Below are 144,179 nucleotides of genomic sequence, written 5' to 3' on the forward strand. Positions count from 1 at the left end.
GTTTTTGAAATAGAAGGGGATTTGTTGAGTAGAGAAAATGATTCCCAATAGAAAAATGGCAGTATATGCCGAGCTACGATGTGTGAAGATGCATGATTTGCTTGGAGGACATGGTCAATAGTGGCGGGATATAGGGGCTGATAATGTCAAGTTAGCCCATTTGAGGAGTTTCGGTGATGTCTTCTAGAATATGAGGAAATACTGTTTTACCCTCTCTAGGATACTTATGTTCTCATAGGTACAACAAAAAGTTGGTTAGGCTCAGTGATTCTTGAAATATTTTCTTAAAAAGCAATGAAATTCTTTCTTTCTTCTGCCCCATGCATGCTTGCACACTTATTTTTAAGCAGAACTCCAGTTTTATTCACGTTAAAAGTAGAGTTGTGCTACTTATAACTAGACTGAGGAATCTGGAACCCCAGGCTACTTATGCTGTACCTCTTTTTCTCTTTCTGCAATGTGGTCAAAGAACTCATAGGTTGAGCAGAAAATGAGCAGAAAAATTATAAGACAAGTGGTTTCCAGCTAGAGGGTATCTGAGGAAGCACCACGGAAATTGTGCATTCAACAAAATGGTGAATAGTTTTTCATTTTTTTTAATGTAGCATCAATTCAGATATTGGCCATGATTAACCATGGCCAATATCCTATAATTTCCGTAACACCAATTGACTATAATAAGTATGTGGGGGCTGAGGGTGAGAATGGAGAGAACTGATGCAAAGGATCTTTTGGGCCAAAACACTAGACTAGATGGTCTCCGCAATTTCCTCCCAACACTTACACTAAAATGTAGAATTGGCCTGGGCTTCATAATTTGTCATGTCATTAAACTGTCTTCATAAGATTTTACTGGTGTTGATGGATATTTTGAATAGATTTGAACGGAAGAATAAGATTCCACAACTATGCCAATAACTTAATAGTTTATTAGTCAGTCAACAATATTACAAATATTTAAAAATTACTTAATATAAATAGTTGGCAGCAAACTATTCCATTACAGAGTTAAATTACCAGTACAACAGACAGACTGGAGATTTAGACACCTGGAAGATAACAATAAAATAAACTAAAATATTTTAACCAAAAAATTTAAGCTGAAGGAGTTTACCTAGTGTCCATAAAAGCATGGGTTCTTTTTTTATTTAGAAAAAAAATAAAAAACGGCTTTAACACCCCATTAGGAATATAAAATAAAATCAACTGAAAATATTAATTTGCATATCAAAGAACCATTTATAATTACAATCCAAACACTCCATAAACCACTTGTGCGATTCTATACAGAAACTGGGAATTAGAAACTAGTTGCTTTAATATTACAAAGATTTCAGCTCCAAAAATAATTCAACATAAAATAAACTTTAGCAATTAGTGTCATAAAATTATATATTTCCACATAAAAATACAAAATAATATTAATGACAAGAATATGAAAAATTATTCCAAGTATTTTACTACTATTAAAATAAAATAAAACCCAAAAAAACAAAATAGAAATATGCATGAAAAAAGTCTCTCCTTTTGTTAGCAAAACACTATCCAAAATAACTACAATCATTTACATCAGTACAAAGATTTCTGGATTTAAAAAATAGTTGCAATGACAAAAGGGGTATCTTTTCTGACAGTAAAAAATGACACTGTGGATAAAATCTGCAAAATATGCAATGAAAAAAATAAATTTGCATTAAAAAGGTTTACACTGTTATTTTTTTATACAAACATTAGAAACAGTATTGCACATCACAACACAGAATCGAGGTTAGTCAGCCTTCCAAAATGTGTTATATTCAAGTTTTGTAGCATCTTTGAGGAGAGGCTCTGTGCAGCCAGATGCAACAGGGATAAAATATCAAGTGTCTTCCATACACAAATATATAAATGCTAAATGTTTCCTTCTTAACAAAAAGTGTGGATTTTTAAAGTATTTTTTTTTCCTCCACAGTCATACTTTTGGGCAGCAATAAGAACATTTAGAGAACACAAGTGAAGAAGCTTTGAAAATACAAAAATACAATCAAAATTAATAATTTTCTACAAAAATAGTAAAATAAATATGATCTGTAAATTAAAAAAAAATTCCAATACAGTGTTCAACAGTTAGAAAATAAGAATGTAGTACATAAAAGGCAAAAAAAAAAAAAAGGTAGGGGTGAGGTGGGGAAAGAACAAAATATTAGACTAATAAGCTTTAATTGTAACAGAAATGAAGGTAAAACAAACCATACATTTCTGTCATTTTTACCCATGGCGAAAAGGGTATTCTTTTACATTTCCCTTAATTCCCAATACTTATTTTTAAGAAGGGAAAGTGATTTTCAACATCTCCAATTATTTTCATCATATAATTTATTTTAGTGTTCATTATTTAATACATGAAAAGGTTCTTCAATTTTAAACATTAAGCAGAAATTATGAAAATAAAGTTTAAAAATCTGCGAAATTAAATATCTAAATAATTAACATTGCAAAACTACTGATTTCTTTTCTAAATTCCAAAAATTGAGGTATAGCAAAGGAGATGTCATCAGTCAAAAAAAGTGTGCCATAAAATAGCTGACTGTTGGAAAAATCTCTCACAGAGATATAAAAATAGTGCATAACAAATGTCAAATGGATCAAGGTTGGCAGGGTTAAGGTTAGAAAAGAATACTCCAAAAATCTGGAGGATCATGGTTAAGTAACAAATAGGGAACATTGACAAATAAATTAGTAAAAAGCTCTTCTGAAAACAGCATCAACTTTAAACATTAAAAACTTGAACCACAACCACAATAAAACAGCAGAGTTAGACATGAACCACATATTTTTACAGTACAAAAAGCACACCATAGACAACCAAGGTTACGATCAACACTTTGCTCACGTGAAGGATTGTCCCAAGGGGTTGCTCTAAAACAACACCCTTGTAATTTTCTCTCTTTAGAGTCAAGAATTTTAGTTCTGCATTTTAAAAAACATTTACCATTGTTGGGTGCTTTGCTTAGATTGCAGAGTAACTCTTACATTAAAATATAGGGACTAGTTGCATTAAAAATGCTCTAAAGAGAAAAAAATATCAGTAATGATATTGTAACAGTGTTCAGTACCAAGAGAAACTCATTAACTATTGCATGTTTCCATGCCACTTTCCCCAAAACTGCAAGCAAAGTCATTACCAAAATTCCTTCATCAAAATTAAAAAAAAAAAAAGCAATGCTTAACCATTAAGAACAACAATGTTCCATGCAACAGTGACCCCAGTTTAGACAGAAGACCCCAATATACATAGGTCAAACGTGTAAGCAAGTTCAAGCCAGATTTCACCATTGTCTGTAAGGTAAAATTGAATTTTATGCAACTAGCCATCTGTATATTTCCCCATCTCCATTTTGACTTTACTTAGGTTTACTACAGTTTTGCATTCTTCTTTAAAGTTCATTTGTTTAAATATGGGCATCTTGTGGGTCTTCCATTTGGTGACTGGTTAGCAGTGTGCTGGCCATCTTTGGTTTCTTAAAGGATGTCTTAACCATGAACTATCAAAGGGGCTAAAATCAACTTCCTTTAAAATTCTAATATTTTTCTTGTATTCAATCTTTTATCTATACTATATCACCGCACATGAATTAGAACCGCACATCACAAAATTGCACAGGGATTACAAATATTACATCCAGTCTGCATAAAATCGAATTCCACTACTGACCAGATCACAAAATGGCTGCACTCTCTAATCTAAAACTAATTTGCATATTGTACACATGTAAGACAATTTTTTTAACTTGAAGTCACAATAATGCATGCAAGTTTGCTTTTTTAAACAAATTTTATAATTTGTTCATGCTACCTAGATTCAAGAGAGCTTTTTTTGAACATTTGCAATACCTCACCTCATTAGTTAATAATTCTAGTGCATGCATATGGTGTATACAGGTAAGTAAACATGCATTTTTTTCACATTCTAAAACTATGGCAGTTTAGGCCATATTGTGCTGCCTGCATTTTATCTGCAATGCAGTGTGTCTCTAACGTTTTCAATCCCGTATTAATAGGTGGCATTTACACATAACACCTATATAGCAGCAAAGCTAATACAGCTTGTGATTAAAAATGTTTAAAAATAGCTAATAAATCAGATTATCTTGAGGTATTATTTCTTGCAAGTCAAAATGGAGAGCAAAAAAATCAACCCTAATTTTAGTTTATGTATACACTGAAAATAGCAACAATAAAAATAAGCATTTGTAGCAGACATCTTCCATCTTCACTATTAAGTATTTTGCTACCTTTGGTAATTCCCGGGGCAGATCTTGAAGTGAAAAACCCACGTTTAGAAATAAGTGCACGCTTCACCCACGACATAGCAGCAGACTGTTCGCCCCTATGCAACACATTCTTGTATCTAATTTTAACTTTACATATAAAAATAACTTGGAGAAAATACAAAAAAACATTTTATTTTAACATGAAAATATCACAAAAATCAGTAAGCCTGAGATGTAGGGTTTTGGTGAAAAACAAGAGGCTTGTAGTGTTTTGGCTGCTGATAAAGATGCATGTATTGATAGCTGGGGTGAAAGCAGAAGAATGCACTTATCTCTTCTGCGTGTGTCTCCAGACACAGTAAGCCACATGCACCCTTTCTTTCCTTGTTCCAGAGGCCGGGGCGCTTTTCTTAGTTCCAGCGAAAGTGGATCTGACGTGGGCGATCGGCACCTTCCTTTACCAATGGCTTATGGAACTCACGTCCCGCACGAGAGTGGATATTTGCCCAACAAAACTCACAGTAATACTGCAGGCAAGTGACATTGGCACAAAAAAAGGGAGCAAATTTTCCACCACAGCGTGCGCCCTGACACTCATCACACATCTGGTCATCGAGCACATATGGCTTTACCTCCACCTAGAAAAAGAGGAAAAATGTCTCAATAAGTCTGCTTCAGAAATCATTTTAGTAGTAGTTTAAAATGTTCCTAGTGTTCTAGCGAAAAGGACCAGCATTAACATTGAGAAAGTAGGCAGCTTGCCAGGGAAATAGCTTTACCATATAGTTGGTTAAAAAAATAAAATCATTTTGTTCTTGCACTAATCATCTTTTTATATGGTGTTTCATGTTCATAATTGACCATATGATTAAATGTATGCTTAGCTTTGTAATTTTATTATATTTTTGGTATTGTAATCTTCAGAAGGCTATAAACTGAATGGTATTTACTATATTTTCCAAAGACAAAAAAATAGTTTTGAAAACCATAAAAATCTAATTGATTAGCAAAACATTCCACCCTCGCTTTTCTTGAAGTAACATCTTGAAAACACCTGTGTGCTAATATTTTCAGAGGTAGGGATGACCATGAGCAAAAAAGTAAAGGGCTATCAAGTAGTCATGGAAGACAAAAGGTTTTTACATCTTTTCTTCCTCTTTCCAATACCATCTGTGAGATGGCATGGCCCTAATAGCCACTAATTATGATAGCTTTTCTCTTCTGCAGAGACAGCTGTACCCTGCTTGTAAATAACTGGTACAGAACCAGAATTGAAGATGATGCTATTGAGGGCAAGTCTATACTGTGAATTTGAAAAATATTAAGTCGAAGTTCTGTGAAGGCCTGACGTAGTAGATTTCAGACTCAAGTAAGGTCTGAACACTAAACCTCTTAACCTCAGTTTCCACATCTGTTAAATGAGGAGAAAAGAACCTGCCTTACAGAGGGAAGGTTGAATTATGCAAGTAAAAGCATTTAAGATAATGCTTGGCACATGGTAAATAAATACTCTGTAAATTAGCATTAGCTACCACCGTGTTTCCCCGAAAATAAGACCAGGTTATAATTTTTGCTCCAAAAGACACATTTTGTTCAGGGGATGTCATCCTGAAAAATCATGCTAGGGCTCATTTTCCGGTTAGGTCTTATTTTACAGGAAACACGGTATTAACTGAGATAGCCTTGCTTTCTTGCTTGTAGTAACTTTATGAACAAAGGTTTACTACCTTTGTCTGACTGAATGGTGTTGGGCAGCCTAATATTTCAGCCTTCCCTGAGGAGAGCAGAGAAAATTGAGTGTTTAAAGAGCTTGATTTGAGATAAGGTAGTGTGTGTTGGCAGTAAAAAAATGACTCAACAATTTGTATTCTGAATGTATTCTACTAAAATACTTGCATGTGTGCAGAAACTGAATACATAGGGTGTTTTCTACAGCATTATTTGTAACAGCAACAACAACAAACTGGAAACAACCTAAAAGTTGATGAAAAGGACTGTAAAACAAACCTTTCATAAGAAGGTAATGGAATTACATTGTTGTCTATATGTATTTATATTTCATTAATTAGGGTTAGGATAAACATATTATGTATATTGGACATTTTGCTTTTCTGAATTGTCTGTATCTCATGCATATTTTCTTGCTGGAGTTTTTTTTATGTTTTTCTTAATTGATTTATAAGTTCCCTTTGCCAGTTAAAGATTTTTAACCTTTTTTCCACTGGCATTTTATTTTTAAAACAATCTTTGATACAGATTCTAAAATTTTTATGCTCAAACTTTATCTTTCATCTTTTTCCCTTATGGATTCTATCTTGAGTGCTAGACTACTATTTTTGATTCATTATCTTCATTATAATTATAACTAAGGAAGAACTTTAGTATGATCACGGAATATATTAAGGTAGCATGAGAAGTACTGGATTGCATTTCATTAGATGATAAATTCCATGAGCACAGGAAAGTATCCATTTGTTCGATAATCAGTACTTAGTATCTAGCGGAATATCTAACACAAAGTTAAAACTCTATAAAAATAGTTGAATAAATGTGGGACATTTACAAATGTTTTCTGTTTCTTCTTTCTCATGGTTATTTCTTGCCATGGTTTTTAAGCAAACTGGACAGTTTCTGTGTTGTTTACATAATACCTCATAAAATGCTAGGTGTAGGCACTCAGGAGTTAATGGAAAACTATTGAATAACACTTTATAAATGCAATGATTTCAATTATTTCATTTTAAAATTCTAGATATTATTTTATAAAGCTAATCTAACTGAAAGTCATAGACTTCAAAGATGAAAACTGGATTTCAAACTGACTTATGATTTTAGAGTATAATTAAAATCTATTTCTGATTAATAATAATCTCTAAAACTCTTGTATGTGTGAAACAGTTTCATCAGTTCTTCACCTATTCTTATTTTCCATAATACCTTAGTAGCAGATAATCTTAAAAAATATTCTCACAGGTATGCCACTGCCTGTTTTTTTTTAAATGATGCATACATTTAATTCTTTTTTTTTTTTATTGTGGTGACAATTGTTAGCAAAATTACATAGATTTCAGGTGTACAACTAAGAAGGCATGTGTTTCTCAATTCGCTTGCTCTGCACCCGGGTTTCTCTTTGAGATTAGCCTGGTTGTAAATAACTGGTCCTTCACCATTATTTCAGAAACAAAGAGATCTGAGGTTTCACACTGCAACAACCTTTCCCCCTGCTTCTGCACATTAAACAACTACAATTATACTCAGTGTAACTAATTTCCTCGAGACTGTATCACCTGTCTGCAAAAGTAGGGGTCAGATCAGTGGTCGGTTCCAAGTGATGGCACATCAGACCCATCATCAGAGCCCTGGCTGCATCCCAGACCCATTACAGCAGAATCTCTGGGTGAGGCCCAGCTGTCAAGGTTTTTCTAAAGTTCCCAGGTGACTTTCATGTGCAGCCAAGGTTGAAAACCACTGAATTAGAGAAACTCTAAGGTTCAAATCAGTTAAAAAAATTTTCATATGCATGTCTGAATAAAAGCAGAGCCTTCTCTCTGTTTTCTTTTTTCTTTCTTTTTTTTTGCAACATTTTCAGTAGCAATGCAAAAAAAAAAAAAAAAAAAAAAAAAAAAACCACTCTGCTGTATAAACCGAACCTATGCTGTACTTCTTTTCTAAATGGGATGGTTTAGTAGTGAAACTGATGGCACTTCTAGCATTCATGGCCAATTAGCATCAGTTAACCAGCTCCCTTGGCCCAAAAATAGTCTTTTAGTGTGCAAACGGCCTCAGAAAAGAAGGTTCAAGACACTGTTACGCTGGGAAAATAACCCACTCAAGTTATATCTACCAATTTAGATACAAAAAAGTTAATTTACCTTATATTGTTAATATATCTCATCTGCACTATAAATGTAAACATGATTATTTTAGAACATTGCTTAGGTTTACATAGGAACGATTCACAGATTTCAATATGAAATAGATTTGTAAATGAACAACTGAGTTTTGTTCACTCCTTTCCCCTCGTTTAGATCATACTCAGTACTCAGAATTATTCAATGTGATGGCTTTCAGTTAGCATTCATAGGACTTCCTGAAAGTTCTCACTGTGATGACCTAAGCAATGCCACTAAAGAGTGTTTTAAAGTTTAGGACAATTATTTTGTATATTTAGTTTGTACATTTATTATTGTATTTTTATTTTGGATTTTATAACAAATGAAAAATAAGTAACATTTAAATAGCATTTAGTACCAAACTCTTAAGTGCTTCATACGTGAATACATTTAAACCACAAAATAAATGTGAGGGAGATACTATTATTGTTTTCCATTTTATAAGTGAAGAAAAAGAGGCATAAAGAAGGTTAATTTGCCCAGGAACACAAAACAAATGGTGGAAATGGGACCCAGGCACTCTGACTCCAGAGTACAAACTCTTAAAACAAGCTCTGCTTCCATGATTGGAAGAATTTTAAGACCTTATTGGCTGATAAAAAATTTTGACATGCCTTAAAATGACACTTATATTTTCTGTATTATACCTCAAGTTTAAAGTATGATCAAGAATTTTACATTTCAGAGGTACATTGATATAATATATATCTTTAGGAGTTAAGGGAATATGAAAAGCATTCAGTATAGTAAGCTTTGTATCAGCACCTCAGTCTAGGACATGAGTGATTGCCCAATATGCAACTTACGCGTTTATCAATATCACCATGCTGAAGCTGAACAAACCGAGCACTAATGGCAGCAATATAGCTCTGTTGATTGGAGAAAGCAACTCGACCAGCACCTTTTGGGTATTTTAGCTCAGGATCTGTATCAATTCCTGCGTAACAAACTCCACCATATAGCCGGTCCATGATCATGGCAAGTTCCACTTCAAAAGGAAAACAAGTTCACATTAAAGGTGAGAACACAGTAAATCAACAACTTTTAAATAGTTTTTTAAAAAGTAAAAGTCAATAGATGAAATAGTTTCATGCTCTTTTTTAAATCCAGTCCTTTCACTTGTATGCTACATCCTACTTTCTCTCACTACAGAATTACTTTGGTAATTCTCTCAGGTTTCTTGCTATGAGTTTTTCTCTCTATCCTGGATCCTTCCCAAGAATGCTGTAATTTGTCCCATCTTAACAACAACAAAAAATCTCTTAATCCTGTTTCTCCCTTTCAGTGACTACTTCATTTCTCTGTTCCCCTTTATAGACAGACTTCTAAACATTTTCTATACTCAATCCTTCTCTTCCCTTTCTTTGTTCAACCTTCACAACCAGACTTTCACCCCATAACTCCACTTCAATTGCTCATGTCAAGGTCACCTTCCCCACTGACAAGTACAATGGTGAGTCAACCTGTAAGAAGCACTGAACACACTTAATCTCTTTCTTCTCCTTGAAACATTTTCTCCCTCTGGCTTCCAGGATACATTGTTCTAATTCTCCTCCTAACTCACTGTAATTCCTTCCTACTCTTCCTTGCTAGTCCTCCTCAACTCCTTGACTTTTCACTCTCAAAGTACCCTAGGTTCCAGTCCTTGGACATCTCCCTACATTCGTGGCTTGGGTGACATCATCCTGTGTCATGGCTTTACATACCATCTACCTGTTTTCAGCTCCTACATTCCTCCAGTTGGACGTCTTTCCTGGACTCCAGACTCATCTATGCAACTGTCCACTGGGCAGCTCACGCTGACACTTCACAGACACTGTGACACTCCTGTGCACGCCTGACCATCCACCTGACATTAAACCTGTCCCAGTGAGTTTTTGCTGATTCAGTTAGCAAGCACCAGAAAAGAGGAAGTTGCCAAGTCAGGACCTTGGGCTTCATCCTTTCTGTTTTCTTTTTCCCTACTGCACAGGCAGTTCTGTGTGCCTGATTTTCAGGACATATCTAGTACAATCACCTCACTAACATCCTCTTCCAAACTACTATTATTTTCTATCTGGATCATGGCAATAGCCTTATGTATTTGCTTCTCATTTTCCCCTACCCCCAAGTTTATTTGCAAAAGATCAAGTGATTCTCTTAAAATAAATAAATAAATACAGGCTTTTCCCCCACTATCCAAAAGTAGAGGGTTCTTTTGAAAACTTTTGTAAAGGTTAGCAAAATTTAAAGGCAATAATCCTCTTAGAATTCTTTTAGTTAGCTAAAACAAGTCTAATGTATGTGTTTTGTAAAAGTGTAGTAGTGTAAAGTAAGGCAAACTTTTGAAAGGTGGAGATACCTGTTATCAGATACCAAGGGCTTAACTGAAATTTCTACTTGGGAGCTCTGAACAGTGTCACAGACTTGCTTTCAAAACCAAGACCCAAATCTTCCCTCCAATCTGCTCGTTCTCCAGTGTCCCTTATTTCAGTAAAAGGTACCACTATCTACCTAGTGGCTTGAAAGTGAAAGCTGAGATTCAACCTTTGCATTTACCTGGTGACATCTGTTCACTTGGCTCTTTCTCCAATCCCACCACTAATCTAAGCCGTCACTGTCTGTCTCCTGGACTGCAGTCATGGGCAACTAAATTGGTCTACCAATATCTACTCTCAATCTGGCTCTCCCCTTCATGAGTCAATAGCTAAAATGATCTTTCAAAAATGCAAATGTGATCATGTCTCTTTGATTAAAAACTCTTCACTGGTTTTCCCTTACTCTGATGATAAATACCAAATTAGCCTATTAGACCTGTATGACCTGACTCCGGTTTTATTTTTCAGTGTCTTCCTGCACCTCTCCCCTCACTCCTTACAACCCTCATCAGCCGCTCTGGGCTTCTTTCAGTTCCTCCAATGCATTCTGCTTCCGACCACTGAAGACCTTTGAATATGCTGTTCCCTTTACCTGAAAACTCCACAGAACCCTCCCTACTACCCAAACCTATTCCTTCTGTTCAATCTTTATATGTCAGCTCAACTACAAGTATCTTTAAAATATCAGACTGCATCACATTCCCTTGCCACATGCTCTTCTATTCCCTACAGTCTTTCTTTGCAGCAGTTATGTTCTGTAAGTATTTACATGTGTGAATAGTTTTTTAACCTGCATTTCCCATCTAGAAGAGGATATTCTCAGTGATGGCAGGCACTAATACACTTCACAGGATACAATGCTTGTATAGTGGGCATTTTCATCTATAATCATGTTCCTCTATGACATCTTCTGGTAAATCTCTGGTTCCTGGTTACTGATGAACAGGAGTTACCATTCACTTATCTAAAGTGCTATTTAAGAAAAAAAACATCCCTTATTTCTCCTTCAAATATCAGAATCAACCCACATTAAAAAACAAAACAAAATAAAAAAACAAAAACAACAAGAAAACCAGACCAAAAAATTTCATATCTTAGAGAGTTACACTTAAGAAGTCAGAAATATTTGAGTGGATTCTTCTTATAGTCTGTTTGAAGTTAGCTCTTAATATGGATAGATGACTGTCCAATTCTCCAGTTACTTGGTGGTTTCAAGAACGGTTCTCCCAATCTGTCTCCAAATTATGTAGTTAGCAACTACTGGGGCATGAGGAGTCTGCCCCGGCCTACCCGATAGTGCCATGTACACAATAGCTACCAAATGTTTACTGAATTATTTAATTCATATTTAAATGATTTAACACACACATAATTCGTTAACAGTCCACTTACCAGCCCTTAGTGGCCTAGGAACACCTCCAACAAAAATTGTTTTTCGAGGATCCAGAGGCTGAGAACCGTCCATCACAAAATCACTATCACTTAAATTCCAAGGACGGATCTGAACCTATAAAAAAAAGGACATTCCTTTATTGGGTCTTATTCCCTATGTAGCTTATGCTGTTTTGTGCTAGTTAATAGTGGTCCTTTCATTGTTTAAAATTTTAGATAGTTGGATTTGGAAACAAATTACTTTTTTTAATATCTAGAAACGATAAATTATCCAAAATTTAAACAACTGAGCTCTTAAATGGTGGTTTAATCTTTTTCCACTAACAATCATTTCAAAACAGTTTTTGGAAAACTTGCACTTGTAGCTTACAGTTCATGTAATATTTACTTACTGGTTTATCTTTGATGGTAGGGCTGGAAACACATAGATAGAGTTTTCCATCTTCTTCAATACAAGCATCAATTAGTGCCTGAACTGAGCTCTCTTCTTGAAAGAGAAGGAATGCATAGCCTGTAATAACCATGAAAAATTAGGTAATACATCAAGGTAAGTGATTTCACCCCAAATTTCATTACTGTTTATAAAATATAAGTTTTTGAGAAAGAGAAAAAAGCCTACCAATAGGATTAGAATCATTATACAATATCCTGTGGAACACACACAAAAATATATACTCAGTAAATTAATTAACTGCTTTATATACAGTACTTACTATTCAGTACTGTGCTAAAAGCTTTACGTTAACTCTTTTAATTGATTCTCACAACAAGTCTATGAAACATTATTCCCATTTTATAGAGAAAACTGAGTTATCAAGTGGTTAATTACTAGCTCAAAGCCAGTCACATAAACAAGTAATTGGCTGAGTAATTTTAAACTCAGGTCAGCCCCAAAGTCTCCCATGCTCTTTCTAGCAGTGATAGTACCTTCTTAAAGAATATTTTTTTTTTTTTTGAAGGATTAATCAGTTGAGCATCTTCGGAGCTGAAGTTTCCTATAAATGCCCTTGGGGGTAAGAACATCTGCAGCATACTTTCAGACTAGAGCACACTTGGAAAGGCCCAGGAATTTCCATAAGTAGAGGGAAAATTCCACAGTCAACCTGACAACTTCCAAATGATACTAAGAAAACTACCCTATGGAGGCTGGAACGAAACCTTCAGGATAGGTCAGAACTTTTAAATCAAGTCTCAACTTGGATGAACAATTTTTTTCAGTCTGGAGACCATTTAGACTCCAAGCTCTTGCTTATATTGCTTATATTCCTGTACCATTGGGAAACATGCCCTTCCTCCTTTCCTTATTGAAAACCAATTATCAATCTTTAATCAATCATGCATTCAACAGGCAGGACAGACTTCATTATAAAAAGAAGGCATCAAAATTTACATTCCAAGTTTACTACTACATGATTATTCCCAGCAGCTGATAACTATACATGATCTAAAAACATTTCTTGACAAGATTTCTGTGCAAATAAGCACAGAGCCCTGCAATCTAGTCCTAATATGAAGAAACCATCAAGCAGTCCAAGCACATCTGTTCCATTAAACAATGGGAGGTATGAGGCTATGTTTCATATAGAATTCAAAAAACACAACTTATTGCTAACACTGGCTTTTTATTGCCACAAAGTTCTAATGTGACACAAAAGTACTTCATTTTAATAAAATTGCATTACTTTATTGCATAGATAAGACACCAAACCAACCTACACAAATAGAAACTTCCAAAGGTAAAATTATGAAAGATTAGGAAACACGTCTTAGAACCTTTTCAATTACTAGAAACAATTTAAATATGCTTGAAAAAAAATGAATACTGGTTTTCTTTAAGTGAAAGCTTTAATTTTGACACAAGCCAAGCATTTGAGAGTTATAATTGTTTTGTAGTAAGTGAGAGGATATAAGACTAATTTACTAAAACAATATTTTAAATTCAATATTTTAAATGTTGCTTAAGTTTTGTGATATTATTTTTGTTATAATTATTTTAATATTACCTAATTTTAAAATAATACTTTAAATTCAGTATTTTTAATATTGCTTTATTATTTTTGTGATTGTTAGGAAATAAATGTTTATACCACAAAAATTAATTAAGGAACATGGCAGGTGAATTATGATCTAGCTAAGGCGAGCCATTAAATATTAAAATACTCTTACCAAAACAAACCACCTAATAGTTCTTAGACTATAGTAGAGCAAGCTAATATTCACGTAGGGTGAACTTCATTCACTGCAAATCCAACATGCATAAACGTGTGGCTCAGTACAGCGGCTCCAGTCACTGCCTAAATTACAAGGCACTTTCACCAACTGCACGGTTCTATACCAGTGGTTTCCAAACCATGAAAAATGATGAATTACAATGATGACAAAAATACTCAAAAGAACAAGGTTTGGGAACACTGGTTTTTGGCAATGGCCACAATTAACTGTAATTGCACCAAAAAAAAACTTTGATTTGACATGCTAATATTTTTGTTTGTTTTTTATGCTTTCTGTTTGAGAAGATAAACTAGCAACCACCACAAAACCCACAGTGACAACGACAATGGCAATAGTAGTCACAAAGACACAAGTATTCTGTTGCATCCAATTTATGCCACCCGTCTTCCCAGGCTTATGGTCCACCATCCCCTTAAATGATCAAGAGGCTCATGGCAAAATTGTCTCTGTCTCCACACAAACCAATTCTAATTCCTTTTAAAAATTGTATTTCAATTCCTGCCTGAAACTCTGTTCAACAATTTTTTTATCTATCTAAATTGCACAGTTTCTTTTAGATTCACTTCAAAACTTCTCAGTGAAGCCTTCCCCCACATCTACTTGAGGTCAAAGTAATTTCTCCATCCTACAGTCTTTACAGTTGTGTGTCTCATGTGTTAGACAATTATTAATCCATGATTACTGGGAATACAAAGAGGAGTAAAGACAGTCTTATACACTATTGGAAGAACCCCACATTAACAAAACAGTCACGCATTTGTAAAGTTGTGAAAACATAATACTGCAACTGTTATGAGTGCTATGAAAGAGAACAGTGCTAGGATAGCCTGCATTTGAATTTGACCTCATTGGATATGTCCTGAAAGTTTCCTGTGAGCAACTGATATTGAAGCTGAGATAAGTAAGGGGTGTACAGATGCAGACACATGGGAAGAGCCTTCAGGCCAAGAGAACACCATACATAGAAGCCCTGAAGCAGAAGAAAGCAAGGTTGGTTTGTGGAACCAGAAGGGACAAAGAAGCAATAACGGGAGAAGAAACTAGAGAGATGAGGAAGCCAGAAGGGCAAATGCATTTTTGCCCGTATTTTAACAGTAAAAGAAACCACTGAAGGGTTTTAAGCAGGAGAACAAGGAGTAGCACCATCACAGAAGTTACAGACATTACTCTGGCTGTACTATGGGAGAGAAAATGGAGAGAGCCACAGACGTGGACAGGACAGTCACATGCTTAAAGCAGTCCAGGCAAGGAATGACAGTAACTTATGTAGGAACATTAGAAACTGACAGCCTTTTTTATTGAACACTCAATAAAATAAACTGTATAAAAGGACAAGATAGTAAAACTGTGGACAACAGGTTAAAATTAAACTAACAAATAAATATCTGTATCTATATGGAGCTAATTTTCTAACACAAGGATTTGGGACCTCCAAGTCTGGGAAACTCCAAAATCATGTGAGAATTTAGTGTATATGAAGAGAGACCCATAGCTTTTATCAGATTCTCATAGAGGCCTGGGATCCAAAATCCATGCTCAAAAGATAGTCGCAATTCTATTAGCATAAGATCTAAAGTTAAGACAAATCACTGCATTATTAATGAACTAAGTGGGGGTGATTTAATTTTCAATGACAAAAAGTGGAGCTGGCTAGCATAATTCATCACCAGAATCCTTAGCTAGTTTTTGTATGCCAATAACTCTAACATGTTTCCTATCCCAGAGCCAAAATCAAACCATTTAATAGGTCTACTGGAGTTTTTTCTAGACTTAAAAATTCACTTAGCCATGAGAATATTACTGTGTTTTTCCTTTCTAAAATTATTTCCATCATACTCAAAGAAAAATCTTTGTCTTTGAACTTTCCCCTTTATTTACTTCGAGAATCTGCCATTAGGAATTTGACTAGAATAATGTTCAACTCTTTCCCCTTGTCTCAGCTGCTCACTGGGGCCCCGGGGAAAACCTTCCTCTCCCCACCGAGGGTGGCCTTGCTTTGCGCAAATCAACATCAGCATGACTTGCGATTCTTGTACTCTGGTGACCAGCCACAGCAGTATCCTAGCAATAAGTGACTAGCACAACTACGTATCGTCTTCACATCTTGTCTCTATATACTTGGGGGTTTGCTGACCAGTCATTTTCTCCTCTATCAAAACACCCCAACAGAGTATATACTGCTGTTGTGATCTGCTATTATTTGGAACACCTAAGTAAATCTTGCAATATTTAAACTATTCATTGGTTTATATTTTAGTTTCCATACGGATCATAATTTCACTTGAAATTATGAAGAAAGTTTTTTATATGTCTATACGCAAATTACTTAGAACGATGCTTTAGACAGAAAAAAAATGAACATCTGAGTCTTTGAAATCATCATCAAATCATAGAAAAAACACAGGAAGTCTCTTATAATTCCTGAATGGCTTAAAGTGAAACTGGAATAGTTCTCAGGACCATTTTGCCTCACTCAATACATGTTACCAGCCTCTACAACTTCTTAGTTTTTATACAAAGATGTGGTCATATTCAATTTTAAAAGAAAACACTAAGTAATTGATATTGTCTCTTTTGCTCTCATATAACTGATTCCCCAGCAAATATTAACAATAAAAACCCTTACCTTTTGGTGGAAAATAGGACTTGCTTTCTGCTTTATGAGGCCAATCTACTACCAAAGGCCCAAATCTTCTGAAGCTAGCAGTTATTTCATCTTAAGAAAGTACAATAATATGGATTAGGAATTAGCTTTAATGATTCATTCTAAAAAATCCCATGTAAGTTAGAGATTTAATATTTAAAAGTACCAAACAACCTAAAACAGATTAGAATATAAAGTTAAAATATTTAATATCCTTATTAAAATAATACATAAAACTTAATAGCTATTTTAGTAAAAATAAATTTGTTTTTAATCAATTGGCCAGAGTAATCAATTCAGAATAATAAAGTGTGACCTTTGAAATTTTATATAATACTGCATGGATACTAATGGATTTATAGTACACAAAACCATAAATATCACTGGCTTGAAAAACATGCCAGCATTATGTTAAATTAAATAAATAGATCCATTAGTGCTTAATAATTAAAATCAAAGGAAAAAAAAGGTCTGATAAAACAAAATGTGAAAATCTGTATATACTAGAGTCTGACACATGCCAGACCTGAAACACACACAGGTCAAACCACATGATATGTCTCCATTTCACCAAATGGGAACCTTATTATACTGATTAATATATAGAATTAGTTTGTGAACATTTAGTAACTTAAAAAGCTCCTAAAATGTAGCAATATCTCCATTAGTTGAAAAAGTAGCAGATTTCCCACAACCTCACAAACATTAGATAGTTTTCGTATTTTTAATCTTTATCTTGAATTATTCTTTTGTTTTTATTACACATGATCATCTTTACATACATTTATTAGCCTTGGTATAACCTGAATTTCCTGTTTATGTTTTCTTGTCATCACTCTTTTGGGTTTTATAGCCTCTTTCTTACCTGTCTGTAAGAGCACAAACAGGTAAAGAAAGAAATTGAACTTTTGACTGTCATGCATTGCAGGTAGAGTTTCATGGTTGGTTGCCTTTATTTCATTGTGTGTGACAAAATATTTAAACAGAGATGGACATCTATTATAACCCGAAATCTCAAGAGGTGAAAAATCCTATACCCCCATTCACATTATATATATATACACACACACACACACACACACACACACACACACACATATATTATATACACACACATATATACATATATATACACATATACATATATATGCACATATATACCTATATATGTGTGTATATATATATTTTTTAAGCCCAACTTATTACCTTACCTTCATCAATATCTGGAGGAAGACCACCAACAAAAACTTTTCGAGAGAAGCGTTCAATTCGCTCTCCATTTTGATGAGCTGAGTAACATGTGGGTGAATTTAAAACACCAACTTGATCATTATGACCATCATCCAGCAAGCCATCATCTAGTGGAAAGAGGGAAGAACGACCTAAAATACAAGAACAAATATTAACTTGAATCTCAGGTCTTAGAAAATGATAAATTGAAGTCAAGCATAAAAACAGCAATGACAAATTCAAAGGCTTAAAAAATGAAGGGGACATAGGCATAAAAAATTCAGAGAAATTCAGATAGTTCAAGATTTTAATTACTTGGATTCAAGAGAAAAGAAGTCTGAGGAATGTCATATGACAACAAGTATACCACAAACAAACACTAGATCACTTCAATTTTTTATGGATAGTAGCAAGAATCTGATATGTGGGATGGTTAGACTGGATGTGTAACAGGAGAAACCTCTTAGAAATTGGTGACAAATTGGAAATGGCACAGACTAAATAGATAAGAAGTCATAATAAAAAAAAACAAACGAAAAAAAAAAACACTTGCAGACTAAGGTAAGGACAAAGGCAACGAGCAATACTTACATATAAGGTCTTGAATTAATTTATTATACATGTAATAAATTATATGAAAGGGTACGCAGGGCTTCTGCACATGTGCAAAACATAAAAAGCCATTTCCTCTAAGACTTCAGTCCCCATCTGTGCTCACCCTTCAGGAGAGTAATCCTGCATAGGGCACATACTGTATAATCCTCTGCAGCAATCCTGATGCTAGACTATATGGGGATCAAAAAACAAAATGACCTAATATAGTCCCCTGCCCTCAAGAAATGTACATTATCTATACATATAATTATGGCACATATCCATAAGAAAGCTTCAAAGTGCTTCAGAAGAGGTATGTTGGAGGAAGGAAGTAGTCTGGCTAATAAAAGGATAATTTCTTAAAACCCCAAGTGACACTGAATAATATTTGTGGTAAAATAGGAACTGCATGCATTAGGAAGGGTAGGATATTTATAAGTAGAGATATTTTTAAGGACATGGTTTTGAGTAAATTTTTCAAGTGGAAGAAAGAGAACATAAGAGAAAGTAGGTAAAATAAATTTAAGAAATATAGTCAAGGTTGGCTGAGACATGTTGAAAAAGGAGAATAAAAGCTAGAAAAGCTCTTTGAGGCTAGTCAGAGTACTCAGCATTGAATGCCAAACTAAAAGACATTTTATTTAGTAGGTGATGAAAATAAACAACTAGATACAAGGGTTCAAGCAATACAATAACTTTTCTTGTGCTTTAGGAAGACTCATCTTCGCAAATATGGTCTAAAGATAGAAATGAGATCAGAAGTTCTTCAAAAAATCCAGGAAGGATGGATGGTAGAGGTAAAAGTAGATGAGAAACAATACAAAGAAAAAGAACGGAAAGAAGGAACCAAAAGAAGGTTTTCTAACATGAATGGTAAGAATCATTAAATATAAGGACAGTAGAGATCAGAACTTGGTACAAGAGAGGGAAATACATTTTAGTTAGATATGTAAAGTTTCATATATTGACAGGATGTTCAAAAGTAAATGTATGGAGGTTGCAAATGGAGTGGAGAAAGCAAGTAAATCATGTTTCCGAGGAAATAAAGGAAATCAGCTCCAGAGAGGTGATAGTTTAAGTTTCTTTGTAACATCACTGATAAAAAATTCAGAGAAAAATGATAAGAATAATTCCTTGGGAAACTTATAAAGAAGAAATAGAACATTCAAGATGATAGAGAAAGGAGTGGTAAGAAAAATGAGGAAAACCAAAATATTGAGACAGAGTTCCAATGAAAAATAATACTAGCAATGAAGTAACAATGAGAGATGTTAAGATAATGATTTAAAAAAAATGACAATTATGTTTGAGGACATGAATGATCTTTGAAGGTAGCAATTTTAATAAACTTGGGTGGGAGTCACACTGCATGTAGAGCTTTGTAAAGTACAGACATCAGAAGAAGATGATTCTTTAGAAGTTTATTAGAGAAGGAAAAAGAGAAAACAAGAATGTAGACAGGTTGTTTTTCCTTCGAGATAGAATGAAGGATTTTTTCTTTTTGGATATGAAGAGAAGACAATTATACAGTCTATAGCATATGCCTTAATATATACAAGTAATACATATTCAACATACAATATCATTAATATGTTATCATATTAAAATACAACATAGCAAATGGACGTGATATAAACAAAGACAATCTGAAATGTTACAGCCTGCATATAACTGGGGTTGGGGTGAGAAGGAGAGGAGTGCATGTCTGAATTATAGCTAGTTAGATGTTGGAAATAAGAATTTGAAGTTTACAAGACACAAAAACAAGGAGCAAGATCACACTGAGTATATAAACAATAGGAATTATTCTAGATTTAAATTCAGTTTCCATAAATTGTTCTGAAAGATACCCGTGCTTATTGAGTAACTTTGTAAATGTTAATTTAACTTCCCCAATACCTTTGCTATCAGAAATAGGGACTAATGAAAAACAAGTGTCAGTATTCCTCGTGATCAATGGTAAGAAAGTACTTCAATATGAAACTATTTTGTGTAACAAAATGAACCTCATCAAGATCCATTAAAAACAATATTGTGAATAACTGGTTCAACTTTCTAAGGTTAGATTAAGTAAATAATTCTATCTTTAAAAAGGAATGAGATGAGGCAGAGAAAACACATGCATACTAACTAATTTTTAATATAAAATGAGAGATACAAATTTTATACTTATTTCAGACATGCCAATACTCTGGAAATTATTTCACTTTAAAGTGCCCTAACATACATACACAATTAGCAATTCCATAAATACAATATACAAAGTCTTTCTAATAGGTGTTTTTCATGAGAAAAAGAACAGACCATAAATATTTAGGGTTTGTGAATGCAATGAGCAAGGAAATCACTATATAAGTAATGCCAGATAGAGAGGTGACTCAAAAATGACAAACTTTTATATTAATTACATTATTCTAAGAATATTTATATTATAACTACGTTTACAATTATTCTATATTACTAATGTTCTAACTATAATAAACATTACAGTTAGTAAAATACCTAGCAAAAATCTATAATCTCTCTCTCTATATATAATCTACTAACCAAAGTTCAGCTGAACAAAGGATGTAATGAAAAGATTAAGAACATATCACACACTAACCATACTAACAAGAATCTTCAGTGCTGGAAAATAATGACCACTTTCTTTCTAGAAACCATAAAAGCTATAGAGTTAAATTAAAAGAGAAGCTAACAACAAATACCACCAACAAAAATATTACTTTGTACCTTGCCAATTATCCTTTTCTATAACCCAAACCAACATTATAAAAGGAGATCCACTAAATAATTGTTTTCCAAGTACAGTATACTTTATACATACTTTTTAAGAATTACACACACATATATTTAGTGCATGAAAATGACTGGCAATAAAGGTAAAATTACATGTGCTGAGAGAAGTTTATTTGATTATAAACTGATTTGGATTAAAATATTTACAATAATTTTCATTCAAATTTAAATTACCTTTATCCTTTTTTGCTCTGAAACTAGGACATATTTTTGGGTTCTTACACTCCAAAAGAATGAAATTGAACAATAATGAAAACACAATATAAAATTTGTGGGATGTAGCAAAAGCTACATACTTAAGAGGAAAATTTCCATATTTAGATGAAAATTTATAGTTTTAAATGTATGTTAGAAAGCAAGAAATTCTTAAAATAATCCTAGTTTCTGCAATAAAAAGACAGAGAAAGAATAGCAAATTAAATACAAAGAGAGTAGGATAAAGGAAATAAAAAATGAAAATCAATGACATATAAAACAGAGACTAACATGAAAGAAAATCAATAAAGCCAAAAGTTAGCTATTTGAAATCTTATAAAATTGACATATCTAAGAGAAGTTCATCAAGAAAGAAAAAACAACAACCTTAAATTACCAATACTAGGTATATACACAAAATTGTTTTTTTCAACAATTATATATATGTATATATATAATTTTATAGATAGATAGATAGATAGATAGATAGATAGATAGATAGTTACAAGAAGTGGAGCTCAGCATTAGAAATAGAGACAGTGGTAGTATAATAGCTGTATTCGATGTCGGAGTGGTAGCCGATAGGGGTGTGAGAGATATAAATGATAAATGTCTATTACATTGTTTTGTACACCTGAAACTAATTAAAAAAATATATAAAAGGCTAAAGATGGGAATATTATAAACAACTTTATGATAAATTCAAAACGAGGAAATAAATTCCTTGAAAACAATAACCTTTGAAATTAGCATAGAAGAAATATATATAATATTCAGAACTAAATAGGTACAGAACTGAATAAATAAATATAGAACTGAACAGTTCTACAAAATTGCTGTTCTTTGTTCTTTAAATTCTGGTTCATTCGTCAGTAAAGCATCTAGGCCTGGAGTTTTCTTTGTGGAAAGTTTTGTTTTTAAGTTATAGATTTTATTTCTTTAACAAACCTAGAGCTATCCACACACATTCATGTGTATAAACATAATTACAAACACACAAATGATAGGCAAACCAAAATTTTGTAATAGGAAAAGGTACAAATAGAAAAGGTAAGAATTAATATAATGTAATATGAGATTAGTTATAACCAAGATTTCAGTAAGATTCTAGCTCTGACTGTAGTGGTTATGCTAACATGTCTAAACTTTAGTAATTATACTTGACTTTTCAGATTTTAGCCTAATTCTGGAAGCTCAGAATGAAGACATATCCTAACATATCAATGGGGGCAGACAGGAGAGAAAAAGAAAATGTTACATTAAATTAGTCATTTTATAGCTTGAAGCTAAGCATGGTTCTTTAACCTGACATGGTTCTTTGATCTCACTGTATAATTCTGTATTTTTATTTACTGAATATTATTCTAAAAACAAAAACACAAACTATATTAATTAAGCATGAATATAAATAGTCTTCCCATCTTCTAAAATAGAGCACCCACTCTATTAGGGTAGATAGCCTACCAGTGTGATGGCATGATTTTTATTTAATATGCAAGGATAAAAAGGTACCATCGAAACAAAAGAAGTCCAGGACTCAACTCTCTTGAACATCTCTATTAATCAGAATCACTGACTGATCAGGCATATTTCTCCAAAGAACTTAGAATGGAGCTATGAGTACACTTATTACTTGAAAATATTCTGCCTCAATTAACAAGTTTGTCCTTTTCTCATACAGGATGAATAAATAAACGTAAAAAATCAATTATAACCTAGTACCCTACATGTCTCTGTAAATTAAAGTTCACTAAATTTTGTTTCTTTTAAAAATTGGTATGGCTGGGTATAGGTGTAGAGCAAAATTTTTCTGTAAAGGATCAGACAGTAAATATATCAGACTTTGCAGGCCATACATTCTGTGTTGCAACGACTCAACTCTGCCATCCTTGTAGTTTCAAGGCCACTAGGCAAAAAGTAAATGAATGTGTTCCAATAAAACTTTGTTTACAAAAATAGAAGGTTTGGCCTGTGGGTCATAGTTTGCTGAATATTTTTGTTTTGTTTTGTTTTTTATGCTTTGGAGATTTTGCCCATTCTCCGAAAGTTATCAAAAGTATTTATCAAAGATGAAGGATTTTAGCCTTGATTTCATCATAAAAGTGTTTGTTAGTGGTGACACTATGGGGTATACTCTTATGCTGGCTACTTCACAAGATTGTTTAGAAGTCAAATGATTCAATTTAATTTAATCAAATCAGAAAATCCTGGGTCAACTTTAAATTAATACATAGTATACTCTATTAATAGCTCCTCATTTATTATAGTACATAAATATGAGTGGTTATACAGTCTGAATAAGTCCAAACTCTCTAGTTGAACTTCCATAATTTCACTCCCTTTATTTCTCCTATCTTACTCCATTTGTAATCTATTAACTCAAATTTTGGGTTTACCCACTAGAAAAGATTGCTTTGCAGTTCATACCATTAACTAAAAAAGGTTCTTTATTTCTATTATTTAAAGTATTGTATATATTTTTATTCCTTCTGGAGCACAAACAAAATAAAAATATATTTTTATTCCCTCTGGATAGCCCTTTAGTCCTTTATTAAAGAGACAGATTGCAATACAGAAACATTTTAAGTTGAGAGACAGAGCTTAAGTTATACTTCACATCTCCCTTTACTACCCCCATCCTGCTCCAAGCCCAGACCAATATGTTCACTCTCAGAATGAGATGTTAGACAGACAATAAATACAAAAAATAGTTTTCAATCTATTAAAGTTAGCTCCCCTTGTGGAGTCTTCTGTCTTCCTAACCCTGGCCCCTAGGCTGCTCTCAGGTAGACAAAGTATGTATGGCTAGAAAAATATGTAGGAGTAGGAGCAGGTTCTGACTGAAAAGCAGGAAAAGAAATCTTTGCTCTTTTCCAGTATAATTCAGTGATTCTGTGCCTGGATTTAAAGGTGAGTTAGGAAGAATCAAAAATAGTTCTTCCTAAACTGGACTAGAAACTCAAAAAAATAACACTGTTTGTCCTTGTGAAAATAACACTGTCCACCAGTGCTGGTAAAGAGCCACGTCTTATTTTTGGCAAAAATTATATCAACTCAATGTGACACATCCCACATGAACAATAGATTTGATATGTATGAGATTTTTTTTTCTTTTAGAAAAGAAAAAAATGAATAAATAAATGAATAAACGCAGTTCCTTTGAAAGACCAAATCTAAAGCATGAAGCCTGAACAAAGGGGTCCCCTTGGTGGTTAAAAGGTTATCAGTCTGATACTCTTTTCTCAGTTGCTAGTAACAATCTTTAGAATGTTATTTAGCTTCAGTTTTCTAAGTCTTGAGTTTCTATGTCTCTAATTTTTTTAGTTAGAAAATGAAACAATCATATTCAGTCAATCATATTTGAAGAAACCCGATTCCAAAAATGAAGTTAAATTCAGACAATGTAAAATACAAACTACTTAAGAATATGAAATACTAGTTTCTGTCATCAGTGGTGGTAAACGCTTTTGCTTGTTTGTTGTCTAAGTACATGCACTCATTATTTGATAAAAAGAAACTGAAGCACTTGTACACATATATAAAATTTATCGAAAGACACCATTATTATTGTCTGTACTCCATGGCTCAAGGGAGGTTTTAGGGGTCAAGGAAAATCCTTTCTATTTAGTTGGCCACTTATAACAACTATATAAATATCATGATTATTGCTCACTTAGAGAATAAAGTTACGTTTGCTTTTCATCTCATCTACTTTCCTCCCTCTCAAATTCTGCACATAAAAAGGAAGGCAAAGTTTAAGCCACAGAAAATGTCAGCTGCTTTCCTAGGAAGTTTAATAGTCCAGCATCACACAGTCCTAGCTTTTTCCTTAAGATAATAAGAACTCTAAGAGGAAAACTGTCATGGGGCAGAGAGAGAAAGTGTGTGTGTGTGTGTGTGTGTGTGTGTGTGTGTGAGAGAGAGAGAGAGAGAGAGAGAGAGAGAGAGAGAGAGAGAGAGAGAGAGAGAGAGAGAAAGAGAGAGAGGAGGGAGTAAGGAAAAAGGATTATATCCTTACAAGACAGATATTAGCAACATAATTTCTACATATCAGTGTTAATTAACAGTAATCTATTTGGTATTTGTTATTTTCAACCGGGTCAAACATAAAACGAATAAAATAGTTGTAAATTATATACCACAGATAAGACAGTTATAGATTGAGAGAGCTGAAAATCATATCGCATGTCACCTTCACTAATATTTATTAAACATAATTCTTAAGCAAACTATAAATGACAGCTTTATTTTTATTTTTTTTATATTTTAGAAGATATAAAAATAACAAAGTATAGTTAAAAACTGCACAGTTTAAAAGGGGTTTTTATTAAATGTCCATATTAGTATGAAAATGTGCTTTAAAAGTTAAGAGATTTAGGATTAAAAACTGACAAGTGCTCAAATCAAAATAGTTCTTCTGTGAGTTTTCACACATTGCATAAGAAATCTGCGATAATTGAACACGGACCAGTAAAACTCAATTAGAAACAGTTATACCATAGCAAACAAAAATGAATTACCTCGTCTTCGCCCATAACTCCTTGCTGCATGTAAACAAAGGACAAATTGTAAAATGTCAGAACTAAAAATAAGCCCACATATACAAATATTTGTGATATGAAAAGCTATGTGGGCATCTGAAAATTAGTGCTACTTTGTTTTCAGAGCTATGACAATGTCACCATATAACATCTGCATGATATTTTATCATTTACAAAGCACTTTCATTATAGATATCATCTGAACTACATAAAAACAAATTAACTGGAAAATATATAATTCTCATTCATGTTAAAATTCATGAATAAATATTTCTTTCATCAGATCAGGATAGGAACGTAACACGATAGTTAAATAACATCACAAATAATTTTTCCAATAAATGGGAACAACTTGAATTAAATCCTTATTTTTCTACTTATGATAAAGAGTGATGCAGCATATATAGTCCAACAAATAGCTATTCAGATCCAGTTCACATTATACCAAGCCCTGCATGAAAAACGTACCGGAAGACAAAGTAAAGAAATTAATCCATATTCAAACTTGCTTAGTTGAAGAAATGATTAATGATATATATTAGCTAATAATGCTTTCTATTCTTTTAGTGCATTTCTAACAGCTATCTAAGGGTTTATGTCTCTACCTCTGGGGTTAGAGGGGTTCAGATACAAATCATTATTAGCATCATCATAGAATAGTACATGTTAAATACTGTAGAAGTAGAAAAGCATTTCAATCTATGTTACTAGCAGTTTACATAACTCCTTATGAAGAAAAAAATACTGAAATTTATTTTTCATAAGAAACTACCAGCTGAATAAAATTCAAACTTGTTTTTAAATAACTCCTCCCCCCAAATATGAGTACACAGTGATTACTTTTACCCTGCAATTAATATGTAAAACCAAGGCAGTAAACCAAAATATGACTGTTAAAATTCAGATCCTATTTCATGTTTGTAGGTTTTTAGAGCTGGGAAAATTTTAATATTGAATAAATCTCAAATCAAAATAGGTATTAAAAGTCAGAAATGTCTCCCTGAAAGTATAAAACTTAAAGATCAAAATGAAACATTTCACATCATTAAATACATTCTATTACTGAAGTTTTACAAAATATATTTTAAATTTTATGCTAAGGCTTTAATATAAATACGTGTGTCTACAAGGTGAGAATATAGTATTAATTCCCCTGTAATAAAATAAAAAGGATAAATGAACGGGTCAATTTTTAGTCATTAACACTTCAAGAAATAAGTCAATAACTAGAATGCTTACATCAGTCTTTTATACAAAATAACTTCATTTGCAACTCTGTCATTCTACTGTTTATATTTAGCTATAAAATCTACAGCAGACTTAACCTGTCCACAAACGCCAATTACCTCAAGGCTCTACAGAGTTATGTGACTTGCATAGCATATATATATATATATATATATATATATATATATATATATATATATATATATATATATATATATATATATATATGTATACACACACACACATATATATATAGTGTGTGTGTGTGTGTGTGTATGTGTATAATTTACATAGAGCTTACCTGACCTGTATATTAGTTTAGGGTGAGGGCAGGGGTGGAATTGTCATTAAGAATTTTGTTGTCTAGGTCTTTTAAGACTTATAAAGGCCTTTAAAAAACAAACAAACCAAAACAGGGTCTTAAAGAGATGGGACATCAAATGTGGAGAATCAGACCAATAAAATAGGAATTTTAATATAGCTATCAAGTACAGCCTATAGAAGAGTGAATTCCCTGAATTCTTTAATGTTGTATTAAGCCTGGAAATGGTCAATAGGCCCCCAAACACTTCACAGTACAAGTCTCTGGAGTTGGGCTTCCTGCTTATGTCTAGGCATGGTCTAATAATATTAATTCAGTACAAATTTGCTTTGGGACATCTCATTCACGGCTGTAGAGGTTCAAACATTTATAAGGCAAATGAAACTATTTTCATTAAGTTTAAAGACAAATTATGAATTATGATAATTATAATATGGTACATAATTCTTGACCTACCGAGAAAAATTAATAACATTATACCAGTTTATGTTCTTAGCTGTTAGGTTCTTAGCTGAGGCTGCTGCTTAATACTAAAATCATGAAAATAAATATGAATGTTCACAGCATCATAGATTTCATTTCATTCCTAGCCTTGAACACAATTATTTGGAAAATTTCTCCAACTGTCTCATACCTGAGGGATTTTAGAATCCTGTAAAGAGATATTCCACTTATTTTTTTGGACAACTCACAGGTTCCAAGTCTCTCCATCACTAAAAGTAGAACTGACTGCAAATGAAGCTAAACCACGTGAAACACTTCCTCTTCCCTGTCGTGGAAATAACCAATCTGCTTCCATCATGCTAACCAATGGTGTGTGAACTCACTTCCCTACCAATATTTTTATGTGAATTTCTGGGGTATGCTTCTACAACTTTTATCAGAAAACCCTAGTAAGAAAAAAAATCATTAAATGACTATTACTTTTGTTTTTTCAAAGTGTTCTTTAAACAATATGTCCTTCCAAACTCATTTAGAATATGATTTAGAAAAAAGTGAACAATTTTTAAATAAAGTCTGTATTTAGAACATAAAATTTCAGGTGTATTTCATAAGGTATTCCAAAAAATACCTCACACAAAAGTGAGGAATTGGCTATTTAACATACTCATGCAATTATATATATATATTGTGTGTGTGTGTGTATGTATGCATGTTAAAATATATATATCATATATTTATATACATATCTTTTCTTTTTTTTAATGAAGCTAATAAGAAGGCTGTGAGACATAGCTACAAGTGGCTTTACAATTTGGTCCTGGGTTACTAATAATATTATTAGGTTCTAGCCCATAGCCACAAAAAAGAAATAGAATAATTCTAATATTCTCCTTAGGGTCTTTGTACTGGCTCTTCGCTCAGCTGTGGTGCCAGAATTACTGCAGATGGAGGAAGGGACAGATAAACATCAAGTCAGCCGGAAATACTTACAGGTTAAAGTTCTCTTGGTGTGAAACCAAAGAAATTCTTATTTCTTATTCTAAAAACTTGAGCCAAAAGCCAGGAGAGAAATATACCCATTCCCCTACACCATTACAATCCTTTTCAAGATCCCAAATATATCAGTTATACACTCCCTTCGTTTCCATCAGCATAAAAAAAGAACTGAAAGTATACTCAAGTTTCCTATTTTCATGACTTAATATAGCATATTAAGAAAATCTGCCTTCAGAAATACCATTTCACTTCTGAGTAAATATTCTCAATTAAAAGACACACATAACTTCTCTCTTCTCAAAAGTATACCGAGATCTTGATTACAAACATGGCTGTATGTGGTTAATAACTGCAAATTTAAAATTCAAACTAGCTTGCTAATATCCCCCCATACTTCTGCTCTGTCTGTTCTCCTTTTGAAAAACCACATGTATTGATAAAAATGTAAGCTATATTCCTTGGGAGAAGGGAAAGGGGAGTACAACATAAATCCAAATAGAAAGAAATACTTGAAACGAAACATCATTTTGTATTGCTCCTCACTACTATGAAAAACAGAGGGTCTTTTTGTTTTGTTTTGTATTGTTTTCAACTCCTGATAATAAAAAGTGTAAGACTTATACACTTAGAAATACAAACATTCAAGCTGTCATTCTAACTTCAGATAGTACCTTTCATTTTCAGACAATTTGCCCATTCCTACATAATGTGACTTTCCTAAAGTGCTTCTTCTGAATGTTAAATTTGGACTCTTCCACAATATCTGAATTATAATTGGAAACAGTGGCAGTCTCCACCAGTCAATTCAACTTGATTTCCATGTGATTTGAGGAATGTTGTTTGTTCAGAAGTAGGAGCTGCTTACAGTTATATTTCTATGACATTTTTTGTTGTTTAAATTTTTCTAATCTATACAACTTCATGCGACGACACGGGTGTGGGATTATACCTCTTTTCCTATATCTGACTTAACAGAGGCTCCAAGTTAAAGATTTGCCAGAGGTACTTCATAGTTTTACCTAGTTTGACCAACTTCCTGACCTTTATCCCATTCTCTGTTTATCCTTTACTTAAAAGAATATTTAAAAGTTTAACCATAACGCTAATTAACTAGGAAGATAGGATCATAAAACCTTTACAATGTTTGTCCTATCTGTATAACAACTATACTAATATTTATACATTACTTTTCATTAAATGGACTGTAACATCACAGATTTCTGCCAGTTCTGTATTTTCTAAGGAATGACGTTAAATAGTAATAGTCATACATTTAATTTAATGTGTATTTGTGCACCATCAAAAGTCATCCTGGATAACACAAGGGGCAAGCACTCCACTTTAAGAAACTGCTTTTATTGATCCCAAATTTGTCCTTATATAGCTTCTTCCAAAAAGTTCTGGTTTGGCTCTTTCTGCAGTAACAGAAAACAAGCTTTCTTTGTTCACTATGTATCAATTCTGTCTTCTCTAATTTTATATTATACAAAGTAAATAGATCAAATTCCTTCATGTATTCACAGGACATGATTTTTACTTTCAAAGACATTTTTGTCACTGCTAATCATCACCCACTGCCACAGATAACTTTTACTTTCAGAAACTGTTCTAAACACTTATTTTACATGAATGAATCATTCACTTCTCACAACAAACCCCCTGAGGCAGACAGCATGCTCTCTCTTTTAAAGAATCTGAGTCAAAGTGAAGTTAGGTAAGCTGCCCAAGGTCACACAGCTAGAAATAGCAGACCTGAGTTTAAACTCAGATAACAATGTTATATATAGATGATGTACTATAGAATTGTTCACCTGAAATCCATGTAACTTTACTAACAATTGTCACCCCAATAAACTTTAATTAAAAAAAACAAAAAAACAAACTCAGATAATCTGGCTTCAGAGTCTGCAGTACCAACAACTATGAACTACTGCTAAGCTGCCACAAAAAATACTAATGTATGTGTGTGATGTGATGGCTGGGTGTGAGGTCGGAGGGATGGTGGGTGGGGGGAGGGGGTTCACAGTGTGAGGGGATGTAGATGGTAGGCGTCTAAGTATTACCTTGTCTTGTACACCTGAAACTGATAAAAAAAATAAAAAAAAATACTAATGTATATTTTTTTACTAAATATTGATTTTCAAAGTCAATAATACTAGCTATACTTATTGGCTAAGTAACACAATTTATTTAATCAACTGCCTAAGAGTAAGTTAAGTCTGTGACATACTAAAAATGTAATGATTTAAAAGCAGGTCTATGTATGGAGATGCTACAACTGCTTTAATCAGTCAAAATATTTAATAATAATTTAGGACAGGCAGAGGCTTGGTATTAACATCACTTAATTTCCGTGTTTCTCAGGGAGACAATATACTAAGAATACAGTTGAAGAACAGCAGTTAAAAAGTAGCTCAAAAAAATTTCCCCTTACTTTTTAGTGCCCTTTGTCTACGTCTCTGTTCAATAAGCCTTGATGTCTACAAAAATTGTTTAAATCTTTCATATTCAAATACTTTGTCCTATAAATATAACCAATTTTCTGATTCTTGCTTGCCTTCTTAACCAATGATCTCAAATGAGCAAAAGATTTTTTTTCTCTTTGGATCAAATTGTCTCTATTGACTTAAACACATTTGAATGTCCTAGTTTCATTATCTTTTATCTCCCCAGTCCCTTACCAGAGAAAGTTCAGAAATTTCCAGGACAGATTACTATACTGAATATGCATCATGGCTCTAAGGGGCAGACTGTGAAGAGGGCTCACATAATAAAAAACCAGATTTGTCCACAAGATGCAACTCTTTCCTGAAATAAAATAGGCTTGTGTCTACTATGTGATGAAACAATTTCAATCAAATATCTAGATTATTTATAAGGGATTTAAGGAACTGATGAAATCAATTAGTTTAGTAATATTTAGTTGTAGAAGTTGGAAAAAACAGTGCAGCCACTAAGCTCTGTGCTCACACATAACTGACATCCTATTGTGATTGCAATATACTTCTGAATTATCCTACGTTATTATGCATTTAGCAATCTAAGAATATCTGTGAATGATCTAACAGATTATCTCAGAGTACTTTCCTTCAGATGGATTTTAACTGAATATGAGAAACACTGGTAAATTCAAAATTTTCAACTGGATTGCTTTTTATAGAATTTAAAATAGAAATGTGAATGATCCTTATTTACCACAGAGGATGTTTCAAAAGATAAGTATTTAAGGAAGAATCAATACATTAATAATTTAATGTTACCCAAACCTATTATTATTTTATAATTCAAGCCACAAGAATAAAAATTATGATCTATTTCCAGTTTTGCAAACTTAATTTTAACAATATAATTTTTAGTCATAGATTTAGTTTAGAGACCACTTACTCAAATAATATGGTTTTTAAATTTTGTGATAGAAAAAATGTTGAATGAAGTCCTGGAACCTAATTTCTAGTAACTTTTTGGTCAAAGTCTATATAAATATCGTGATTCACTGAATTCATAAACTTGGCCTATTGGACTGCTGGGAAGTCTAGCGTGGACAAGGCTTCTGCCTAGAATGCACGGTCTGGCCCCAGTGTTAGTACCTTGACAATTCTACTTCTAACCATCCTTAAGGATCTTCACTAATAGATAACCCAGTGCTTAGACTAGGCTGCTATGAGGTGGGCAACTCAATGCATAACAGTCAAATACTGAATGAACCAATCTGCATGAACTTCTACTGAATGAACTTCATCTGCAAGGTTATACTTTGCTTTTCCAGTTTTCTCTTATTCCAAAATCCTATCCAAGTGACAATCTCCCAGATAGCCCGGACTTATTACCATCTTTTTGTTACTACAGTGTTCACTTAATATTAGTTCACAGGGTGTAGTTTTACATTGGCCGTTTTCAGCCTTTGTTCCCCAACTTCATTGTCATCTTTTTTCAATAAAGCTTTTGTTGAAATAGAAGAGTCAAGTTATTCTAATGATATAATTATGTATTTTAAAGTACCTACTATCTCTATTATTATTTTTTCCTACTTTCTGCCCGTCACCCACCCTCTGATTTAAAAATACCTTTGTGAAGGATATTTTAATCCTCCACATCTACTCCCACAGTCACGGATGTAAGTACTGTAACTCTGATTACAATGTTTATCCAACAGAGAGAATGTTGTAATGAACTTCACCATCGTAAACTTTCTAGTTACAATTAGTTACTGTGACCAACGTTTGCAGAATCACCATTTCTTCAGAATCAGTATTACTTAGTTGAACATAAATAAGCACAAGTGCTAAACTAAATTAACATGTGTTATACACTTTGCAAACATTACCTCACTTAATTCTCACAATAAACCTTGAGATTTTATTCCCATTTCACAGATGGGAAACTAAAGCTCACAGACGTTACTTGACCAAGGTCATACCATAAACTGGAAAGCCAATATTCAAACTCAGGATTGTCTCCAAAGTCTCATTGAATTAAATCATACTATCACAAAAACACTTCAACTGCTTTGCCAACCAGAAAACACTCAAACTTCCAATTTTGCTTTCTTTACAGCAAGAGCTGTAGCTTTATTTTCATACTTATAAAATGACTACCAGGTATATGGGGAAGGTTTATAGTCAATCATCTTTATTTATGTAAATCAATTGTAAAAATAAAATGTTTTATGCAACTTACCATTTAACATCAACAGATTGTCAGTTCCTGGATGTGGATAGCTCAATCGACCTTTAAAAAGACAAGAAAGTAAAGTTTGAAGATTATTGTGCTATTCAAAACTTGAAAAAAGGGAAGGGGAATAAGGAGGAAATTATTGAGCATAGCATATTTCTTAAGAACTAAACAGGTAATGTTTAACTCAAAGTGTATTAACTAAAATTATCTTTGAAAATTGAAAACAAAAACAGTTAAACTTAGTTCCTAGATCATAACAGCACAATGTGATTTGGGAGCTACAGGTACAGAACAAAGCCTACTTGCCTGAAATGTAGAAACAACTTAGGTATTCTAGTCTTTCAAACTTAATATAGGATGTTCAAATTAATATTTTCAAAGTTGTTGATAATTTTTTCTACAGATCTCTTTCCAAAATTAAATTTAAAGGAATTTCTAGTCCGAAATAAAAAAGCAACCAAAATATTTTTAAAAAGCAGCAAAAACTCATACGACTTGCCATTTTAATTCGATGTCATTTTATACAGTTGTATTTAAATAAAGAAGTTTAATGAAAACACCTTAGAAGTATTATTACAAATGTTATTGGAAATGTAACTTGTTCAAACTTTATAAATAATATAAAATAAAAATATAAAAAATGAAAATGTTAAAGCTTAAGAGCATAGTAGCATAAGTATTTCCTTTGAGTCATTCTTCATTTAAGTATTTTGCATGTATTAATTGCAGAAAGGACAACAGTACAACATACTGCTGTGGAAAAGGGAAAAAAAGGTATGCATGGACATATGGTTTATCCAGCATTTTTATACTGTAACACTTCTTTGACTAAATGCCAACAGCAAGGATAATCATTGTTTTTAGTCTATTAAAATACAAGATTTTTCTCTGTGATAGACTATTTGAAAGGTACATTAAAATCCATTTAGAAATCTAAAAATTAAATGTCTGTGAGATTGCATTTTGGCAACATCCAGCACAGTCCCTTTAAAAAGACAATGATAGAATGTAATGTGTTGCCACCAGAGATATCTGAATGACTATGACATGATTAGTAAGGAGAACAGACTAACTGTATCTACCTTTACTACCTCCGCAAGTACTCTATACTTTTATTATATCCAAATGTACCATACAAGACAGAGATTGTTTGTTAGGTTTCGATTTAATTATTAAGTTAAAGAATTTGATCATCTACCAATGTAAGAGCAAGTGGCAAAGATAATCCAATTTTGACATTAAAATAAGTACACATATATTAGATAGATATAAACTATACCTATACATACACACACTTCATTGGAGATCTAATTTTATTATAGCACATTTTCTTTTTAGACTCCAGAGTTAAAATAAATGTTACTGTCCTTCAAAGGACAATTTACCACTTCTTATTTACTCCTGAGTTTCATGCAGTATGATATTAACTAAATGATCTCTTACAATAAAGTTGTCATACTATAAAAACCTAGAAATACGTTTATTGTGGTGTCTTAGTATGGAGTGAGAAATAGGGTAGCATGCGTACCAGATACATTAAGTTAGGAAGCAGAGCTTTCCTAAACTGTATTTCAATAGCATGGTGCATTACTTTGTCTGAAGTTATCATAGCTTATTTTTGAAATACGTCTATTTTTAAACATCTTGTTACAGATGACCAAATTTAGAGAACAATATAAGGTCAATAAAAAAATTACTGTTATTTCTAACTTGAGATTGAAAATAAAAACTCCTGTAAAAGTGGCAACCTGTGCTGCTGTTCAGGATAGCAAGCTCACAAATTTCTGCATACTGACAGTGCGTGGGAGACTGAGATATGAGTGAGATACAATCTCTGCTTATGACGCTGTAGTGAAGACAGACACAAACATACAATTTCAATATAACCTGCCAAGTATGAAAAGAGCTATGTACATTCTGCTATATAAAAAACACAAAGGAGTAGCTAACCAAGTCCAGGGGTTCAGGCAAGACTTCCTAGTAAAGTAAACTGAGCAAAAGACTTAAGCCTTGCTGTACTTTAAGAAACACTCAATTTTCAATTGCCATGTAATTATTCTCTAACAGATTCATTGTTCGCTTTATTTATCCCCCAAAACAGGTAACAAGATCATTTCATTGTTAATAGTCTTTTGGCTTTCTGTCTCTGAAGGGACACCATATGTGGAAAGTTCAAAAGACAGATACCTATTTGCTAAAGGATATATATTTGCACATAAGTTCTAAAATATAGATCTCCAAACTGGAAAATATCTCAATATAACTAATAAAATACTCCAAAATGAAATAAACAAATTTAGACTATTTTAAAATTATCCAGCTACTTTTCCTCTACTACAGTGAAACTATCAATACATCTTTACAAGTTAACTTTTACTTAGGATAGTACTAAGACTACTCTCACTAAGGACCTGCCAGTTGATAATAACTAATATTTGAGGGCTTACTATGTGCCAGGAACTTTTCTAAGTTCTTTACAACCAATTATTTAACCCTCACAACAATCCAATGAGTTAGTTACTATCATATCATCTTCCCACTTGAAAATGAAGACACTGTGCCACAAAAAGTGAAACAACTTGCCCACAAATAGTTATGGCAGGACTCAGACCCAGGCAGTTTGGCTCCACACTCTTAATCACTATCATACAATGACTTCCTAGTTGATAACATAATACAGAGAAAGGTGTGTAAGTCTAGTTAGAGGGCAAATTCAGCCATTAAAAAAAGTCACAGAATTATTCTATAGTATATTAGATAACTTATGCTTTGATACAGAAAAAAATACATTGCTGTGAAATCAACTTCTCCCCATTGTCCAAAAGGCCTGTGATGCAGAGACTCACGGTTGTATAATAACACCTGTTGCTGTTAACAATAGAACTCCCAAATGCTAGACAGGCACAGGGCTGTACAGAGTAAAAAAAAACTAAATTTCTTAGCCGTCCTTGTGGTTACATGTACCCATGTGTGTAAGATCTGGCCAATGAGATGTAAAGCAAAATTGCTATGCACAGTTTCTGGAATATACCCTTTAAAAGGAAAGATCTTCTTTTTCTTTACCTTTTTCTTGCTTGCTGGAATTCAGATGAGATGCCTAAACTGAAGCAGCCATTTTATGATCATGAAGCAGAAGTTAGGTGTTAAGGATAGCAGCACAAGACAGAAGGAGCCGAGATCCATGAAAATCACCATGACACTTCTAGGAGTGCTATGTTTGTATAAGAGAAGTAAACTTCTATTTTGTTTAAGACACTTAGGAGTTTTTTGTTGCCCCAGAAGAACCTAATCTTACAAATAGTCCTTTAGTAATAAATTTTGGCAAATTGTTTATGTATCATTGTGAAAACATGATAAAGTACAATAATTTTATAACAGTTTTAATATGTCTATAAGGAATGGGTATATGTTACCTCTTGGCACTTCTTTTACATTAAGATATTATAAAATTTAAAATAATTTTGAAAAAATATATTTATTCTTAGGTGTCAGTAAATAACTAGAGAACCTACGGTATCTTAAAATTATCTTATTAGTCATTGCAATGTTAATAGTAATTTGTACAATACATACATAGTCAATTCATTTTAGATGTATATTTGAGCAACAAAAAACACTAAGAAATATCACAACTATATACAACGTATCACTTAAACAGACAAATTATCAGTTACTAAAATTTTAACAAAGCAGTATTTAAAGACATGTAATAAATTAAGCCAACTTTAAAGACTATTCACACACATATACATAAATTAGTTCTTTCTCCAAAATAATTACTTACTACCAATAAAAAGAATTTATAAAATAGTGATGATAAAAAAATAACACTTATGTCACTGTTCCTTGAATTTAAACCTACTTTTAAAATTGTGCAAATGTGAAATTAGAAAGAATAAAATGAAGCAATCACTTCCCCAGCATCTCTTCATAGTAACAGGAAGATATCCATTTGATGAAGCATCACCTATTTCTTTCTGGATATCATACTCTCTTGGTTCTCCTTATCACCAGCCATTCCTTAAGTCTCCTTTGCTGTATCCTCCTCCTCTTCTGAACCTTTAAATATTTAAGCACCAATATTCAATACTTGGATTTGACTCCTCTTTCTCTGTGGCCCCCTAAGTGATATTATCTACCACCAGAACTGCATACATCATCTCTAAGCAGATGAGTCCCCCATTAATATCTCTAACTGCAACCTCTCTACCTCAAACCCACACTTCCCCAGATCAGTACATAGCACTGTCTTCCATTTGGATGCTCATCCCCAAAGCTGGGTTAACTTTACCCCTCGCTTTGTCTAATCTGTACCCCAATCTATCGTCAAATCCTGCCTACTCTATTATCAGCACAGAACCAAATTTGATTGCTCTTCACCAGCTCCTTTGCTCTTTCCCTAGGCCAAGCCATCCCCATTTCTTCACAGTCTGTGAGAATTACCTAACAGTCCAGTGTCCATTCAGCAGCCTGTGAGATCCTTTTAAAACCTAGGTCAGCTCACATTGCTCTATTGCTCAGAACCCTCCTATACTCAATAAATATCTGGCCCTTCATCCTCCACCATTCAACCCCACTGGACTCTCTGCTATTCCTCAAAAATGCCAGTCATGTTCCCATTTCAGGATCTGTTCACTTCTTCTTCTTTCTGCATAAAATGCATTTGCCCAACTATGACCAAAACTTGCACCTTTCACTTCATTCGGGTCATTAAGAGATGCGTCACTGACCATCCTGTCTAAAACAGCAACTTCTTTTCTTTCTCTCTCCCCTTGACACTGTTTTTTTCTTCACAGCACTGATTCTTTTTGTGTTTATCCTTCATTAAAACAGAAGATCCACAAGGGCAGGTCTTTGTCTTTTTTGTTCTCAACTGTATCTCTAGCAGCCAAAACAGAGCTTAGTGCACAATAGGCTCTAACATATTTGTTAATGAATGCAATATCTCATTCCACTAGGTCAAATCAAAAGCACAGTAACTAAATACATTTTTTATGTGGGACATAGGAAAGATATTCTCTAAGTAAGTGGAAAAATTACAGAACAAGTTTTTATCAGTTCATTCTAAAGACCTTATGTATGGGGAAAGGAGGAAGGCAAGTCCTGCTTTTTGCTCTTTACCAAGATAGATTTTCCCCTTCACCATAACTATTTTCTTTTCTTTAGTGAATATATCCAAAAATGGTCCCCAAAGCCCTAATATTCACAATTAATGATACCAACCCATTCCTCATTAGTGATGAGAAAATGCTAGAGAACAATACTGCACATTCTGCCAACTCTTTTTAATAGGAAAAAAATCACCACTTTTAAATCACATATTAGAATAATAAAGAACCTGGGTTAGAATTAACTTCAGACCGATTAATAAGAAAGATAGTATGGTGCGCAGTGGTTAACAGCTCAAACTCAAGAGCTACTAAGTTTCACCACTGACCAGCACTGAAATTTGGGCAATTATTGTTAATAAGCCACCACAATCACCCAACTGTGAAATAAAAATAAATATCTACATCTTAGCTGGGAGAATTTAAGTTAACATATACATGTAGAGTTCTCAGAACAGTGCTTGTATATAATACACATATCTACTCACCCTTAAAGGAAAAGATCCTATATTTCCTTCTTGTGTGTTTTAAATAAAGCATTGCTCCCACTGGGTTGGCAGACTTCCTAATAATTTTTCAAAGTCTACATTTCACTTTTATTTCCAAATCCAATTAGAAAACAAAATGGTTCATAGGAAGTCTGGTAAAATCCACTTAGAATGTGGTCATTACCAACCTTGAAACACTCCAATCTCTGTTCAGATCCAAGGGGCAGGACAGTCATTCCTGACCTCACTCCCAAATCTCAATGCATGCCTCATAAAAGCCTAAGAATAAGATCATACAAATGTAGAAAAGACCCTTAGATCCAAAGTACCAGATCTCAAGAGAGCAACAGAATCATTCCTTACCTATCTATGTCTAATAAAAGCCATCAATCTACTGTTTCCAGGAAAATGAATCTAGTTATCTCATTCTTAAACCAGGATTCCATCATAAAATTTCTACCTAATAATTATTTACAACTTTAAAAATTTTTATCCAATGTATAATAGGAAATATACTAAGAAACATCAAGGAGCACAGAATATCAAAAAGGTTGATTCAAGTAAAGCAATTGCAAAACAAAGGCAATAACAACAAAAGACTAAAAGTAAGTCATTAATTATTCAGTAAGATAATATAATATTACAATAAAACTGGTACTTGTGAAGATATATTCAATTAGTCAAGTTGAAATAATGGTTGCAAAACTTTAAATTGTAAGAGTTTTAAATGAAATAATATTAGGAATAACAAATGGGCAAACATTGCCAGTGGCAGTGTAAACTGGCATAAAACTTAAAAATAAGTTGACAATATGTGCCTAGAGCCTCAAAAATAATTGTATTAAGTCTACTTTATATAAATAAACACAAAAAGCTCACTAAATTTTATTTAAAAATTTGAAATACCTAAATGTCCAACTATAGGGGAATGATTACATAAACTATTTTACATGCATGTAAATAATTTTTAAAAGTTATAAATGAATAAATTTGAAAAATATGAATACTTTTGGAAAAATGTTGACTCATTTAACCAATAATTTATTGAACATCTCTCATTTGCTTGACACTTTGACAGATGTTGATCAAAATAAAGCAAAAACAAGTGGTCACAATATCCTGTGAAAAACATACACATTGGGAAAAAAAACCAAAATCTAAACTAAATGAGAATGGTGCTCTGATTATAAAGGACTTTGATTCTTTAACAATCTTTAACAAAGTAATCTACTATTGACTAGAAATCTTAGGGAGGCTTCACTAAGGAGATAAGCAGACTAGGGATTATAGAAACTTCCAATTGAAAGTGGAGGATTGAATACATGTGTTCATCACTGTTGCTTTTTGAAACTCCTAAAATGACAGTGCAAAAGTTTTAAGCAGGCATAACCTCATTAGGACAAAGAGATTCGGATAGGCTTGCAGAAGAAACATGTTAATCCATCTCTGGAAGCTGTGGACATGAATGGTTCAGTGGTAACTGACTTTGTAGACCAGAAATCACCGAAAACACCAAAACCTAAACTGGTGTGTGCATGTGGAAGACTATCAAGAAAGAAGCCACTGACTGGAGCCGATGCCTAGAGAGGTTCAGAAATAAGAGGCTCTGAATATCACTGAGAGTAGATTGGGGTGGAACTGAAATCAGGAAGCCTGATGATTGCTTGTTAGTTTTTACATGAATCAGGGAGACACACAGCCTCTTCCGTGGTTCTTCTAAGTAGGTTAGCAGCCAGGCCTATAGCTCTCCGGCAAAAGAATGGAAAATGTACATCCAGGCCCATTTCCCACTCCAAAAGAAAAGACCCAGACACAGAAATTGCGCGAGTTCCACCTGACAGGATTACAGCAATGCTCACTAGTTTATAAGCCCCAACTACATGCATATGGCTTCCAATCACTTTTTTGTCATTTCTTTAAAAAATGGACAGCAAACGGATTGTAAGATACTTGATGAAGGCTTCCAGCGAGAGGAAAAAACACACCAAAAAACACAAAACAAAAACAAACAGAAAAAAGGAACTTAGAAGACGCATAGACAATACAAGGAATTGGAAAAATAATCTTCAAACAATATCATATAGTGTTTAAAGAAAGATACTCCAGTGAAATAAGATCGAAGAAGAATGGAAAACTTCTGAGAAATTTTTTTCCAGAGGTTCTTAAAAGTTTTTCAGAGAAAATTTTTTAACTAAGAAAAAAACTGATAGGTTGAACAACAGAGATGAGAAAATTTCTTCAAAAGCAAAACAACAAAAGATAAAGCAACAGAAAACAGAAAAGTTAATGATGAGAATAGGTTTAATATTTAAAGAAAACAAATTCCAGAAAAAGGTAATATAAAAAAATAGAAGGGAAAAATTATCTAAGAAATACCCAAATTTCCAAGAACCGAAGGAAATTAATGTCTGAATTAAAAGGTCTCAATGAATGTGCAGCAGAGGGAATAAAGAAATGGAAGGAAGACAGGCCAGAAGAGCCCCTCCCCCCCACATACACCAAAAGACCCATATTTCATTTATCTAAAATTTCAGAACCACAGTGAAAATAAACTAAAAGCTTTCCGAAAGAAAAGCAAAAAATTCAAAAACACTAAACAAAGCAATCAATTATACAAATGAACAGGTTTCAGAATTGTACTGTAGTAAATTTGGATGTAATGAAGCAATGCTTTCGACATTCTAAATTACTAATACATAATTCTACACTAAGTCTATCATCTTATAAGGTAAAATAAACATTTTTCCATGCATACAGGGTCTCAAAATTTATGTTCCTTCTGAAGGAAGATCCTGTAGGATAGGCCCAATAAAACAAAGGCCTAAACCACTAAGAAAGGGTGTGGAGATCAGGGCATGGGTTCTATAGGAAAAAGGAATGCGCAGGATTAGGGAAGTCCAAAACTGAGTTATGGAGGGCTACTAAAAGGATGCCTCCAATGGCAGGAAAAACATCTATCTAGATGATTATTTGATGGTTTTACATATATTGAGAAGCTAACAGAAGAGTTAATAGAAGAGTTCTATTAATAAATTTTGGGATGAATTAGTGACAAGTACTTGAAATAAAACTAAGCAAACAAACCCAAAAGACAAGGATTAATTCCAGGAAACACAGTTAAATGAAAAAGAAAACATTATAGTATAAAATGTAAGTAGCTCATCTATGAATATCATTTGCATTATCATAGTAATATATCCCTTAATTTAAACAAAAGTGCTCTTATAATTAATTTCAGAGGACAATGGGTAAGTCAAAGTAGACAGTCAACAGATAATACTTAAAAAGTAGGAACTTTAAGCGAAAGCATATTACTTACAATGACATGAAAAATCAGTAAAAAAAAAAAAAAATGTTGCAAGTGGCTACCGCTTAAGAACAGGAGCCAGAATTAGACAAAAATGAGGGAAAGAACATCTATTTTTTGTTACATAAGCCATATAGCACTACCTGAATTTTTAACCTATGTACATATATATTTTAACTCATTTTATTAATCAGGTTGGGGGATGCTAAAGTTTTGAATATTGCAAATCTGTTACTATATATCACATATATGTATAAAAGATTAGAAAAATTATACATAAAAAATATCAAACATGATTATTTTAGTCTGTGGAACCATTAATGATTTTATAACTTTTTTCTTCTAGCTTTTCCAGATTTCCTTTAATGAATACACACTACTTTTTGTAATAAGGAAAAAAAAACTATATAAGAAGGATAAAATAAAGTCTTCTACTGTGGAGGAAAAAACCTTCGTTAGAGATTTTCAGATACTCTTCATATACTACAAGTAGCTAAAATTTATATGCCTAATTATCCCATGTACTTACTTTTATCACTATATTTAAAATATTACTTTTATTGTTTTATTTTCAATTTTAAAATAAGTTATAAGCCCATATTTAAACTCCTAAGACAGATGCTCTATGGTGAATAACAGGCTTTTAATAAACACATATATGCTCTAAATAAATAAATGTGATTTTAAGAAAAGTCATTATAATTTCTGTCTGATGTCTTTCAATTTTAAAAAAAGAAAAACTGCTGCCTGTGGTAACTCAAATTGTTGAAATATTCAGTGATGATTGAAAGAAACAAGTATGTTTTCAAATTTAATAATACTCTTGCTAATTAAAACAACTACCTAGAAATAAATAAAAATAAATATAACTTAAAAGTCTCTATCTATAATACCATATTTTAAATAAGGTTTCTAAAACAAGAACTTTTACAACCACATTTTCATAATTTCCTTTTCAATCTGTAGATATTCTCACAGATGACAAAAGCTAAACTCTTATAAACTTATAAACTGTACTTTCCCTAAGATGAACTAAATTCTGAGAAGTTGGAGGGTAAAATACTAAGGTATCAGGTATATCGCAACAGTGATGATCTCTTAAAGCCAGAATACATTTAATAAAATGAACACGGCTTCTACATAAATATAATTTATTCCAAAGTTAATTTTTTTTCTTTTCATGAAATCCCAGTGGACAGAAAATGAGGGGAAAAAAATCAACGCAGTAGACAAGAAAGAGTATGTAAATTCTACTCTCACTTTAAAATTGAAAGGAATCATTTTATTTAAAAACTGAAAGCACACACAGTAATCACTACTTATCTTTTTTTGAAGACATTCTAATGTACATGTTTTTCACCTACACTTTTTCTTAGCACTTGTGAAAATTTTGACTCCAGGAAAAATAAGTGGCTGAAAAGTAAAACTAGTTCTGAGGAATACATCCCTCCCTCTGTCAGAGTGAGGGAAGTGTAAGTGAAGTACAGTAACTGCTTTGATATGTATATTATTGATATTAGTTTTATTTTGCACTTTGCTGTATTTTAATAAATGCCATTAATGTTTTTACAATTTTTCATAAATCTCTTTGATCTTGTTCTCCTATACCAGAGTTTCTCCAACAACCTGCAATACACAATTGCTAAGAGTGGGGACCTGAACCCTAAATGTTAATTAAACATGCTCTCAGAGCTTGAGAACCTCTGTCCAACTCAAAAGTCTAAATACAAACAGCCTAAAATACAAGTTCTCACACCAGAGACTTTTAGGAATTTACACAAGTTATTCTGTGATTATGTACTCCAATTTTATACTAAGGCCAGGTGAAGAGAAGTATAGGAAAAAGAAAAGTGGAAGGAAAGAAGACAGACTATCTGGTACTACCACAACCACCTAGCACCTTGAGAAGTAATTCCTTAGGGCGGCTGGATGGCTCATTTGGTTAGAGCGCAAGCTCTTAACAACAAGGTTGCTGGTTCAATTCCTGCATGGGATGGTGGGCTGTGCCCCCTACAACTAAAGACTGAAAACGGCGACTGGACTTAGAGCTGAGCTGTGCCCTCCACAACTAGATAGAAGGACTATGACTTGGAGCTGATGGGCCCTGGAAAAACACACTGTTTCCCCAATATTCCCCAATTAAAGGCCAAACAATAAAAACAACAACAACCAAAAACAAAAATAAAACAAAAATCATACACTAAAAAAAAAAGTAATTATTTTCTCAGGGGTTATTTTCCTTAAAATAAGCAGAAATTCTTACATCAGGAGCCTAAGAAAAATAGGACTTTAGCAATCAAGTAATAAAAATGAAGGTAGATATATTAAATACATAGTTAATAAAAAGTTTTAAAGGCATCCACTTCTAAACACTTGTTGGCATAAAACCATGCTCTAAATTCTTTTTTTCTGAATTCCCTTTAATTGCTCAGGAACATTCGTAATGGCATGTGACTTGCTGAGACAGATCCTCCCAAGAACTGTTATATAAACTGCATTTCTTCCTACAGCGTTCAAATCAACTTTTATGAGCTGAAATTAATTTTTTTTGTTTGCCCTTATACTTTGGGAAGGGGTAAGCAATTTTTTATAAAAATGCTTACATAGCAAGATCTTTTTGAAAATTGCTGAGAGTAGGGAGAAAGAGAGTTTAACAATAATGACTCTTTTGTTCTTTCGGTTAAAGCAGAATGAACTGACCCACACGTACATAAAAGATCACAGGTTATTTAATATAAGTATGCAAATTCAAAACTGTAAAATCACAAAACTGTAGTTGGCAAAGCATGATTTACTTGAACCAGAAAAGAACCCATATTTGTTTCTGTGAAAAGGAAAACATTTCCCAAGAATCAAGACAGTCATCAGAAGAGGGGATGTTAATGGTGAGAAACCACAGCAGAATAAATACAACAGATTGGTCAGGGCCACTCATACTAAGGAAAGCATAAAGCAGTGTGCCTGTGTTCACGATCCGGAGCAGCAAAGCACATGCTGCACAGGGCTGGCTGAGCAGTGTTACCGTCGGGCAACTAAACAAGCTCTGCCAGGACTAGTCAGCTTTCCGTTCCTGAAGTGTGACAAGCTCTTCCTTACATCCCAGTCCCTTTGTCTAGTTGACACTTTCCCCCCAATGGTTTTTCATGTTTGTGCTGCTTATGACTTCAGGTCTCAGTTCTCTTTACTCCACATCTAAATGAGGTGCCCCTTCTTCTTACTCACTACTTTCCTAAGCACCTAATAATCTCCCTCCATAGTATTTCTGACCCTCTGTAGTTACATGCATATATTATATGTATACATTACATTAGCATATTATATGCATATATGTATATATTATATGTATATATGTATATATGTAAGTATAAGGTCTCTCTTTCCCCAATAGGCTATACATGCAACAAGAACAGAGACCATGTCACACAGTGTATACAGACAGGGTCTTGTACACTGCCCGGCACGGAAGTAGGCACACTCAGTGGAATGAAGTGCACTCAAGAGTTTGACCTTGGGTTGCCATCATGTCTGCAGAGCCCCAGCAAGACATGACCCTTCCAACCTGCTACGATAAATCATAAAAACCTTAACATTAAACAGTGGAGGTTCCCTATTACCATGTAAATGCCACTGGGGAGTGGGAAAATAGAAACAAGCCGTAGTGAAGTATTCTGGGCTTAAGTGGGGGTAGAGGGTCTTTCTGTTAGTACAATCAGTCAGTTTTCACCCAGGCCAATAACTTGCCACTGACTTTCTTTGGATTTCAGAGATCTGCTTGATTGTTGTTCTTTCTGTTAACATTAACTCTTCAGTAGTTCCTCTTTTCCTTTAGGAAAGTAGAACTGAATGCAAATTTACAGTTTCTGACTTCCATCTGCATGGAAGCCAGCCTCCATGATGGCCTCCACTGATCCTTGCCTCCTAGTATTCACATCTCTTAAGCAGCAGAGCCTCTGCCAACTGAGCAGAGCTGAGCTAGTAGGATGTCATGGAATGATGGTTGAAGACTTCTGAAGCTAGGTCATAGAAGAAACTGGGGCATTCACCTTGAGCCTTATCATTCACCCTGGGGGGATCCAGCAACTACACTGTGAGGACACTCCAGCAGCCCCCAGAGAGGTCCATGTCATGATGAATGAACGGTCTGCACTAACTGGCCAGCCACATGTGTGAGCCATCTTGGCAAAGGACCCTCCAGCCTGAGTCAAACCTTCAGATGACTGCAGCCTTGGCCAACGTCTTGACTGCTACTCTGTGAGTTCCTCGGCCAGAACCAATCAGCTAAACTGCTCCTGAATTCTAACCCACAGAAACTGCGTGCGATAATAAATGTTTATTGTTGTTCTAAGCTGCTAAATTTAGGACTTATTTATTATGCAGCAATAGATAATATAATCTCTCATCACTCAAGTTCACAAAGAAAATTTTCTAGAAACTTTCTCCATTACTAAAAAGGAAAATGACATTCATTACAAAATTTTATCCTACAACTCCCTTCTTTTTTCATTAGATACCATTAAGGAATACAAAGCAAATGCCTAGTTATTTGAAAACATTTTAAAAGAATAAAATAAGATTCATTCTATTTTTTGGAAAAAAGAATTTCCTTGTATTAAATAAAGGACAGAATTTTCTGAAAGAAATGAACAGATGAGATAGAAGAGATGGGACACAGGAGTGAATTGCAGCTCTTAAGATCAGGAATGGAAAGACTGGAAAACAAATTCAGGAACTGGTTTATTCCATTTGTCACAAACTTGCATTAGCAGATTCCACCGAGGTCCAGCCCAAAAAAGACATGAAATGATCTGAGTGTGGGGAGGGAGGTATACAATATGGTATCAGAAGGCTGTGGAGTTTGCACTAGTAATAAAAGCAAGAAACAAATGTTTAAGTGCCAGCACTTGGGTACCAAGATCATTTTAAACAGGTATAGGATAGCAATTTGCAGGAGTCTTACTTCTTTATTCTATGTAAAGAAGGTTTTGCAAATGCGTTTTCTTTTCTTTTTTTGTTTTTGTTTTTATTCCTGCCATAATAAATGTAGAACATAAAATACTCCAATTAGAAATACAAATATGTCACCATAATTGCTAAAGGTGGTGGTGAGCACATTTATCCCTTCCTATGGCCAGAGATAATTCTTCTAACAAAAGAATTTTGAATTCACTTGGGACTTTTTAATTATTAAATTCCTCCTAGCCTGATGCTGCTTCCACTTTCTGAAAAGTCTTCTTTCTAGGTTTCCCTCCACTTTTATTATAACACAGGCTAGAGAAGAAGAAAAACAGAGATTATTAGTGCAGCAGAGAATATTTTCTCTGAACATCTTCCAAAGGCCTTTTTAAAGAAGACTAGGAGAAACAACAATGAAAACCTTTTCATTATCCATTGGTAATAGTTAATGTCGACTTTATCTTAAGATTTCTAAGTTTTCCTTCTAGATAAAAGTCAAGGAAATGGAATTTCTTCGTAATCATAAAGTATTGGATTTTATTCTTAAACAGAAGATCCAAGACAAATGTCACTGGAACTGTTAACATAACAGTGAAATATAACAAGTCCCTAATACTAAACAAACACTCATAAAACTAGGCTAGATTTTGGTTAGAATCAATCCCCCCTCCCACAAAACAACAACAATAAAAAAAAAACACAACAAAGTATAACTCTCTATATTAGTTTATGAGAGAATTACCATTGTCACATGTTGTCAACAATCACTAATGATCCTTGACCTTCTCAAGCTCCTTACAAATAAATTAGATAAACAAGAAACTCCTTTATAAGCAAAATCCAGAAATGGAACAAAAATGTTTAGATATCTGGTAGTGCCACATTAGCCCTGAGCCATCACCTTGCTGCCAACATCAACGTTCTAGCATTTTTAAGCTGAAGTTTGTAAGAGAATTCTCACTTGGCTTTATAGAATTAAAAATGTAGAAAGATTACAAAGTAACTCATGGTTTTAATTCGACGAGAGATTCTGAGCCAAACTAACCAGTTAATCTGCTCCTGAATTCCTGACTCTCAGAAACTACTTGAGGTAATAAATGCTAATTGTTGCTTTTAGCTTCTAAATTTTGGAATAATTTATTATGCAGCAATAGATAACTAATGTTTCTCATCACTCAAGCTCACACAGTTTGCTAGATATTCACCAATAATATAAAGGCAATGAGATATTATATAAAGAAATGGAAAAGAATTACTAACAGACAAATGAAAATAAATATGTTAATGGATTTCTTCAGATACAATCAATAATTGTATCTGAATAATTGTTGATACTGTAAGATCAGTGGGGCTGATTCTTTTTCCTAATCTGCCTCAATATCTAGGAAGATAGAGAAGCTACTATAAAATATCCCCCATTGAAACCCTATGATATGAAGCAGAAGAAAAATAAGGAAGTTAACCTAGGACAATTCTAGGCTGAAATCACTGCAAATTGTGAATGAAAGCATTTTAAGAAATTAAAAAAAAATACATATTTCCGTATTTGATGGAATTCTAGAAAAGTGATTATGCTATACACTTTTAGACCCTTTTAGATCCATGCTTTATCCACTAGTGAATTGCAGAGTATCTTTTAACAGTAGCTTTTTCTTAAAAAATAAGTCCAGAGAGAGGGGTTTACATTTCTCTCTGTGTAAATCAGCATAAATCTAAATAAGCTACAAAGGAAAAAAAGGATGACATTTCACAAAAACAAAGGTTCTTATCAAAAAAATTATAACAGAATTTTGTAAGTGATATAGGTGCTACTTAGTCCTCATTTTCACATAAGTCATAAAACAAGTGGACATATTGATGGATGATATAAGAATTTTTTTTTTTTAAAGTCACCTACCCTTAAGCGGATCATGCTCTGCTCTCATAATATCAATAAGGGAATTTTCCAAAGAGTGCATATTCAAACTGTCATACATTCTACTTCGATCCTAGAAGAGAAAGAAAAAAAAGACTCAATATAATCTGTGTAATTCTATCCAAAAAGTGATGATAAATATACTATCTAAATTTTCTTACATAAATAGGACATCTGATTAACACAACATTACTAATCAGTTTGCATCCCAAGACAATACCAATAACTAAGAATCTCATAAACTATAATATCTCCCATACTGAAGGACACTATATTTCATATATTTATCTCCAAAATCACGTATCAAAAGCAAATCACATATCAAAAGCAATCTTATTTCATTGGGAGTATTAATGCAATACAGCTGTATTAATGCAATACAGCAAAGTTATTTTTTATTGTAATCATTCTCAACTACAAACATTTCTGAAATATAACACACATGGAAGCATTTTTAGTTGTTATTTAACTTCTAACCTTTTCTCATATATCTAGAAAGATTGACACTTGAAAAATTATTTTTGGGGAAAGGACTTAATTTCATAATTGCACCAAACTTTAAACATCTATCAAACATTGTATGTTATTTGACTTAGCCAGAATGTCACGATAATGAATGCATAAACACATTATACCGTAAAAATCAAAAGCATGAAATACTATTATCAAAACAAACACTAACACCTAGAATAGTTATATTCAAATCTTGCTCTTTACACTCCTCACATAATGGTCTCTGCATTTCTAAACTTCTCTCCCCTTTACTCCTCTGCCAAAAAGGCAGATGGGGGAGCAAAAGCATTCTCATTTCACAGAATTTTCTATCTCATCAAGTCTCAGGACAAAATCTTTTGTGCCACTGGAAGTCTTGTTTGCTGAATGTTATATCCCTCAACTTGCTTGCTACATTCTTTAACATTCATGAATTTATACTGTATTCTACTAAACATACAATCAATGTACTTAAACAAATCCATACAGGGAACTACCATGGCAAGCTCTGGCCCATGTCCCCCAAATCGCCAGGGATATTTTTACCAAAATATGCCAATGCTAACTCCCACCCATTTAAATCTGTATGTGTGTGTGCAAGTGCATGCATATGTGGCGGGGGCAGGGCAGGCCATTTTTAACTCCCCCCCCAAAAAAAAAATGATTAACACAGGGAAAGAGAAAAATCAGAAAAGTAGAAAAGTCTCTAGAGAAATCAGAATTCGGCACTTCTTAACCTGCATCCTTGAGCTTCCAGAAGGACCATGAAATCTCTGAGATTACCGTGTTTTCCTGAACATAAGACCTAACTGGAAAATAATGCCCTGGCATGGTTTTTCAGGATGATGTCCCCTGAACATAAGCCCTAATGCGTCTTTTAGAGCAAAACTTAATATAAGATCTGGTCTTATTTTCGGAGTACATGGTATATACAACATTCTGTAGGTACATGTAATAATAATAAACATCATTTTTTTTTTTTTCTGAAGAAAGCTTTATGGGTTTCATCAGTTTTCCAAAAGGGTCCACAATCCAGGGTGGATTCAGAACAAGTCTTTTAGAAAGCTGAAGAAAAACAGAAGAAGCTTCCTGAGAATATATTGATTTATTTATTCTACTTTGATGTTTAAATTAGGGCTGTGAGCTTTTTAAAGCTAAGGGACCACAATCAGTATTGTAGACTAAACAAGTTGCTGTCAAGGAATTTAAGTGTGAAAAGTAACACTGAGTGATGGAAAGAATGCTAGACTAGAGGCTCTTAGTACAGATTCATCACCAATTTGGTATATGGGTATATCCCATACTTACTGTTACTTAAAAACTCTGGAGTAGAACGTATCAGTAACAGACGTTCACCAGAACAGTGACCCTGATTGGTAAGAGAGGCACAAAGAATCACTGAGCTGTATCAGTGGTTCTCAAACAGGAGCATGCTTCAGAATCATCTGGAAAGCTTGTTAAACACAGGTTACTGGGACTCATCAACAGAGTCTGACTCAATAGGTTGAGAGTAGACCCTGAGAATTTGTTTTTCCAATAAGTTCCCAGGTGATACTGAGGTTGCCAATCCAGAGACCTTAATTTAAGAAGCACTGAGCTTCTTAATCTTAAATTACTAAATCTCTTCAGGCTCTGTTTCCTCTTCTAGAACATGAAATAACCATGTTGAACTTGATTATACCTAAAATCCATTTTAAAAAAATAGAATAGAAAACCAAAAGACTCAAAGTACTATATATTATAATAACATAAAACTGGAATAGAGAAGAGCGTGGCCCTTGGGCAAAAATGACATAGAATTTTGGTAATCTATGCAAATATTTCCATCTTCTGTGCTTCCACTGTAATTTGTTCAAACTATGTTTTTTTGTGTGTTTTTTTCCCTGCCTCTCCTACTAAACTTCTAAGTTATTAAGGGGTAGGGACCTTCTAATTATGGAATATAGCTAGCTCTCAAACATTAAATGCATAGTACTTTCTACCATAAAAATTCTGCATTGAGCTGAGGTGATTAAGTTGAGGTATGTGAGGGCAAAGACTATATTTTTTATATGGCAATTATAAAAGATTACATATAAAACCTTGTCAGGATCTTCCATAGAATAGGAACGCAAATGTTAACTGACTAAACTGAGACAAGCATCAGATATTAATGTGGCCTTGCTCTCAACTCGAATTTCGGACCACACAATGGAAGATCAAGTGCTAATATATTCAAGGTTTCTAGATATATTTTAAAATGAAAAAATATAAACTGTCCGGATAAAATGAAGTAATTCTACAATTCTAATTCTACTGTCACTGGGCAGTATTTAAGTCATGAAGGAAAATACATAAGCAAGCTATTCAATAAATATCAGTGACCACTATACAATCAACTCTGACAACTGTTATTCAAAAAAGCTGTATGTATTAATAGCTTTAGCTTTAATCCCTATCTATGTCCCACTGAAATAGTGAGAAGCCCACTTATAAATTCCCTTATTATCCTTCACATACAAGTCTTTCATCATGAAACAAACTCCTACTTTAGCAAAGAAAATAGCAAAACTATTTAAAAACTATAGCTTAGTTATACTTTGTTAAACATCAGCTGCATCCCACATGATTTTTAAAGCACTGAACACAATATAGCCTTGAGCAGGCAAAGAGCTCATGACATCTCAAAATTGCTTTCTGAATTTGATGAAACTTATAGATTCATGTTCAAAAATATATAAAATTTTATTAACTAAAGTGTAGGGATCAAAATGACTTCTGAAAAAACCAAAAACAGAAACAAATCTGATTATAAAACACTCATGCATTCTTTTGAAATACAGATATTAGAAAAATTTATGTTCACACAAAGTACGAGTGGTTTAAAAACGAAATTGAAATCCTGAAACCATTTTAAAGTAACCATAAAAACACCCATACTGATTAGCATAAATGGAAAAATCACAGCAACATAACTTATATTTATTACTACATGGCTATTTGCAAATGGCCAAGATATTTCACAAAAGCAAGAATCTATTAGGAAAAGTTTATTCCAATCTACTTTAAATATGAAAATTAGCAAAGAATCAACAAAATGGGCTTTCGGAAAGTGAGATTACAGAATCCTACAATAATGAACAGGTGAAAATTAGAACACATTGGTGAAAAAAGTGTAATTTCTTATATTCTAATATTTTATTGTTTCTATAAACCCAGACGTTTGCCACAAAAACTTACAGAAGCAGCAATAAAGTCTTAGAAAGATTGAAAAACACAGAAAACACAAAGCAATCCTAATCTTAAAAAAGGATAGCCCCAGAAAAGATTATAAATGCTGAAAAATAACTAAGAACGTCAACAATATTAAAATTAGTACAACAAAAGGAATTCTATAACTTAAGTAAAAGAAACTTTTTTATGGGATGTCATATTTTTGCTTTGATATATTCAAAAGCCTGTTTTTTTTTTTTTTTTAAAGTGGTCAAACTGAACATTTCTCTCTTGACAATGCAGTATTCTCCCAAAGAAAAGGAAGCTGGATTGTAGAAAAATCCTATATCCTCATATTTAAAGATATACCAGATGCTTAAGCACATATTCTTCTGCCCAAGTAGAAGATTAGCTTTTGTTGTATTTTTGTGTTTAGTTCTGTAATTTTATTTTATTTTATTTGTCCAACTACATTGTCTTTATTTTTTATTTTTTATTAGTTTCAGGTGTACAAAACAATGTAATAGTTAGGCATTTATCATTTATATCCCTCACACAGTGATAACTCCCCTCCCCCATCTATTGCCCCTCTGACATCGCACACAGCCATTACATTTCCACTGTCTCTATTCCTAATGCTGTACTCCGCTTCTTGTAACTATGTATACATAAAATTATAGTTGACATTCATTATTGTTCAGCTTCAGGTGTACAGTGCAGTGATCAGGCATCTACATCATCCCTGAGGTGGTCTCCCTAATGAGACAAATGTCCATCGGATACCCTACAAAATCTTTACATTATTGATTACATTCCCCAAATTGACTTTCGTATCCCCGTGGCAATCTTGTGGTTACCGATTGTGCTTTCTAATTTTAAAGTTGTGCTAATATTGTCCTCAATTTTAAGTAAATACTGATTGTACATTCCTGATTACACACTGTGATTGCACTGTATTGAATTAGAGGCATGTGCTGTGCTATTCTGCCTTACTACACAATGTAGCACTCAATCTCATACTCTCTTATATTCTCTAGTTGTTCCAAAGATACCACCCTTCTTCATCCCACTGGACTTTTACCTTTTCAAAGGTAAAGAACAGTATCCCCCATATATTTCAAGGGTAATTAAAACACTACCACATATAAAATAAACACTCATTTCTTTATTATTATGATTTTCTACAAAGTGCTATAACAGTGATTCTGAATATATTTTTTAAATTTCTTAAAGGCTCCAAATGGCCTTTAAAAATTCTAGTACCCAGAAGGGTTAAAGAAAATGGAAAGGCAAGTAGAAAAGATTTGGTGTAAGAATGTATCAAATATAAAGAACTGAACATAGGATAGAAAACAGAAAGAAAGCATCCATTACTAAACATGTGTAAAAGAGCCCACTGTCTCTTATTTTCAGTAGGTATAACAGTTTGATGACTACCAATGTCTCTGAAGCTCATCTAGTTTAAGAACCACAATTTAAGGAATCCTTTATTAAATGAGAAATTGGACTTGGTCTGCTACTACATATTTTTTCTGTGTGTGTTGGGTGAACAAAGACTCCAAATAATACATTTTTCTAAGAGTGCCCATATTACTATTTACCACATTTTATAATGCCCTGGATATTAAAGACTGGTGGAAAATATCTTCAATTAATTCAAGGTAGTTTGTGTGGCGTGCTCAAGAACTGCAGGGACAACTTCCATAAGAACAAAAATCTAGAGCTGAATTTACTGACAATTCACCAGCCAGAGGACAGGCCAACACACATCTTATAGGCTTACAGACTGTATTACAGTTTTAAAGGCATGATGTTGTTTTCTTTACAGAGAACAACTTGTAAGTTATAACCTCAGCTACTAGTATATTTACTTTTTCATTTAAAATATTCAAGTATTAATGAATAAATATACTGTGACATTGATATCTAATTGACAATTCAACTGTAAGGTAACTTAAAATTCACACTTTTGAGTATGATTTCTTGCAAGGGTAACTATTTAATAGCGTTCTAAAGAACAGTAATTCTTAGCCTTAAAGATATTAATAGATATATCTAATACTCATTTTAAAGTCAGAAATGTGCACAATTAACATTTGCTTTTAAAAAGTTTCGAATTTGAACCTTTTCCATAGAAAATATATTTAAAATAAGAACATGCTAACCTAAAAATTTTTACGTATACCTGAAATAAAACCAACCTATAAAATTATTTTTGCCCCATTTACTGAATTCAATTATAGGTAATGCTGAAGCATTCAGGTAGAAGAATTAAGACTTCAGTTACAGAATTTAGTATTGCCTAATCAATCTGAGACTAAAGTAAATGAAAGTTAAATGTTTTAAAATAATGTATTTGTTAACTAAAATTTATTAGTATTGCAATGTTGTATATGATGAAAAAGGATTAGAAATTAAAATAATCTTCCAAGATATTTAAGGGCTTAAGTATTTTCTATAATTTTTAACACTGCCAAGTAGTGAAGAACTATCCAACTGTTGAAGATACCAATTGCAGTTTGTAGCAGCTGCTGTGTTTTTAAGAACCTCAACTTCAAATACCTCAACCTTTTATGGTAGAAACACAGAACAAATTTTGTATAAGTAGCCTTAGGGTACTCAAACATGACAACACTGCTTTTAAAAGCATTTGAGAGGTCATACACTATAACTGCCTCTGATCAATGCCCATTCCTCCATCTTCCCCACCTCCCGCCCCCCCCCTCCCCAATAAACCAAGATGCTTGGATTCTAAAAATAAGGAGGGAGGTAGGAGGGAGCAGAAAGGAAAAGAAATGGCCAAAACAAATCAGAGAAAGTATGAGTTGGGTAAAGAGCCCTCCTCACATGACCTAGTTCAAAGTCCTCCTTTTATTCAGGTTTCAGACTTCCTTTCCTTTTAGTTTAGTTGACTTTCCACTATTTTTTTTTTCACCACTCTCTTCAACTTCATCACATCACAGCTCTTGCTCAAGAGTCCACAGGGAATGCTAGTATCCCAGCAAATTACAAAAAACAAACAAACAAAAGAACAAAACAAACAAAAAACTTGAATCACCAAAATCCTTTGTCTAAAATGAATTTATCTGAAACACTAGTTTATAAAACAGGTAAAAGCAGAGTGGCTTAGAGAAGTCTAAGTGAGAGAGTTAGAGGCCCTCATCCTGTGGCAGCCCCAGGAGCACCTCTGCTGAGCCCAGTCATCACCTCTATGTACTCACTAGCATTCCATCAACTGACACTATCTCAATAACCTAATTTCTCAGCATATGATGCACCTCGTGATCCCTTTATATGGCAGCTAATCTGTCCTCTTTCTTCTGTATAGATACACATCCCTCTCGTGTATCCTCTTCCTCTCTAAAAACACGTCCTTGCCACCTCCAAAATAATTATAATTTTCCTCGTCTAACACACCATTTCCTAGGCATTTATACATGCAATTTGAATGACATAAAAATGCTACCATAAAAATGACACTAATATGGTCTAACAGAACCAGAGTGGAAAAGAGAGTAGAAACAGATAGATGGCTAACTTACACTAATAAGACACAAATTACAAAATTATAAGAGATAACTATTTATGTCTAAGAGAGATCCTGGCAGGACTACTTTGGTAAATAGGTAGGACTTGTCTAAAACAAGCGCTAATGATTGATTATAGAAGTCACTGGTAACCCTCTAGATTAGAATGCTTTTTACAAATGTATTGATCTATTTATACAGTCCTTACTTGTAAAATCATCTCATGTTGATAAATTAACTAGGGAAGAGCCTTAACTAAGGATAACATTCAGTAGACTCCCACAATGTCAACTCTGTGCATTCAAATTTGGGTTCTGTAAGAAAGAACTCTCATGTATAACAACTGAATTTCCTATTTATCTTGTAATAACTCTCATGACCTGGTACCCAGTATGCATTCAAATTTAGTCTGCAGGAAGAGAGAGAGCATTTTGTAACCACAAAGGGCTTGAAAGTAATTAAGACTGACACCCAGCTTTTTGACTCAGCGTTTTTCCATAGAAAACTAATTATTTGGAAGAAGGCAGTATATTAAGAGCAGTAACAAAATTAGAACAAACAAATCCTATACCATAAAGTTTTTTATAAAGGTGAAAAACTGAACTAAGATAGCGATTTTTAAGAAATATATCTCAAGACCAAGATAGCAAATTTCATGACAAAAATGTACTGAATAATTCTGTAAAACATTAACGAAATGTAAAGTTGGAAGTCAAATAAACAAATGACTTTGTATCTAATTGTAAATAATTCTGAAAGGAAATAAAATGTGTTCAGTTTGACTGATGTTTAAAGCCAGGTGCTCTTGGGTATATAATTCCTTTTTCCAAAAACAAATTTATTATGTTTTATAAATATAAGATGATTATGAATTACTTTATATTTGAAAATGAAGCATTTTACATTCATTTGTCAAGTGACCCTTTAAAAATAAACTGCTTTAACACTCTCTGACATATAGTTAAATAAATATAATTGAAAAGTAAATAATAATCCTCCTTATAATATAAATACTGAACTGCTAGCCAAAATCCTGAAAAATATACACTGTGCAGCCTACCTGGTCTATTCTGGATGTTCCGGCTGCAGTGCACCAACTATCTTGGAGTGAATCTGAGCCCCAAGCTGGCAACTGCAAACTAGATCTCACCTTCAATAGCATAGAAGTTTTCATCAGAAATAAGCAGTTCTCTTCCCCATGCCCACCCATTAAAAAAAAAAAAAATCAAAACAAAGTTCTTGCTATCTTTTTTTATCTTTATTCTGTCCTCTAAAGGTTTTAGGAAAAAAATCCCATTTTAAATAACCAAAGAGAATTTCATCAACCTGCAATAACAACAAAAAATTAAAAGGCTTGGAAAAAATGTCAATCATCGTATGTGTTAGACCACATTTAGGAAAAAAGTAGTTACCCAACCAGTGAAGACACATTTTAATTCAATGTAAAAGCCCTATTAGTTTGCCATAATCACAGCTGTACTAAGTATATTCTAATACACATACAGCTTATAATAATCAAATCCATGCATGATTACAAACATTTTAACTATATTATAGGAGAAAATCATTTTGGTGGTGCACTAAAGATTAATAAGTTAAAGCATTCTTAAGGAATTGCCAATTAAAAGCTTCAAGAGGTATTTAAGAAATATAGCAGGTTTTTCTACATTTTATGAAGTTCTTTTCGATTGTACGCTTAGAGAATTTTTTTATAGTCTCAATTTCCTCTGTATAGGTATTTTATCCTTTGATGATGAAATTATATGCTGAAAAACTAAAACATTCTTTTTTTTAATCTGTTAATTTTACCATACTACTACTACTACTAACTACCACCACCCAATTTCCTATTTTGAAAGATTAACATTAGAAACAAGGCGATTTATTACATACAATTCTTACCTGTAAGGGTAAGAGTGTATTACTATTGTTGTCTGTTCTGAACACATTATCTTCAATCCAAGATTTTGGAGTCAGTGATGGAGTAGAGCGAGTAAATTTCGGTGGTGCTATGACATTACCAGAAAACGGTTTCTTCAATGGAGATATTTGATTCATAGTTCCTGGAATTCCCATGTTTCCAGTTCTACGATGGTCTCTGCCATGCATTGCTCCCCACGACATACTTCCAGTGCCCCAGCCACTGTTCTGATGGTTGCTCCAAGGAGATTGTTTCAGAAGAGGCTGGAGAAAATACAGCTATTTAAATTATAGGCATTTAAATAGTTTATCATTCTAATTTTAGACCTGAGCTAAGAATTTATATGATCTTTAAAAAATGAACTACATAGAGCAACAAAATATCTTTATCTAGTTTATAGAGGTAATAGTCTTGAAATCTTGCTATGTTCTAATATTCATTTAATCCGAGGTGAGTTTTCATTCTCTTGTCGACTATAAATTATAATGAATCAAGCAGATATTTCATGACAATTACTAAAATAGAAGCATAGAGTTACGTTTTTTCCCTTCAGAGAGAACCTGACACATGATAAATATGAAAAGAATATTTTTAAATTCAAATTAACTTTGAAGCTCCTTAAAGATATAACCTACATTGTGATCTTAAAGCAATCACATTCTGCTAGACACAAACAAAAATATGATCTTTATTAATTAAAACATTCCAACCGCATGAGTGAAACAGACTTTAGGTTTCCAAAACAAGATGTACCACTGCAAAAGTGAATAATGATAACATTTGGTGTTATTCTACTGTGCAAATTAAAAATGCCTTTCGGGATGAGGACAATATTGGAAATGTGTCCTTTTCTGCATTGTTTATTGAACTCTTAAGATATTTTATTCCAGTTTTAGCGTTTCTCTTAAAGTATTTTTGTTTTTATTTCACTTAATTATCCATGAACTGCTAAGCAATTATCTCATGTTACCCATAGGTGGATCCACTGAGATATACAAAGTAAACAGCTATATGCTTTGATTATTGTAGTAAAGATGCTAATAATACAAATCTGCATTAACTTCATTCATTTCCAAAATTAACTTATATTCCAAAGTGGAGTCTATGGCAAGAAAAGTTACGTCATCAAAGAATGGAAAATCCACCAAAAGTCTGCAATTGTAGGTTTTTAAGATCTATTAATCGGTAGCAATTATATTATCAATGAACTTATACTTTAATAGTTTTGTGCTAATCTTTAGCCAGAAATATGAACCATGCAGTTAGTGTAAGTGAATGAATACAGGACCGTTAAAATTAAACCTGCTTCTTATTAGACAATGCAAAAAAAAAAAATCTGCTATACAGTAACTATTTTTTTAAATGTTTTTAAATGCTAATATAGTCATGAATACATGCTAAGCTTTCACCCTCCACATAGGTCGTTCAAAAGCTTAGCTAAGGGACCATGGACAAATTAACCCCGTTCTGGAGGGCCTCACTTTGCTCAGCGGTTCAGTGTCCAAAGCTCTCCTCCAGTGATCTAAAATTCCACGTGGCAGCTGTGTGACCTCTCACACTCCGCTGTGAGCCCCATCTTTTGACAAAAAGCAGCTTATACTTAAATACGGATCGTGGCACATGGTCTTCTGATATTCTATGTCATGCTTTTAAGAATTCAAGAATACCTATAGATAATGTTACGCGGCAAGTTGCCAGTTAAAAAAAAAAAAAAAAAATGAAGCCCCTGACATCCAAAAGACAGTTGCTGAAGATCGTGCAAATCATAAAAAAAAAGTGGGTTATTATTTCAAAATTCCACGTTTTCATTTATTACGGGCCACATTCCCCTTTCTCAGGGAGAAACCCGTGAGTCCACAAAAACTGTTAACTGTTACTTTGGTTAATTTAAATAAACTGTTAACTGTTACTCTGGCTAATTTAGAGAGGTATTCACCCTGTAAGAAGGTTAATCGTTGGAAAGTTTCACCGGCCAATGGGAAAAGTCGCACGAGTAAGCAAGCCCTGGCTAACGTCCCAATGTGCTCCCCTCTAAATAACCACGGAAATGGCCTCCCACAGAACCCGCGCCGACCCGCGCCGAGCGGATCAGAAGGGAGCACGACGCGGTCTCAGGGGCCCGCGCCGCCGGCGCCCACGCCGACCCCGGGCCGGAGCGGAGCGGACGGAGCCCGAACCACAAAGGCCCCGGATGAACGCGACCCGGCCGCGTGGTTTCATAACCCCGCTTAGAATAGAAACGCCCTTAATCAAGAGGAGGACACCGAGACGGGGCGCCTAAGCCGTCTCTTCAGGGAACACAGCAATCCCAGGTTCAAGCGTCCTTCTGTGATAAAACCCGTCAACTCTGACCCAAACGTTCCAAAGCACAGCACCCGAAACCCCGGGGGACACCGGCGCCCTGAGCGCGGGCGCCCCCGCGACCAGCCTCCCGTCCCGGCCGTCTGACAGCGCGGATGACAGCGGGACGGCGGAGGCGGGCGGGCGCCGCGCGGCGGGGCGCTGCTCCCCCGACGGCCGTGGGGCGGAGCTGCCGGCCGGGCGCGGGCCCGCTGCGCTCCCAGGCGGGCGGCGTCGGCCTCCGGCCGGTTCAGAAAGAAGCCACCTCGAGAGGGAAAAGCCTCCGCGCCGGTCCCTCGGGGGGCGGCGCGCACCGTCTCGGGCCACCGCGTCCCAGCCCCCACGTCCGCTTCCCGGCGCCGCTCCTCAGGGGCCGCCCGCGCCCCCGGCCCGTCCTCGCCGCGCTTCGCGGCTCCCGGAACGCGCACGGCGGCCGCGCAGGCCGGGGCCGTCGGCGGGGCCGGGTCGCGGGGCTGGCGGCCACGAGGGACGCGAGGGCCGCCGCGCGCGCCCACCCGCCGCCGGCCGCGGCCCCCACTGGCGCTCGGGGGCGTCGGAGGGGGCGCCCGGACGGCGGCTCCAGCGCGAACCCGCCTCCGGAGCCTGCAGCCCACGGTGGCTGCCGCCGCCGCCCGCCCGCCCGCCGGGGCTGCGGTCCCGGGTCCTGTCACCCGTTCCGCGCTCCAGGTCGCGCTGTCACCGGGCCGAGCCGACGTCGCCGCCGCTCGGGGCCCCCCGGCCGAGCCCGCTCCCCGCCGCCCGCCCGCCCGCCCGCCGTACCTGGTGGTGGTTGTACGAGTTCCTCTGCTGCAGGAAGGCGGCGGCCGCCGCCTGGTGCTGCTGCTGGAGCTGCGGGCTGACCGGCGACCTGCGGCTGGGCGGCTGCTGCGGCGCCGCGGGCGGGGGGGGCGGCTGCTGAGGCACGTTCATGGCGGGCGGCGGCGGCGGGGGCACCGCGGCCGCCGAGAAGGGGCCGCCGAAGCCGCCGCCGCCGCCGCCGCCGCCGCCGGCCGGCACGCTGAGCCCCGCGCAGCCGTGCGGGGACACGGGCGAGAAGCTCGGGAAGAAGGCCGGGTTCATGGACGACGGCAGCCCGGGGTAGAAGCCGTTCTCCGAATCGGGGCTGGGCGGCGGCATGGCGCTGAGCGAGCCCCCGCCGCCGCCGCCGCCGCCACCCGGGGTGGCGGCCGACGAGCCGGGCGGCGGCGGCTGCGGCTGCGGCGGCTGCTGGGGCGGCGGCGGCGGCGGCTGCTGGGGCGGCTGGGGCGGCGGCGGCGGCTGGGGCGGCGGCGGCGACGCGGTCTGCACCGACCAGGGGGTGCCGAAGCCGGGCAGCGGCGGCGGCGACGCGGAGCTGCCTCCGCCTCCGCCTCCGGGGGGCCCCCCGCCCCCGCCGCCGCCGCCGCCGCCGCCGCCCGGGTGCGGGAGGTCCGCGCTCTGCAGACCGCTGAAGGCGCCCGCGCCGAGCGCCCCGCCGGGCAGGAGGGGACTGGGACTGTTGAGCAGGGGGTGGTTGGGGGACTCCATGGAGCCCGGCGCGGGGTTCACCGGCGGCGTCGAGGGGGCCAAGCTCGCATTGGGGGACTCGGCGGCGCTGCCCTCGCCCGCGGCCGGGCTCTTGCGAGGGCTGCCCGCGCCTCCGTGGCGGCGCCGCGGGGCTGCGGGCGGCGAAGGCGGGAGCTGCGGGAGCGGGGGCAGGTCGGCCGGGCGCTGCCGCGGGGCGAGGTCCTGCGGCGGGAGGTGCTGCGGGAGCGGGCGGCCGAAGTGCGGCGGCGGCGGCGGCGGCGGGCGCTGGGCGAGCGGCGCCGGCGGGAGGAGCGGGCCGGGCGGCGGCGGCTGCGAGTCCGGAGGGTGGGGAAGCTGGGCAGGGCTGAACTCTTTCCTCTTCTGGCTGCTCGGCGGCTGCTGCTGCCGCTCACTGAAGTCCTGCGGGGAGGCGGTGCGGCGGCGGGAGGCGGAGGAGGCGGGGGGGTGGTGCAGACTCGGTTTGAAGTCCTGGGAGGGGAGGAGGTGGGTCACACCCGCGTTCGCGCCGCCGCCGGGGTGCTGGCTGGGGACTTTCTCCGCGGCCGCCGCCCCCGATAGCGGCCGCGCCGGCTGCTGTGTCAGCCCCAGCAGCAGCTCATCCTGCATGGTCTGCTGATGCGCCAGGAACGGGGAGGAAGAGGAAGCGGCAGCCGCCGCCGAGCTGCCTGCGCCGCCGCAGCCGAGGGGGACCGGGAAGGGGGAGGCGGCCTCCGACAAGCCGGTGACAAGCAACGGCGGCGGCGAAAGGGGGCCGAAGGGCGTGGCGGAGGGCAGAGGCGCGCAGGGACGGCACGTCCCGCCGCCGGTCAGGGACCCCGGGCTGCTGCTTCGGAGCGGGCGGGTCTGCAGCGCCCCAAACCCGAGCTCCCTCATTTATCAGGCCGGCGGCAGCGGGAGGAGACGCGTCCCGTCCGCTGCCCCGCCTAGGAAGCCGCCGGATCTGGGGCGGCGCGGCCGTGGTGGAAGGAGGGGGAGTTAGAGAGAGACGGACACCGTGACTGAGCCAGGGGCACCGACTTGAGCCCCGCAGCTCCTCGCGGCGGCCACCGCCGCCTCCCGAGACCGGCTCGGGCGCCGCCGCCGCCGCCGCCGCCGCCCTCCTCGCCGCTTAAGAAGCCCGGAACGTGCGTCAGCGCCACCTCACAATCGCGCCGCCCCCCGCGGTGCGTCCCGGCACGCGCGGGCGCGAGGCCGCCGCGCCCCCGCTGCCCCGCCCCCGCCCCGCCCCCCGTTAATATGCAGGCTCGGCCGGGGGCGCGCTCGCGCTCCTGGGAGGGCGGGGGGCGGGAAGCGAGCGGGTGTCCCCCTGCGCCGGGTCTCGCGCCCAGGGAAAAGGAGAGGCCAGTTGGGGCGGCGGGCGGCCGGCCCACTGGGGTGTGAGCGCAGGGCGCGCGCACGACGGCGAGCACGCGCGGGAAGGGCGGACGGTTTGGGGGCAACGGCCCCTCCCAGCGCGGGGTCTGTGCAAAGCTTGCTCCACGTCGCCCCCCGCCCCCCAACTCCAGTCCGGCCACGCTCGCGGCCCCGCCTCCTTCATGTCACCTCCGCCCCACCCTCGGTCGCGAGAGGCCCAGCCACAGGGACGGGGGCTTCTCAGTGCGGGGATGGCCCTCGAGGTAAACTGAGCCCGGGGAGTCGGACTGGGAGCGGCTGCCGGCCCTGCGCGAGCGGAACGGGGATCCGGTCCCCTCCCACCCTCGCAGTTCGGCACGGGGGTCCTTTGGCCAGCTCGGCCGTGCGGGCTCTGCCTGCCTCGCAGCCCTCCGGGCGGTTCGCCCACACCTCGGGCTCCACCTCGGCTCCGACTTGGAGCCTTCCCGCTCGCCCTGGAAAGCGCCTTCGCGGGCTGGTTCTGTGTTGAGCCTCCTGGGCGGCGTGCTGTCAGCGACCTCGCCGCCGCCACGTGAAGGTGTTTTCTGCGAAGGTAAACATGCAGCCCCGGCTGTATACCAAACATTGTCACCAGTCACGAGGAACAAAGTCCCTGGAACCTAACACGGCTCCGTGTGGTGTCCTACACACACATATATGCATATAAGGGGTTCCGAGGCGAGCTCCCATGGTAACCCTGGGCCCGCTCCAAGCCTTCCTATTTCGTAAAAGCATTTAATGTGCGATCCTCAGGACTGCTGTGTGTGGGACTCCTCCCCACCACATTCATTCTGGCATCCCCGCCCTTTCCCCCTAGGGAGACTAATTTAAACATTTCCGAAGCTTTATGAATTCGAGGGAGAAAGATTTCTCACGTAGGGAAAAAAGGAGGTTCTGACTCAGCAGCAGACTTGTCGAGGCTTGCAAAATGGAAGGGGACTGAGCTTTCCGTGCAGGGCTCTTGGGAGCAAAAGAAGAACTGATCTTGTATATTTCAAAAAGAAAAGAAAAATTATAGAAAGAAAGAAATTATGTGAGAGTCTGGGTAAAAGTATGGCAACATGGTTCATATTGCATAATCAGATAGGGATTATTTGCTCCTGTTTTGTAATATTAACTTTTTCTGGACACTTAGAGAACTGAAACTACCGAAAGGATCCTAGAATATAGACTACTCCCCTAAGCAGTAGAGGGTAGATTTAGACAACTTGATTTTGATTTACAATTGGACTAAGGTTAAATAGGGTTATAAATTAGCACTCTGATGTAGGCAGAGTGTACATTTTTACGAGTCTTCATTCTCTCAGTTAAATTTCATTTCCACTTTTGTGACTTCAGTGCTTCAAATTTATATAAATCAGAATAAATACAGAAAAAGAGAACAACATTGCAAGGGGAAAACGCGTGTTATGTTTAATGTGTATGTCTTATATCCTGTCTAATGAACTAAGCTTGATCCTACCTTTACAATAAGGAAAAAGTACTTTAAAAAAACCTAATAAATGATGCAGAAATTGGTCAAATGCATAGAAACAGTTTGAATTAGTAATCTCAAAAGTGTTTTTAACAATCGAGCAAAATACAGAACTGGAGAAGTACTTTTATTATTCCAAATTACAGTGTCTAGAAAATAATCTGAGCTCATGAGAATTAAAAACAAATGGCAATTTTCACAGCACCTATTGACACATTGTTAACTATAATTCATTAATGTATTTTACAGGGAAAAACTTTCAGCAATCGAGGCATGTGAAGTCTTAAAAATGAACACTTTTTTTTTGAAGTAAAGTTATATTTGATTGGAATCAGCTGCAGACCAAACAAATCTTGAAAAAGAAAGGAAATCAGGCATAAAACATAGTTCAATCACCCATTAAAATTGCAGTTACTGCAATATAAGGATAAGAGCATACATTTAAAAGCCAAATGGTGCCATTCTGGGTTAAAGTTTGAACAAAAACAGTATTTCTTCATGTTCTCATACTGGTTTTGTTTTAGAGGATTTAGAGCTCTTCAGAATGGAACAAAGCCATCAAGTTAGGTATTACGTAATAAGGTCAAGCTTCATACTAAGTACACCAAATTCCAAAGTCCAACTGCCAGACCCTCCACTCACTGCTTTAACACCTCAGACGGTGTTAACGAAGGACCCATTTTTTATAAGAGAAAAATTACATTCTGAAGTCTAAACATTTTAAGGTGGGGAGTATTCCATCATTGAAAAATATTCAAACAAAAAGGTTTCCTGTAGTGGAGTGGTGGTAGGGATGGTGTGGGGAAAGGTGGGCAGGAGGGGTTGTGGTCCTCTAACAGGGCCAACGTCAAGATCTTATGAGTCTGTATTATAACCTTTCTCACATGAAAATATGTCAACTATATGACTATTGTGTTTCCCCAAAAATAAGGCCTAGCCAGACAACTAGCTCTAATGTGTCTTTTGGAAGAAAAATTAATATAAGACCCAGTCTTATTGTACTATAATATAAAACTGGGTCATTATAATATAATATAATATAATATAATATAATATAATATAATATAATATAATATAATACCTAGTCCTATATTAATGTTTGCTCCAAAAGACACATTAGAGCTGATTGTCCGGATAGGCCTTATTTTTGGGGAAACAGGGTTATTAAATTGGTCCTTGACTTTATTTGACAGTCCCTTGTTTGTTTCTTCCCGCTGTCCTGGGCCAGTTTTTAAAAAAAATATTTTTGCTACAACCCAGGGAAGCCACACACACACACGTACACACAACACACACACACAAAACTGAAATAAAGCTTTTTAAAAGTAATTCTTAATACATGCAACGAGCTCCAGTTTTAAATTCTATTCACTTTTTACATTGATCTTAAATCACTAAGTTGATTTTGAGACCCACAATTAGGTCATGAGCTGAAATTTAAAAACACTGTCCTAGAAGAGTATTTCACACTTTCTCCTCTATCTTAAAGCCTCCTCGCACCTCCTCTCCTATCTTCATTCTCAGCTGCTGACCTGACTTCCTATTAAACTGAGAAAAGAACAGTTACAGGAGAGCTGCCACAGGTCCACACTGTTCCAGTCACTCTTCCAGTCACTCTGTCCCTTTACATAGCGTCTTACCTCTGCTACATGCAGGCCCTGTCCATGCCCCACTCTCCGTCTAAGCTCTGAGACCTACCCCTCCCCACACCTGCTTAGGACACAGCGTCATAGCCATCCCAATGTCTCATGACATCCCCAATTTTACATGTCCAAAATTGAACTCCCCCACTTCATTAATCCCCATCTCTGTAAATAAGGCACTCCATTTTTTTTTAGTTACTCAGGCCAAAAATGTTGGGGACATCCTTTTATTTTTCTTACAACATATACAAGCCATTGTTACATGCTGCTTGACCAGTTCTCACCACTCCCACCACAAGCATCCTGGGCCAGGCCATTCAGGAGGCTCTCATTGACAAAAATATCTAGAATCTTCCCCTGATGATAAAATAAATAGCCTCAAACACAATAAAATGTCTTCCAGCTGGTGTCACTCTTTGTAGCAGTTGGGAGATCTGTCACCCAACTCCAGTACTACTCATCTAAGAGAGAAACCTTCAACCTCTCAGTAATTCCTTCTGTGATGCCCACTGGGCACCTCTGTAGACTGACTTAACTCTTCCGTGGCTTACTGCCCATTACCATTAGGCCTAGTCAACTTGACTAGATTATAAATATTTGAAAACAGTGGCTATTCTTACATATTCCTTTATTTTCCCAGTTCTTGATTCATCTATGTATCCAGAAACTATTGTGTGCCTACTGTGTACCATATACTGCCAGGTACCGTGGCTACGGCCATGAACACAGGAGACACATAATCTGCATAATCAGGGAGGCTGTAAATAAACATTTGCAGTTGATACTCATTATGGTAATTCCCAGCCCTAATTGTCTAGACAGAGTCATAAATAGTGAGATTCTAGGCTGAAACTGACCTACAAAATTGGAGTCATACGTGCTGCAACATAGCCTTGCTGGGCTAGTCATGGGTGGAGCCCCAAGATGACTATGGAATATTGAGGTGAGGCAAATTCAGCAGGAAGGCAGAAGAAATTACACACTGAAACACATTGTAATCCTAGCTTGAAATGGGATTTCCATTCATTATCTCCTTTACTTGTCACAATATACTTTGTGAGCAGAGAAAGCAAACAATATTCCTATTTTATAGTTGGAAAACCAAAGCCTAGGTACAAAATAGTTTACCTCAGGTAGTTTGCATAGCCTGTTCTTAATTGTTCTGTCTCCCCATTCCTCAGTCTCCTGCTCCATTAGTTGTTCCTCAGACTATCACTAGAGATGTCAAGATATTTGAGCAAAACAGAGCCACAGTGATAAGCCCTAAAAGCAATGGTTACTACTTCTCCCGAAGGATAAGGGATAGAAAGGATAACCTTGAAGCCTTCTCAGTAATACCTAACTAAATGAGTAACAATTGGCAGTAGTGACCTCAGAGTGAAAGCATCTTCTTTTCAAAATACGTATCCCACAAAAAGTCAGAAATACTCCTCAAATGTGCTTGCTTATTTTTCTCCTATGAGAAAAATGAGGCCTGGCTGTATATATTGGATATATTGAATTTAATTCTTGTATTTCACATTCTAGAAAGCTAACTCCTTCAATTGATAAATTATTCTATGCAGAGAAGAGTGAAGATGCATTTTGACTAAATACTAAACATTTAGGTTTTATGGAGATGAAGAGTAATTGGATCGATCAAATTTGTCTTAATATTTTTAGACTCAGAAAGAAGACTAAAGGTTGTAAATGTTTATTTCAGAAACTATGAATGTTTTGTAAAAAAGGAAAATCAGGAAGTTTATTTGGTAGCAGACATTACCCACCAGCCTTTGTACAAGGATTGATGAAGCGTCAGGACAATGGATGAAAAACATTCTGAGAGAAGGGGGATATTTGGTTTTCGTCAAGGTTAGTACATCATCCTCACTGTTATCAAGTCACTTATTACTAACTTTCTACTTTGTGCACTGTGCTCTCATAGGACTGCAGGACTTTATGTCCTCTTGCACCCAGAATTTATACGTGCAAGTCATTGTGTTAAGTTTGCAGGACGATAATCCATAAAAATAGGAAGAAAAATAGATCTCAATTTTCAGTAGAAAAAGTTATAGACAAACTTTTATGGAAAAAAGAAATTTTAGAAAATTTTCATGAGGTCGTGAATCATACATGTGAAAATACTAATGTTTTTAGGCCCACAGTTGATCCCTATTTATCTCACATTAAGAGACAGGGAAGAGGAGTATGATGGACTCAGAGGGGCTACGGAGTCAGAGACCTGGTTTTTAATCCTAATTCGCTCTGTTACTGTGTAACTTCAGCAATTAAACTTTGGGAACCTCAGTTTTCTCATCTTTATAGTGAAAAGAGAAACAACCATTATCTGTGAAGTAGGGGTTATTGTCAATAAGAGTAACAATATTTTCAGTGGAGAGTTTTCTAGTGTTTCACACAAAATAGATATTTAAATAACAAATAGATCTTAGCTGTCATCTGCCATGCAGTTTACGGTAAAGAATAAACTAGAAAGCCACCTAGAACACACTGGTAATCTAGGGGGGTGGATAACAAAACAAAACAAAAAAATTACCCGAAACATGCAAATTACCATCACCTGATGGTAATGGTAGTAAAATCCCATTAACAGTAATGAAAGGATAAATCCAAATTAAAAATGGAAAAGGAGAGATTAAATTCTGCCTACATTTAAAAATCAAGAAAAAAATTCTAAAAGTTAAATATTGAGCATATTCAGTGACTACTTAATTCCTAAGGAAGAAGACCAGTGTTGTAAATAGGGCAAACTCTGGCTTTAAGAACAGAGCTGAATTCCAATACCAGTTCCGGCACCTACCGGGTGGAGTGTGTTAACCTGAGCAGGTTAACCTTCTGTCTCTTTTTTCTCCTCCGGTAAGTACTAGAGTAAACGATGCATGCAAGACACCTAATGCTGTTAGAGCACTGGTCTTCAAACTAGGCTACATCTAAACCATCGCAGTCCAGTAGAAATATAATATGAGCCACAAGTGAGAGCTACGTATGTAATGTGAAATTTTCTAGTAGCCACATTTAAAAAAGGAAAAAGAAACAGGTGAATTTAACTTGAGTAATATATTTTAACTCAACATAGGAAAAATATTATTTCATGATGTAATCAGTAAAATGTTATTACGGCTTCTTCTGTATCTATTGAGATGATTGTGGTTTCTGTGGTTTATTCTATGAATGTAATGTATTAACATTGATTTTCAGATGTTAAACTAATCTTGCATTTCTGGAAAAAATTCCTCTTGGTCACGGTATGTAATCCTGCATGTATATGTTACTGGATTTGGATTGGTTGTATTTTATTGAGGATATTTGCATCTATATTCATATGGGATCTTGGTCTGTAATGTTCTTTTCTTGTGACGCCTGTGACTCGCTTTGGTAGCGAGGTAATTCTGTTCTCACAGAATAAGTGAAGTAGTGTTCCTGCTAATTTTTGTAAGCATGTGTGAAGGATTGGGGTTAGTTCTTTAAATGTGTGGTAGTATCACCAGTGAAGCCATGTGGGACTGGCCTTTTTTGTGTGGGAATGTTTTAGGTTGCTAATTCAATCTCTTGGTATACCAAGTCAATTCGGTTTTTAATTTCTTCTTATTTCAGTTTCAGTTGTTTGTGTTTTCTGGAAATTTGTCCATTTCATCAAGGTTATCTAATTTCTTGGCATACAACTTCAGAGGATTCCCTTATAATCCTCTCATTTTTCTGTGAGGTTGGTGCTGAGGTAGCCTCTTTTATTACTGATTTTAGTAATTTGACTCCTTTCTTTTTTTCTTGGTCAGCCTAACTAAAGTTTTGTCAATATTGTTGATTTTTTTTCAAAGAACAGCTTTTGGTTTCATTAATGTTCACTATTATTTCTTTTCTCTATTTCATTTATTTGTGCTCAAATCTTTATTATTTACTGTCTTCTGCTTGTTTTGGTTTTAGTTTATTCATCTTTTGCTAGTTTCTTAAGATGGAAGCTAAGGTTATTGATTTGAGATTTTTATTCCTTTTATAACTATAAACATTATAGCTATAAATTTTCCTCTGATTGCTGTTTTAGTTGCATTTCGTAAGTTTCGGTATGTGGTTTTTGTTTTCATTTATCTCAAATTATTTTGTAATTTGCCTTGTGATTTGTTTTCTTTGACTCATTTGTTATTTAGGAGAGTTTTGTTTAATTTTCACATATCTGTGACTTTCTCAAACTTCCCTCTGTTTTTATGACTTTTAATTTCATTTCATTGTAGTCAAAGAACATACTTTGTATGATTTAAAATGCTTTTAAATTTATTGAGGTTCGTTTTATGGTGTCTTAACATATGTTCTATCCTTAACATATGCTCTAACATATGCTCTTGAGAAGAATGTATATTCTGCTGCTGATTGGAGTGTTCTATAGATATCTGTTACATTTAATTGGTTTATAGTGCTCAAGTTTTCTGTTTCCCTATTGATCTTCTGCTCAGTTCTATCCATTAACGAAAGTGAGTTATTGAAGTTTTCAAATATTGTTGTTAAATTGTCTATTTCTCACTTTAATTTATGTATTTTATTTCATGTTATTGGAATCTGTTTTGTTAGGTGCATTGTTAGTTTTTTTTTTTTTTGAGGGATTGACCCTTTTATTAATTATTATGTCTTTTTTTTCTCTAGTAACAAATTTTGTCTTTAAGTCTATTTTGTCTGATACAAGTATAGCCACTCTGGCTCTCTTTTGGATACCGTTTGTATGATATACATTTTCTATCCTTTCACTTTCAACTTACTTTGAATCTAGTGTGTCTCTTGTGAATGACATATAGTTGGATCATGTTTGCTCCATGTAACCATATTCTATATTTTGACTGGCAAGACACACATTCTTATTAAAGAAATGACACCACCATTATTTCATATACTGCACATTTATTGCTTTATTTCACATTAGTTGATGAGAACTAGTATATTGATTTATCTTCTTTTTTTAAAACTTTTCTTCCGAGTTTATTCCTTCACCAGAAATTTGTTTCCTTTCATTATTTTTTATAATTAAATTTATTGGGCTGACAATGGTTAGTAAAATTACATGGGTTTCAAATGTAAAATTTTATAATACATCATCTGTGTATCACAATGTGTGCTCACCACCTAGAGTCAGTTCTCCTTCTATCACCATATACTTGATTCCCTTTACCCTCATCTACCATCCTCTCTCCACACTTACCCTCTGATAACCACTAAACAGTTGTCTGTGTCTATGAGTTTCTGTTTCTTCATTTGTTTGTCTTATTCCTTTGTTGCTTTTGGTTAATATTACTCTTCCATAAGAAAAGATGAAATACTGCTGTTTGCGTTAACGTGGATGGATCTTGAGATTATGCTAAGCGAAATAAGACAGAAAAAGTCAAAACCATATGGCTTCACTCATATGTGGGATATAAAACTAATCTTTTCAAATTTATACTAGATTTGTATTATTTTAATTTTGGCTAATTTTTCATAATGTGTTTTATGGGATTCATTTTATAATTTATTTCTCAATGTTTTTATAATATTTCTTGCAATGATTATTAACACATTTGTTTGAATTAAAAAAAAAAAGCAGAAATTTTTTCTGAAAGAGTGCAATTTGGCTTACTGGTTTACCAGTTAGGCATATGATGGACATTTTTCATAAATTGATCTGTACGTAGCTACACAGTTTTCATTTCATTTATATGTATACAATCCAGAGAGAAAGTATAATGGAAATGTGAGTTCAAAGAGAAAAAGGGAAAGCCTAAAATTTCCAGATTTTACCAAATAACTTTTTCATATATTTTGTAATAGCTGGTCATGGATATTTAATTGTTATAATATTCAAATTTCATTGGATACATTTAAAATGACATAGCAATTATATTTAAAGGAACAATATTAAAATGTATGTTAAAAATTGCATCCTTTATAATAATTAAACTTATGATAAACATTTTTAGATGGTTTAAAATGTTTGAGACATTTAAAACTATTCAAATACACAAGACATGTTTTAAATGTTCAAAATTTCTTTAGGTGATTCTTGAAGAAAAATGTTTAAAGTCTAGGTCAGAGAATAAAGGCAATCCAAGTCTATCATCTTTAGTTGCCTTATTGAATGCTATATTCCCAGTGCTAATCATATCCCTGTGATTGAATGAATGAATGTCCTGAATGGTAACATTACAAATTACATACTTGCTGCCTAAAGAAAGGATGATCCTGGAGGTAGATTTTTCCCTATTTAGGTTAGGTTATTAGTTGGTAGTAGACAGAACAGGGTCCTGGTAGAAATAGGGAAAGGATACCTATACACCTGACTCAAGAAGACAGCCCTGCGGGCCTAGCTTTATATTTGTCAGACCCAGAATAATGAAAGATTGAGACCTAGTCTTACGGGAGCTCAATAAAGGATGAAGATCCATACATAGCAATTACCTTGAATTGTACAAGCACTTTTTGGGCAGGTGCTTCTTGGCCGGCACTCTGTTAAGCACTGAGCATGCAAAGATGAAGAAGACAGGGAACATGAGGAATACACTTAAACAAAGAAGTCTGATGAAGCAGCATATGTGCTATAAGAGGAATATATTAATATTAAGTTATTAGGTTGAACTATTTGAAATTACTGTTATTTGACCATTTTGACCTACCAAAACCTGTTCAAATTCTCATGATTCAACATACATGGTATGCGTAAATCCATGTTCAAGAACAATAAATCTTCAGGGATTCATTGATCAGGGGAAGTAATCTGCAGTCAGTGTCACTGAAATTGGCCATTGAAGGATGAAGAAGAAGATGTATAGATGGGTAGGTAGCAGATGGGACACTTGAGATAGCAGGATCAATGAGAGCGAAAGTGGAGAGGACTAGACGGCACACGTATGTTCTGGAAAGGTACATTGAGTTTTCTTTGTGTTGAGGTCTGAGAAGTGTGGAAAGGCCTTGCTAGTCTGAGGGTAAGAGTGCTGTAGGTCTAAGAAGATGCTCTTGAGTCAGCAATGGGAAGCCACCGAAGGTTTTCCTAGAGGGGTATTGTGAGCAGACAACAGCTTTAGGAGAATTAGGTGGCAGGATGGGGAATGGGTGGTGGGTAAGGAGGTGGAGTCACTGAGATGATTAAACGCTCCTGCAGTCGTCAAGATGAATGCAACGGAGGTGTAGAGGGGTGGAGAAGTGGGGTGTAACTTTTCTCTGACAGAATTGTCATGGTTTGGTTAATGATTAGGTTGAGGGGTTAGCTGAAAGAGGTGTAGGTTCAGGAGTTGGGGAAGGGAGTAAGCTACATGGAGAGATCCTGCAGTCAGAGCAGAGATCTGGGCTATGGCTCCTAGCTCTGCTGGTACCAGTTGATAGTGGAAGGGATCATGAAAGTGGATATGATTATCAGGAACATTTACCTAGGGAGAGCAGGGAAACAGTGTAAGGGCAAAAGGACAGAGCAGGGGATTAGGAATGAATCTGTGCCCTGCGCGTTACCACATTTTACCTCTATGATAACACTTGTTCACCTGGGTGTTCACCCTTCACAAGTCTGTGAGACCCAAAGGTGGGAACTAGATTGTACCCATTTTTCAGCATCCTCACAGCTCACAGATGATCAAGGGGTTGTCACTTAGAAAAAAAATCCTTGCTGGGTCATATCCTAACTTTTATGGATTGTTTTCTAGGTTCTAGTCATTATTCTAAGTGCCATAAAAGGTGCCCTTTTATTTTATATTTTATAAATGAGGAAATGGAAGCACGAACTTGTTCAAGGTCACCATTTGTGAGTGGGAGCCTGGACTTCCACTCGGGCAGTGTAACACCAGAGGCTGCTAGCACCTACCTCCCAGACTATGGAATGAATGGAGTCACAGTGACATCTGTTTGGCACTTTACAATGTAGAATTGTCTATGAATACATAGACAATTTATGCCCAGCTCCAGGACCTACCAAGAGAGCATCTGTAGATCATGTTTTAAAAACTCTCATGATATGTGGGCTTCAGGGCTTCAGAGATACTGAATACTTTAACATATTTCGTGCTATCTTCCACAGGCCTGGCAAAATTAACATATCATCTTCTATGATGAGAGATAGCTAATATGAACTGAGAATCAGTTTGATCTTTGATAAAAGGTGTAAAGAAAGTTTTTTGTTTTGTTTTCTTTAACAATCACCCAGAACTTTGCATAGCACCTATATTTCAATTCTAATTTAATGCAAAAGTATGTTGCTGAGATTCAATACTAACAACTATCATTATTTCCTACCAAATATTTCCACCTAAATATTTTTTAAATAAATATGTAGTGTTTACTATATACCAGACATTGTCCTAAGCATCTTACGAATAGTAAATCATGCAATGCTCTGATGACACAATGAGAGAGATGCGCCATCACTCTCTGTATTTTGCACGTGAGGAGACAGTGGTAGAGTAATTTGACCGAAGTCGCAAAGCTAGGAATTGAGTACAGGCATCTTACCCCAGAGATGCCAGATCATCTCTTTGTTCATAATTATCATTTATCTACTCTTTCTATTTACTTTTTTTCCCAAACTAAATTACGAGACAAATTTTGAAATTCTTTTGACCACTTGTTTAATTAGCATCACACCATATTATACAAATGTAATTGAATATAAATATTACATTCTCATATACTGTATATGGTAATTTATTACAAATCAGTAGTTCTCAACCCTGGCTACACATTATAATCACCTAAGGAGCTTTGTTAAAAATTGTTATTCACTCAAACCCTACCTCCACACATTCTGATTTAATTGGTTTGCATGAAACCTAGACATCAGTATTTTAAAAACTCCCTTATGATTATAATATTTATCCAGGATTGAGAACCACTGATATAGACTGATCATTTATTGATTATGTATTGCTACATATTTTACACACATTATTGTCATTTTTCATGACAATCTGATTAGATAGGTATTATAATTATCTGTGTTCTGTAGATGAGGAAATTGAATAACCAAGAGGCTACATAATTTTCCCAAGATTAAACTACTAGTAAATAACAGAGACAGGAGGTGAAACCACATTTTCTTAACCATCACCACTGTGCATTCCACAGCATAAAAATTAAGTAATCTACTGTCTTATAAGTGGATCAGCATTCTAGACTGTATTTATTTTATATGTCGGTGCTAAGACTCTAAAAATCTTAATAATTTAACTACCATTCCATCCAGTTTTTTAAAAATACTTTTTAAACAAATTATGTGTAGATATACACTTTTTGTGTTATATACATATATTTTTATATTGTATAATGTTATATATAGCATTTTTTTTGTTATTTTTGTTATTAGACTTCTCTTCATTCTTTTGTATTTCTATATATGAATACATAATACATTCCAAATAAGTCTCCGTGTACATGAATAGCTTATGAAGATTACTAGATGTTTTCTATTAGTATTGAGAAGAAAATGATGGAACAGCAATTTATCCTTCGTAGGAAAGATTTGGGTTACACTATGTGAAGATTTTCCTAATCATAAGCAGCACCCTATAGCTAATATATTTTTAGCACGTTTGCTACATGTCAAGTGAAGTTTCTGCAACTTTCCGTGCATTATTTCATGTAATACATTTAATGTACTGATTAATCTCACCCCATCTCTATATTGAAAACTCCTGCACTTACGTCTCTAGCTCAGGACTCCCTTCTGAAATGTAAACTTGTTTATCCAACTGCCTGGTTGATGGTTCCACTTGAATGTATTATAAGTATCTCAAACATAACATGCCCAAAATTAACCTGTCAAGTTATTTTTCCATGTTTAAAAATTCCCTCAGTCTCCCCTATCTCAATAAATGGGTCCATGATTTATTCTGTTGCTTCAGGCCAGAAATCTAAGAGTCATCCTTGATTCTTTTTGCTCTCCTTCAAAATGGTCTTGTTGGTTTCATTTCTTAAGTGTATTTCAAATCTATCCACTCCTCTACGCACTGCCACTGCCACCACTACAGTCCCATTCATCAAAATGTCTTGAATGGACCATTACAATAGCCTCCTAACTAGTCTCTTTGCTTCCTCTCCTGTTCTCTTATAATCCATTTTCTACCCTGCACCCTGCAGCCAGTGTTGCACTCAGGTTCATCATTCACTTGCTTAAAATCTTTCAATGGCTTCCTTGCCTTGGCCTAGAAGATCCTGCATGATCTCCTGTCAACTCATTCCACTCTCCCCTCGACTCACTATGTGCAAGCACACTGGTCTTTCAGTTCTCCAGCCACTCCACGATTCTTTTATAGCCCAGCATGCTCATCTCCCAACTGCATGGCTGGCTCCACATCTTTCAAGTCTCATCTAAAATGTTATTTCTTCATAAAGACCTTCATGGACCGTCCACTTCAAAGTACTCCCCTCCCAACCAGCCTTTATTTCCTTAATAGCACTTATCACCCATCTGTAAGATTTAATTTAATCGCTTATTTTATTGTTTGTTTATTTCATCGAATGCAAGATCCATGATAGACTCATATCTACCTTGTTTTGACTTACCCCCAACTGGTTCCTTAGCACATAGCACAGAAGATGCTCACAAAAGAATATATGTTAGGTCTATGTTAAATGAATATAAATGTCATGAATCTTTGATGTGTAATAAAAAAAAAAATGTAGTGATCCTTTCCTGAGATTTTAAGAGAAATTGCTAGACTAGTAGTTCCCAAACTGTGTTTTGTGCAGTGATGAATTAAAAGGAAAAAAGTAAGAGCAAAAATTTTGTTGCAAGATTTCACTGTTACCGTTGAGTAAATGTTGTTTATTGTATACAAACAACAACAAAAAAGCCACGCTTTCTTTGTTCACCATCATTTTACCAGACAGGACGATAAAGGGCGAAAGGCATTCTAGGCCAAAAACACTATAAAGGCACAGAAATAGAAATTATATGGTGTCTTTGAGCAAAATCAGTAAAATTATTGGAAGAAAGTGACCAATAAAGAATTTGAAAAGTTTAGAGGATGGAGAGTTTTGTATATTATGCAAAAGCATTTGGGCTTTATCCTCTAGGGAATGGGGAACTCTGTAGGATAAAAGAGCTTTAAGCAGGAAAATAACATGGCTTAATTTACATTTAAAAATGATCATTTTGTGGCAAATGTGGCAAGTGACTTGGAGGGAGATGAAGGACAAATCAGGGAATCCAGGTAGAAGGTTGTTATGTTAACCTGTGAGCAAGATGGCGGCTCATTCTTGAATAAGGCAATGGCACTGAGGATGAAGGGGAAGGAACCGGGCTTTGCTATTTGCTCTGCTTGGAATGGTTTCTGAGAGACTCCAACAATATCCTATTTCCAGTTCCAGCTTATGTCATCCACCTATGGGCTTTAGAATGAATTTTCTTGTTATTTATCTGTTGGCCTCAGAACTACTTATTTTGATGAATATATATATGTTTTTTAAAATCATTAAACTATGGAGCCTTCATTTTGAGGATTAAAATGATAAATGGATGTGAAAACATTTTGCAAAGTACTACACAAATGGGAACTATTTTTTATTACCAGTAAGTCAATTTCGTTTGCAAAGAGAAAAATCACTTTCCCACATGTAAGCATCCATAAGCAAACTCTCCAGGCAGAATGAATTACTCTTATAACCACAGCACTTTTTCGTACTTCTATCATAACACCTCCATTAATTATAAATTGTTTATGCGTTCGTTTTTCCTTGTAGCGTATAAATCCTTTAGAGGCAGAGAGAGAGTCTTATGAATCTTTGCAACCTGGTTTGAGATAGACAGTAAGTGCTCAGTAAATGTTAATTGCATGCATGAACGAATGATTAGTTCCCAGGAAAGGAAAAAGACAGGGAATAGGGAGCGGATAGGGACTTCAAAGTTAAAATAAATAATAGAGTACACAAGTAAAGTGAAAAGATTCAGAGTGGTGGATGATTATATATTTTATTTTAGTCTAGAAGGTATACATGGAGTTGCCATACTGCCAAAATACTGTATCAACTTGATCTTAAAGTTAAATATTTTGTAACACTGATCATTAAACATCCTTTTGCAGGGTTGTATTCATTTATCCATTCCTTTAGCAAATTTCTTTGCAATGGCTGGTAAGTACAGAGCACTGTGCTGTGGGTTTTAAATAGAGATGTCCCTGCCCTCATGCAGTTTGCTATCCAGTGGGGGCCAGGGAAGGCCTGCTCTATGCCAAACAGTGTTCTCGGAATTTTACGTATTTTATAATAATAATAATTATCATTTACTATTCCATATATCCATAACAACCTTGCAAATATGGGCACTACTGTGCCCATTTTGCAAATAAGAAATCTAAGCTAGAGAATTTTATTAACTTAGCTGAGATCACAGAGCTAGGAAGGGACCGAGGCAGGTTGATTGACTAGAAGGAAGAGCATCAAAGTTAATTTTTTTTTAATTGCAGCATCTAGATCCCCTTGCTGTCATTCAAGTTCAGTCAGTAAATATTAATGTAAGACCAACAAGGACAGATGTATACAATTAGAATGAATCGTGAAGTTCTCACCCTCGTGGAGTGTTGAGTTTGGGAGAAAGATTTAGAAAAATGAATATAATCATAAGGTGGGATTTTAATCCAAGACTGAGAGATCTTTGGGGGAAATGGCTCTCAGGAGCTGAGCAGCATGGAGGTGTGGAGTGAAAAGTGTCCTGGGCTTGGGAGTCGGAAGACCACTCTTTAAGACCTTGCTCTATTTCTCTGAGCTGTGGGACTGTGGGAAAGACACTGAAACTTCTGGGTCTCACTGCCCTCATTTGTTAAATATGAGCAATAACAGGTGATGTTTCTACCTATTTTAAGAATTAATAGGTTGAGATAAGGGAAAGCAGTTTGTAAAATGCAATCCAGTTTTATGATAAAGAAAGCCAATTTCCTAGAAACATCTTTCTGATATAAGAACCATCAAATGAGAGAAAGCATAGAGAAGTGATTTATAAATTCTTACCCCTAGTACATAATGTGCATATAACACAGTAAGAGCTTCATAAATACCTATTGAGCTTAGTTCCTGAATGGCTGAAAGAGATCAGAGGAAACCGAGTCCTCTCTCCTCCAGCTAGTGAGGAAGACATAGTGCACCCAACTTCTTGTGACCTTTTCAACACATTAAGCCATTGTCAATAAATACATTAGTTATAATCCAAAGTACTATTTAAATGGGGTATTTTTGTTTGTTTTTTGTCAGAGATGATGTGTCTGACTGTGTACATGTGTCTAAAAGAACATATTTGGGAGACATAGTGAACTATCCTCATATCTATTTGGTTCTGTTAAATATCTGTTTGCACCTCTTTACTGGTGAGTGTTCACAGCATGCAGCAGTATTGAGGTCTAGAATAGTACCACGCATGGATGGTATAGTTGTTGATATTTCCGCAGGTATTGTAGACATTAGCTAAAGAGATAAAGCTTAAGCTTGGTAATGCTATGCTCTAGCCAGAGAGAGGATTTCTTTGAGGAAGTCTGGCTTACTTAGCACCAGCAAACCACAGCCAGTTATCTATCTGCCTACCAAGATAGCCTTTAGCATGGGTCATTGGCTAGACATGTACCTGCCTTTGCGATGCATATGACAAATAAATACTACCTGCAAATCTTAATCTTGTATGTAATTACAATCTAAATATTAGTAAACATTTTAAGAAGTCTTTTTTTCTACCATTTCTTAACATTTTATTTAATGTCACTCTAAGTTGTTTTTACAATACAATGTTATTAAAATGAGTACTCAGAACATATGCTTCCATGAAGACGGCATAGATGATTTTTCCTTATTCTTCCCACTAACTACAACTGATTACCCTGGACATTAGACATAACACAAACGTAGAGTACCTGAGAGATGGAGAGAAGAAGGCAAACTGTCCGGAGACCTTGGGACCATAGGAACAATAACGTAGTGAGGTTCTTGGATGTCCTTTGGCTTATCTATTCCAAAACTGGAGCAGGAGAAACTAGAACACCATAAATGTCAACAGGTGCAAATGAAAAAGCCCCAACAAATGCCTGCTGTCAGTAGCCAAAGGACCACAAAAAGGGCAGTCTTGCACCACAGAAAACTTTTAGGCTACAGTGGCCTTATTCCAGCCAAACAGCACAGAAAAAAGACAAGTGCGTAGCCTAGAGCTTCACTCTCGCTGGGATGGAACAAGGGTGGAGTCAGAGAAGTCTGAGGAGGAAGCCAGGAAGGACTTCATTCTTGCTGAGTAGTCACAAAGCCCCCACTCCATCCACAGTATCAGGGAAGATCATGCGTGAAACCTGGGCTTCCACCTGCACTCGGCAGTAATGAGATTCCCCTGCCTGTCCCCACAGGGCTGATGTCAGAGGAGACCTAGCAGACAGTCAAGACTTTTACCAGTGTCCGATGGTAATGGGGTCACACAAGCCCTGCGGTGATAGTGGAGAGCTTGTGGGGACTAGTAATGATGTACTCTTACTTCTCCCATCCAGAGGAGCCCTAGTGGGAAGCCAGATCACCCTCTTCTTCCCCTGCACTCCTCAGGTGACAACAGAGGCCAGGTGAGGAAGCTAGGATTCTACTTCCACTTGGTTATAACGAAGCAACACCCCTCTTCCCCTGACAGAGCAATATCAGAGAAAGCCAGCTATAATAGGAAGCTGAAATAAAATCTGGAGTTTTCTTTACAAAATGCCTACAATGTCTGGGTTCCAGTGAAAAATGATCTATCACACAAAGAACCAGGAATGTTTCAACATGAGTGAATAAAGACAATGAATGCTAACATCAAGATGACAGAGATGTTAGAATTTGGGAAGTCTTCAGCCATTTTCTTCAGCTTTTCCCTCCTTTTCCTCCCCTTTTCATATTCTGGTGACACAAATGTTAGAACTTTTATTAGAGTCATGCAGGTCCATGAGTCCCTCTTTCTCTCTCTCTCTCTCTCTCTCTCTCTCTCTCTCTTTCTCTCTCTCTCTCTCTCTCTCTCTCTCTCTCTCTCTCTCTCTCTCTCTCTCTCTCCTTCTCTCTCCCTCTCCCCAGTTTATTCTCTCAGATTGAGTAATTTTTATTGTTCTTTCTTCCAGCTCACTAATTCTTTGTTCTGTCCTTCCATTCATCTGGCAAAATTTTAAAGCAGCCATCATAAAAATGCTTCAATGAGTAATTAAAACCATGCTTGAAATAAATTAAAAAGTAAAAGTCTCAGCAAAGAATTCGAATCTATAAAGAAACTTAAATTTTAGAACTTCAAAATACAATAACCAAGGAATGAAAAACTCAATGGATGGGCTCAACAGCTGAATGGAAGGATTAGAGGAAAGAAGCAGTTAACTGAAAGAACAATAGACATACCCAGTCTTAACAATGAGAGAAAATAAAGTAAAACTGACCACAGACTCAGGAACCTGTATGACTACAACAAAAGACCTAACGTTTGTGTCACTAGAGGACTGGAAGCAGAAGAGAAAGAAGTTGAGACTGATAGAGGGTTTGAAAAAGTAGTGGCTGGAAACTTTCCAAATTTGACAAAAGACACAAATCTATGGATTCAAGGAGCTGAGTGAATGTTGAAGCAGGATGAGCTCAAAACATATTTAAGCCAAGACATGTTATAGTCATACATGTAAAAATTAAAGATGAAGAAAAACCCTGAAAACAGTGAGAGAGAAACAACACATTACCAATACAGGAAAAACCATTTAAATGACAACACATTACATTCCAAATCACAGAAGCCAGAAGGAAGTGGGACAACATTTTTTAAGTGATAAAAGAAAAGAACTATTGACCCAGAATTCTAGATCTGTGAAAGTATCCTTCAGGAATAAAGGGGAAAACCATGGACAGGCTAAGGAACTGGGGTAGCTAAAACGTATGTGAATAAGAAGGCTGATGTATGAGGAATCACACAACCCAATTTCAAAGCTCATGTAGCTAAAATAGTCAACACTGAATGTTATTTGTGGAGGGATGGACACAAATTAATGGATCAGACTAGAGAGTGAATCCAGAAATGGACCACACAAAATTGCCTCACTGACTTTTGATGGAGGTGAAAAAGCCATTCAATGGAGTGATAACCTTTTGGACAAATGGTGCTAAAACAACTATAAACTATAGGAAAATAAATGAACCTCAACCTAAACTTCACGCATTGTTCCAAAATTAACTCAAAATGAATCATAGATTTGAATGTAAAACATAAAACCATTAATCTTGTAGAAGAGAACATAGTGGAGAACCTTTGCGACTTAGGGTTGAGTGAAGAGTTCTTATAATACAAAAAGCATGATCCATAGAAGAAAAATTGGATAAATTGGACTTCATCAAAATTAGAAACTTTTGCTTTGACAACGACATTCTTAAGGGGGATGAAAAGACAAGATACAGGCTGGGAGAAAATATTGCAAACCATTATCTGACAAGGGAATAATATCTAGAATATATAAAGACTTCTCAAAACTCAACAACAAAGAAACAAACAACCTGATTACAAAATGGGCAAAAGTCATGAACAGACATATAATCAAAGAGGATAAACATGTGGAAAATAAGCACATGAAAATTTAGTACATTAGCCATTACAAAAATGCAAATTAAAACCACAATGAGATATCACTACACAGCTATCAGAATGGCTCAAGTAAAGAATACTGACAATACCAAATGCTAGCAAGAATGTGAAGAAACTGGATTTCTCATACATTTACTGCTGGTGGGAATGTAAAATGGTACAGCCACTGGTGAAAATAGTTTGGCAAGTTTTTTTTTATAACAAACATGCAACTACCATACAATTTGTCACAGAGAAATGCAACCTTATATTTACATGAAAGCCTGTACGTGAACATTCCAAGGAGCTTAATTCATAACAGGTAAAACTGGCAACAACCTAGATACCCTTCAATAGGTGAATGGTTAAACAAACTGCAGTACATCAGTATATTTATTCACCATCTATTTGGTGAATAAGGAGCTTAAATACATTTGTGACTTAAATCTTGGAAGGTCAATATTGTTATCCTAATTTTGCAGATTAGAAATTTGAGGTGTAGAGAGATTAAATCAATGGTTTACTCAAGGTTATTCAGGGCAAGGGCTGGAATTTGCGACCTGGGTTTTTGATGTTCCAAAGCTCATTAGCTTTCCAGTACAGAGGCTGTCATGAAAATTAGGTGAGGAGACTATGTGTGTTTGTTATTCTTTGTAATCTGGAAGGATGGAACTCACGGTGTTATATCCTGTCTAAGGATTGGTTCTGTCAGCAGGCCTTCAGGACAAAGCAATTGCCTCAGAACAGACTTTCCTTTTCTGGTAGTCTACATCCATCGCCTTAACTCGGTGTCTGCAAAGTCATGTCATATCACTTGATGAGTCTTACTTATTCAAGAAAGAGTGTGGGCCCAACTGTCCTCTGTTAACTCATTTCATCATGAAAGAACTACTGCTTGTTCTTTGTCATAATTAAGTTGACAACTGTGGAGCCTAAAACTGTCAATTGCTCACAGGACTGCCTGAAATGACTTTGTTTTGTAATGTTCATCCCTGCCCTTCCAAATCAACTAAAACACAATGCTTGAGGTCCACAATTACCAGCAGGAGTGGCTGGAAATGTTGATGTATCATCATATTTTGGTGCCAGAAGGAATCAGCATTCAATTAGAATAATCACTTCATTTTGTAAAGAAGTGGAGCGACTTGTCCAAGTCGCACATATGTGGTTAAAATTAAAACATAAGTCTTAGATTTCTCGTGAGGATCAGAAATGAGTGGTGCTCACACTTTTTTCTACACTTTCAGCTCTAGTTGCTATGTGTTACAGGTTTTATGAGAGCGGTTCATGTTTTGTGAAATCAACCATCAACAAAATATCAAATAGTTTATTTCAAAACAGAAAAGCAAAACTCCAAGGTCCTCAAATTTAGAAGAAATGTCAGCCACTGTTTATTTTACTAAATAAAATGGAGGTACCTAAAATATTATGATTAGATGATTCCAGAAAAATGAAACATGGAGTAACGGGAAAAGCCCAAGAACTAGAACTAGCAGTCTTTGGTTAGATGATTCGCGGTGCTATTCAAATGGCTTTATGTCCTTAGCCATGCCTCTTGATTTTGATTCTTCCAACAAACTCCTACTTGGTGCCTGCTTTATACCTCGCATCTTGTTTGGCTCTGGAAATTCAGTGGTGATTCAAATAATAATAATGCCTGCCTTTATCTAAGTCACAGTGTTGGTGCATGAGAGAAATGAGATAGTTGATGTGAAAGCTCTTTGTAATGTGTATAATTCTATAAAAATTAGACATGACCTAATACCATTTCCAGTTGCAAGTGTATGTGGTATCATAAATGGTGCTTTGAAGATAACGAAAACTCCTTGGGCATAAACAGAAAGTATATTTATATTGTGAGATTGTGAAGCCTAGAAATTGAAATTGGACAGAATGCTTAATAATAAACAATTGCAATGTGCCAATCACTTGCTTATCATCTGTGTTCCCTACCCAAATATAAATGAGGAAACTTTACTCTCTTTTACTTCTATTATTCCAGCTCTTAGAACAGTATAAGCACACAATATACACCAAATATTTGTTGAATAAGTTAAAAATTTAATCAGTCTATTTTTGTGAACATATGCTAATTTTTTAGGGTAAATGGCTAGAAGTGGAATTTGTGGACATAAGTTATATACAATTAGTCTTGATAGATATTGCTAAATACCTCTTCTAAGTGGCTACACCAAGTTATCTCTTAGTTACCTAATTCATTACAAAAGATATTTTATGCCTGCCTATTTTGACCACTTTTATATCTGGCTAACATATTTTACTTCTGGAAATAGTGTTCCCTTCTTCCCTGAATTGTGCCTTCTCCTATCCTTCTGGTGAGAGTTACCGAGAGTTGTACTCATTTTCTGAAGAAGTGGATTGAGTGAGGAGTGAGCCCAGACTCACGGAATCTCATAAGTCTGGTCATCGATTATTTCCAGGCATGGTCATTTGTTCTAATCAGTACCAATGAGTCCCTTCCTCAGGATTTTTGGACCTGGAGAACTTGAAACTTGAATTAGTCATTTTCTGTTGGTTGGAGCTGTAAAACATAAAACTCAGAATTTGCTGGTTGCCATGCTTTCCACAAAATGGAAAAAGCCAATCAGCACCAAGAAAGAGAAATGTGAAGCCAATATGCAGAGAAGAACAACAGAAGGGATGAGTCTAAACGTAGTCTGAGTCCCTGGTTCCCAGTGTTTCTGCAGTTAAACTACATGAAATTCAGGAAATATCCTGATCTCTTTGTAATAATAGTAATTGTGTCCTTGTTTTCCTTAAGCTTCAAGCTGGTTTTCCCCCATATTTGGAACCAAGACTCGTAGTATTGAAGCCTACTACACGCAGGTACCTTGACAGTAGTCTCTCAGATGGAGCAGCGTATGAAAGTACCCATTTGCCCACATACTTGTATTTGCCTATAAGGGATTTTATCAATATATATATATATATTTTGGCAGTATGGTGGGTGAAAACAATGGTATCACCTTATTTTTTAAATTTGTGTTCTTCAAGAAGTAGCTAGGTTGAGAATGTTTTCAGGTCTTTATTGGCTACTTGTAATTCTTCTGTGAACTGCTCATATATACAGAATGCCAAAAAACTGTATACACATTTTAAAAAAGGAAAAAACTGTAGTAAAATTGTAATACCCAATATATACCAATAACAAAAGATGAATACAAGTCACATTTGACTTCTGCGTTTACAAGAGGTGCTCAAAGTGGTTACCATCCATGTAATTTTAATACAGTTTTTTCTTTCCTTAAAATGTGTATACATTTTTTTTGGCACTCTCTGTATATGGCCATTTTTCTGTGGCGTTGTATTTTTCTTATTAATTTGCAGGGATTCACTAAATACTATGGCTATTAATCTTTATTATACACATTGCAACTGTATTTTTCCTCCTCTGTTATATGCTTTTTAACAATTTTGTTTATATTATATGTTACCATATAGAGGTTAATTTTTATATTTTCAAATCTGTTATTCTTTTTCTTTATGATCTCTGGATGTTTTTTACTTGGTTAAGAGGGCTTTTTCTACCTCCAACTTATTTTTTAAATCTAAATTTCCTATTTGTACATGTATAAGTTTGTTTTCTACATTTGATTTTACTTTGCTCCAATAGCCAGTCTTTGCCCTTTGCATATGTAATTTAACACATACATTGCAAAATGCGTTACCTTTACGTTTCCGACTATGAGGTTTGGCAAGATGTGCAGGTCACACATGGTCAACTCTGAGATTATGACACCATTCCTACACTCTTTCAACTTTACAATGCCATTTCTGTAAAACATAGCTGAGAAAGAAGGTGACATGTAATCACTGTCATTTACCTTCTTGATCCTTCCATTCATTCCCAAAGTAATTTGAGTTGCCAATATTACAAATTAATATTACAAAATAAACACTTATTGTGTAAGGAACCTAATGTTAGCACGAACAATAATCTAAATGCATTCTGTGCTTGATACATCCTTGATTAAGTATTGATAGATGAATGAATGAATGAATGAATGAATGATAACATCCCTCAGGAACCGGGGGTGGCAAGGATCGCACTGACCCTGGCTGCTCTAGGAGAGCCAAGGTTAAGCTAGAAGCTTAAGGCTTGGAGTCAGGTGAGAAAAACGCTGACTGTCGGGTGTGTGCAACAGCCTGTCAGGGCAGAGCTGGCTGTCTGGAGGTCTCAGCTAATCACCGCTGTTCCCATAATCATTATTTGTGACTCCTCTGAATTCCCAAAGTACCTCTAAACACCCCTTACAGCTCTTTTGTCTTTGTCTGCTTCACCCTGTAGTCTGTGTCCTCCCAGCCTTGGCTCTGAGTCTTTGTGCTTTGTGCCTTTTGTGCCCTTGCAGGTCTGGGCACAGCGGGGCTGTGGTCAGCACCCAGACCGCCGGCCTGCTGGGCTGCCCAGCCTTAGGATCTCATTTGTGATCTCCTTCCAGTAGGCAACACTGAGAATCTTGCCCTTATTATTGATGTTTTTTAAAGAAGTTTGGATATTATAATTTTGGTGGCTAAAAAGCCATGGCGACTTTCCTAATGACACTCCTCTATTCAATAAAGTAGGTAATTCAAGTTCCGAGAATAGGTATATTTCCTGTGGAATTCGGTAAGCCTTTTTTGTTTCGAATGAAATAAATAAGACCTCTAAATACATACTCCCACATGCATGCACACATACACATACTCACATGTATGCATACATGCATATACGTACATACATGCATATGTGCATACATACATGTATACATACATACAAATTATTCCTGAATTGGCCTTCACACAAAAGGAAGTTGCTCACCACTGGCGCAAATGCCTAATGCAGGAAGGGTTCAGTATATTCAACCAGGAAGGCACTGAATTTCCCTATGGAGGGGTCCCACCAGAGGGCCACCAGTAGCTTTAGCTGCCTCTTCCTGGCTGCTCCCCAGAGAATAATAAGGTGTGCAGTAATACCTGCCAGCTGCCCAGTGCAGTGTCCACCTCCCAGCAATGCTTTTTAAATGATAGCCTAAAGTGGGCTAAATGATAGCCTAACAAAGTGTCCAGCAGACATTGCATATATGCACTTTACCTGCATTAATGCAATCACAGGGCCATGGAAGCCATGGAGGCGTGCCAACCCCATCTTCCTTCACGAAACCTACTGTGGGGAGCTCATCTGATGGGAGCTGTTGGACTTTTCATGTCTGAATGTGCCAAGGCTGTGCTTCCCCTGGGCTCTTCGTAGCCAACATCTGAGCACAGCCGAGGCACTAGAGCCAGCTTTTTTCTGCCTGATATGGGATTCCTCTAACAGGCAGTGTTTGCTTGTGGACTCCCCACTGGCCTGGCTGACACTTTCTGAGAACTGCACTGTGGTCTGCAGCTCTTCCCAGCCAATCCTCCTTCCTGCCCTCTCTCCTTTCACAGATGTCTGACCTGCTTCAGGGACTAAGGATTCTCCTGCACACTCCTGCTCCGTTTTCTTTATCCTTTAAGTGTTTCCCCCAATAAATCTCTTGCACATCAAATGCATGCTAGTTGTGTGGCTGCAGTTCATCAAAAGGGGTGGGGAGGGAAAACAAGAGTGACTTAACTAGAATAGACATGGTTTTCTGCCATCCATCAAGTGGGAACATGCCACATGAGCTGGAGATGAGGATCTGCTGTACCCTCAGCCAGGATCCACACATTCCTGCAGACCCTCATTTTATCATAGCACAAATATGTTGTAGCATTTATTCCATACTAGGCGCTGTTCTAAGCATTTTGCACACACCAGATGATTTAGTCTTCACATTAGCACTGTAGTGAATTATTTCCATTTTGCAGATGAGAACTCTGAGGTACAGAGAGATTTTGTAAACTTGTCTAACATCACAGAGCTATTAAGTGGCAGGGCTGGAATTGACCTCCACTGCACTGTATTGTCTCTCATGTCGGGAGTCCTTTGCTGCACTGAGATAGCAGAATCTAAACATAAGTATTTTTTAATAAAATACTTATATGTCCTCTAAACTTTAGTAAATTACCCCCCATGATACCCAGCTAAAGAAATAGGATTTTTCCTCCCCAACACTAGAAGGGAAACTGTCTGCACTGAATTTGCTATGAAAGAGTTCAATATGACAACTTCCTAAGGGAAAAGAATGTTAGTTTTATATATATATATATATACATATATTTCCCTTAAAATATGGCTAACATACAATATTATATTAGTTTCAGGGGTACACCAGAGTTATTCAACATTTAATACCTAAAGAAGTGATCACATCTAAAAAATGTCATTGGGGTTTTGATGGGGATTGCATTAAATCTGTATATTGCTTTGGGTAATACAGCCATTTTAACTATATTGATTCTTGCAATCCATGAGCACGGAATGTCTTTCCATTTCTTTGTGTCTTCTTCAATTTCTTTTTAAAATGTCTTATAATTTCCAGCATATAGGTCCTTCACATCCTTGGTTAAGTTTATTCCTAGGTATTTTGTTCTTTGTGTCGCAACTGCAAAAGGAATTTTTTTTCATTGTAGCTTTATTTATGGTGGCCAAGACATGGAAACAACCAAAATGTCCTTCCATAGATGAATGGATAAAGAAATTGTGGCATATATACACTATGGAATACTATTTGGGGGTAAGAAAAGATGAAATACTACCATTTGCGACAACATGGATGGATCTTGAGATTATAATGCTAAGCAAAATAAGTCAGAAAGAAAAAAGTAGAAAACCTCATGATTTCACTGATATATGGTATATAAAACTGAAAACAGCAAAAGAACAAGACAAACAAATGAAGGAACAAAAATTCATAGACATAGACAATAGTTTAAGGGTTACCAGAGGGTAAGAGGGGCGGGGAGGGTCTAGAAGAGGGTAAACGGTTTAATATATGGTGATGGAAAGAGATATGACTCTGGGTGGTGAACACACATTGTGAGATGTAGATAATGTATTACAGAATTGTACACCTGAAATCTACGTAACTTTACTAACAATTATCAACCCAATAAACTTTAATTTAAAAAAAAAAAGTGGGCGGATGGGTGGCTCAGTTGGTTAGAGTGCGAGCTCTGGGCAACAGGGCTGCTGGTTGGATTCCCATGTGGGCCAGCGAGCTGTGCCCTCCACAACTAGAATGAAGTCAATGAGCAGCCGCTCAGCTGCAGGGTGGCCAGGTGGCTCAGTTGGTTGGAGCGCAGGCTCTCAACCACAAGGTTGCCGGTTCAACTCCTTGACTCCCGGGATGGTGGGCTGCGCCCCCTGCAACTAACAAGCACAACTGGACCTGGAACTGAACTGTGCCCTCCACAACTAAGATTGAAAGGACAACGACTTGATTTGGAAAAGCACCGGAAGTACACACTGTTCCCCAATATAGTCCTGTTCCCCTTCCCCAATTAAAAAAAAAATCTTAAAAAAAAGTGATCACAGTGATAAGTCCAGCAGCCATCTGTCACTGGACTATACTGTCACAATGTTATTGACTATATTCCCTGTGTTGTATATTACATCTCCATGACTTACTTGATTTATACTTGGGAATTTGGACCTCTTATTCACCTTCACCTTTTCTCCTTTTAAAATTTTCAATTACAGTTGAAATTATTAATTCCAGGTATACAGCAAAATGGTTAGACATTTATATAATTTAAAAAGTGATCCCCCTGACTAGTCTAGTACCCACCTGGCACTATACACAGTTATTACTATATTATCGACTATATTCCATATGCTTTACCTCCCCATGACTATTTTGTAACTACCAATTTGTAATTTTTAATCCCTTCACCCTGACCCCTAACGCCCTCCCATCTATCACCCCAATAAATCTAGTACCCATCTGACACCATACATGATTATTACAATATTATTGACTATTCCTTATAACTACTTTTAACACCCCCATAACTACTTTTAAACAACAAATCTATACTTCTTAATCCCTTCCTCTTCTTTCACCAACACCCCATCCCACCTGGAAACCATCAAAATATTTTCTGTATCTATGAGTTTGTTCCTGTTTTGTTTTTGTTTGTTTGTTTATTTTGTTCTTTAGATTCCACATAAGTGAAATTACATTGCATCTGTCTTTCTCTGTCTGCCACTCCTTTCAGATCAGTACCTTCCAGGTCCATCCATGCTGCCACAAATGGAAGAACCCATTCCCTTCCATGGCCAAGTAATATTCCATTGTATACATGTGCTACCTATTCTTTATCCATTCTTCTATTAACAGACACCCAGGCTGCCTCCACATCTTGACCATTGCAAAGAAAGCTGCAATGAACATTTGGATACACATGTCACCTTGAAGTAGAGTTTTGGGTTTCTTCAGATAAATACCCAGAAGTGGGATTACTGGGTCTTTCTTTGTCTCTTGTTATAGCCTTTGTTTTACAGTGTATTTTGTCTGGTACAAGTATTGCTACACCAGTTTTTTTTACTTGTTTGTTTGTTTGTTTTGTCTCCATGTGCATGAAATAACTTTTTCCATCATATTACTTTCCATCTGTGTGTGTCTTTCAATCTGAAGTGAGTCTTTTGTAGGCAGCATATGTAAGGGTTTTGTTTTCTTATCCATTCAGCCGTCCTATGTCTTTTGATTGGAGTGTTTAATCCTTTTACATTGAAAGTAATTGTTGATAAATATGTAGCTATTGCTGTTTTATTATTCATAATTTTGTTTATTTATTTGTTTATTGTCTTATATAAGTCCCTCTAACATTCTTTGTAATACTGGTTTGACGGTGATGAACTCCTTCAGCTTTTTTTTTTTTTGTCTAGGAAGCTCTTTATATGTCCTTAGATTTTTAAATGATAGCCTTGCCGAGTAGAGTACCCTTGGTTGTAGGTCCTTGATATTCATCATCTTGAATATTCTCTGCCAATCCCTTCTGGCCTGCAAAGTTTCTGTTGAGAAATCAACTGACAGTCTTATGGGAGCTCCCTTATAAGTCACTAGTTGCCTTCTTCTTGCTGCTTTTAGGAGTCTCTTGTTGTCTTTAACCTTTGCCATTTTAATTATAATGTGTCTAGGTGTGGGCCTATTTGGGTTCATCCTTCTTGATACTCTCTGCCCTTCCTAGATTTGTGTGTCCATTTCCTTTGCCAGGGTAGGAAAGTTTTCAGTCATTATTTCTTCAAATAGTTTCTCAATCCTTTCCTTTCTCTCTCCTCCTTCTGGTACCCCTATGATGCAAATGTTGTTATGCTAGGTGTTGTCCCACAGGTCTCTTAAGCTCTCTTCATTTTTCAGATTTTTTTTTCTTTTTGCTATTCCCATTGCGTGTTTTGTGCTACCTTGTCTTCCAAATCACTGATTTGATTCTCTGCTTTGTCTAGTCTGCTAGTGATTCATTCTAGTGCATTCTTCATTTGTTATTGTATTCTTCACTTCCGACTGTTTCTTTTTTTATGGTTTCTATGTCCTTTTTTTATGTTTGCTATCTCTTTGTTGAAGTTCTCACTAAGTTCCTTGAGCATCCTTACAACCATAGTTTTGAAATCTGTCTCTGGTAGTTGCTTGCCTTCATTTCATTTTGTTCTTTTTCTGGAGTTTTCTCTTGTTCTTTCATTTGGGATGTATTTTTTTTTATTTCCTTATTTTGTATTAGATAGATCTATCTCTGTATATGAGGTAGACCTTCTACGTCTCCCAGTCTTGGCCAGGTCGCCTTATGCAGTAGGTGCCCTATGAGTCCCTGGCACAGTCTCCCTGGTCACTTGAGCTGGGTGCACCAGGAATGTCCCTTGTATGGGTTGTGTGTGTCCTCCTGTTATTGTTGAGTCTTGATTGCTATTGGCATGTCAGTGGGTGGGATTAACCGCAAGGTGACTGGCTGTGGGGTTTGGCCACATCCACAGCTTATGGACTGCTGTGCAGGAGGCTTAACCCACTAAGTGAAATTTGTCCCAGTGGACTCTGGTGCCTGTTGAGACCACCCTTTGTGTGTGCCACTTGTGGGGCCAATAAGGTGGTACTCTACTGTGGTCTGAAGCCAACCTCCAAGTATGTTGGTTCTGGGGAATCTTGGGAGGGTCTCTGGTGCAGACCCAGGTCAGCCACTGCCTGTGACTAGCCAGAGGCACCTGGGAGAAGCTACAAAACAATCCACAGTTGTTTGTTGCCTATGCTAAACCTGGACGCATGTGGGAAAGGCCACACTATGAACTGAGAATGGTTGCCACAAGTACCATGCCTGGGGTAGCTGTGCAAAAGGCCAAGACACCCGAAGCCTGCTGTCACTTGCCGACTCCCTTAAGGTTCACCCACTAATAAAACCTTGTGTGGTTCATGAGTTGGATGAGGCAGGGTTTCAGGGAGTCAGTAGAGTGGTAAGAGTTGTGGTCACCAGGTTAATGTAGACTCTGGTTCGGTACCACTACTGAGCCTAGTGTGACTCAGGAAAAGTCTCAGAGCGCATTTGCCATCCACCTGGGGCCCATGGACTCTGACATCTGACAATTTTCCAAGAAAGTGTGCAATGTGGGCAGGGCTGGCAGCTCGGGAGAAAGTGCCTTTGGTTTTGGGGGAATTGGGTGGGGCAGGGTCCCAGCGGTCCTCAACAGGCCAATCAGATTCAGATTTGGCCGTGGTATGGGAGGGATCAACACAGGAAAAATGGTTCCCTGCTGCATGGGAGAAGGACCCCACACAGGGAAAATGGCAACTGTCCTCCATTACTTGCCTAGAGAAGTCTCACACCTCAGTCTGCCTCCGTATGCCTCTGATGCCGCCTCATCCCCCTTCGCGCCCCACCCAGAGTTACTGTCCTTCTGCTGGAGCCCAGGATGAGTGTCTGGGAGTGAGAGAGTCTGTGCTGGGCCCTTTAAGAGGAATTCTGGGTTAAGGGGAGGTTTGGGGCAGTCTGTTCAGTATCTCCATTCCTCCTACCAGTTCTATGTGGCTCTTTCTTTATATCCTTAGTTATAAAACTTCTGTTCAGCCAGACTTCAGATGGTTCTCCAGGTTGATTATTCTATAATTTAGTTACAATGTTAATGTGTTCACAGAAAGAAGCACACACAGTGTTCATCTACCTCATCATCCTGGCTCCTTCTCTTTTTGGCTAATTTTCTGACATTAGAATATTCCCCTAACTCTTCTCTCTTACCCAGCAGCTCCACTGGAAAACCTTGCCTGGATGAAAGAGTCTATGAATTTGCACTCTAAACAAATAGCTGACTTCTTCAGACTGGGAGATAATTATCAAGCAAATGCTAAGCTCTGGATAACCATTAGGTAATGCACATGCATCTAATAATTTAAACCTCACAACCACCTGTGAAACCACTGCCCATCTTAGAAAGAAGAAACCTGAACTGGATGTGTTAAATAAATTATCCAAAGTCAGAGCTAGTAAATAGCAGTCAAATGAACACCGATTAGCCTATGGCTTTTGCTTATTGTTTTTATTTTTATTTTTTTAAACTGCTTTGGTCAGCTAACTAGAGTTTATCTTTCTGAGCCTGAAAACATAAAGAAAAAAATAGCCTTGTTTTGATGGACTATGACATGTCATACCCACTTTAACTTTTTTGTGATGTCATAGAGACCTGTATGAGTAACAATGACTTTCATGCTAACATTTGTGAGGTTATTTATGATTTTTAGATGAGCACTATTTTTTCTTATTCAACAAATGTTGGTAGAATACCTTCTGTGGTAGGCAGAGTTCTACAGCGGGCCCCAAGATTCCCTACCCCGTGGTAAACACGTTTTATATAATCCTCAGAACTGTGAAAATGATGGATTTAGCTTATGTGATTCTGTTATGCTACTTGGCAAGTTAATATTAAGATGTGGAGATTATTCAGATAGACCTGATTGAATCACATAACTCCTTTGAAAACAGAGTTTTCCAGCTGGTTATAAAAGAGGAAGTCAGATAGTCAAAGCCCAAGAAACATTTGACATGCCACTGCTGGCCTGAAGACGGAGGGGACCATGTGGTAAGGACTGTGGGTGGCCTTTAGTTGCTAAGAATGTCCTCTGGCTGACAGCTGGGAAGTAGAGACCTCAATCTTATAGCCTCGTGGAGCTAGATTTTGCCAACAATCTGAAGGAGTTTGGAAGTAGATTCTTCTCCAGAAGCTTGAGACAAGAACTCAGCCTGTACAATACTTTGATTTCAGCTTCTAATGCCCTGGCCAACTTGTAGAACCTAGCCACCATGTGCCTAGATTTCTGACTTCCAGGATAGTGAGCAGATGAATGAGTATTGTAAATCAGTAGAATGGTGGTAATTTACTATGCAGCAATAATAAAACTAATATACTCTCTATGTACCAGGCACAGTTCTTGGTTCTGGGGATGTAACATGGCCTCCACAATCATAGAGTTTGTATTCTGGGAGGAGGATGAAAGCTGAGGAGATGCGATGAAGAAAAACCAATACAAAAGCATACAGTTAAAGGTCAGATTGTAGTCAGTGCTGTGGAGAGGATTATAATGGGGTGAAATACGGTGGAGAGTGGTTGGCGGGGTGGGGGGGTGTTCCTTCAGATCAGTTAGTGTAGAGGAATCTCTTTGAGGCAGCCATATTTGAAAAGGCTTGTGTGACAAGAAGATTCTAGCCAAGTTCAGTTTGGGGAAGGAAAAAAAAAGAAAGAAAAACTATCCAGGCAGAGGAGGAACCAAGGCAAAGGGCTTCATGTGGGAAAGAACTTGTGATTGACAGACAGACAGAGGGCAGCACGGCTGGGCCCTAGGTGATGAGAGTGCCAGCAGGGGAGGTTAGAGATTTGGTTAGAGTCCAGATCAGGTAGGACTTTTTAATGGTAAGGAATTTGAATTTCATTGTAAATGTGTTGGGAAGACATTGGAGGACTTTAAACAGGTTGTTATGATATGATTTACATTTCCAAGATTGTGTACAGTGTGGAGGCACATAGAAACATTTCAATTAAAATCAGGAATAAAGCAAGGCTCTTTTTATTTCTTTTTCATGAAATTGAAATATTTTACCAGCTGTTTATGCATAGAATATATTTAAATTTTTAATGCATTCTTCAGCTCAGGCATATTTCCCCTTTTTATTTCCCTTTTATTTATTTTATTGTTCTTTATCCTCCCTTCTCTATGTTTATTTTCTTTTTATTTTGAGAAAATTAGAAGAAATTCACAGAGAACAAATCCAAATGTCAAAGCAGTAATTGACATTTTAACATACTGACATGTTCACTTCAAATTCTCATGTTTCTTAATAAACGGTGGAAATACTAAGTGTAAAAGTAAAGTACATTTTGTCCTTCATTCCCATCCTATTTTCTTTCTAAGATAAATGTATCATAGATTTTGTGTGTATCATTCTAGGCCTTTGTCGAGTTTTGATTTTTTACCTACACGTGTATATTTTTATTGTTTGGTGGATTTGTCAATTAAAAATGCTATCTTTTATATATGCATTATTTATATGTCATTAAATTTATTAAGTCATTACAAGTTAATGATAAATGTAAACAAATAGATTGCATAGGCCAATAGGTAAGCAGGGCAACTAGTTGAGAGTTGATTGTGGATATTCAGATGAGCAAAGATGGTGGCTAAGACAAGGGTAGTGGGAATGATCAGTAAAATGAATCATACTTAAAGCTTTGAGCTTACCTAGGGAGAGACTGTAGACAGAGAAGAGTAAAAGGATGAAGACTGAATTCTAGGGTACTCCAAAATTTAGAGATCAGAAAGGGGGACCAGCATAGGAGCCTGAGCAGGAATGGCGGAAACATTAGAGGGAAACAGGCCAGCGTAGGCTCCTGGAAGCCAAGAGAAGAGAAAGGTCTCGTCGAAGTACGAAATCAAGTCAGTGGCTCTATAGGGCTCTTTTACTTTTGATCCCCCCCATGACCCTGTACAATAGGTAGTGACAGAGGTCTTTTCATTTTGGAGATAAAAAAATGGCTTTGAGAGATTAAATGACTATTCCCAAGTGACTGGCTAATCAGGGGCCCTTCAAAGTGTATGGTTTCTGACTCCTGCCCCTTAAGGAAACCATGCAGCTGCCCTACCTTTTATTGGGTTGTATGATAGTCATGCCCTGGGGCTTACAGTGTATTTAATGCTTTGTGCCTCTACAAAAACAATGAATGCTGGGGTTTTATAGACTTGTGACCAATTTTTGTGGTCTTCCTGCTTCCTCTTTTGTTGTAAGGATGTGAACTAGCACTTCTCCCTGCCCTGATCCCCCTTGCCTGGAGAAACCCTGCATTGCCTTCTCTTATTTTAAATTTTTTGAACACTTTATGATTTACACCTGAATTCCAAAAGTGTGACAGCTTCCTGAATTCTGCATAGATGATGTTAAGTATATATCAGTTGAGTTCTTTAATTTTTACAGCATGTTTGTCCCTATTTAATAATTGTTAATAGTGGGTCATATTAAGTAAAACAGAATGTTAAATTGTAGTTTTGAAATTCTTTAAAAAGTGTTTAGGGCTTGGAGTAAATAATACTCCTGGATTTTTTCCCCTCTATTCTTTCATGGCAAATGAACTTGAATCAAAATAATCTCTCTATTGCTAGTTCTAGAAAAGTACTCTGGTTTAAATTTGGCTTTAATCTTTGGAAAGACCAAGATTACTGGGATCAAATGACCTCATATCCATGAGTGAGAATGTTTTCTTTTCTGTCTCTCTCTCTCTCTCTCACTCGCTCTCTCTCTCTCTCTCTCTCTCTCTCTTTTTTTTTTCTTTTTTTCTTTTTTTTTTTTTTGGTCTTCTCTGCTTGGATTAAGGAGCACTCAGCTACTGAGAAGCAACAAAGACAAAAAACTAAACAATGAAAAATCACATAGAGTGGGGCACCAGAGAAAAAGCACATTTGCAAGATATGCTGGTTGAGTTTACACACACAATAATTTGGTAGTGTATAATGAAATTAAAAACATTTGTTCTAAGTGTAAACCTCAGCCAAAGTTCGTAAGTGAACTCGGTGGACCGGGATTGTTTTCTAATGAAAAATGTTAAGATACTGATTTGGATATTTAGTTCACAATAATTAATTCTTTCTAAAACAAAATGGCAGTCATTTGTCATATTGTTACTTAAACATGTCCTTGATTTTCTGCATAATGCAAAAAGCTGCCAGATAATAATATTTAAGGGAAAAGATACCTTACAGTTGTAAACCATTTGGAAGCCTACTTCCTCCTTCTATGGAGTAATACATGTTCCATTATAAGGAGAAAAAGACAGCAAGGAAGAAGGCTCACATTTTTGGAGTTTTATTACATAGCATGCACCATTATGAAGAGTTTCTCTATGCATTCCTTTGGTTTTTTTCACTTAGGTTATTATATCATTTCTTCCTTAAGATGAACGCCCAGAGGGAGGATAATCAAAGCCACCAAATCACACAGCTAGTTTGCATCAGCACTCATATATGAATAAGGTGGTCTGGTTGAGTCTGTCAGACATGAGGCCTGGAAGCAGAGGTGGGGAGAAGCGAGCCCTGGTTCCTGGAGCACACCTGGTTCTCACGACACAGGCTTGGCTGCAGAATAAGCCCAGTTTATCCTCACTGTCCTTGCAAAACACTTGATTTCATCAAATTCCCTTGTGGAAGAAACATATTCACGGAGGGGAGCAGTCACCGGAAGAGTCTGAAGACCGTTGTCTGCTAGAGCTGTAACAAAGTACTATCAATGGAGCAGGTTGAACCACAAAGTTTATTGTCTCCCAGTTCTGGAGGCCAGAAGTCCAAGATCAAGGTGTCAGCATCGTTGATTCCTTCTGAGGACTGTGAGTGAGTATCAGTTCTAGGCCTCTCTCCTTGACTTTGTCTTCAGCTCATCTTCTCTCTATGAATATAGCTATGTCCAAATTTCTGCTTTTTATAAGGACACCAGTCATATTGGATTAGGGCCCGCCATTCTGACTTAACTTTGTCTTGATTAACTTTGTAAAGACTATCTCCAAATAAGTTCACATTCTGAGCTACTGGGGTTAGGACTTCAACGTATGAATTTATGGGAGTGACAATTCTACCTACAACAACCAGACAACTTTAGTTCATTGACATATTAATCCATTGGCCCAGACACTGTGCCAGGAGTTAAAGTATCAAGGTAGCTAGGTCCTTATTCTCTATCAGGGAGGACAGATATGGAACAAGTAACTGCCATGAAATGTGAGGTATGACATGATTGGAGAACTACAAAGAGCTGTAAGAGGTGACTGCAAGTTGGCCAGAGGAGGAACTGCAGGGATGGTGTTTGCAAATTCCTCCCTTGAACAAACCCTTGGGGTAGAGAATGTGGTATTGTCTCTCTGGGGTTTGGGCATGTACACTTCGGGCTGTCCACACAAGTAGGACATTCCTTTCATTGAGGTTTCATGCTCTCTCTTTCAAAGCTCATATGCATTTTATATTCTATTCTGTGTATATTCATGTTGATTTAAATACATAATTCATGTTTTAAATACTTTACCAGCAAGGAAAAAGCCAAGCCAAAATGATTTCTTACCTATCTCTAGGAAGATGTACCATTTTTATCTCCGGCTGTATTTCCTGGCGTCCTCATTTTATGCCAGTTTGAGAAAGGTGGCTCTGATCAGTCTAGATTTTATCCTTGGATTATTCAAGGCATTGGAGAGTTGCCTTGGTTTGGAGTAAATATCTCAGAGCAGCCTAAATTAACTGTGTGTTGGTATTGACAGATGTTTTAAAACTTGCTGTTACATATACTGTAGGGATGCTATGGACGGTTCCATTATATAATTTAATGATCATTTTATGATGATCCATGGGGAAAACTATTTTCTCTGAGGACTCTGGGCTGGAAATAGCTTTGCTCTTCCAAAGTACATTGTGACTCTTAATTATTCATCTTCCTTCTTTGCTTTGGTTGCTAGGAAGCTCAAAACTAAATCACCATTTCATCTTTAATATTTGTTTGGGATTTTTATTGTTTGGAGTCTATCTAGTAACTTTCCCATTGTTCTCCTCGTACCATTTTACCTTTATTATCCCTTGACTTTTTTAATAATGTGTATTGTTATATACTACATATGATTACATGTACTATAAGATAATATTATAATACTATCATATTGCATCACAGTACCTGTATCATTTTTAATGCATTCTAAGTTCAGTGGACATTGCTGTTTATATATCCCATATCCATTTTTTCTCTTCACACTTAGTAAATTATCCCAGTGTTAATTTACTTATGCACCGCCTGCCATCACAGCCTGTTGTTCAGGGAGGCTCGCTCCATCCTCAGGTCCAGACGTGGATGTGAGCCATCTCCTTTGATAATCCCTTCAGTGCTGGCACAGCGGTTCAGGAATCCAGTCCTGAGACTGTCAACACCTGGCAGGTCCCTGGACTCAAGGGCTGAATGGACATATGACTCAGGTCAGGACAGAGAGATAAGAGGGGGTGTTTCTTGGGGCTCTGAGTCAGACGCTTCCCATCTCCAAATAGGAAACCACTGGACGTTAGAGGGAAGTAAATACATGGAGGATTGGATGATTGCAAAACTGCAGAGAAACTGAGTTGGAGTCTCTGGGTCAACAAATCCTCACATCTAACCGGTCTCTAGGCTTCTCTTTACCGGAGCCAAATACATTTCTTTATTATTTAAGAAAGTCTGAATTGTTTCGTTGTTGTTCTCATTTAAACAGACCACCTCAAATCCTTTTGGGAGCCAGGCAGAACATAAATAAATATAACAAGATTAAACGGCAACATTCCATGTCAACAAGGGGGGTCATTCATGGCAGGATCTCCACTTCTGCAGCCTTATCTCTTGCTGTTTCTCTCCTTCCAGCTGTGCCCCAGTTCCGGAAGGACTGGTTGTTCTCTGTATGCGTCATGCCTTCTTCACTGAGTACCTGCTCTTACCTAAGCCGCGGTCTTGTTCCTGCACATTAACAGGAGTCAACCCAACTTCTTAAGGAAGGCAGACCTGAGTTTGCTTTTTTGATAAATACTCCCTCGGCCCCTTGTATATCATCTTTCCATCACTGCAGCCATGCTATAGCTTTGTAGCTGTTTATGTACCTCCTCTAGGCGGTAAGTTCCTGGAGGGACAGAAGCAGGTCTCTTCACCCTGGTATCATTACTGCACAGTGCAGTACCTGACAAATAGCTGGTACTCAACTCATTTGTAGATAGTTTGTTGTAGGCCAATGGAAATTGAGAAACAAAGATGCATTGGGTTCTTTAGTGATAGAAGAGGTTTAATCCCAGGGAATAACCTACCTTGTGCTGAACTGTGGAAAGAATTCAGAACATCCAGGTTAGATTTCATAATTTCAGAGTAGTAGAAGCAGGAGCGTTCTCAGTGTAACCTTGTCTTTCAAGTAAGGAAGTCGAGACCCAGAATGCTGAGGTGACTTGCCCCCGGTTGCATAGCTTATTAGACTCAGGGCCAAGAAGAGAACTGGGTCCCCTTCCAGACTGCTGCTCACACAGCTGCTTTCTGCCATGCCATGTGCTCTCAACCCCTTCTGTGACCTTGACTTGAGTCACCCAATGACAAGCCCTTGTTTTACCATTGCAGGAATGGAATTATTCTCAGTGGATTATAAGGTAGAACCAAGTGCTATAACAACTGGAAAGCACTTTGAGAACTATAAATGCATCATCAAAATATGAGGTTTCATCATAGGATGCTTTTCAACCTTGGGTGTTATGCAGAAAAAGTCACTCATTCCCTGTGGTGACAGGAAACATTGTAGAATCCTGCAATTTGGTGAGTCTACAAAGGGTACAATTCAAGACATACAGAGAGCATCTTTTTTTCCATTTGTTTTAACAAGATTGTTTCATTTTAATAATCTGTGACAAAATGTCTAGCTAATAAGAAAACCATGGTACATGCATGAGGTAAAGAGAAAGACGGTTAACGCTGCAGGCTTTTCCTGAAACACTTTGCTGTTAACCCTTTTGCAAAGTGCGGGATGGGTACTGCTGGGTAGGCTTATGTGAATTTGCCAGCCTTGGCGATTTGTGAAAAGAGTTGGAGTCAAATTGGGTTGTTTAGTTTAGTGCTGCTCAATGTGCTTAGTTTATGAATAAGAAATTTTATAAAAAAAAATAAATGAAAGGCTGAATATGGAATATTTGGGGGCATGTTAGGCCCTGAGCATGAAATGAAAGCAATGCTAGACCAGCTATTTTCTGTCCTTCTTGTCACCTCGTTTGCTTTTTTAAATGTTTATTTAGAGAATGTAAGCAGTTTTCTTTTATTATCAAAAATCTATTGTGTGGAGGGCTAGTGGATGGGGGGAAGGGGGTTCACAGTGTGAGGGATATAAATGATGAACGTCTAAGTAGTACCTTGTCTTGTACACCTGAAACTAATAAATTAAAAATAAAATAAAATAAAATCCATGGTGTGCCAGATGCTGTGCTAGGTGCTGGGGATGTAGAGGAGAATTAGACCCACTGGGTCCTTCCCACTGACAGCTGTAGTCTCTTGTGGAAGATAGTTGAACAGGGAATGAGATAGATGAAGATAAGTACAAGGTCCTGTAGGAGAAAATAACGGGGCATCTCATTTTTACAGGGGATTGACAGGAATAGAAGAGTGTACCTTTGGGCCAGTTTTTAAACCAGTTTGCAGTTTAATCTCAACTTCCCATTTCTGAACTTTCAAGGTGCCTTCTTTGTCCTACTTTTATCACATGTAGTAATAAGGATAACAAAAAATAGCTACTACTTGATAAGTACCTATGTGATAGTTTCCAAAGTAGCACCTTACACAAATACTTCTGTCTAATTGAATCCTTCAAATAACTTCGGTTTCTGTCAGGAAACAGAATCCAATATAAGGTTTTCCTAACTCCGTCGTTGATTCTTCATACAGTTTTCTGTTCCTCTAAATTGTTGTTGCCAGTCCTTTCCTTTCTAATTTTCCCTATCCATGTGTATTTGTGTAGATAGATGATGGTGTTGATGATGACGATAGGTTATGTTTACTTGGTGGTTACTGTTTGGCTAGATATAGTGCTAAACTCTTCACAAAGCAGTTCCTCATTTAAATGGCTCAATAAGTTATGAGGTAGGTCCAGTTTTTCTGCATATTTGACAGATGAGGAAATGGAAGTCTAGAGAGGTTACATTTTTCCGACAGATAGACAGCTACTAAGTGAGAGACCAGGGGTGAAGTTTGTGTTCTTCCAGACCTGGGGCTTGAAAATTGAGTGCTATGCTGCTTCAATGTCTTTTCTGGAGCTGGCAGAAGGTCTCATCCCTGGACAGATTATTTGATACGTCTGGTAGAAGACCATCTTGTAGCACTCTGCCTGGACTGCTCTTTCTGTTCTCTTCCTCTGGCGAACTCTAGTGTTTCTTTTAAATCGGCATTCGGCTTCCGGTTATTCAGAGCACATTGTCCACATGAACTTATCTTCCCCCCACCCCAAACCCTTGAAATGGTGGCAGTTGAGTAAATATAATGATCTGCCAGGAGAAAAAGAATAGTAGGAGAGACAATCATGAATGGAATGGTTCGACCAAGTTTTCTGAAGATAGGAAACAGATGCTGGCATGGCAAACAACTTAGCAGAGTGGAGAAAGTTCCCACTTAAATGCCTGCAGATGACTTGCCCAGGGCACCTCTGAGCAGCTCTGCAAGACGTGCACCAGCAGCTGTGGGTGTTCAAGAGGCACAGGCTAAAGCTGGGTGATCACCAGGCGCCGAGGTCCTGCCCTAATCCTTCATAGTCAGAAGTTAGTTTTTTCCTTGCCTTTGGAGAATTCAACTAGCAATACTCTGGTCTCAGGGACACTGAGAACTTGGGAAAGTGAAGGAATGTGGCACTGGGTAACAGTGGAGGATTCAGGGTGATCTATGAGGCAGAAGACTCTCAGCAGGCTTCCCCTATGGCCTCAACAGGCCAGCACCCAAAATATATATCCCTTCCCTGAATCTCTGTAGCAGCAGATGGGAAGATCATTTCATGGAGAAATGAAGTGACTCCAGAGAAAAGATTTCCAGGGACAGATGGAACTTTACTTCAAGAAGGATGGCATGCTCTTTTATTACCCCAAGTAAGACCCAGCAATTGAATCTCTGTCCATGCTCACAGTGCTTCAAATAAACATGCGGTGCTTTACTCTTAAAAAAAAAAAGGGGACAATCCAGGATAACTGGATATTTGAGGAAGGCTTTCCACATGAAAAGGATGAAGACACACCAAAAAACCAAGCAACCAATGAAATAAATAAACCAACAGGAACCAACAATGAAAAGAAACTCAGTGAAAGAGAGACAATGCTGGTAGCAGAGGAAAACTTCAAAAAACAAAAATATCTGGAACTAATATCTTCAGAACAATAAGAAAACTTATTCCATCTAGGGAATACCAAAAGGATACTTAGGAAAAGGGAACATCAGAATAATAAAGAGCTTTTAGGGAGAAATGTTTTTAGTTCACACCTCAAAAAAGAAATGTAAAAGCCCATAAAATTTTTGCAACATGACTTTGTTGCCCAATAAAAGGGAAAATGATGGCCAAAAAGGAAGAAAAGATAAGAAGAGTAGCAGTTCAATCCAGGGACTCCCACATCTGTTCATTAGGAGATTCAGAAAGAGAAGAAAGAGAATGGAAAGAATGATATTATCAAGTAATAATGTAGGGATGTCATCCTTAGTTGAATTATGGAAACTTCTACATTGACAGGTTCCCAAATTGCTCAGCACACTGTATGCAAGAAGACTATACCAAGGCACATCACTGTGAAAATTTAAAGATGAGAGACAGACAGACAAACCGGGCGAAGCAGTGTGGGGAGAGCCAGAGAGAGAAGATTCAGAATACACAATGGCTTCAAACTTAACCATAGCAACACTGGATGTTAGAACAGAAGAGCAATATTTTCAAAATTCGAAAGGATACTTATATTCAATCTAGAATTCTATATTCAGCTAAATTATCTATTGCAGGTAGGTAGTATATAGACATAAAAGGCTCAAACATTTTACCTACTGTACATCTTTTCTTAGGAAGCTACTAAAGAATGTGTTTTATGAAATGAAGAGTCAGTCATCAAAGGGGAAGACATGGGATTAAAAACACAGGGCATTTAATGCCTGGTGTAGAGGAGGGTGGAGAATAGGCTCAGCATGAAAGCTGTTTAGCAGGCTTGGAGATCAATGGGTCCAGCTCGCAGAGGACTGAGGACAAAGGGAGAGGATGCAGGATGATGGGTGGAAGAAGGGAAAGCCTGGGGCAGAAATGGATAAAGTATTTGGGGTTGAACATTTGCAAACATTATTGATAGATTTTGAAAGATCTGTTGGGGTAGTTGGGAAAAAAGTATAATAATGATAATAAAAAATAGAATTAACAACTCTAGGAAAAACAGTAAGTTTTACGACACCTTACTAAGTTCTATAACATATACATGGTCATAATGATTCAAACACCAGTTATTATTAACCTAATATTTGATATATAATTAAATTAAGAGATTGAGGATGGTTTTAGGAAACTAAATGCTTAACTTCTATAATAGAAAGTCAATATATAAGGTCTTAAATTTATAAACTAAGATATAGCATATTTTTTGACACTCAATATTATTTTATATTAATTTCAGGTGTACAGCATAGTGGTTAGACATTTATATAATTTAATAAGTGATCCCCTGACTAGTCTAGTAACCATCTGGCACTATATAGTTATTACCATATCATTGACTATATTCCCTATGCTGTACTTTACATCCCCATGACTATTTTGTAACTACCAATTTGTACTTCTTAATCCCTTCACTTTTTTCACCCTGTCCCCCAAACCCCCATCTATCATGTCAACAAATCTAGTACCCATCTGACACCACACATAGTTATGACAATGTTATTGACTATATCTCTTATGGTATACCCTACATCCCATAACTACTTTGTAAGAACCAATTTGTACTTCTTAATCCCTCCCTCATCTTTCATCCACACTCCCAACACCCCTCCCATCTAGCAACCATCAAAATGTTTTCTGTATCTATGAGTTTGTTCCTGTTTGTTAATTTTGTTCTTAGAATCCACATATAAGCAAAATCACATTGCATCTGTCTACTCCGTCTGATATACTCCACTCAGCACAATATCCTCCAGGTCCATTTATGCTGCCGCAGATGGCAAGACCCATTCCCTTCCATGGCTGAGCAATATTCCATTGTATAACGTACCACCTCCTCTTTATCCGTTCTTCCATTGACAGACACCCAGGCTGCCTTCACTTCTTGGCCGTTTTAAACAATGCTGTAATGAACATATGGATGCCCACATCTCCTCAAAGTAGCATTTTGGGTTTCTTTGGATAATTACCCAGAAGTGGGATTACTGGGTCTTTCTTTGTCACTTCTTATAGCCTTCGTTTTAAAGTCTATTTTGTCTGGCGTAACTATTGCTACCTCAGATTTTGTTTCCATTTCCATTTTAATGAAATAATTTTTTCATCCTTGTGTGTGTGTGTGTGTGTGTGTGTGTGTGTGTATGTCTTTCAATCTGAAGTGAGCCTCAGATTGATAGCAGCATGTATAAGGGTTTTGTTTTCTTATCCATTCAGCCCTTCTATATCTTTTGATTGGAACATTTAATCCATTCCCATTGAAAGTAATTGTTGATAAATATGTAGCTATTGCCATTTTATTACTCATAATTTTGATATTTTTTTCATCTTAATGAAGTCCCTCTAAGATCCCTTGCAACACTGGTTTGGTGGTGATGAACTCCTTTAGCTTTTCCTTGTCTGGAAAGCTGTTTCCTTTGATTTTAAGTTATAGCCTTGCTGGGTAGGGTACCCTTGGTTGTAGGTCCTTGGTTGTAGGTCCTTGGTTTTCATCACGTTGAATATTTTGTGCCTATCCCTTCTGGTCTGCACAGTTTCTGTTGAGAAATCAGCTGGAAGTCTCATGGGGACTCCCTCATAAGTCACTAGTTGCCTTTCTCTTGCTGCCTTTAGGATTCTCTCTTTGTCTTCAACTTTTGTCATTTTAATTATAATGTGTCAAGGTGTGGGCCTGCTTCGCTTCTTCCTGTTTTGGGCTCTGCACTTCCTGGACTTGTATGTCTATTTCCTTCACAACGTTAGGAGAGTTTTCAGTCATTACTTCTTCAAATAGGTTCTCATCTCTTGCTCTCTCTCTTCTGGTACCACTATGATGAGAATGTTGTTAAGCTTGATGTTGTCCAAGAGGTCTCTAAATTATCCCCATTCTTTTGATTCTTTCTGTTTGTTTGTTTATTTTTGTTTTGTGCTCTTTTGTTTTTGCTGTTTTAATTGGGTGCTTTGTGCTATGTTGTCTTTCAAATCACTGATTTGAATGCCAACTGTTCTCCAGTTCTCCCCTTGAAGCTATACTCAGTCTGCACCTCGTATGTCTCTGAGGCCATGAAGTCACTCTCCCTCCGTTGGAGCCCAAGGTGGGTGCCTACAAACCAGTGAGTCTGTGTGCTGGCTGTTTAAGAGGATGTCTGGGTTTACTGCAGCCTTTTGACCCATCCGAATAGTTGGAATCCCCACTGTTTTTCACAGCCAGATGTTGCGGGGGCTCCTGTTCCTGGCACCAGTCTCTGAGCTGGGGAGTCTGGTGTGGAGGGCTGGGGGCCCTCACTCCTTCAGGGGAGAATCTTTGCAGGCAAGGTATCCCTCCTGATTCTCAACCACCACAGGGAGGTTTGCGGCTGTTCTGTGTCTCCACCCCTCCTACCAGTCTCGTCGTTGGCTTCGTTATATTTTTAGTTATAGGATTTCTGTTCAGCTAGACTTCAGATAGTTCTCCAGGTTGATTATTCTATAATTTAGTTGTGATTTTAATGTGTTCATAGAAGGACGTAGGCACAGTGTTTATCTACTCTGCCATCTTGGATGTCTCTAAGATATGGCATTTTAAATGGCATCTTATTTAGAGATAGGGAGATAATTACCAGGAAAAGTCAGTACAATAGTTGAAAGAGGTTGGCTGTAGGGAGTAGGACTGGGGATTTGATGGTGAATGGAGCAGGTGGTTACCATTTTTTAATATAACCAGTTTATTTGATTTTAAAAGAGCATTTATTATTTATATGAAACAACCAACCTTAGAAATTGTTTTTCCTGTGCAGCTTTTCTCCATGTCTTCCATACACTCTACATTACTTACATTCCCTTCTTCTCTCACCACAGTGCCCCCTCCCATATTTTGTGCTCATCTAGATTGTATGATTTGTTGTACGGGTTTCACTGATTCATTTAAGGTCTAGTTTTTGCCACTAGATAATGACCTCTTTGAGTGTAGGTATTATGGGAAAGGTTCTCCCAAATCTCTTGGCTCACATTGCCCTTATTGTCTTAGTAATTTCTTTATGGGGTCCCTAGTCTAAATGCCTAGCATGTCTGTTTATTAAATAATTAGGTACAAACAACTGAAGGTTATCCTATATATTTATATAAGTGTTTTGAGAAGGAGCACCAAGAGCTTTCAGTTCATATTTTTTCTATTGGAGAAGCCACCGTTTGTATCCCTCAGAGTGGAGGAGGATCTCCTTTTCCCACAACAGGGATTGCTAAGCAGCTAACACAATAATAACAGAAATAGAAATTAAAAGAGAAAAAGACTAACCTAGAATTCTGCCACTCAAGGAATCACCTCCTGTTTTCCTTTCTCTATATCTGTCTCATCCTTGTCCATATACAGACCCATTTTTATGTATAATCACTGAAGATGTAATGTTTTGCCATGATTTATTCAGTCAATATGTTATCACATGCAATTTTCCTTGCTGATACATGGATTTCATAATGATAATTTAAAAAATTTAAAAATGTATGTATCTCATCACATTGTATTTATTTAACCATATCCTGATGAATGAATATTAATTGAATTTTCTTACTCTATGATTAATATTCTACTACACGTGTATCCTTTATTATTTTTGATTATTTACATAAAATAATTTCCTAGTAGAGGCTAAAATGGGCATGAATTTTTAGAGTTTTAGGAATTAAAACTGAAAGATAAGTCGCTCTATCCAATCTCAAGCTTAAGGAAGGGGTGCCTTTTAAAACAACATTAATCCTCACTTTCTCATGTGGAAGTTCATCTAACAATAATTTTTAAATTTTCACTTTTTTGAGCCAAAAGTGGCACCATTGACTCCACTTGTTGGTCATCATTCTGCCCCTCAGGAGTTGCACACAACTGCTGTGTTCTCTCCTTCCGTATGGCAGCCCGTCAAATATTTGAGCATGACGATCATGGACAAGTGACCTTTGCACAGCCTTTCAACTAAAATATTCCCTGTCCGTGACTGTGAATTTTCATACTCACTCACCTTTACCATTTTCTGCCCCAATTACCGAAATCTCTTCTCTCCCTGCCAATCATTGGCAGTTCCCCCAGCTTCCTTCATGGCTGCCTTTCCAGATCTTATGCCACTGTTATTCTGTTACATGAAATAAGCCACCAACTGTGAGATGCACCATTACTTTTATGTGTCCCTAAGAAAGAAATAAGAAACACTGCCGATTAAACTCTGACACGGCATCACTTAGAAGATATGCTTCGTTTTCTGAAATGTTAAAATGTGAAAAAAATGAGTCCTAGAACCCAAGAAGTAGAGCAATGCCAGTGTTTCTTTCTAGGCCAGCTTCAGACTGTCAATATACGTCATGCAGTGTGGCCCCAGTCTTGGAGATATTATTCCTGGGGTGGTTGGCTTTCCCTGACTTTGGTAACTCTTACTACCTAGGCCTGTCAGAGTTTGCACCCTAGTAAGTGGGACAGTGGGGACTTTTCTAGTTATGTGTGATGTGATTTTTGGTACTCTCTGTGCATGCATGTATGTGTGGTGTTGCGTGTTGCAAAGACATGTCCTTCTGTTTTAAAGCTAACAATATAGTTTCATTCTAGTAATCACTGATAATAAGAATAATAGGGACAATAATACCAAACCACTTCATTGCAAAGTTAGAGTTCAGGAATGGAGAAACTGCAGTCAAAGTACTGATGATGGGTATGAATCAGATTAAAACAGCTCAAGTCTGGGAACCTGCTGAATTTATGGGCACAGTTCCAAATACAAATGACATAGACTCTGACAATGCCACGATAATCATTTAATAAATTCAGGGTGAGAGGTGGAGGGAAGATTTATGTGTTGGGAAGCATAAGTGTTCCAATATCCTCCTATCAGAGATGAATGGTCAAGTTGAAGCATAGTTTAAAAACACAATGACTTTTGTACACCTGAAACTAATAAATAAATAAATTTATGAAAAAAAAAAAAAAACACAATGACTCCAGCTTCTTAGTAAGTTCAAAATCATTTTCCTTCCTTTGGATTTAATAATCTATAGCAATTGCTTAAGAATTGATATTTCTTATTGGGAAGAGAATTGAATAATTCTCAGCAAATCCTTTAATTCGACATGATTTGTACTTTCACTGTTAATTCAAGTAAAAGTAAATTTAAAACTTTTATTAGTGGTCACACTTATGGTATGATTCATTAAAAATCTTATTTCTAAGTTTTCTAAAGCACAGTCAATTCTTGCTACACATGGTAGTTGTGTTCTATAAAGTCACTGTAAAAAGTTAATTAGCAAACACCAAACCATTGCTCCTCGGGGAGCAACAGGGTTAGATTCCAGTGATCCTCTGATCACAGCATTTTCATCAACTGATCAATACACAACCTTGTTTCATGTGTGCTCCTATTTAAAGACACCTTATTGAGTATAGCATGCTTTTGAATCATTAAGAGTGAACTCATGGCCAACAGCACTATAATTCACGCCTGAACATGCTTATCTAACATGCGTTTTCTCCTTAAGACACATCACAGCCTTCTTATACTTAGAAACACTGGACAGCATTCCAGCACTACACGTGGGGGCCACTTTAAATAGTGAAATCACTAACCGAAGCACAAAAATGCAAAAAGCCTGGCACTAAATAGACTACATAAAGGACACTGAAATAGGAAGACAGAGCATGGCCTTGTTTGAGCGCAGCTGGGGACGCGCAAATCGGCTGACTCAAATTTTTTGCCACTCTGCATATCAGTGAATGACTACCTAAGCATTGTGAGTAGTATTGGTTTGGGGCTTTCAAATAAATTATTATTTTTATTTTTTTTAAATTAAAAGTTTAATCAAGATATTAACATGTTATGATTCATGTCATGATGTAATTAGATTTTTTTATGTATTATGAAATGATAACAATACAGCATGTAGATAAATTCATAAATACAGACTCCACACATAAAGAGAATTGACTGTATTTCTAATAAAACTTTATTTCACCCTTCTGCCATCTCTTTTCCCATATTTAACTACCTGTCTGCCCCTACATCTTTCTAATTATAGAGCGACATCTGGCATTGTACTCAGCAAGAATTGACAATTATTATTATTGGGTGGTGGGATTTAAATTTTTTATTTTAAAACAACGATATAATAGTACACATTTGGACCTAGGGTATTATGCTACGTGAAATAAGTCAGACAGAGAAAGACAAATACCATATGATTTCATTTATATGTGGAATCTAAAAAATAAAATAAATGAACAAACAAAACAGAAACAGACTCATAGAGACAGAGAACAAACTGATGGTTGCCAGATGAGAGGAGAGTTAAAGGGACAGGTGAAAAGGGGAAGGGATCAAGAAGTACAAATTGGTAGTTACAAAATAGTCATGGGCATGTAAAGTACAGCGTAGTCAACAATATTGTAATATAACTATGTATGATGCCAGGTGGATACTAGACTTATTGGGGATCACTTCGTAAGTTATATAAGTTACAGGGCATCGTTCTAGGTACTGATGTCTAAACACTATGCTATACACTTGAAAACAATATAATATTGAATGTCAACTGTACTTGAAAAATAAAAATATTAAATAAATAACTGTGACATATTTAAGACAAAGAATTATTTTAAAACAAAAATATAATAGTACACATTTTTACACAATAATGATGTCATCGTTAAACTTTATATTAAAATATAGTATTAAATATTATAAAAATAAAATAATAGTAAGACTTTTTGTTTGTTTACCACAACGATATTTGTGCTTTTTTACTGCATTGCAATTCAATATTTCATAAGGATGTAAGGAAATAGGTAATTATACACTACTGGTTTTAGTATAAATTAGTGCAATTCTTTGGAAGAAAATTTGGCAAAAGGCATCCAAAGCTTCCATGGTTTTAATTGATTTTTATCCATTAATTCCATTTGGGCATTTCACCCATGGAAATAATTACAAAAAATGTATTAATAGTATTATCGTAGTTGTAAACATGTAAACTGACCCAATAGACCAGCAATAAGAGCTCAGAAGAAAGAAATACAGCTTTTATAAGTCATGCTTTTTAAGAATTTGGATGACATTAACATAAAGACGGGATAAAATTCCATACATGCAGATATATATGTTATAAAGACTTGAAAAATATATAAGCAAAATGTTAGTGGTTGTCGTCTCTGGGAAACGGAATTCTAGGTAACTTTCATTTTAAAAATATTTCTAGGGACAGTTCACAATTTTACAGTAAACATGCATTTATAATGAGGAGAAATACATATTATCTAAATGAAAGTAAATATTTTTAAAAAATTATACTTGACCCCTCGCAAAAGCATAATGATCAATGGCATAATTTACATAAATGCAGACACCTGATATTTTTGCCTTTTTTTGAGGACCTTGTACTTGATTGACATGCTCATAAACACTGTATCATTTAGAGTAATTTGCATTATAACCTTGTGAGATTTGTTTAATTATTTTCAGTTTGTGGATGAGAGTATCTAGATTCAGAGAGATTATATAAGTAACCTAAGGTCCCCCAATTAATAATTGGGGACAGGGTCAGGACTTAAACACAAACTTTCTAATTTCCACCTACAAATGCCAGTGTCAGAGTTATTATGAGGCCATTGTCCTGCAGAGATCAGCAGGGCAATCTACCATTTTATTGAAAAAAAAAAAAAAGACATTTTCTATAATGTATCTCATTTAAACCTCCCAACAACGCAAGAAGTAAACGATAGCACTGCTAACGATGATCCTTTATTTTATTATTAGGAATGATTTCAATCAGGAATATATAGTGTTCAATATATCATTCATTCTTTGGACTAACATATTCCAGGTGCTTATAACATGCCAAGCACCGTTCTAGGCACTGACGATATAGCAATTAACAAAACAAAGCCCCTGCTCTCCTGGAGCTTTCATTTGTATTTGGAGAGACAGATAATAAAATACTGGTATATGGCATGGAAAATGGTGATAAGTGCTACAAATAAAAGCCAAAGTGGAAAAGGGCTTTCAACATTTTATGGTCCTTCTCGATTTCTGGGTTTGGGGCTTTGAACACTTTGCAGGTACTTTGTCCTGAGGTGGATAAGCTGGGAGAGGAGTCATTTGGGGGAATAGAGTGTATGTGGAAAATTAAGATCATAACTTTGAGATCCCTGTTAGACACCTAATGGAGATGTCAAGCAGGCAAGTACTCGTACATGAGTCTGAAGATTAGATGAGAGGTCAGTTCTGGAGATGCAACTTGGGAGGCATTGGCTTCTAGGTGATACTTAAAATCATGGAAGTGTTGACAATTATCTAGGAAGATGATGCCGTGGCGCACACCAACATTTAAAGGAGGAGAGAAAGATTGGGTAGCACTTAATGGAGACTGAAAAGTAGAAGAAAACCAGGGACACCTGATGTAGAAATTTATTGAAGAACCTGGATTAGAATGCAATTATTCTGACTCCTAGTGTTGTACCATTCCTTGATTGAAGATTTTTATGATGCTTCTTTTCTTTTGATGCTTATCATTTTTTGTCACGAAGAGTTATTTAAATAATCATTGAAGTGGTAGATTTGCCAGATGGTAATTGCTAAAATGACTTCCTTTACTCTTAAGTCTTTTGGGCACCATTCCAGTTTCCTATAACCTTCAAACATTTGTAAATAGTTCAGTGAGTTCATTATCTAACTCCCGAACAGCAAAACCTGATATCATCCAAAAGCCAATTCTCACTCTCATAAAATGGAGCAGTGAACCATTTACCTGAAAGGACCTTCAGGAGAGGGTCTGTATACTTATGTAATTCTTCAAAATTCATGCTTTATTACTTATTTTTATTTTTACAATTTTTACCTTTCCATACAAGTGTAAACTTTGTATAATAAATTGAACTAATTTTAAGCTCAATGAATTTCTGCACTTGTATACACCTATCTGCCCATCAGCCAGATTAAGATTTAGGAACTTTCTAGGACCCAGAAGCCTCCTTTATGCCCTTTCCTAATCAATACCCATTCGCCTCTCTTCCCACATCACTATACTGACTTCTATTATCATTGGTTAGTTTTGCCTGTCTTTGAACACACTATAAATGGAATTTACAGTATTTTCTTCTTTGTGCTTGACTTCTTTTATGTAACATAATGTCTGCGAGAGGCATTTATGTTGTTGCAAGGAGTTCATTCTTTCTTAAATTTCTCTGTAATGTTTTATTTTGTGAATGTTCCCCATTGACTTATCCATTCTACTGATGATAGACATTTGAGTTGTTTCCAGTGTTTGGCCATTATAAACAAAATAACTATGGTAGACATATACTCATTTCCCTTGAGTATTTCTCTGGGATTGGATTAGTGGACATATACATGCATTTAGGAGTGAAACTACTGGGCCATAATGTAGGCATATGTGTTTTGTTTTCTTTTATTCCAGCCTCTAAGAAACGCAAATTAAAGTAAGGAGATATCACTCATTGTTTATGACATTAGTAAATATTTTAGTATATAGAATATCTTCCATATTCCTTTCTCACTTTTACACATTGCTGGTGGTAGCATAAATTGTTATGCTCCTTTTGGAAAATAATTTTGTCAGTTTATAGTAACAATAGCCTTTAAAATTTTTATACCAATTGACCAATGAGTCCTTTTTTTTCTTTTTCTGTTTTAGAACTTATCTTAAGGAAATAATCATAAATATTGTGAAGTTTATGAACCAAAATATTTACTGGAGAATCATTTGTAGTAGAAAAAACAGTGAAAATGACCTATGTCCAACAATAGGGAATATTTGAAGTAAATTATATAACAACCTCAATAAAATATATGATGTGTTGTTTTTTTTTACCTCTGAAGAATTTATAATGGCATACAAATATGGTTTGCTCCAATGCTAAATTTAAGAAGGAGAACGTGTTTCTGAAGTTTGAACATAACTTTGTGGGGGAAATAATATAACACAAAGAGAAAAAGTCCAAGAGGAACTACCAACAAAATGTTAATGCTGAAAACTGAGTGGTAGACTACTGGGTAAATACTTCCTTTTCTCTATTAGCAAATTTGCATCCTGTTAGTGGCAAGATGGGATACTGGTTAAGAATATGATTCCTAAAGTCATATTACCTGGGTTCAATTGCTTTAGTCCTGGTCTTATTGCTTACTGGCTGTGTTACTTTGGGCAAGTCTCAGTTCTATGTAATTCACCAAGTATTTATTGAGTGTCTAGCATGTGCCAGGCACTGTTCAGCAAACAAATAGGTACAATTCCCTGTGCTCATAAAGCTTCCAATCCAGTGTGTGCCATCTGTGAAATGGGCATTAGCAGAGGGTCTCACGCTTTGGCTGCTGCTGAAACAGCATTGGAGAAGTGTCTGCAACATGTGAGCCCTCAAGAAGCGCTAATAGTACCTAATATTATTGTATCTATGGAGTTCTACAACTCCCAACTTCTCTTTCAGTTAAAAAACATGCCTCTTTCTCAAAGAATGGGTTTGACATGATGTAATTGACCACTTTTCCTGGTCATTTGAGAGAAAGCACTGATTACTTACCTAATCAGTGTTTTTGTTATCCATACCTCAGATGAGGGGGCCTGGTTATGGCCAACGTGGAACCTGGTTGTGGGACAGAGCCCCAGAAAGCAGTTTCCAGGCTCTCGGCCTCATGTGGAGAGGTGCTGGCTCAGATAGTGGATGGCCGTCAGCTGTGGCTGGTTGGCCATCAGCTGTAGCCATTAAGCCATTGGTCACTGATATAACTGCCTTGGCTACGGAGGGGAGCTGAGGAGAGTGAAGGAGGAGACTGAAGGAGAGAGTAAGGAGAGTCGAGGAGAGTTGGTCGGTTGGCAGCAAAGCAGACAGCAGGTCGCACGTCGTGTAAACCCAGCCTCCAGTGAGACCATAGTGGTATGACTTCCCTACCTATGGCTCCGTGGGTGTTCCTTTTTGGCCTCACCATGTCCTGTGTTCTTATGTGGGGAGCGGGAGCAGAGACCCCACAGGCCGCCCTGCCAGACACCTGGCACGACACTGGTTTTCCTAATGCTTCCCAAGAATTCCTGCTTCTTTATATCTTTCCCGGAGAGAAAGTTATTTCTTCTTATTATGCTTTGCAGTAGTGTGATATTTTTACCATTTTCAACCAAGGACACAACTATTAGTTTGACGTTTTCCAAACCAACAGTGATTTAGTTGCCGAAGGCTGCCATAATAAAGAATCACAGACTGATGGCTTAAAACAACAGAAATGTTTCCCTTCACAGTTCTGGATGCTAGAATCTGAAATCAAGGCTTCAGCAGGGCCACGCTCCCTTCAAAGTCTCTAGGGGAGGCCATTTATTTGCCTCTTCTGGCTTCCAGTTGGCTCCCGGGAGTGCCTAGTATTCTTTGGCCATGGGAGTGTAGCTCTCTGCCTCCATATTTTCTATGGCCTTTTCCCTGAGTGTTCCTCTGTGTCTTCAACTTCTTTCATAAGGACACCAGTTATTGCATTTAGGGCCTAGCCAAAATCCAGGTTCTAGTAAGTATATTTTCAAAGACCCTATTTCCTAATAAGGTTACATTCTGAGATTCTGAGTGGATGTGAATTTTGGGGGGACACTATTCAGCTCACTACAAACAGCAATAATAATATTATCACTAATACTACTCCTGTGGGTTTTAAGTCATTCAACTTAATATAGATGATAAATAGAATAGCTTCCTTACATGTATGCTGCTCGTTACCTTCTTGTAAAAGATGGCTGGGACCCAGATTTTTTAACAGTGTGATTTGGAGAGCATGTGCCAGAAAAGGTGGAGGAACAGTGTATCCTAAGATGCTTCTGGCTCTGATTTTGTCAAGCTTTGGGAAGACTCACATATCTCCACAAGAACTGAGATCTGGAAAGGTTAAGGGTTGTGTCTAATGCGAATTTAATGGAAAACAAAACAACAGAGAATGAATGAGGCACCTGAACACTGGACAGAGATTTTGTTCTTTGCCATTTTTCTTGATGATGTAGAAATTCTGACAATCCATTATTCACACTACATCCTTCAGTATGCCAGCTCAGTAGAATGTTTTTCTTTTTGAATCTTCTGTTTGTGATGGGAATTGTTTTCCCAGTGATTGAAACCTCTATATGCCAATACCTCAGTGGGGGCAAATTCAAAAAGTTCTTTCCGTAAAATGAACATGCAGGGATTAGTGTGTGATGACTGTGCATTTCACACTATTTTGTAGTTGTGTAAATTAGGTACAATAGGGACTGCTTTACACCACAGTGTCTTTACTTTATTCTGATGGAGCAGTGACACCAGTGTATAAGACAACAGCAGAAAAAGAATGGCTGACATTCAGTTACTCATCTTGCAACTTATTTATTTATTTAAATTAAAATTTATTGGGGTGACAATTGTTAGTAAAGTCAGTAATAGGATTATTATGCTAAGCCAAATAAGTCAGACAGAAAACTTTGAGACCCATATGATTTCATTGATATGTGGTATATAAAGCAACTTATTTTTGTTTAAGGTTACATCTCTTTTGAGATTTATCTTAATACATTTAGCACTTGCTCATTTTTATTGTTGTTTATAATTTACTGTATCATTTATTTAATAATTTCCTATTAATGAACATTTCAGTGATTTCTAACATGTTCTTATGACCAACAAGGATGCAGTGATCATTTTTGTAGAGGTCTTCCTTTTGCACTTATATTAGAATTTCATATTGACTTTGATATGTGGATCTTATATCCTGAAACCTTGCTGAACTCTCTTTTTAATTCTAAAGAGTTTTTCTATGAATTACCTCGGTGCGTCCATGAGAAAATTTTACTATGTGAGATGAGGACAGCTTATCATTTTCCAACTGTGTGGTGCCAATTGTACAAAAGGATAGAACATACATTCAAGTATATAATACTTGATAATGAAAACACACCACTGTACTGCTTCATGCATGCACTGCACTATATTTTTTTATCATTGTTTTAGAATATGCTCTTTCTACTTACAAATAAAAAGTTTGCTATAAAACAGTACGTCGCATTACACCAGCTGCAGCCTCAAACATCTCCTATTTACCATGTCTCTTGATTGCATTATTTTCTCTTTGGCTTGATTTAATCTCTGTGTTTTGTACAGTGACATGCTGTCCAGGCTTATGGCCTAGGAGCCATGGGCTATACCATCTAAGAGTGTGTATGTGTGCTCGAGGATGTGTGTACAATGACAAAATCACCTAAAGACCCATTTCTCAGAATGTATATCCATCGCTAAGTGTTACATAACTGTTCAGTTTTCATCAGTACGGAGGAGGTATCTGGTATTTCTAATTCCTGGTTTCTATTTCATTAGACTTAGTTTAGGAAATAGAGCTAGGCTTAGGCTTGGAGTTAAATGAGAGAATTTTATTTATTCTCTCTCTCCAGCTGTGTTAATCCCACCTCTCCGAATGCCCTGACCAATGCTTTCCCCTTGTTCCCAGGCCCGCAGAGGGATCTCTAGGTCTCATCCTAACATTTCAGGAATCTGTCCTGCACACAGCCTTAAAAGGGATGTTGTAGATCCAGTCTCCATCTCAGCAAGTTGCTCAGTTCCCCTCCTCGTGGAGAGATTTTGCTGTGTCCTCCTGGCCCTCTCATCCATAGATGGGGGCGGGGAGACGGGGAGAATACAGGTATTTTTCTCATTTTTTTTAAGGGGGAAAACCCTATATATCTATCTACTGGCTGTGAGTAGTGAGCCTAGTCCTGGCTCCCACCTTGAGGGGTGGCTTAAGTTTGATTTCAGTCACCTTGCAGAAGTTGAATTCTCAGCCCCACTCCAGAGTCAGAAGCCAGGCTTTGACTCTGGAGTGGGCTACAGCCCCTCCCACTCATTTGTGTCTTTGTCCCATCCCTCATCCAAGAAAGATAATCTTTTCTTCCCTCTTTATCCTTGACAATGTCTTTGTGTGTGTGTGTGTGTGTGTGTTGTGTGTGTGTATATATATATGTGTGTATATATATGTGTGTATATATATATATATAGATATATATATATATATATAGTCACTTTTATTTGTTTGGAACAAAGTGTGAACTCAGTACTCCATTTTCACAGAAAGTCTAATTATCGGTTAAAAGAATTAACGAAAGATCAGCAACAACAGCAAAAGCCAACAACCAAATGAAAACCCATTCCTTTTCTCATGGTGAAAGTGGCAGGATCTGATTGGAGTGGATTAACCACGGTACTGCAGATGACTATGCTTGTGAGACCTAAGGCCCCTCAGGACTCTGAATTATTCATTTTATGTTTATGTCCGTGCTACCTCATTAGGGAATCCTAAGACCTTCCTCACACAGGCCCCATTTTTTATTTATGTTCCAAACATAAAAGATGAACTTGTAAAGACCTGGGATTTTTCTCTGTCTCATGCATACTCCCTAACTTCCGATGCAAACAGAAAAGCATTTTCTTATCACTTGAGTCCTTGAGCAATGTACGGCCGAGAGACACACCAGAAGATGGTTCCAAGGGCATTCCCGACAGGCTGCATGAGCTAGAATGGCCTCCTGACTGCCTGGGCTCTGCAGCCCTGGCTCACTGCCAAGAACGCAGTTCACCAGAAAGACAAACAGTGAGAAGTTCACCAAACACTTAGACTTTAATTTGCTTCTTGAAATGCCAGGTTATTTTCTTTTTCATGGCAGAAATTGTTGCTTCTCCTTTAACCTCACAGATTCTAAACTCTAGTCCCACTCTTGTAGCATTTCCCCTGAACTTAATCAATTCAATCCAACAAGTCTTTATTGAAGTGTGCCAGGCAGCGTTAGGTGCTGGGAGTGTAATGATGAATACAGCACAGTTCCTGCTCTTAATGGCCTCCCAGTGCTGTCAGGGGAGAGAAACAGGTCTGTGAGCCAAGACACTTAGTACAGGTGGCAAACCTTTGTGCTTTGAGCTCTGTCTGTGGTATCCAGCTGTCCAGGTTCACATCTGCAGAAGCCATTGTTCACCAGGAGACAGTGAACAAGTTATTCAGCCCCTTTGTGCTTCTGTTTCCTCATCTGGATAAAGGACATGCATGGTGTCAGGTGGTTCCTAGACTTGTTGGGGGGGGGAATCACTTCGTAAAGTATATAATGTCTAACCACTATTCTGTATGCTTGGAACTAATATAATATTGAATGTCAACTGTAATTGAAAAAAAAAAGTCATGGGGTTGTAAAAGTACAGCATAGGGAATATAGTCACTAATATTCTAATAACTATATACAGTGTCAGATGGATAATAAACTGATTGTGGTTATCACTTTGTGAGATATATAAATGTCTAATCACTGTGTTGTTTTATACACCTGAAACTAATACAATATTGCATATCAACAGTAATTGAAAAATAAATTTTTAAAAATTAAAAAATAAGTAGACTACTTTTATAAGTATAAATGTTAATTTCATCAAAAATGGTATCATATAGTATATACACACTCACATATATGCTTATACATATATGTCATATATATTATGGTACCTATATATGTATCTATATATGTATATATGTATGTGTATACATGTTGTAGTCTATATATACATATAAATACATGTACTATATATGTATGTATGTATTGTATATTTTGTATATGTGTGTGTGTGTGTTATATAGGTTAAGTAATATAATATGTCAGTACGTGTTAAATGCATAGAATTGAGTCTGGCAAATGGGAAGCACTCCATAAATGTCAACTTCTATTATCATGTACATTTTAACTATGGAACATGAAGGAGAGATTGAACTAGTAATGAATGGGAACATGGGGTTTTGAATCAACAACTGATAACCTTGGATAATCTTGTATAAGAAGTCCTTAGTCCATTTCAAGATCTCTGCTCAAAAAGTGTTGCTGTTATTATTTCTTAATAGCTCTGAAACAAAGTTTCCCCATTTCAAAAATAATTATTAGTTTTTATATTGCGGTGTTGCTCCTTGTGTTGGTAAAAATAAATACATCATTCCTAATACAAAAGGACCCATTATAGGTAATAAATAGTGAGCATTTTAAATATTATCATTTTCACCTATATACTTTTGATGTGAAGTGCCCCCTGTATGCCAGAGTGTGGTAGAGAAGACCAAGTCTCCATCCAAAATTTCCACTCTTCCTTTTATAGAGGTATGTCTGGGGAAAACTACTGAGCCAAGGATTTCATCTCCCTCCTTGTTGGGCCCAGTCCCTGGTTCAGTATAATGTGAATATAAGTGATACATGTCGAGGTAAAGGTGATTAGGAAGTATAGCTCTTCACCCCTCCCTTTTCCTTTCTACTAGCTAAAAGCAAAGGACTCTGAGATCTTAGGAAATAACAGAACAAGATGAAAAGAGCCTAGGTCACTGAATCACCATGTGGAAGACAGTTATCTACCAAGTAGGAATATCTACATTGGATTCTTACCTGAGAAAGAAGCGGTCTTTTATTGTGTTAAGCTTCCAAAATTTGGGGGTTTATTTGTTAAAACAGCTAGTATCATTCTAACAAACAGAATATGCTAAATGCTGAAGGTACAAACCTTAGACATGCACTGTAGGCAGGTACAATTTAAAACACTGTCAAATTTAGGCCATTATAAAGGTCCAGTTAAAATGTTGAGCAGAGGGAGTGGGGGATCAGAAGAGATATCATCAGAGAGAAGGGTTTTGTCTGGGCCTTGAAGAACTTGAAAATGTAGCAAAGCTGGGAGGTATTGCAGGTAAAAGAAGCCAGAAGAAAGTGAGGACAGTGTTCAGTGGAGAGTGAATACCTCCTTTAAATTTGCATGCAGAGTGTATAGAGGGGAATAGTGAGAATTAAAGGCACATTTACCTGGAAGTCTTGTGAAAGACACTTGATCTTGAAAAGAGAGTAACTGAAGCCAGAGAAGTGAATTGGAAGACTAATGTAATAGTCTAGGAGAGAGCTTACCAGGATGTGAACCAGAAAGTAGTGGTGGAAATGGGATAAATGCAAAATATATTTTGGCGATTGGAAAACATATCATCAATTGATTAGATTTGTGGAGCAGAGAAACAGAAATGTAAAAATAGAGTCTTAGGTTTGTTAGTGAAGGTGACTGGAAGGATGATGATGCCACTGATGCAGAAGGGACAATGAGTAAAGAAGAGGAAATGGTTCATTTTGGTTTGAACGCGAGTACTAGAATATTTGCGTGGGACCGACTGTTGATGTTGACCAACAGGTAGTTCTTGTTTCTTTGGAGCAGTGTGGAGAGCATCAGTTAAATCAGCAATGTTTCTTCTAAGAGGTAGATTTACAAGGACCATTTGAATGGGAAAGTCAGAGATTGATTAGTAAGCTAATGGGACTGGAGACATGTGGCCTTAGTGAGCTCAGGCTGCCATTATAAAATACTCTAGAACGGGTGACTTAAACAACAAACATTTATTATCTCACAGTTCTGGAAGTCAGAAATCTATGAGCAAGGCTCTGGTCAATTTGGTTTCTGGTGAGAGCTCTCTCCTTGGTTTGCAGATGACTTGTCTTCTTGCTTTGCCTCTGGGGGTGGGGTGGGGAGAGAGCGCTGTGATATCTCGTCTTATAAGGGCACTGATATCATTCATGAGGGCTCCACTCTCATGATCTAATTACCCCCCACAAAGGCTCCATACACCGTCACGTTGGATGGTGGGACTTCAACATATGATTTGGGGAAGACACGTTCAGTCCCAAATGCACAGACATCCAAGTCAGGAGAAAGAAGAGGAAGGCCGGGTAGAGAAAATTCTTTCTGAGAGAAATTTTATTTGAAAAAAGTGATTGAAGTTGAATCTTTTTCAGCGGTTCCTGTAATATTAAGAGAAAGAGAAACTTTCCCCTTAACTGATCATGAGGGAAAGCCAGGGATGTGGAAATGCTATCTAACGTTTGAGGTTAAAAGTATCTGTGCCACAATAAGAATTGAATTTTACTTTACATTAACTTCCCATGCATGATTCCAAACAATGTTGAGGCTTTCAACCCAAGTATTAGTTTACCCAATTTATAAAGTTTATTTGGCATGGTCTCCTTGCTAAAGATGGTTATTTTTATTACTCTGTTCACTTTTGATCTGGGTATATTTAAACTTTGAACATCCATCTATAAACTATTGGAATTACAGAGCTGGAAGGACCCTGAGAGATGAGTTAGAGTCCTGTTTTTCAAACTGTGTCCTTAGGAATCCCAGAGATGAACAGGGAGTGCCTCCTGGTTTACCTTGGATGTGAGAGTGGTCAGACTGTGGGTGAGAATAGACACCTCCCTTTTCACTCCCACCCCCACTCAGCCAGCCAGATACAGACCTATTCTAAGGGATACATTAGGCTTCTGATTACAACTTCATTTGAAGAAAAGATTTCACGGCTCTCTATCTGTGCCTATGTGAACAATAGCAATCTAAGTGAAGGGTCTGGAAATGATTCCTGGAAAGGGTGTGGGCTTCCTTACTGCACAGAGCAGGTGTGGCCCATCAGGACCTTGTCTGTAGCTGTTCCCCCAACTGCATGCTTCCCCTCTCCAACCCCAAATCCACATGGCCACCCATTCTCTTACCTGCTTTGGGTCTCTGCTCACATGCCACCTTCTCAACAAGGTCTACCTTGGCAACCTTATTTAACACTGCATTATAAACTCCCCTGCCCCATTCTCCCAAGGCCCTTACCTATTCTATGTTTCCTTTTGCCCACAGCACTTACCAGCTTCTACGGTAATATACCATGTAATTTATCTCTGTTTATTATTCATTGTCTCTCCCTCCCTCAGCCCCCAACTAATCAATGTGCTTGAGGGTAAGAGATCTCTAGTTTGTCTACCTTTGTTTCGCTGGTGGCTTGAGCACTGCCAGGCACTTAGGAGAGACACCAAACCAATATTTCTTAAATGAGTCAATGAACCCGTTTCTCTTATTTCAAGGCTCTGTTCTTAATTACTAAATTATATGGTCAAAGGAGTGAGAGACTAAATGAATCAGTGACCAGAAGGAATGACTTCTCTACTAGTGTGGGATGGGGTTATCTCTTCATTATGTGACTGTGCCTGGAACAAAGCAAGTGCTTAGAAAACGCTTGCAGAATTAAATTACATCCTGCAGGCACCCATTCTGACATTTGGTAGGCCCTATTACCGCACAAAATACTTCCCTCCTGTTTTGGCCCATCCTGACCACAATTACTTCTCTTAGCCAAAAAAGCCCTTTGTCCCTTGGCTGAGGTTCAGACCCCGCTGCTTGCATCCAGACTGTGCAACAAAAAAGAGCTTCAGAGTGACAACTGTCACTTTCTTTCTGCAGGATCCCTCCCAGGCTGTTTAAGCCTCTCTCCATGGCTCCGGCTTTTTAAACCTTTTTGCTTTCTTTGCCCTGCAGGATTCCAGCTGACAGCCCAAAGAGATGACTCTGCCTGGAAAGTATAAGGAGAGTAGGGGATTCCTGGGGAATGCTTCCCCCCACCCCCCCCAGGAAGTACGGAAATATCAGGTTTGTTTTCCCTGCGTTTCGTAAAAGGCAAAATTAAAGAAAATAATGATATGTTACTTGCAAAACAGCAGTTCTGTAGCAGCTTACTCGTCTGCAGCAAGTTTAGTCTGAAAACAGAGCCCTGGTACTCTTTCCAATACTATTGTACCCAACTTCTGACCTTGAGGTTTTCACATCAACACATGCTGAGGGTCAAGAAAACTGTAGGCACCAGCTCTGCCACTTAGAAACTATGTCACCTTGGGCAAGTCACTTAGCCTTCCTGTGCTTCCTTATACTATCTGTTAAACAGAAATAGTAAATCCAGAACATCAGAAAAACAAACAAGATATCATGCTAGCGTGGAGGTAAACTCAAGCCCTGAGTCTGTCTGGCTCCAAGGTTCATATTCATTCATTCATTCATTCATTCATTCATTCATTCATTCAACAAATGTTTATGAAGTACCCACCATTTGTCAGGGACTACTCTCAGAGCTTAGAATAAAGCCATGAACAAAACAAAGATTGCTGCCTTTGTGAGGCTGAAATTCTAGTGATGTCATACAGATGATAAAGAGTAAATAAAGTTTAAAAAGAACACAGACAGGAACGAAGAGTAGGGAAGGGACATTGAGAGTATGGAGGCTGGGAGTAACTTCCAGTAGGAAATATAACATGCAGGGTAGGCCTCATTGAGAATCTAAGATTTGAACAAGGTTCAGTATGAGATGTGAACAACGCAGTTAACTGAGCAGATCTCTGGGGGAAGAACATTCCAGGTGGATAAGCCGCCAACGCAAAGTCCTCAGACATGGCCATGGTCCTGGTGTACGTGTGGAGGGGCGAGGTGGCTGGTTTGGCTGGAGCAGAGTGAGCCCATGGGGAGTCGTGGGAGAGTGCAGGGTTGGTGGCGGGTCATAGTGGACCACAGTGTTCTTGGCAAGGACGTTGTGAGAGCTTCGGTTTTGAAATGGGAGCTGCTGCAGGGTTTTGAGCAAAGGAATGACGTACGCCGGCTCATGCCATTATGGGCTCTCTGTGGTGCTGCGTAGAGCTAGGCTACAGGGCTCAAGATCAGAAGCAGGGAAACCGTTGAAAGGCTGTGGTAGTATTTCAGGCTAGAGACGATGGTGGCGTCCACATGGAAGTAGGGGTGGAGCTGCCTTCCTCCCAACACAGTGTCTCTCACCTGATGACTGCCCGTCTTCCACAGCGTTCACAGAACCTCAGAGGGTTGGTTCAGCATGTGCAAGGCGGCCTTTCCTTTCTCCTTCTCTGCCCATTGGTTCAGATCCTCACTCTTTCTCCCTGCAGCTTCTCACACACCCATCTGAGCCAGAATACCCTTCCTTCTTCCCCTTCTGTGCCCTCTTTGTGCCCCTAGGCCTTGCCATAGTGGCCTGTCCTGAGTGGTTGTTGTTTTCTCAGATACACGTTTGTCCTGATCTGTCAAACAAAAGACCTGGGTGTGCTAATGGATGAATTTGGGAATAAAGTGGGCCCTCCCTCCATTCACCCCAAAGCTGGCAGAATGGCAAATGGACTCCCAGTTTCCACGTGGCCAGCTGGGGAATCTCAGTGCCTGTGTCAAGGGGTTGTCATGTGGTCCAATGGGACAACACATGGGGATTCAGTTCCAACAAGAACATTACATAGATAATAAGGAAGAGGAAAGGGCGTTTGTTCAGTGCACACTGGTGTCAAGCACTTAGGATCCAGTATCTTATGTGGGACTTTGCAGATATGTGCTGTCCTTCCTGCTTTCCAGGGGAGGGCCCCATGAATAAGGTAGCCTGCACTGAGCCTGCTGCCAATTCCATTGTGGGGGCGCGGGCAACCTCCAAAGCAGAAACATGCTTCACATCTGGGGAGTACAACCGATTCTTTTATTTAAAAAAAAATACGATAAGTAAATAAAACAGTAAAAGGAAAGGCTTCATTTCTTGGACTTGCGTATGGTTGAGTCCGTGAGTCTAACCAGCATCTCCAGTGCCAGGCCACGGAGATGTGGACACCCAAGCCAGGGGTTCCCACAGCCCGTCTGGGCACTTCCCTTTGGCCCACGGAGAGAAAGGGTGTGTGAGTGCGTTCTCATAACACACAAATGCAGCTAAGCAGAAAAGACACGTGGCTTGGGGCTGGGAAGACATTTATGACAACCTGGCAATGCGAGGCATAGCAAGTTGGGGCAAGGGTCCCATCTAGTGATAAAAGAACTCCTTTGATTGTGTGTGGTTAGATCTTCCCCACTCCCCTCAAGATGCTGGGTGCGTGGGCAAGTGGGTGGTACCTGGGGTGCAGGAATGTGCTGAGAAGGTGGTGCCTGAGGAGCCCTGCCGTGCTCGTGTTAATCACCCAGTTAGAAGGCCATTTGTGGTTGGTTTGTACAGAGTTGGCATTTTAAAAACTGGCACTTCTCTCACCTATAATGTATTATTGCCCCCTTGCCAGAACCTGGAAAGGAGGTCAATGAAGTTCACACCTTCTAAGCCAAGAGCACTTTTTCCTTGTGCCGCAGAAGCTTCTGGATATTGGTAAAAGTGTGGCTGTGATGGTTAATTGTATGAGTCAGCTTGGTTACACTATGGGGACCAGTTGCCTTAAGAGCAAAGACGGAGTTTCTCCAAAGAGGGAATTCTGCCTCCAAACTGCAGTATAGAAACGCTGCTTGAGTTTCCATCCTTCAGACCCAAATGGCACTTGAGGGGTGTCTGCTGCTTCACTACAAATTTAGGAAAGAAGACCTGTACCATTGTCTGTGGGGCACCAAGCTGGTATGGTGTGGGCTAAGTAGCAAGGCTGCAAGGTCATTAGCTACTGAGCCTTTTGCAGCAGCCTTTTCATTCCATAGGACAGAAGTGATAGAGTAGAACAGAGCCGGAGTGTTGGAACAGAGCTCGGTGGCACGTCTGTGGGCAGATTCCAGAAACTCTGCGAACCTCAGTGCTGCCCTTTGAGAACTTTGGACTGGGCTGGGGTCCCCATACTTGTCTCTGTAGACCTCCTCCCCTTTTATTATATTTACTGTGGTCATACGTCTTCAAGGATTTTATTCACCAAACATATCGAGTATATTTACTTTTTATTAATCTATACTTATTTTATTAATTTATTTTTATTAAGTGAGAGTGTTATATGTATTAACTTATTTAATAGGTAAATCAAATACTTAAATGCCAATGAGAATCGCTGGTCAGGAGGAGATGACCTATCTTAACACCTCGTCGTGTTGGTACAATCCCAGTCATGAGCAAAGAGGCAATTTTCTCGTTAAACTAGGTGACCGGACATTAATACATATTGCTGTCTGCTTTGCTTTTTGTCAACTCATGTCATATCATTTTCTAATCTTACATTTTTCATTTTTCTTGATGTTTATTATGATACATGAAGCTGTATTTAAACAAATAATCATAAAAAAAAAAAAACTCAGACTCTGTTCTTTAGCAGAGGAACTTAACCCATTTGCATTTTGTGTGATTACCACCATGTTTTGCCCAACCGAACTTAATTTAATCAAGGTAAATTTCATGTAAGGATATCTGAACTATTGGAATAGTTTGAGGACTGCAAAACCTTCCTTCAGGAGTAAAGTCCTTTGGGATTCTAAAATTCTACAGCACTCTTCATTTGTACGTGTGGATGCTGAGACCCTGCCTTGAGTATTCCCTAAAATGGCATGTAGAAAAAAGCAGGTGCAGCTGACGAACAGAATCACAACCAGGGAGGCCACACACTATGTGCCCTTGCAAGCTGCTTCTCTCTTAGCGTTAGGATCTGTCCTTCCAGACTTCTGGCCAAGGCAATGGCTCCCTGAGTGATACTGCTTTTGTATTATTTTCTAACACACAATTATCTCTAAGTAATTCTTTTGTAGCAATTCACTCACCCATCCATCCATCTATCCATCCATCCATCCATCCATCCATTCATCCCTCCATCCATCCATCCAACAGATATTTACCCAGCATGCTCCATCCACCAGCTCTTATTTTGGGTGCCATTAGGGGAGGTCACACAAGTATACAGATAAACTATTTTGGGGTCTGGAGAAATTCTACCCTTGAGAACTGCATGGGGTAGTTCTAATCTTCTTCCCTACCCCCACCCCAGACAGCTTCAGCCCTGCAGACCGTATCCCTGTGTTCTCTCTGGCCTCTTTCTCTGAACACGGACATGATCTGCAGAGCTGATCACTGTTCTCGTCCATAGCTTCATGTCTTCCCCTTCCATCCTGACCGTTCAGGGCCTTGGAGTGCCTCTGAGAGCACGAACCCGGGTGTTCAGCCTCCTCCTCCTCTCACTGGTCCCTGGAATCATGCCTGACAGTGAGAACTGATGTGGGTGCCTCAGGCCGTTTGATCATGACCATCTTCCTCCCAATTGTGGAAGAGTCCTTTTTTTGCTGAAAGCCCATGGGGGGCTCTGGGACAGGAGCACCCTAATGGACACATCTGCAGTTTCCAGGGTGACTTTGTCCCTGGACCCCACTGCTCACCCTTCAGTCTTGGGCCCCGGCTCTTGCCACTCATATAGCACTCTGGCCCCCTGCACGCTGTGGGTGGTGGCACAGCCAGGTCCCTGGTCCTTCACTTCCCTTCTGGATGTGATTTCATGTCTTCCCCTTGGGAAGGAGATTGATGTGAAAACCAAAGTTAAAAGGTGTTGTGGGGACCATGAGTGGCTGCAGTGTTCTGAATCCCCCCTAGATCTGAGGTGATGGGTTGGGTCAAGTTTAGCAAAGGCTTCCTAATGGAGGGGCATGTAATATGAGGCCTGAATGGTCCAAAAGAATTAGCCGTAAACTGGAGGAGAGATGCATTGAGAGTGAACACTTCAGGAGGTGGTCAGGAATCTGTAACGGGTTCACTGTGCCAGCAACACTGGGTATGAGGGAGACAGTGATCTGAGAAGGCAAAAAAGGTAAGCTGGGGCTATCACAAAGGAGCTGTCTCGTTTGCATTCCTGGGATATGCCCACTCATACAGGAGGGAAGCACCTGGATCCGTAATCCTTTCCTTAAAGAAATGACTCTCCTCTAAGGGCTACGTTCCGGTACCCTGGCAGGTGGGTGGGGCAGAGAGGACACACTTCAAATCACCTCCCCCTGTTTTACTCCACCTCCCAGAATGCCAGCCCAGTTCCCCAAAATTCATATTGCAAAATCACGTGGATTCTCTGACTTCCCTCTGTAAAAGCAACCATGTGAGAAACATGTGTGAAAGGCTGGAAAGCACATATGCAAAAGGCAGTAATTGTGTTAGCGTTTATTGTTTGGTGGTGGGTTTTCTTTTCGCCTCTGCATTGTGTGTTTCCTTCAGGTAACGTTTTACTAACGTTAAACTTCTGTTTAAAAACCACTATATTTGAATTATATTCAAAAATATCTCTGACAGATATCCTGGGTCTAATTTCTAGGACACGACATGAGAAACTCACTCCCAGGTGGAATTGGTCTGGGTCCGTGATCTATTCGCAGAGGCTCTATTAGGAAGGGATAAGGCCACATACAGAGGTCGCAGGAAATATAGGTGATTTCTCTGCCAATGGCAAGGAGTGTTATCCTATATCAGCCTAATGAATTCGCTCTTTTCACATTTATGGTACCCACCAGGGTGCCTCGTTTGTGGTGGCTGTGGTTTCAGAAAATGGATGGAAATTCAGCGTTGCTGTTAGTGATGTGACTGCAGAATTCCCTGCTGGCCGAGGTTCCCAGGGAGCTATGTGTCCAGTAAGAAGTGTCTTTTGTTTAAGCATCAGCCTGCAGCAGGCTGTCAGTGCCGAGAAGCAATCACGTTTCCTAAGTCTCACGCAGTCCAGAAATCGAAGCACAATTTGGCCTCTTTGTCATTTTCAAAAATCAAATCTGCCTAGGGACCAAGTTCCAGCAGCAGCTGTTTTTGCTTTATGTTTTATTTAAAGATGTTTAGTTTTAAGCCTTGTGTGTTGCCAATTTTGTGTGTGTGTATTTGTGTGTGTGGAGTAGACTGTGCGTGTGTGTAAAATACCACTGATGTATGTATTGCGGTGCTTTCATTAGCAGTCAGTGTTTCTTAGGATAGTCAGATTGATTAAAATCATTATAGTTATTCATTGTTTTTATTATTTTACTTAAAATAATAGCAACTATACATCAAGTATGGCAAATATTTACTCTGTGGCAAGCTTTGTGCCAAGTGGCTTGTATACATTTTCTCTTCAAGCCTTACCAGAATCTTATAAAGTAGACGGAGAAATTCATGTGCACTTTATGGATGAGCAAGTAAAGGGCTTGCTCAAGTTCTCACAAACAATGAGTAGGAAGCTGAGATTAGAACCCAGGTGTGTTTGATGCCACATAATATACATGAAATCTAATCTACGTGCCATTACATATACTTAGATGTATATATGTATGTTTGCCTGTATACCGTATTATCTATATATAACATTTGCATTTTGTCACATTTTCTGTTTCTCTTTCTCCATCTTCTTTCTCACTTGTCCTACCTCTTGTCTTTTCTCAGAGCATTGCACATGTTACACGACCCTTATAGACCGCCTGGGCCCAAGGTGGACAGTGCTCCTGATCCTGGTGCCAGAAGACCTGGGTTCGTATCTCGCTCTGCTCTATCCTAGCTTCATGTCTTTGGGCCACTCCTGCAGAATCTGTGGGCCTCAGCTTCCTTGCCTGGTTGGTGCCAAGGACAGCTGGTGGTCTATGTGCCCGCTAGAGTTGTGAGGATTAAATGTGAGGACAGATGTGAAAGTTCTTTATGAGCTGCAAAGTCTCATGTTCACTCTGTTCCTTGGACTGTCACATCCTCTGTGATGAGAGTTTATCTTTCAAGAGAAAAAGGAAAGGAGAGAAAACAGAAGTCACCATCGAGCCAGCCTCACAGAAGAGCAGGGTTTAGGAAAGGTCACATGGATCCAGCAAAACTCCAGGAAAACAGGATTAGTCACCATCCCCAGGAGGAGGCATCTGGTTTTTTTCCCACTCTAGGAATTTCTCATCATAACAACTTCATCACTCTCTGCCTCTGCTTATATTGGACCTGCCATCCTGATTAACTTATTTCTATTTCTGTCTTCTCCGCTTTGTGGCTTTTGCTACCTCGTAGATTTTGCTGTCTCACGTCTCCTGCTCACGGCCTTGTCTTCTGAGTCATTCTGCTTTTGTTTCTGTTAAGGACCACCGCCTCATTCCCTAGGTCTCACACTCAAACTGCAAAGGAGAGGATTTGGTGTGTTAGCATCAGTGGGGTGCTGTAAATGTTTACTTACTGGCTCTGTGGAGGGTTGGGGTGGCAGGGAAGCCCTGATTTGTAGTGTTTGCCAATTTCCATGGTGCAAGTACTCCCCTTGTGATTGATTTCAAGCTACCAACATGATGTCACCTGGCTTATCACATCCTGAAAATTGAACAGTTGGCACCTAAGAGTCAGCAGGAACCAACTCCTGTACATCACTTCTACTCATGTCTGCCAGTTCCTGGTCAATCTAGGAACTGGCTGGTCTTGAACCAGATCCCCACTTTGGCCCACTCAGTTATGGGCACAATATCAAAATCACATGGTGAACCTCTTGCAAAAAGTCCTGTGGACATCGGGGTTCTCATGAGTTATTACGAACTCATAGAGTTTGTAATAAACTCTAACGGAAATATTGTTTAACTCTCATTTTATTGATGTCTCTGAGAGCTTACTAAATGAAGAATAAAGATATAAAAATATAATTTAGGAAATGAATAATGCTACAAGAGAGGTGTAAAAAATATGAAATGGGAAATCAGAGACAAAAAATGTCACTTCAGATGGCAGCAAGCAAGGGTGGCTTTGGGATCATATAGCGTTTGAACTGAGCCTTCAAGGATGGCAGGAATTGGAGATGTGGAAATAGAGGAGAAGGTCTTTAAGATACAAAGACTAGGTGATGGAAAAAAGTGTGGACTGGGAAAGCAATGGAATATGTATGGAGTGAGTGAGCACTTCATTTAATTGGAGCAGAAGGTATGTGAATGGGGGAAGATGACTGTATTATTGAGGAACGTTGTAGAGCACCTTGGGTATCAAAATAAGATAGATGTGATTTACTACACTACTTCTCTGTGTTGTTATTATGACACAAAAATGAAATAGAAGTTTGTATGGCTATTGCCTATATTATTACATGGGTCTACTGGAACAGAATATTGAAATGACAATAAGAGTGAGTCATATAAATGGGCTCTTGACATTCCTCATCCTTTTAAATACATGATGTTATTATTTGTGTTAATTTCTTACATTGAGGAATGTCAACAACATGAGACAGATAATCGGTGAGAATCAGACTGGGATTAATTTGGAGACCTGACTCCTAGTCTCTGCTTTGTCACCAACTCAAGAAGTGACCTGGGGAAAGTCAGTCATTTCTTTGCCAACCTTGGTCCACACTCACATCTGTAATCTTGCGGAGTGGTTATTTGATGGTTGCTCTCCTAGCCCTTCCAAGTCTGTAATCACATACACATGGCCTCTCCAACTTTATTTCAAATAAAGTCATTCATTATTCAGGTGCTGGCAAACAGCACAGAACTCCATGACTTTGGCACGGATGACCTCCCTTTGGGAAATAGCGACTGCTGACAGCACCGCCCAGTTTCACGTGTGCTGGGGGATGAGAATTCTGGTTGATTGAATTTTCTTGTGAAAGCAAAGATTAGCTAGCAAAATATATTTAAACCCTCGCTGTTAGCAATAGGTCTCAAGTGTTCTGGTTAACTTTTTTGACCTAAGGAAGAATTTGTAAAATGGAAAACCAGGTATTAAGGAGCTATCTATGTGCCAACTTCTAAGACAATCACTATGAAACATAATACTAGTACTGATAATAGCTATCATTTATTGGGCATTTATTCTCTCCCAGGTACTGTTCTGAGAGCTTTGCATGCATAATATCATCCAATATTCCCAAGAAATATGAGCTAAGCAAACTATTCTATCGCCTTATAGTTGATTGAACAATGGTTCCCCAAAAAGATAGGTTCGTGTCCTAATCCCTGGACCTATCGATGTGACCTTATTTGAGAAAAAGTCTTTGCAGATATAATTAAGAATCTTGAGATGAGGACATCATCTGTATTATCAAGATGGGACATAAATCCAATGACAAATATTTTTATAAGAGACACTCAGAGGAGAGACATACAAAGAAGAGGAAAAGGCCATATAACAATGGAGACAGAGATTGCAGCGATGTGGCCACGAGTTAAGGAACATCTTGAGTTACCAAAAGCTGGAGGAAGCAAAGAATAGATCAGAGGGAGCACAGCTCTGCTACTACCTTGATGTCAGGCTTTGGGACTTCAGAATGGAACTGTGAGAGAATACATTTCAGTTGTTTTAAGCCACCAAATTTGTGGTAATTTGTTGTAGCTGCCATAAGAAACTGATACACACTTTTTTACAAATATAAAAAAAGGAGACATAGAAGGGTCAATTAAACTTATGTAATATTCCATAGTTGATAAGTGGTATTGCAGAAGGCAAACCCAGGCAGCTTTAGAGCTTGCTTTTAACTTTAATAGAATATTGCACCTCTCTTTGTAACTGTCTTTATATTCATAGAAATGCATATACTACCAGTTACAGTATACTCTGAAAAGTACTTTGAAAACACTGGGCAAACATAAAAGTACTATAGGAGCACATGAGGAGACATATAACCCAGCTATTTGAAGGGTGAGTATAAGGAAAGCTATCCGGGAGGAGGTGATGATATTGGGCTGAGTTTCAAGGATTAAAATACTTTTCCAGAAATAAAGTGGAGAAAGTTTTCCAAGAAGAGAGATCAGCTACACAGTGTGAGAAAGAACAAGTCACCTTTAGGGAATGACAATAGTTAGACATGGCCCAGTGTGTGTGTAGGGGGGAGCAGGAGGGTTCTGATAGAAGGATAGAAGATGTGGCAGAAGATCAAGGTGGAAAGATGAGATGAGAGATTGGATGACTTGGGGCAGGTGATTCTGTGACTAGTTTGGTCTCTTACAGACTTACAGTGGAAATCATCCGGGAGGATAGGATAGAGTGAGTTGAGATCAGAGGCAGACAGTTGCCAGAGGCTCACAGGCACGCCCAAGAGAGGACTCAACCTGGACCAGGGGTGACTGGGTTCTTGTCTCCATGCAAGAAAGAATTCTAGAGCGAGACAGATGCAGGAAGCGAAAGTGATTTATTAAAAATGAAAGTACACAATTGAGAGGAAAGTGCAGGTGAACTGAGATAACCTGAGTCACCGAAGAAGTCCCCATCAGGGGTTTCTAATCCCTGGATTGGTGACATCCTATTGATGTGGTTCATTCATATCCTACCCCTGGGTGGGACCCTCCATTTTCGATTTTTCTTCCTTATTTGGTTCCTCCGGAACTGTCATGGTGTCAGATGTGTGATAGGAGTCATAGTAACCACACGTAAATGAGATTATAATAACATTATAATTAGCGAAAGGTCCGGTCCTGGTCCTACGGATCAACATAACTGGATGAAACTGGTTCTTGTTTTTCTCCAGCTGCAGGTAGTGGGTACAGTCATGTGTTGCTTATGTAACCAGTGAGGCCCCTCCCTGGAGGGGGTGCCAATTTCCTAGGCTACCTATCCTGTCTCAAGACTATCTTGCATCAATGACTGGGATGTTCATTAGAGCACTGGAGATGGCCATACGGTAGAAGGGAGAAAACACGTTTAGCAGACAATTTAAAGAGGGGACATGAGGATTCAAGACTAATGGGATGTCAAAGGCAAGAGGAAGGAGGACCAGGGGCTGCTTCGCAGGTTTCAGGTTTGGGGAACTGGGTTGATGGTGGTGCCGTCTGTTGATATAAGAAATAAAGAAAGTACACAATTGGAGTAGTGGCAGGGGTGGGGTTGGGGATAGTATAAATACAAATTTCACTGATGGATGAGAACCTCAGATGGGTTTGATACTGAACATGTGAACATCTACATATTGACCATGACTTTGAAAATTGCAATTGTAGCACATATTGAATTTGCAATGTACTCCAAGAGAAGGAAACTGGGAACTAGTACTGACTATATGCTAGCAGTGGGGTGTCTAACTTGTATTATCTATTCAGATCCCAAAATAAGACTTTCAGGTAAATCTTATTCATATTTCATAAATAAGGAAGTCAATTCAAATGTTCAAGTGATTTAGTAACTAAACCAGCGTCAGGCTTAGCCAGTGTCTGGAGAGCACTGAGTGTTAGATCCCATCTTCTTTCATGATGTTTTCTGGACATAAAGGCAAAAGGCTCTTTGAGTCATACCTTCCCCATTTATTAGTTGTCTGACCGTTGGACATTCATTTAACCACTCCATTCCTCATATTTAGCAAGTGTGAAAGGGGATAAAAATAATAGTGCTTGTGCTCTCTATTCCAAATAAGAGCCTGGGAATGAAATCTCTGCAAATACTAAAAGTGTAGAAAAACATAAGTAATTGTTTATGTGATTAGATTAGACTTTTTGAATTTTATTTTGTGAGATAATCCCTGACTTCAGCAAATTTTCTTGTGATTTTCTGATTTCCTCTAAGAGTCTAATAGCCTAAGTTGTCTAGTTAACAGTTTTTTAAGTTGTCTGTTTTTTTTTTTAATTTTGAGTTTATTTAAATATTCCTATCTACTCCAAGCAGTTTCTAAATGCTTCTCTAACATCCTATAAAAACTCATTCCATTGATAATGGTTTTTATTGGCTGTGTGAACACCAACTCTATCTATTTTCCTCATGAAAGGTGTCCAGCAACAAATACACATGATACTAAACGTGGAGATGTTATGAGAAGAAACTTCCAGCATCTCCATTGAACAAGACAGGTTTGGTCCCTTTAGAATGTAAGTGGATAGTGGGTGTGGACTGATGATCGGCCAGTCTGCAAAGTCTGCAATCAAGCACACTCCTGTGTTTTCAATGCAGAAAATGTGGGTGTTTACTCGATGCAGTTTCCTCAGCTCTACAACAGTGGGGTGGTATTGCTTCATCCCCAATCTCTACCTGATTCTAAGGCTAAATGTTTGCTTTGAAAAGCCCGGTATAGGAAAAGAAAGAGAACTACACAGCCAAATAGTCACAGAGCAAAATTAGTAGCACTTTCCAAAGCCATGGGTGTGTGCGGGTGTAATGTCAAGTAACACCATCTTTTATCATGTTTCTTTTTTTTAAATGTGTAAAGAGGTAATAGAACTGCAATGTCAAGAGGACGGTTGAGTAATTATCAGAATAAATTTATTTCTCAGATGGGTTAAACTGTCTCTATTACACAACTTTGTCGAAGTCTTTACAAGGGTGATAAAAATAGTAGGGGATAGTGGAAGGAAAATTAGCCTGGGAACCAGAAGCTATTTTTTGTGTGTGTGTCTTAAGCTCTTAAGCTAGTTGGCATTGGATTTTTATTGCGTGAACCTGAAAGATCCCTGTGACTGCAACAGTGGATTTGTGGGTAGAGGAGTGGGGAAAATAACAGAGTACAATCACACTCTAGCTAGAAAAAGAAATTTACATTTGAATGCCTTGGAATAAGTAACTCTCAACTGTTTAAGTGTTTCTAGTTGGATCTTTCGGGGCCCGTTTTCAAAATCGAGCTAATCACTGAGGTCAGATGATAGAATCCTCACAGTAACCTGGCCTAGGTGAGTTGTTCATCTTGGTTTCCCAGGTAAAGGATTGGGCAGCTCTTCCTGATTCATAATGAGTTGGGCTTTGTTTCCTGAAGAAGGGAAATGAATGCTGGACAAGTAAGAACAACAGATGTCCACCATGCCCTCTTACCTATCAGGCTCAGCATTAAGGACAATGTAGCATCGCAGATCTTTTCTGTGGTTTCCACCACATGCTTCCCACTCACTGTCTCACGTGGAATCCCATCTGCTCACGCCCAGGCCTGCATATAGATTCTTTGTCATTGAGGTCTCAGCTCCCATTTCGTCATCTCTGTGGCACCTCCTGGGGAAGCGCTCATCCGCAAAGCCTGTTTTATCTCATACAGCACATGCTCTGCAGATCACCAGCTTGTTGAGCCTGAATCTCACCCAGTCACTTTTCCAAGCCATTTGCCTACCTTATGTATCTCTCATCTTCCTTCTTCTCCTTCCCTTTACCGCCTTAGTTGGGACATTCATCCAAACTAAGATTCAGTCATCATTTGGATGACTGAATATTTTCTTAACTCTCTGACTTCCAGTCTAATTTCCCTTTTATCTCCCATTTCCTTCAAGGTAATCTTCCCCAAAACACGCAGCTCTGATCATATCAAGACCTCCTTTAAAAACTGAGTTAGAGTAGAAAGGCAGCACAAAGTGACACTGAAACATAGTATGTGCTGGAGTTTCCTTTCTGAGAAGCTGAAAACTCACCTCACACTCAGTCCAAAAGGTCTCGGTGTGAAATATTGCCACAAAATTAGAATCGATTGACAGGTGTTTCGATAACAGTGCTGATAGTAGGAAGGTGCCAGAACTGGAGTGAGGAAATGAGGTGATAATAGCAACTATTAATACCAGTTGAACGAAGTAAGAGGAATCCCCAAATAAGGATATTTCAAAGGAAAGAAACACAGGGTTTCATACTAATGGTCATGGTTTGGCTGGTTTGAATTGTTTTTAAAGAAAGAAGCATAGCCCCGCCCACTGGCACTATGGGATGACCTGATTGTGTTGAGTATCTAGGTGGACCTGTTTACAGATTCACTAAGCAAACACTTATTGAGTACCTACTATATACCAAGCACTGCGTATCAGAGAAGGTCATGCATAGGCGCCTTGGAGGAGGGCTGTGGTTGACCCAAGTGGACCCGGGCAGAAAGAAAAGAGACATTGCGTTTCATGTTTTTCAACACATCCAGCTATGTGCTTTCTGCCCAGTAGGTATTCAGAATAGGTTTACTGAATTAAAAAAAAAAAAAAAACAAAAAAACAATTCATGCTGCTAAATATTGTTCTTTGAACACATAGAAACCAGGGAAAACAATAAGCATCTTCAGTGAACAAACAATATGTTCATGGGCAAAAATGAAAATTTGGGGTTTGTACGACTTTGCTCTCTTGCTTATTAACTAGACTTAAGCTCCCTTGACATGTCTTTCTCTTTCTCTCCCTTCTTACTTATTTTTCTCTCTGCAAAGTTCTCGTTAACACATTTTCATAAGTATAAATGAGGACTCCATGTCCCAAGAAGGAGAAAAGCCAAGCTGTGTGAACACACACACACACACACACACACACACACACACAGAGAAAGAGAGAGAGAGAGAGAGAGAGAGAGAGAGAGAGAGAGAGAGAGAGAGAGAGAGAGAAGAGAGAGAGAGAGAGAGAGAGAGAGACAAAGAGAGAGAGACAGAGACAGAGAACAAATTGGCAATTATCACTGTGGGTTTTTATATTTTAGGGCCATCCCCCAGTCTCATGTTTCTTGCCAAGTCTGCAGAAGATGACTCCTAATTGCACAAGATTGGTGATAAAAGCACAGATATAAATATAGTTATGGTATAGATGTGGATATCAATATAGATATAAGTATAATCTTCCTGGTGTATCTTCAACTCTATGCCATTCATCTGCCCTCCCTTTGTTCTTCTCTCGTATGTTATTTTGATATACGAGTCTATCTTTTATTTTAAACTCAGAAATCATGAGAGTCCTGAAAGTCATTTTCCCATTACCCAACGGGAGATCTGGGTTTAGGAAATGTTAACTGTGTGTTTTAACCTCTTCCAACAGTTCTAGAGCTCCAACATGGAGGCAGGTCTGGCCCAGCAAACCCTTGATCAGGTATCTGGAAAGAGATGTGGCCCAGCCCCTCACCCACCTGTCACGTGAGCTGTTCTTGCTCCAGAGCCCACCTCTCCTGTCCTGCTGGCCTTGATCTCCATCAATGGTACAGGTGGGCATGACCTTCCGAGACCTATGGCCATGTTGTTCAATTTTCGTTAATTCTCACGAAATTCTCATGCTTGCCCTGTGAGGCAAGCATGGATCTCCTTAGGCCTGTGATTTATAATCTCTTAGAATCTGTGGCCCCCCTTATAGTGTTGACATTATCACATTAACTATACTTTTAGTATCCACTCGATGAAAAAGTCACAATGAGCAAAATCTATCCTGCTTATTTTCCATTTCTCTCTCTTTGTTTCTGCTTTCTGCTTTGTTCCTTTCTCTTTCTTGGGACACGGAGTCCTCATTTACACTCATTAAAAATGTGTTAAGAACTTTGCAGAGAGAAAAATGAAGTAAGAAGGGAAAGAGAGAAAAAGACATGTCAAGGGAGCCCCAAATCCAACTCTCCTGAAGTAGAACTAATATTTTGAAACATGCACACACACACACACACACACGCACACACACACACACACACACACACATTCCTATAATGTGATTTCCTACACAAAAAGTACATATAAACAAAAAATGTTTATTTTGAGAAACTTTTTTGCAACATGCTGTTTGCATCCAACAGTCTATACAAGCAAATTTCTATGCACAGTGACTTCTATTCTTTTTTCTGAGTCTGTGGCTTTCTGAGTTTCTGGACTGCACACCGCCCTTCTCCCCATGCTAGCCCCCCGCCCCTGGCCTTTAGGCTGTGAACTCAATAGACAGGACTATCATTCATTGCTGCATCTTTAGCACCTAGCTACATGTCCCAAACATGGTGGGTCCCAGTGTACATAAGGGGGATGTCAGGAAGACCATATTTTTCACAAAGGAACAAACAGGCCAGTGGTGCTCATGAGTGTGTAATGATATCTCTGAAGGCAAGCTCTAAGATGCTCAGGAATCAGGGTTTCAATGTGACCTTAAAGGGCGTCTGAAAGTCTCACGGCCCTTTCTAGTTGGCATGCTCTGTCCATTTCTGCAGCGAGTCTCCCTCACTCATTACTCCACTGGTCTTCAGGAACATATGAGGTCTGACAATTAAGTTTGTGAATTCATCCTAGAAAAAGTGCTCCATACCTCATTGCTGAATATCACTAGAGTCACCTTTGAAGTACTCCCCTTGGGAAGCTATGCACCAATGCCAGCACCTAGTCCACCCTTCAAAGCAATTTTGGAACTCTTTTTCTGGAATGGCCATCAAAGCTGTCATTGTATTACCCTTGAGGTCCTGAATGACATCAAAATGTTTTTCTTTCAATATTTCCTTTATCTTTGGGTAAAGAAAGAAGTCATTGGGGACCAGATCTGGTGAGTAGGGAGGGTGTTCCAATACAGTTATTTGTTCACTGGCTAAAAACTCCCTCACAGACAGTGCTGTGTGAGCTGGTGCATTGTCGTGATGCAAGAGCCATGAATTGTTGGTGAAAAGTTCAGGTCGTCTAACTTTTTCATGCAGCCTTTTCAGCACTTTCAAATAGTAAACTTGGTTAACTCTTTGTACAGTTGGTACAGATTCGTAATCCCTCTGATGTCAGAAAAGGTTAGCAACATGGTTGCAACAAGTTCATGAGCTTAACTGTCAGACCTTGTACTCCTGGCCTGTCCTTCTGGCTGAACAAATGGCACCCCCCTGTCCATTTTGCATTGGGTTGCATTGCTGCTGTTCCTTGAAGTTTCAGAAAGCAAGAAGCCAGTGCCAAAGATACATTTTGGTACAATTCCACAAAGCCTACTATGTTGAAGTAGGTGCTGCTGACATAGAAATGAATTCAACCACTGGTAACAAATTGCTAAGCATTTCCTGAGCACTACTGCATACATAGAAGAGGACAGAGCACTTTGGGCCATTCTAAGGTGAGTAAGATATGGTCCCTGCCCTTTCATAGGTTAAAATTTTTTGGAAAAGATATCAGTAGATTACTAAAAATACTGAAATAAAATAACATGAGTATTATACCAAAGGTACAAATACCATGCCTTGGGGGAATGTTGAGGTGATAACGATTTTGATTATCATGGTCTCTGTGCAGAAACAAATGACTCAAAGTGTTATGAAATAATGGTAAGCAGTACAGGGATTTCAGTTCAGGCTGTCTGACATTGATGTCCACTCATAACCATGATAGCATGTTATATTCAAACACAGGAAGTAGGCCACAGTTAGCCTTTGGGCCAGAGTTTGCCAACTCCTGGTGTAGAGAGCGTGAAGGTCATTGAGATATGGTACCATGGAAGACGATAGGCTAGGCAAATAATTGCTTACATCATTTCATTTCTTTTTTATGACAGCACCATGAAGTAGCTGTTGTCATCCTCCTCATTAGAGATAATAATCTACATTCTGTCACTGTTAACTTATTTATTCAATGTCACGCAGCTGGAAAGTGGCAAGGTCAGTATTTGAACCCACATTTTGTTACTTCAAGCCCATGAGAGACCTTTCTTCTACCCCACCCTACGTTCTATTCCTTTTCCAGTACAGCCATTCCATGACAGTGGCAAAACTGTTTTGCAAGCTTTTCTCAATTTTCCCCACGGGCACTTTTCTTCTTTGAATGATTTTTTAAAAAGCCAAATAAAAAGGGACAGTGAGTCTCTAAATGTACTATCGTTGCTTTTGTTCAGTACAATAGACTTTATATTGCTTTGTCCAGTCCCTACAAAGTGGGACATAGGAGATTTGTTTTCAAGAAATTAGCATCACATTTTTCTCTATTTTTACTCCCAACTCAGTTTTATCTTGGGGGTAAACAGTGTTATTTTCATTCCCTCCATTTGAGCCCCACATCGAACATTTTCTATTAAAATTTAAATAAGCCACTTCAGAGACAGATGAAGATGTGAGGCTAAAATGAGCTGACTCACTAGAATTTGTTCCTGAGAATATAACTTATTTTCTCTTACAGAGCTTATGCAACTCAGTTTCATAATAGAAGTTATAAGTGGGCCAGTATTGTGCCTTATAGTTATTTCCTCCAACTTTTCCACCCAGAATAGCCAATTGCAAAGGGGAAAATGAGGGACAGGAATGGTGTCTTTTCCTATCCCATGGAGACCCAATTATTATTCCAGGGAATTGCTGGAAGCTGAAATTTTTTTTGAAGATACATTGGATTGTCTGTGCGATCCCCAATAGGTGCAGTACATAGCAACAAACGCTTTGCTGTTGGCTGATTGTACAAATTTCTCTTTTTTTTCCTTTGATTGAAGTTGGATACACGGCTTGCCAAAGTCGAGATGGATGTGTGAGGTGGGGTGGGAGGTGCTGAGAGAAGAGTGGGACAGGGAGCAGGATGAGTGCTGAGGTGAAACAGAGGCAAGAATGAAAACTGATGGGTGGGCAAAGACCCAAAGTGCCAGGAGGAAAGGCTAAATGGCTTCTACATCACAGCTTTAAAGACAGGGCACAGAGCAGAGAATTCATGACCAAGTAGGTGAGATGTGTATAACCAAAGTGTTGGAGGGGTGGAGGGTGGGAGTCATTCTGAGTGAGTCATCTAAGCTGTGTTCCTTATCTATTGGTGTTCTAAGAGGAACTGGTTCTTTTGTTAATTTTGAAAATATGTAACTTGATTCTGGGAGAGACATATTGAAAAGGATAATAACAAAAATAATGATAGTGACAGAAAATGGATACATAGACAGTTGCTGACACAAGCACGAACCAAAATGCTGTCTTCCTCTGTTTCTGGGCATATTGAAGAAGGAATTTCCTGTGCTATTACAGTTAGGTGCTGACACGTGACTTATTTGGGCCAGTGAGATGTGACTAGAAGTGACACGTGGAATTGCCAGTGCTCACCTCTTCAGTTTGATTTTCTCCCTGCCTCTATGACTGGTAGCATGATGTAAATGAAGATGATCACCTCACTCCAAAACCTACCTCAGATGAATATGTAGGATGAACAAGAAGTAACTTCTTATTGTTCTCAGCCACTGAGATTTTTAGAGTTGCTTGTTATAGAAGCAAACCTGTCCT

The 144,179-nt window shown here is 37.7% G+C and overlaps 1 protein-coding gene across 6 annotated transcripts; it reads right to left on the reverse strand.

Annotated features, from left to right (window-relative positions):
• Positions 1–911: 911 nt before the first annotated feature.
• CPEB2 (cytoplasmic polyadenylation element binding protein 2) lies at positions 912–63,549 on the reverse strand. 6 transcript variants are annotated; one of them, XM_081058427.1, is made up of 12 exons: positions 61,817–63,549; positions 58,678–58,959; positions 57,836–57,925; positions 49,547–49,637; positions 33,797–33,847; positions 26,110–26,133; positions 17,983–18,153; positions 16,754–16,843; positions 12,288–12,406; positions 11,896–12,010; positions 8,953–9,134; positions 912–4,891 (listed from the first exon to the last, which is right to left on the reverse strand). In XM_081058427.1, exons 1-12 carry the CDS (start codon positions 63,434–63,436, stop codon positions 4,664–4,666), a joined length of 3,063 nt encoding a protein of 1,020 aa, XP_080914553.1. In that variant the 5' UTR covers positions 63,437–63,549; the 3' UTR covers positions 912–4,663. The 6 variants fall into 6 exon arrangements, with proteins under 6 accessions (XP_080914553.1, XP_080914557.1, XP_080914555.1 ...); XM_081058431.1 differs by lacking the exon at positions 61,817–63,549 and adding an exon at positions 60,178–60,290; XM_081058429.1 differs by lacking the exon at positions 57,836–57,925.
• Between the last annotated feature and the right edge of the window lie 80,630 nt (positions 63,550–144,179).

The sequence above is a fragment of the Rhinolophus hipposideros genome (genome assembly GCF_964194185.1).
Source record: "Rhinolophus hipposideros genome assembly, chromosome: 1".
Classification (NCBI taxonomy): Eukaryota; Metazoa; Chordata; class Mammalia; order Chiroptera; family Rhinolophidae; genus Rhinolophus; species Rhinolophus hipposideros.

Coding starts and splice junctions, on each gene's coding strand:
- CPEB2 (XM_081058427.1), bottom strand. CDS start 63,436: ATGAGGGAGCTCGGGTTTGGGGCGCTGCAGACCCGCCCGCTCCGAAGC. Junction 58,960..61,816: donor ACTCGTACAACCACCACCAG/GTACGGCGGGCG, acceptor TATTTTCTCCAG/CCTCTTCTGAAACAATCTCC. Junction 12,011..12,287: donor CTACCATCAAAGATAAACCA/GTAAGTAAATAT, acceptor TTTTTTTTATAG/GTTCAGATCCGTCCTTGGAA.